This window comes from Dipodomys merriami, unplaced genomic scaffold (assembly GCF_024711535.1).
Source record: "Dipodomys merriami isolate MVZ:Mamm:240054 unplaced genomic scaffold, mDipMer1.0.p SCAF_1027, whole genome shotgun sequence".
Taxonomy (NCBI): domain Eukaryota; kingdom Metazoa; phylum Chordata; class Mammalia; order Rodentia; family Heteromyidae; genus Dipodomys; species Dipodomys merriami.
The window spans coordinates 140,927-285,105 of NW_027202302.1; the positions used below are offsets into that span (position 1 = coordinate 140,927).

The following is a 144,179-nucleotide window of genomic DNA, read 5'->3' on the forward strand; positions in this document are numbered from 1 at the left end:
CTGTAGAACACAAGGTTATAATGTTAGAGTCTGAGAGGCTGGGCATATGGATCTGCTATACTTGAACCTTGGGCCCTGACTCCAACTCTGGTGTACATCAATGTTCATTTTCCCGAAAATATTCTCATAATTAGCAAATGGGAAAAGTACTTTGATTATCGCTCACTCAGGAAAAGTACTTTGATTATCGCTCACTCTTTTTCCAGATGTTTTTCTCAGACTGAAGCCTGGGTTCTGTCCCTGCACCCTTCAGCTCAAGGCGAACACTCTACCACTTGAGCCACAGCACAATGTGAGGTCCTTTAGTGATTCATTGGAGATTAGAGTCTAACAGGCTTTCCTTGTGTAGGCTGTCTTTGAACTGTGTCTTCAGATCTCAGTCTCCTGAGAAGCTAGCGTTCCAAGAGTGAGGTACCAGTGTCTGGCCCATTGTTTTTGCCAGTCCTGGGGCTTGATCTAAGGGCCTGGGTAGTGTCTCTGAGCTTCTTTTTCTCAATTCTAGCGCTCTACCACTTGAGCCACTCCACAGCTTCTGGGTTTTTCTGAGTATGTGGCACTGAGGATTCAAACCCTGGCATTCATGTATGCTGAGCAAGCTCTATACCACTAAGCCACATTCCCACCCCACTCTTACAATTTTATCCCACATCTTGCTTATCCTCAAAAAAAGGCTTCTGAGTATAAATCATCTAAAGAAATTCCTATAGTAAGTTGTCAAAAGATAACTAAGACAAAGCTCATACTTGGGAGAGACTCTAAACATGTGATGACTGTGGCTAATGCCTCCATTTAATTATGTATCATGTTTCAACACTTAATAAAGTATTGATGAAAAACAAGTCAATGATCTGATTTATTGTGTATAATTTTATAATAGATGCACAAAACACAATAAATATTATGTGTATAGTAATACTAAATACAATAAACTATGAAATGAATAAAATAAATACAAAATCAATAATTATAATAATCAATATATAATAAACATGCATGTGTACATATATATCATATATTACACATGTATAGAAATATTTTTTACATTGCAGGGCCTCAATGCAGGCCCTGGGAACTCTAGCTTGAATTTCTTTTCCTCTAGGATAGTGAGCTTCCCCTTCACCAATGGTGTAAAAGAGTTAACTGGACAGTAAGCTCAAATCCCTTCAATGGCAGAAATACTGGCCCCAGTTCCAAGACAGTGACTTAATATTTTTAATGGAAGCACTTATGTTTATTCAGTTCCATATTGAACATTTAAAAAAAAAGCAATGTAGAATTTTGTACAGCTATTTAGATATCCTTCCCTTACCCCCAAAGTGCTTCTTTGAGCACTACATTATTTTTTTATGTTTTTATTGTAAAAATGTTGTACAGAGGGGTTACAGTTACATGAACAAAGTAATGAGTACATTTTCTATTGAGCATTGTTGCTTCCTCCTTTGTTCTCCCCCTACCTGTTGGATCTTCATCTGTCCCGCAGAAGATGGACGCGGTCCAAGGAAAGGTAAGTGTGCTGCTAGCTCATTCGCCAGCCTCCCGTAGCCCCAGAGACAGTCCGATGCAGCAGGGAATCATGTCAAGCAGGAACTCGTTTATCCCCACGCAGCAAGCAATTTTTAAAGCAAAAGACCGAGTGGCTTGGAAGGGGAGGAAAAGGAACCAACCAATCACTGTAGAGGTCATCCTATCATTCACCTAAACTTTCTATACTTTCCCTTCTGTCTTTGAGCTATTCAAGTACAGATGTCACTTTGCCTGGTTGTGTTACAGTCAGATTTTAACATAAACAACTCGGACTCTGCCAACTAAACTGCCTCTCAGCGCCACCTTTGCTGTCCATGTGCCCTACAGATTCTCCCTTTTTATTTTAATGGCAGACCCTCCTCTTTGCTGAGTTTCAGGTCAGGGCACCTCTTATGAGGTTGGCCCAATTGGCACCTCCTCTTTCCGTGGTTCACCTTAAGTATGGAGTAATCTTCAGCACTGAGCTTATCATAATAGACATGGAGAGCCATGCATTGGATCTCTTGGGCTCTATCCTTTTCGATATAACCGCAACCCCCACATCCTGCCCATCTCCCAGTTAATTATCCTTTTTCCCTCCTCAGTAAAGTTAATAAACGTTAGTCTCACCACAGTTAGAAATGTCCGAAGCAGTTCGATTACTACTGGGACATATATAATAGTCAGTATCTTATAAGGTTGACCACTTTAAAGCATGGGAGCAGCCTGGGTATTGGGGGTACCATACATGAGGCACAGTGCATCCTCGTGGGCCCTCACACTCAGGCTGTCCTTGGTAAAGGAGGTCTCAATCTCCAACATCCCAGGATCCTCTAGCCAGGTCAAAGGGACACCAGGTGGAAGGGACAGCTTCTCTTTTGGTGCTGTTGATGATTTCTCCATTGCCAGTGCTGATCACTGCCCAGGTCACGCATTGAGGTTGATGTGGATTCCGTAGGGCCATTGCCAGGACTGGGAGGGTCAGGACAGCTAACAGCTGGAATATCACCATCTGCAATTGTTAGAGAATGCAAGAGCTTCTCAAGGGCTGATTGCCCTTGGGGATGGTTAGTAATTATCCTTTCAGCTATCCCTCTTTTAAACACAAGCATGGACCAGCATAGCTGTTTTACTTTCCTTGTTGGTTAGTTGATCCTTGGGCTTCTTCCTCTATAGAGGAAATGGGTAAAAACTTAAAGTTCCTGGCCAGGATCCAAATGAGGGCTGTCTCCCCTATGGGAAAAACGTATCTGAATCCCCTGCCCATGATAACTAGGGGGTCAGGTCCGCTCCATTGTTGTGTCAGGGGGTCCTTCCACCTGACTTTCACTTGGGGCTTAGGATTTAGTTGTCCCCAGTGCTTCTGAAATCTGGATTCAATTGTCCCTTTTGAAAAATTTAAAATGTTAATGGTAAACAAAGCTATCTGTAACTATATATGTGGGTTAACTCCACCTTTTTGTTTTAATAATTGCTCATTAAGACATTGTTGATTTCTTTCTATGATTGCTTGGCCTTGGGGATTATAGGGATTTCCTGTAGTATGAGTAATATGCCATCTGTCAAAGAACTCTGACATTGCTTTATTAACAAAACAAGGTTCATTATCGGTTTTAACTTGTGTTAGTAGACCCAAGGTGCCAAAACATTGAAGAAAATGTGCTTCTGAATGTTTAGTTCTTTCTCCTGTATGTGCTGTGGCCCAACATGCTCCTGAATAGGTATCTATAGAAACAAAAATATATTGAAGCTTACCAAAGTCTGGGAAATGAGTCACATCAGTTTGCCAAAGGACATTGGGTTTGAGGCCTCTGGTTGTAGCAGGGGTACTTTTAAGAAGGGCTGGCATGAGCATTATTTACCATAGCTAAGATATGGAACCAGCCCAGATGCCCCTCAGTAGATGAAGGAATCAAGAAAATATGGTATATATACACAATGCAATTCTATGCCTCCATCAGAAAGAATGACATTGCCCCATTTGTTAGGAAATGGAAAAACTTGGAAAAAATTATATTAAGTGAAGTAAGCCAAGCCCAAAGAAACATAGGTCCCAAGGTTTCCCTTATTTGCAATATCTAGTATATGTATGCGTCAAGTGGAAAAGGTCAGATAATGTGATGTTAGGAAAATGAATCCTTAGATATGTATTTTAATGTTTTTTTTTTCATTTCAGGCATTTGTTTCTAACGCATTTATAAGATTATCGCTTTGTAGCTTTGTATGCCCCTCCCCCACAGTATAACCCCTGCTTTCACTATATTTTATGTCAGTATAACTTTTAGAGGAGATGGGGAAAACAATTCGTTTAAGGATACAGGTGGACCTGTTTCAAAAATGAGAATTACAAGTTGTCATTCGAAAATGAGCTTTACAATGTTGGTGGGAGTGGGGAAAGCAGGGAGGATTTGGTGGGGGGGGGTGGGGTGGAGGCTGGGAAGGGATGTGAAGGGTAAACAAAGGAGGAGGCTGCAATGCTTAATAAGAAATGTACGCATTATCCTGCCCATGTAATTGTAACCCCTCTGTACAGTGTGTTCACAAAAAATAAAAATTAAAAAATTAAAAAAATTAAAAAAAGAAGGGCTGGCATGTTTTACAGGTATGTCTATCCTTTTGAAGTCCTTTACAGGAATCTGAGGAAATCTATGTTGAAAACCTCTCCAATTATTGTGGGTTAAATCATGTAAACGGGTGGCCTCTTGTAACATTAAACTTGTGGGCCAGTAGCTAACTGGTCCACCCAATTATTGCCCATGGATAAAAACCCAGGAAGTTTTGAATGCCCTCTCAAATGTTGAATATGAATAGGGGCTCTCCATACATCTAATAGGCCCTTACGGATGTCCATAAGGGGGAAAATAGGGTTTCCATCCAGTTTAATATGTGCCTGGGGGATATGAGGGAGCAAGTTAATCATATATAAACTATCAGAATACAAATTAAAGGGTTTTTGAATGTCTTGAAGGGCCATAATTACTGCAAACATTTCTTTTTATTCTGCTGACCTTTGACAAGGTTGAAATCTTTGTTGGCTTGGGATCTTTTGTTGCTCCTCAAAGGCTGCATATGCAGAGCCTGTTTTACCTCCATCAGTAAAATCATGTAGGGCGCCAGGAATAGGTGTAGAGAAAATAGAGAAGGCATTATGAGGGGAAGTCGCCATAACATGACTGTCCATTTAGATGACACATAATGGCAGTCAATTTGACCTAGAAATCCTTCCAGGGAGAGAGCAGGTTGAGCATTGGCTCAAGTGAGTACTCAACGTCTGCCATCCGAAAAGAAAAAACAATGGAGTGAGGATCAAGGCCATAATGCCTTTGGGCTTGGGTCTTTCCCTTGACAATAGCATCGGAAAGTTGTTCTGCCTTAGAGTACACCGAGGTGTTCCCCCCAGGGGACTGTGAAGCCACTCTAATGGCTCCCCTTCCCTTTGACTTAAAACTGCAGAAATCAATGTAACACCTGCAAACAACGAGAGTGAAATGGGCTTAAGAATAGAATACCTCTTCAGGGAAAGTTCATCCAGGGCTCTTTAGAACTGTAAAAATATTGCTCGATGGTTGTTTGTAATTGTAATAACTTCTTGGGGTGTCCTGTCATTTAGTCGGTTGAATAAAGGCACAAGACTATCTTTAGGGATGAGAACCCATGGCAACAGCCTATTGATTTCTCCTAAAAGGCTTTGAAGTTGGGTTAGGGGCAGAGATCTGGAATATCCAACCAAGGCTTAAGGGGGCTGGCCTGAGTCAAGTAAGTTGGGATCCGAGCTCCTTAACAGGAGATACTTTTTGAAATTTTTTTAGGGTTATTGGAAAACCCTCCTTTTTTAATATGGTGAGAACATGGGCTAGAAGGCCCTCCAGGCGGCCCAGGTCTTGGTGCCTCAGAATTATGTCATCCATGTAGGCATAGGCAAGAGAGGTGTCTGAACACAACACAGGCCCTAAAAGTGTGGCCAAGTATTGTTAGCAAAAGGCCAGGCTGTTGGCCATTCCCTGTGGCAGCACCCTCTATTCAAACTCCCGATCAGGATGGGAAAATATTAAGAGAAGGGATGGAGATGGCAAATTTCTTGCAGTAATCCAGATGCAAGGGGATCAAAAAAAACTATCTTTAATATCAATTACAACCAAGGTATATTCTGAAGCAGGAGTCCAGGGCATACCACTTAGGGCATTCCTACAAGGTCCATCCTTTCAGTTACCTTACATAGATCTTGGAGCATGAACCATGCCCCAGATGCCTTTTGGATAACAAATACAAGGACTCACTGAAGGGAGTATGTGCCCAAGTTTTATCTGTTCCTCCACCAAAAGGTGGAGCGCTACAAGTTTAGGTTTGGTCAATGGCCACTGCTCCACCCAAATAGGGCTTCTCGGTTTCCACCTAATGGGAGATATTTGGGAGACAATTGCCTTTAGGATTGGGGATGCACCCAAGTGGGTCCCTTATGTTCTTCTCTGTACTTATGAAAGTTAAAAAAATCCTTTTTCTTAACTCCCTCTAGATCATGTTTAAGCCATTGTGCTTCTTCACCATCCAGGATATCATCATAGGATGCTCGATGGCCTGTAGTGACCACAGCATCCATGTGTCTTGCCCTAGTAAATTGGCGGTGAGGTTTTGTGCCACTAAAGCGCATATATTTCCCTGCTTTCCATCTAGGCTAGTCCATTTCATAAGGGCAATTGACTCTTTGTTCAATCTGCCCTCAAGTCAATTAGGCAGTAAAACTGCTTTACACCTAGGAAAATACTCATTTTAGGGCGGAGTCCTTCCCCGGGGGATGGTCCAAGGGGCCTGTGTCATCTTGACATGAGGCTGCCTGGACCTTACAGCAGAGGGGGTTCCACCTTGAGCTACTCGTGCTGGAGGATGCCCCTCCCCTAGTTTAAAGGCTTCCCATCTAAATCAAATTTGGATTGACAATCCTTTTTCCAATGGTACCCCTTCCTGCACCTGGGGCAGGGTGTAGGGGGTGGTTTGGCCCCCCCGGGCCAGTTGGTTGAGGGGCAGGGTGGATTGGTGTGAACAGTCCCGCTTAAAAGGGCCCTCCTGTCTGCATTTAAAACATGTCCCTCTCCCTGATGACCTTGGGGTTCCTTGGCCCTGGGCTGCCAGAGCCTGGGTAATAGGCTCAGACATTGCAGATGTCTGAGCCTGTAAAGGTAAAGATATTGATTGGGACTGGGGCTGTTGCATTCCACATCCTGCGAGGCCACCACCCATGGGCTCAGGGAACACTCTATCAATCCCGCACAGGCTGTGTGGTCTGCATTCATCCCTTCCCAAACCAGTAGCTTTACAAACTGATCTTGGAGGTCCCTTGCAGGCGACTTGTGGTGAACACTCGGTTGGACTCGGTCTATAAAATCAGGTAGAGGCTCACCCAATTTTTGTCTCACTCCTGCTATGGGGAACTCAGTGAGCCCTTCATCCAGTTAGTACCACTAGGCAAGTCCTGCCTACCTCACCTGGTCACGGTATGGGCCTGGTATTGTGGCCTGTTGGATGCTGGTGTAGTACCCTTCCCCTGTCCCGGTTAACATGGCATAAGTAATCGGTATTGTGGGTTGAGCCTCCCAGGTATTCTCCTCCTGCCCTCTGCATTTCTCCTTAAAGAAGGCACACGATTTAATAAACTGAGAACCAGTGAGGACAGCTTTGGCCACATCTAGCCAGTCTTTAGGGACACACTGAAAATAAGCAATGTCCTGTAATAAGGTCTGGGCCCAAGGAGAGTTCGGACCATCCTCTACCACTGGCTTGCAGAGCTGTTTAATATCCTGGGCTTCCCATGGATACCATTCCAAGGTTCTGTTAGCTCCTGGTGCCAGATTGACTGAATACGCTTGCGGAAGTGAATCCTTTGGCCCAGGGTCCAGGTTCCCTGGTGGCCTTTCCTTAACAGGTTAAGACTCAGCATAGGTTATTTCCCTGGCCCTCGGCTTCTCCGTGGAAGGTCTGTAGGGGTCCAGATCTCCCAGGTCCCTCTGTAAGTCTGCATAGGGCACTGTACCTCCCCCCAATTGTGGGAATAGGGTGAGGGCCTAGGACTGTCAGGGGCACTCAAGTCTTCTTTTACTTCCACTAGGCCTAATGTTGTCCCCTCATAATCCTTCTCTGAGATAGCATTACCCATATTAACGATTTCACTTACCCTTAGAGACCTCTTAACCTCGGCTAGAATATTTTCCTTTCGTGCCCCATGTTGGGTGCCAGATGTTGGGTCTTGGTCCATCCCGTGGAAGACGGACCGGGTCCAAGGAAAGGTAAGTGTGCCACTTGCCCATTCCCCAGCTTCCCCTAGCCCTGGAGACAGTCAGAGGCAGCAGGGAGTAAAGTCAAGCAGGAACTCTTTTATTACCATGCTGTGATTTTTTTTATCTATCTTCTATTTTCTTCCTCCATGGTATAACCTGTTTTCACTGTATTTGATGTTGGTGACTTGCATCTTGCATATACGTTTTTCTACTGTGGGAGTGGAAGGGAAATAAAATTCTGAAACAAAGACACAGTATGACCCATTGTAACAATGAGACGATCAAGACTCTATGTTGAAAACGAAGTTTACAATTTGAGGATGGGAGGGGGGAGATTTGGGACAGTTGGGAGAAAAGGGATGGCAGGGGAAAAGCAAATGAGGAGGTAACAATGCTTGTTAGATAATGTACTCATTAACTTACTTATGTAACTCTAACCTCTCTGTACATCATTTTCACAATAAAAAATGAAAAAAAAAAGTTATCCTGGAGTACATTAACTTCAAATTTCCTAAGTGCTCTGTAAATTAAGACCAATTTTAAGTGGGAAGAAGGTTCTCAGAAACATTTTTTGTGAGTGTTTGTGTTGTGCATTATTTCCCAAGTTTACATAAGTTAATAGAAGGAGAAACAATAGGAATAGAAGAAAGAGAAGTTCTATGTTCATGTATAATGGTTCAATGCACTATAGAAGACTCTGCAAATAAGACAACTTTGAAACAATAAAGCCAAGGCCAGTATTTAGATCTATGGGAATGATATAGAGAAAGCATTATTCCTAAGTGGAACATGAAGGATAAGGCCCCTCTCTTTCTTCTACTAGCTCTAAATATGCTAGCTAATCATGTAAATTTGTAAAAAAAAAAAAAAAAAAGTAGATTGGAAGAATAATTCAGGTTCCAAGCAAGTTAGATATAAGAGCATAGACTTAACTTGAAAAAAGGCATGTTGAGAGAGCAGGAATTATACTAGCAATGAACTGGTGGCTAAGATCACATTTCTTTTTCTCTTTTTCTTTGTTTTTCTTTTTTTTTTTGATGGTAGTGGGGCCTGAACTCCAGGCCTGGGCACAGTCCCTCTTCTCTTCAGCTCAAAGCTTGTGCTCTACCTCTTGAGCCACAGCGCCACTTCCAATTTTCTGGTGCTTCATTGGAGATAAGTGCCTCAGAAACTTTCCTATCCATGCTGGATTTGAAATGCAATCCTCAGTCTCAGCCTCCTGGGTAGCTAGGACTATAAGCATGAGCCGCTGGAACCTTGCTTAGGATCATATTTCTAACAGTGTATACTCAGCAAATGTAATGTGTATGTCCATCTATCTTTATATGAACTCGAGTTAAAAATCTGGGCTACAGCTTAGATTTTACACTCACAGAAATGTTTGTAGTTTAAGAGTTGATACTCCTGGAGAAATAAAACCTAATAATGTAAAGGAGACCGGTAAGTTCAGTTTGCATCCAGCCTGGGCATAACAGTCTTTGAGACACTATCTATAATTAACTAGTCAAAAGCTACATTGGAAGAATGGCTCAAGTGATGGAATTCAGCAAGATTGCTGAATAACAGCTTGAGGTTTTTGCATACATAGGTACAAATATGCACATACAAAGGCACATATATGTTCAAACACACATAAGAAACAACTCTCAGAATGTGTAAAAATGTTAGAAAATAATAGAAAATATTTCCTGAGTAAGACTAGAATCAAGTGATAATTTTTAATATTAGAAAGTCCTTAAGGGAACATTCCCCAAAAAAGCTTGAGAATATTATATAGGTAGGGGCCAGAGATAGAAAATCAAGTCATCATTAATAAAGGGATCATATCCATGGAGGAAGGAATCAGAGATCCCTTCAGGTGCATCTGAAAATGTTCATAACCTGTGTCAAATATTAGAATAGCTTTGAACATAGTACATGAACAGTTTGGCCATCAGTCTAGTGGAAATGTTATTGGAGTCTGTATCTAAGTAAACCAACAAAAAATGGTAGGACAATGTGATACAAGCCAGGAATTCTAGCACTCAGAATAAGACAGGAGATTAGAAAGTGGAATTACATAGTAATACATTCCCTGGACTAGGTAGTATAATTTTGTCTCAATAAAACAAACCAAGGATGGAATAAAAAATAAACAAGGAAGCAAACACAGTTGGAAGTTTGGGCTAATTTTGTCATTATGTTTTAAGAAGTCAAGTTTCCTATTGAAATGTAACTAATATATAATCTTCAGTTGTGTTTTAAATGTTGTCTTCATTACAGAACATTCCTAGATGCTAAAAAACTCATGATTCCCAACCAAAAATTTGAAAAAGTAAGCATCATTCTGTTAGATTCCAAAGAAATGATGAAGGATTACAAAAGTTTAAGCCTGGAGAAATAGGAAAGTTCATTTAATGTAGGACTTTGTATACCTGGCTAAATTAGAATTTAGATTTAAAATAAATATTTTTGTTTGTAATTTACTATTCGATAGGATACTACAAAATTCTTTTCAAGTAGAAGATTTAATTTAGAAATTCAGAAATGATTCTGGCATTCTATTTGCCTAGAATATTCTTTCAAACGAGATATAGTTAGAACTTAGTTAATTGACAATTCCAACAGTTCATGTGTAACATGATACTGTGAATAATCTAGACAAAGTTGCCAACAAGTTGATATTAATTTATAAATTTAGAAATCGAGCAATTTTTTGAGATTTTGGTGTAACATAGTATGAAGAGAGTAATTGTGTGACATCTTTTTTCTTCTACCTATACAAAACACAGGAAGAAATTTCCTTAATTATTTACCTCTGTATAAAATGAGAAAATGCAAGGTTTGGCGTTTGAATTTATTTTGTTTTTTTTTGTTTGTTTGTTTGTTTTGTCCTAGGGCTTGACCTCTGGGTCTGGGCATTGTACCTGAGCCTGTTTTGTTCAAGACTACTGCTCTAACATTTTAACCTAAGTGCCACGTCTGTCTAGATTTTCATGAGCAGTTTAATTGGAGATAAGAATTTAAGGAGCCTTCTTTCTTGGGTGGGCTTTAAACCATAATCTTCAGATCTTAATATTCAGATATTCAGATCTCCTGAATATCTATGATGGATAATATATATAAATATATAATAAAATAAATATAAAATAAAAATAATATTTGCAAGTGTTCTGATCTCAAGAATACCACTGGGGGAAAACGATGCAGCAAAGTTTAGTATAGTGTTCTTTCTTCAAGACGAAGGGCATTATATTAGCAGCAGTGTAGTATTTTTTCACAATAGTGATAAGCTAGTCATGATGTGAATTTAGGAAATTTTAAGATGCACTTTACAAATTGGAAACTTTTGGTCTAGGATGACTTTATGGAATAAAAATTGGGATTGATTGCCATAGAAATAATAGCTTACTCTGATTAACAAATGTTTGCTTTTGAGTAATTAAATATTATAGATACTTCATAGTTTTATCTTCTACCAGAATGTGTGTACTTTTTCTGTTGACTTTTAAATATGTAACGCCTCATTGGAAACTGCATCTATTGCAGATTTAAATAAAAGGCAAACAGGTACTCTTTTGAATGTCTCTGGTATGGCATGTTCAGAATTTGAAAATGAGTAGATAGTAGTCATAGGAATGTTGAAGACCATACATATTCTGTCCTCTTAACAATTAGTAAGTTTTGAAAGTTAGAATTGAACTGTTTTCTAAGTTAGTATGAGAAAAGATTAAAAAATGTTTTTTTTTCAAAATAATGGCAAGCATATTTTGAAAACATTGTATAGTTTGATAACATTCCAGTTGATGTCCCTCTGATAAAGAAAGGGGAAATTAATTCAAATTAGCAGCCAAAATGTTCATTTTTTTAAAAAAGTAATACACATAGAATAATATTTACTATACCAACACAGTGAAATTATATTCTATGCAGCTCATTTTTAAATTTAATTTTATTGTCAAGGTCATATATAGAAGGGGTCGTAGTAATTGTAAAGTAGTGAATACATAACATGTAGAACTTTTTACACCCTCCCTCATTTTTCTCAGACTTTTCCTTCACCCCAATACTCCTGACAAATTGTAATGTAAATTTGCAACATGTTGTCTTGTGAGTATTTCTATTGCATTGGTTTGCCCTTTGTCCTTTGTTTCACCATTTTGTTATGCCTTTTCCCTTGCCAAATTAAGATAAATGTATAGGGCTGGGAAGGTGGCTCAGTGGTAGAGCGCTTGCCTTGCATGCCTGAGGCCCTGAGTTTGATTCCTCAGCACCATATAAGCAAAAAGAAGAAAGCCGGAAGTGGAGCTGTGGCTCAAGTGGTAGAGTGCTAGCCTTGAGCTGAAGAGCTGAGGGCCAGCGCCCAGGCCGAGAGTTCAGGCCCCACGAACGGACCCAAAAAAAGAAAAAAAAATAAATGTATATACAATGCACAGGATACTGAAATCAAATACAGCAGGGGATAAACCATAGGGGAAAACACAAAAGAAAAAAGAAATCACATAGTACATTAAAAACAACAACCACAAAGAAAAACCTCTATTTCAATATCCAGGAGTTCATTTTGCTCAGCATCATCTTATATGGTCATATATACATAGCTGTTGAGAAATTCTGTTCATCTGCTAGGACTATCCTAGACATTTCCTACTTATTAAAAAGGAGGAAAACCATGGAATCTGTTTCTTTATTGCTTGTTTATTTTACTTAGTAAGATTTTCCCAAGTACTAACTACATGTAGAAAACTAAAGCTAGATCCTTATATATCACCCTGCACCAGAATCAACTCCAAATGGATCAAAGACCTTGAACTCAAAGCAGACACTCTGAAAACATTACAGGATGGAATAGGAGAAACCCTAGGTCTCCTTGGCTCAGGCCGAAATTTTCTGAATAGAGACCCGGAAGCACAACAAATCAAAGAAAGGTTGGACAAATGGGATTGCATAAAGTTGCAGAGCTTCTGCAGGGCAAATGACATAGCTAGCAAGATCAATAGAAAGCCCACCGATTGGGAGAAGATCTTTACTAGCCATACAACGGACAAGGGTCTCATATCTAAAATATACTTGGAACTCAAAAAATTAAACCACCCAACAACAAATCCTCAAAGAAACAACTGCCCAATAAATAAGTGGACGAAAGACTTAAAGAGAAGCTTCTCTGAAGAAGAAAGAAGGATGGCTAATAGACACATGAAGAAATGTTCAACATCCCTAGCCATAAAAGAAATGCAAATCAAAACAACATTGAGATATCACCTCACTCCAGTTAGAACAGCAAAAATCAAAAACTCCAACAACAACAGATGCTGGAGGGGATGTGGACAGAAAGAACCTTACTTCATTGTTGGTGGGAATGTAAACTTGTTCAACCACTTTGGAAAGCAGTATGGAGTTTCCTCAAAAGACTTCACATAGATCTCCCCTATGATCCAGCAATCGCACTTTTGGGCATTTACCCAAATGTTTACAAACAAGACCACACTAAAGCTACCAGCACAACTATGTTTATTGCAGCATTATTTACCATAGCTAAGATATGGAACCAACCCAGATGCCCCTCAGTAGATGAATGGATCAAGAAAATGTGGTATATATACACAATGGAATTCTATGCCTCCATCAGAAAGAATGACATTTCCCCATTTGTTAGGAAATGGAAAGGTTTGGAAAAAATTATATTAAGTGAAGTAAGCCAGGCCCAAAGAAGCATAGGTCCCATGGTTTCCCTTATTTGCAATATCTAGTATAGGTATGAGTCAAGCGGAAAAGGTCAGATAATGTGATGTTAGGAAAATGAACCCTTAAATATGTATTTTAATGTTTTCGTTTCTTTCATGCATGTGTTTCTAACGCATTTATAAGATTATTTCTTTGTTGCTTTGTATGTTCCTCCCCCACAGTGTAACCCCCGCTTTCACTATATTTGATGTCAGTATAACATGTGGAGGAGATGGGGACAAACAAGTCGTTTAAGGATTCAGGTGGACCTGTTGCAACAATGAGAAGTACAAAATGTCATGTCAAAACCAGCTTTACAATGTCAGTGTGGGGGGGAGGGGGGTATAATTGGGTCGGGGGAGGGGGGAGGCTGGGAAAGGAGGTGAAGGGTAAACAAAGGAGGAGGCTGCAATGCTTGGTAAGAAATGTATGCATTATCCTGCCCATGTAATTGTAGCCCCTCTGTACAGTATGTTCTCAAATAAAATAAAATAAAATTAAAAAAAAAAAGATTTTCCCAAGTCTTTCCATTTCCTTATGAATTGGAAGCCTAGAATTCCACCGTGCATATATAAATCACATTTTGTCAATTCGTTCATCTACTGAGTGGCATATTGGTTTAAAACATGATTGCATGTAAGTATCATTTAGGGTCATTCAAAAATGACAGATGCCACCGCACCAGATATACTAAAATCATCATTTCTAAGTAAGATAGTATTTTATGATGTTACAATTGTTGAGATATCTGGATGAGTCTAATGTATATCTTGGACTGAATTAGGCAAGAAGATATCCAATATCATATAGGACAAAAATGGTAGTGACAAAATATTTCCCTTGAAAAAGATATAGGAGACTCCCAGAAGTATGATATATTTCAGATAATTTTGAAGAATTTAGAAATTCAAGCTCAAGCATGCCTTTTTAAATAATAATTATGTAAGTGGAAAGGCAAAAGAGGGGAAAAGAAGAAAATAACTGACAGTAGATCATTGTCCCAAATTAGAGTATAAAAAGAGATAATCTATAACTTCCAATATAATATGTCCCACTTAATTTATGTACATGCAGAATATTTACTTGGCTTTTTCCTACTTTAATGCTCCAAAATAAATGAACGCTTATAAGAAAAGTTATGTGATTGACATTGCTTCAACATGAACAGTAACTGTGATGAGCCTTCTTTTTCTCACTTTGCACTTGGAAAAGTGTCCCTAAGTTGATGATGTTGTGGCTGATTAGAGTCAGAGTTAGGGGCTTCTACTTGTACAATTATCCCAGAATAGTTTAAAGCAGTTTTCCCCCCAAGATATCCAACTACATTGTTTGAAGCTGTACTTTGAACACACCCTCAAACCTGAGCACAGTATTTGAAATTATACTTCAGCATTTCTTGGCACATTCTACTTTGTGCCTATGTCTTCTTTGCACATTCTTTTTGAGTTCATAGTTGCTCTATTTCCATTTCATCTGTACAAACATACATATATACATACATTAAACATATTTAAAATATTATGAGGCTCCGTGACTTGGAATACAGGCCATTTTCTCTGCCTGGCCTTGGATTTGAACTCAGGGTCTGGGTAAATCTGCAGCACTGTGGGCGATGGGGAAGATTACCATGCTGGAAGACAAGAAAGTCCGGCCTGTTCCTAGGGCCTGAATTCAAGTCAAAGCACTCGAAAAATAATATTCATATACAGTTTAAATAAATGATTTATATTTACATACACATATTTACTGCATATTGCAGTTAATGTATTCATTTTCTTTTGTGTTTTATTTATTTCTTATGTATTTTAGTGAGTATGATTTCATATATATCATTTTTTTGCATCATATTACATAAGACATAGATTTTCCTATGTATTGTACATCATTCCTGAGACCCAGGACTTTCACTGATAAGGAAAACAAGCAGGACACTTGGATTTCCACCAGGATTAAGTTTTTGGCAGCTCTGTGAATTGAACTCCTCAGGACCTAGCAGACCCACTTCATGAATGGGTAAATGTTAGCACACCAGTCTGATGCAAGTGAAGTTGGCGGGCAAATTTGAGGACCTGAGATCGAGCCCTAGGAATGGCCAATATGTAAACATATAGATGTTTAGGGTGCAGTGTGCGTGTGTGCGTGTGTGTGTGTGTGTGTGTGTGTGTGTGTGTGTGCGCGCGCACACGTGTGTCTATATTTACATATGTATATGCATGTATAGATGTATACAGAGAGAGACACAGATAGACATTTATGTAGATTCTAGTGTATAATAATATATAAAGAGTGATGTCTATATCTTATTTTTATAATTATATTATTACCAATTATTTGGTATAAAATTATGCCTCCATGAATTAATCACAGGAGGAGACTTAGTAAAGTATTAATTAATCAATTACCTAAATTTATTGCTTACAATCATATACTTGAATGACTAGCTAATTAATAATTTAATTAATACATTTCAAACATTATATTAGTATTCCTATAGATAGGAACAAGTTTCCTAGGATCTTCAGCCAGGTATAGGTGGCAGTCCCGGGATCGAACTCAGGGCCTAGGTGTCTGGGTTGGACTCAGGCTTCACTGACAGCCCCCAGCCTTCATCCATGCAAGGTCACATACAATTTTCAAGCCAAGTCATTGAGACCCAGGAGGGTCACAGTGCTAAGGAAACAAAGGTAAAACTGTTATATAAAACTTCCTGGTTTTTTTCCTCCTCCATTTTTGTTGGTTTGATGTTTTGTTTTGTTTTGTTTTGTTTTGCTTTTGCCAGAGCTGGGAGTTGAACTTGGGTCCTAGGATCCCTGAATCATCTGTGGGTGTAAAAGCTGCACCCAGCCTAGGGTAATCATGGTTTAAGACACAATAAACTGCTTCCTTGAGCAAAAGGAGTTCAGCGAAAATGTCTAGGCTCACATTTCAAGCCTCAGGAACTGCCACAAAAAAACAGCCAGTAACTCCATGTGTCTGTGGATGTACCCACGTATTTGTATGGGTGAACATCCAGAGTCTCTATGAAGAATGGCACCCAGCTAGGAAATTTGCTTTGAATAGAATGATTTCATAGCACAGAAAGTACTTTCAAGATGGTGCATGTTCTCTGGTTCCCCTCAATGTTCTCAGTGTAGCCTGAGGGGTTCTTCATACCCCAGGCTGCTGGAGGAAGTCGGCCTCATTGTTGGAACAGGCAGAGAAAAATCCTCACTCCTGTACAGCTATATAACAAACAATTCATGCGGGGCAATTAGGGAAGATGTGTGTGGGCAGGCTCTGAAGGTCAGGAGATAAAGACCTCTTTGTACCCCAAGCTATCTCTCCTCCCAGTGCTCTGTTTTGACATGAAGTCTTCATTTGTGTCATCTCCCGTCTGAGGCCAAGTTCGCGGCACTTATCCTGTCTTTGTAAGCACATGTTTCAGTGTTGAAACAAACTGCTACCACTAATTCAAGAGTCCTTCCGGCAGACAATTAGGGAGCTGAACCTAATGAAATTATTCATTATTGGCAATGGTGCCTCCGTGTGTGTGTGTGTGTGTGTGTGTGTGTGTGTGTGTGTGTGTGTGTGTGTGTGTGTGTGTGTGCATACACCAGTCCTGGGGCTTGAACTCAGTTCCTAACCACTCTACCTGAGTTTCTCCTGTGCAAGGAAATCACTCTACCAATTGAGCCAGACAGGCACTTCAGGCATTTTTTCCCCTGGTGATGTCGTACTGAGAATTCAAACCCTGGGTTTCACACATGCAAAGCAGTCTACCTCTAAGAAACAATCTCAGTGTTCCACTTCCGGTTTCTTTCTTTCTTTTCTTGTAAGTTGGAGGAGTTGAAGTCTGTGCCTGGGTGCTGTCTCTGAGCTCTTCAGCTCATGTCTAGTGCTCTACCACTTGAACTACAGCACCCCTTTAGGCTTTCTGATAGTTTATTGGAAATAACCATCTCAAGGAATTTACTGCTCAGTCTGGCTTTGGACTGTGATCTGGGATAGTTTTGAACCGAGATCCTCAGCATCCTGAGCAGGCAGGATGATAGACCTCAGCTAAAGACACCAAAGCCATGACACTTTGCTGCAAGGAGGTCCTTGGCTCCACATGTTAGAACGTTAGCCATTAGCCCAAGAAAAAAGTCAGCACCTAGGCTCTGAGTTCAAGGTTCGTGATGGAGAAAACTAAACCAAAACAATTGTCTGCAGGAGACAAGTCACTAGAGCTCAGTGTATACATAAATTCGGCCCTGCCTTGAGGACATATATGAGCCTCTGCAAAATCATCTTACTTCTGTAGCTCTTATAAGGACCAGATGAAACAATATAGCTCGTGAAGTACTCAGTACTTACGACCATGTGAAGGACACAGCACACAGTACCCCATAAATGACCTAGCACCCCTGGAAAGACTCATCACATAGCTGTATCCCACAAAATGTCATTAGAATTAGGGTGCTTTCATCAGTATCACCATTCTTACAGATACATGTCACAAACTGCAAAAGTTCACATCTAACTGTTTAGAGGCGTGTTTTTTGTGGATAGGGTCATCAGGCTCGGGGATTGCACTCATAGATTGGAGGTACTGTCCTGAGATCTTTTCCCAAGGCTACATCTCTACCACTTTGAGGCACACCTTATATTCTGGCAGACTTCCTGCCAAGGCTGAAATTTCAACCCACCAGTGTCTGATCTCATCCCCTGAGCAGCTAGGGGTGAACCAGCAGTGTCTGGTTCCATTGTGCAGGGTTGCAGTTGTTGACCTCTGGCTAAGTCAGGTTTGATGGCAACCGTCAGCTTCAGACTCCCAGCTTGCTCTGTGATGAGGTATTTGCAGTGCTATCCTTATATAGTTGCAGTCAGAACATTCAATCTTTTTGTGGTGCCATTCCTGGGTATTGGGTAAGAGTCTAGACACAGTCCCTAAGCTTTTATGCTCAGCTAGTGCTCGGCTGCTTGAGTGACAGCATGACTTCTGGATGTTTCTGTGCACACAGTAGAGAGGAATAGAACCCAGGGCTTTGTATGTACTAGGCAAGCACTCTACCACTGAGCCCCAGGAATGACAAATGTAGAAACAGATATATATATATATATATATATATATATATATATATATATATATTGTTTCATACATATATAGAAATAAATATATATATGCATGTGTGTAGAAAACAAGACAGAGATATCTGTATATTATTTGATTTTATATACTATATTACTACACACTTATTGATAAATTATTCCTTCCATTATTTAAGAATAGTGGTTGAATATATAACAAAGTATTAATTGAAAATTAGTCAATGTACTATAATTGTTGTGTATAATTTTATAATATAATCATACACTAACTACTAATGTAATTGTTACTTTACAACATTCCATTCGATTGGATGTATATCGGAATGCATTTCTTAGGATTTCCCACCATTCTTAGGTGGCAGTCCTGAGATTCGTGCCCCAGGCCTAAGTTGCTGGTTATGGCTATGGCTTCCATGATAGTCCACCAAACTTCAGCAGTAGGTCATCTATGCTTTCTGGGCCCTGTCATTTGGACCCAGGATGGTTGCAATGCAAAGGAATAAACTATGTAAAACTGCCTTCTGGAACTTCTCAGTTTTATCCTTCTCTTTTTTTCCCCACTCTCTTTTTTCTCCTTTTTTTCAGTATTGAGGCCAGAACACTGAATCTGGGTGTTGTCCATCAACTCTTCAGCTCAAGACTATTGCTCTACCACTTGAGGCATAGCACTACTTCCAGCTTTTTTCTGTTTATGTGGTGCTAAAGAATCAAACCCAGTGCCTTCAGCATGCAAGGCAAGCACTCTAATACTGAGCCACCTTCTCACCACTTCTCCTTTTTTTTTGTGAGTCCCAAGATTTGAACTAGGGTCCTAGGATCTCAAGATGGGCTATGGGTCCAGAGGCTGCACCCCAGCCTAGGATGATAGAAACTGAGGCAGAGTTGCCACGAGCTGAGTTCAATCCCCAGGCCTGGACAAAAAAAAAAAAAAATTAAGAAGCTGGCTTGGAATTAACACCATTTTTCTGGAAGGCCTGGAATTTGAACTCAGGGCCTGGGCAATTCTGTGTCACTGTGGGGCAGAGGAAGCTCACTGTCATTGAATACAATTTCAGCTCAGTTTCCACCCCAGCACCGATAAGTCTCTCTGTATGTATGTATATATGTGTGTGTGTATATATATATATATATATATATATATATATACATATCTATCTATCTATCTCTAAGGCACTCCTATGGCTTGATCACAGGTCCTCAGAACTCCTGGCAGCTCAGTTTGCCGGAGGCTGGTGTGCTAAGACTGTGACCCCGTTTATGGATTGGCCATTGAAGGCCTTGGTTTGAAATCCCAGCATGGCCAAAAATTTATTCGTGGATTAAGAAGCCAATTTTGACATATTTATTTTTTCCTTCTCTGAGAAAGTCCTGGGTCTCAGTATGATGCATAATCCATATGCGGATATATCCTATGTGATATGATGTAATTGAAAATGTTATATGTATCGTAATACTAAATAAATAAGGGTAATAAGCATCATATACACTAAACCCATGTATGTAAATAGATCTCATATATTAAAATTCATTTTTCCAGTGCTGGGGCTTCTATTCAGGCCCTGAGAACTGCTCTGAATTTCTTGTCTTCAAGCACGGTGAGCATTTGCCCTTCACCTACAGTGCCACAGAGTTATCCATACCCTGAGTTCAAATACAAGGCCTGCCATGAAAATGGTGCAAATTCCAAACCAGGGCTTTATTGTTATTATTATTATTATTATTATTATTATTATTATTATTATTATTATTATTATTATTATCATCATCATCAGCATTATTATTAGCCGAGCACAGGGATTGCACTGAGGTCTTGGCATTTCTGCAACAGCAGAACCTTGTATCCGAGGACCCGAGTTCAAATCTTGGGGCTGGCAAAAAAAATAAAAATAAAAAGGAGAAGCATAAAACTGAGAAGTTCAAGAAGGTGGTTTTACTTTTTTTTCCCTTTGTATTGTGACCATCCTGGCTTAAATGACAAGTCCCAGAAAGTATACATGACCTTGCATTGCTGATGTTTGGCAGGCTATTAAGGAAGCCATACCGAAACTGGCAACTTAGTTCTGGAGGTCGAATGCCGGGATTGCCACTAATGAATGGTGGAGATTCTAAGAAACCCATTCCCATATACATCCATACAAATGGAATGTTATAAAAGTAACAATTGCCGGGCGCTGGTGGCTCACGCCTGTAATCCTAGCTACTCAGGAGGCTGAGATCTGAGGATCGCGGTTCAAAGCCAACCCGGGCAGGAGAGACCGTGAGACTCCTATCTCCAATAAACCACCAGAAAACTGGAAGTGGCGCCGTAGCTCAAGTGGTAGAGCGCTCACCTTGAGCTGAAGAGCTGAGGGACAGCGCCCAGGCCCAGAGTTCAAGCCCCACAATCGACCAAAATAAATAAATAAAGTAACAATTAAGTTGGTAGTTAGTGTATGATTATAAAATTATACACAACAATTATACTACATTGACTAATTTTCAATTAATACTTTATTATGTATTCAACCATGATAGCTAAAAAAGCAAGGAATAATTTAATTGCCAATAATCGGTAGTAATATTGTATATGCAATTTCATAGTATACAGACATATGTCTCTTGTTTTATGCATCTACATCTATCTATCCATCCATCTATCTATCTATCTATCTATCTATCATCTATCTATCTATCTATCTATCTATCTATCTATCTATCTATCTACCAATCTACACATTTATCTGTTTATACACTTGTCACTACTGGGGCTCAGTGGTAGAGTGCTCACCTAGTTCATGCAAAGTCCTAGGGTCAATTCCTCACTACTGTTTGCATAGATAAATCTGGAAGCCGTGCTGTTGCTCAAGCACTAACTGAGCATGAAAGCTTAGAGTATGTGTCAAAACTCTAACTCAAGACCCAGAAATGGCACCAAAAAAATAGAATGTTCTGACTGCAACTATATAAGGATATCACTGCAAATACCTCATCACAGAGCAAGTCTGCAGTCTGGTGCAGACAGGTGCTGTCTCACCTGAATTAGCCAGAGGTAAACCGTTGCAACCCAGCTGCACAGAAGCAGATGCTGCTGGCTCACTCACCCCTGTCATTCAAGATTCTTAGGGGCTGAGATCTGACACTGGTGAGTTTAAAACCCAGACCTGGCAGGAAGTCTGCGAAACTCTGAGCTGTGGCTCAAAGTGGTAGAGCTCTAGCCTTGAGCAAAAGATCTTAGGACTGTAACCAGGCTTTCAATGCAATCCCCGTGGCTGACTCCACCTCCCCCCAAAAAACCCCTCTAAATCATTAGATGTGAGCTTTGTGTGGTTTGTAACGTGTTTCTGAAAGAATGGTGATATTGATGAAAGCACCCTAATTCTAATGACATTGTGTGGGATACAGCTATGTGATGAGTCCTTCATGAGGTTTCGTGTGCTGAGTCCTACTTTCATCTGGTCCTTGTAAGAGCTCCACAAGTCAGATAATTGTGCTATAGAGAAACTTGAGGCTCAGATACGTCCCCACGTCCGGGCCAAAATTATGTTTGTCTCCTGCAGACAATTGTTTGGGTTTATTTTTCTCGGTCATGAATCTTGAACTCAGGGCCTAGCCCCTGACCCTTCCATGTTGGGCTCATAGCTAGCTCTCTACTACGTGGAGCCAAGGATTCTCTTGCGATAGAGTGTTACAGTCTAGGTATCTGTAGCTGAGGTCTGTCATCCTGCCTACCCAGGAAGCTGAGATATGATGATTTCGGTTTCAAACTATCCCAGACACAAAAGATCACATGAGACTATCATCTCCTTTTCAGCACTTAGAAACTTGAACTGGAAGCTGGGTGCTGTTGACTTGCACCTGTCATCCAAGCTACTCAGGGGCCTGAGAGTTGAGGATCACAGTCCAAAGCCAGGCTGGGCAGGAAATTGCTTGAGAGGCCTCTCTCCAGTGAACTACCAAAAACCTCCAGGGGTGCTGTAGCTCAAGTGGTAGGGCGATTGGCTTTAGCTGAAGAACTCAAGGACAGGACTCAGACCTAGACATAAATTCCTCCAACTTCCAAAAAAAAGAAAGAAAGAAACCTGAAGTGGAGGGCTGGGAATGTGTCTTAGGTGTAGAGTGCCTGTATGAATTCCTGGGTTTCATTCCTTAGTACCACATACTAGAAAAAGCCTGAAATGACTGTGTGGCTTAAGAGATAGAATGCTATCCTTGTACCGGAGAAACTTAGGTCCAGTGTTCAGGTCCTGAGTTCAAGCTACAGGACAAGTGTGTGCACACACATACATGTGCACACAGACATACACACACACACAAACACACAGATGCACACACACACATACACATACACAAACACAGATACCAGAAGTGAAGGTGTGACACCAAATGGTAAAACACTGAGCTTCTATTCTTAGCTCATGGTCAGCACCCAGGTCCTGTGTTCAACCCCAAAACCTAGTCTTCCGGGGCCAAACTAGGAGAGGTCAAAGGTTTCAAAACTTGATGAACATTACCAGCCCTAAATGACAGGGAGCATTGTGATATTACACATGTGCTTAGATTTAGCAAGCTTCCAGCAACCAAGGAAGCCACCGTTGCCAATAATGAATCACTTCATTAAGTTCAGCTCCCTTGTTTCCTGCCAAAAAGAACCTTGAAATAATTGTAGCAGGTTATTTCAATGCTGGAACATAGTATAACAAAGACACGATAAATGCAGGGAACTTGGCCTGACAAGGGAGGTGGCACAAATGAAGGCTTCCTGTCAAAACAGCACTGGGGAGATAGCTTGGGGTATAAAGAGGCCTTTTTCTCCTGGCCTTTATAGCCTGCCCACACTCCTCCTCAATAATTGGCCTGGATGGAGTTGTTTATTACACAGCTGTACTGGAGTGAGGCCTTTTGTCTGCTTGTTCCAACAATGAGGCAGACTTCCTCCAGCACCCTGGGGTGTGCAGAAAACCTCAGGCTACACTGGGAACAGTTAAGGGAGCCCCGGAACATGCACTGTCTTGAAAGCACGGTCTGTGCTATGAAATCATTCTATTCAAAGCAAATATTCTAGCTGGATGCCTTTCATCATAGGGACTCTGGCCCTTTACCAATAGAAATACATGCATACATACATGGGGAAACATGGAGTTACTTGTTTTTTATTTTACTTTTTTTTTGGCAGGTGCAGGGGTTGTATTATGAGCCTAGGCACTGTCCCTGAGCTCTTTTTGCTCAAGGGTAGTGCTCTTTCCTTGAGCTACAGCCCCACTCATGACGAGTTTTTATTCCTTTGTTCTCTCAGAAATAAGAGTGCTGTGGACTTTCCTGTCCTGGCTGAATTCAAACTGGCATTCTCTACCTCCCAGACTCCTGATGAGCTAAGATTACAGGCAGGAACAAATGACACCTGGCTTTCTTTTCTTCTTGTTCTTTTTTCCATTGTGAGAAACTGATATCTTCACAGTGTCATTCTAATGGTTTGCATTTTGAAGTAAACTGCCCAGGCCTGGAGTTCCAATGCCAGGACTGCCACCTACAAATGGAGGGAGATCTTGAGAAAGTCTTTCCTATTCATGTGAATGTTTAATGGAATGTTATAAAAGTAACAATTGAATTTGCAGTTAGTTCATGATTGTTTTATAGAAGGCCACACAAAAAGTATTGGATTATGTCTTCCATTTTATCTATTTTGTATAATTCTCCCAAGTAAAAATACTGACTACTTTTACATTAATGCTTTAATAAGTATTCAACAATGATACTTCATTAAATGGAGGCATAATTTAATAATAATTCATAATATATATAATTTAATATCCTCAGACTGTCTCTCTCTCATATATATTGTAAACTACACATCTATTTATCTATCTATATCTATATCCATATCTATATCTACACCTATATCTTTATCTATCAGCCACTACTATGGCTTGTTCCTAAGTCCTAAGAACTGGTTGGCAGCTCAGTTTGACAAAGGCTTTTGTACTACAACTGATCCTTTCATGAATTGGGCATTGTGGGCTGTGAATTCAAATCCCAGCATGGCCAAAATTTTGTATGTGGAGTCAGAAGCCAATTTTTACACATTTTTTCCTTCTCTATGAAAGTCCTGGGTCTCAGTATGATGTATAAACCATATTCAAATAAATCAATGTTATAAGATGAAATAAATGTTATATATGTGATAATACTGAACAAAATAAAAAATATGGATCATAAATGTCATATGGAGTAAACCCATGTATGTAAATAGATCTCACATATGAATATTATTTTTTTCAGTGCTGGGGCTTGAATTCGGGCCCTGGAAACTGGGCTGAAATTCTTGTCTTCAATGACGGTGAGCTTCCTCTCCCCCACAGTGCCACAGTTACCCAGACCCTAAGTTCAAATCCCAGGCCCGCCAGAAAAATGGTGCAAATTCCAAGCCAGGACCTTATTTTTTTTTGGCCAGGCCTGGGGCTTGAACTCAGCTCGTGGTAACTCTTCCTCACCTTCAATAATCTTAGGCTGGGGTGCAGCCTCTGGACCCACAGTCTATCCTGAGATCCTAGGATCCAAATTCAAATCTTGGGACTGTCAAAAAACAAAAGAAGTGCTGGGAAGGTAGCTCAGTAATAGAGTCCTTGCCTTGCATGCATAAGGCCATGGATTCGATTCCTCAGTATGACATAAGCAGAAACAAGCCAGAAGTAGTGCTATGGCTCAAGTGGTAGAGTGATAGCCTTGAACTGAAGAGTTGAGGGACAGCACCGAGACTCAGAGTTCTGACCCCAAAACCAAGAAAAAAAAAGAAGAAAAGATAGGGGGAAAAAAAGGAAAAGGTTAAAACTCGGAAGTATCAGAGGCGGTTTTACATTTTTTTTTCCTTTGCATGGCAAGCAGGGCTCGGAAAGTGTACATGACCTTGCACTGCTGAATTTTGGTGGGCTATCTGGGAAGCCATAGCCCAAAGCAGAAACCTAGGCCTGGGGTGTGAATCCCAGGACTCCCACCTATGAATGTTAGTATATCCTAAGAAATGCATTCTGATATACATCCTTATGAATGGAATGTTGTAAAGTAACAATTACTTTAGTGTATGATTATATTATAAAATTATACACAGTAATTATACTATATTGAATAATTTTCAATTGATACTTTGTTATGTATTCAACCATAATACTTCAATACAGGAAGGAATAATTTATTGATAATTGTTAGTAATATAATATATATAATTAAATAATATACACACTTCTTTGTCTTGTTTCATACATATATACATATATATATACACATATATACATATATATATACATACATATATATATATATGTATATATGTTACAATCTACATATCTATTTCTACACTTGTCATTCCTGGAGCTCAGTGGTAGAATGCTTGCCTCGATGTATGAAGACCTGTGTTCAATTCCACATTATTACATACACAGAAAACCCGGAAGTAGTGCTGTCAAGCAGTTGAGCACTGGCTTTGATCATGAAAGCTTAGGGACTGTGTCTAGGCCCTTACTCAAGCCCCAATACTGGAACCAAAAACAAGGTAGAATGTAGAATGTTCTGACTGCAATTATAGAAAGCCAGGATTTCAAATACCTCATCACAGAGCAAGCTGGGAGTCTGAAACTGACGGCTGTCATGTTACCTGACTTAGCCAGAGGTCAATAGTTGCAGCACAGCATCATGGAACCAGACACGGCTGGCTCACCCCTAGCTGCTCAGGGGGTGAGATCAGACACTGGAGGTTGAAAACTCAGCCCTGGCAGGAAGTCTCGTAGACTCTGAGCTGTGCCTGAAAGTGGTAGAGATCTAGCCTTGAGGAAAAGATCTTAGGACAGTAGCTCTAACCTATGAGTGAAATCCCTGAGGCTGATGACTCTCCCCCACAAAACATCCCTCTAAACCATTAGATGTGAACTTGTGCCGTTTGTGATGTGTATCTGAAAGAATGGTGATAGCGATTCTAATGACAGTTTGTGGGATATAGCTATGTGATGAGTCCTTCCTGGGGTGCTGGGTGTTGAGTATTTCTGGGTTGTCCATGGGGTACTGAGTGCTGAGTCCTTCACAGGGTGCTGTGTGCTAAGTCCTTCACGAGTTGTATTCTTTCATCTGGTCCTTATAAGAGCTACACAAGTAAGATGAATGTGCAGATGAGAAAGTTGAGGCTCAGATATGTCCGCAAGGCAGGGCCAAATTTACATATGTACTAAACTCTAGTGATTTGTCTCCTGCAGACAATTGTTTTAGGTTACTCCATCATGAACCTTGAACTCAGAGCATAGATGCTGACATTCTTCTTGGGCTCATGGCTAATGTTCTACCATGCTGAGTCAAGGACCCACTTGCAGCAAAGTGTCATGGCTTAGATGTCTTTAGCTGAGGTCATCATTCTGCCTGCTCAGGAAGCTGAGGATCTCATTTCAAAACTATCCAAGATCACGGTGCAAAGTCAGCCTTGGCAGGAAATTCCTTGAGATGGTTATATCCAATAAACCACCAGAAAGCCTGAAGGGGCATTGTAGTTCAAGTGGTAGTGTGCTAGACTGAGATGAAGAGCTCAGAGACAGCATCCAGGCCCAGACTTCAACTCCTCCAACTTACAGGAAAAGAAAGAAAGAAACCTGAATTGGAGTGCTGGGAATGTTTCTTAGGGGTAGACTGCTTTGTGTGTGTGAAACCCTGGGTTTGAATCCTCAGTACCACATCCCTACAAAAAAATCCTGAAATGGCTGTGTGGTAAGAGTACTGTCCTTACACAGGAGAAACTCAGGTACAGTGGTTAGGTCCATAGTTCAATCACCAGGAGGGTGTATGCGCGCGCGCGCGCACACACACACACACACACACACACACAAACACACACACGGAGGCACTGTTGCCAATAATGAATCATTTCATTCTGTTCAGCTCCCTAATTGTCTATGAGAAGGACTGTTGAATTAATGGTAGCAGTTTGTTTCAACACTGAAACATAGTCTAACAAAGACAGGATGAGTGTAGGGAACTTGGTCTGCCATGGCAGGTGGCACAAATGAAAGCTTCCAGTCAAAACAGAGCACAGGGGAGAGAGATTGCTTGGGGTTCAAAGTGGCCTTTTTCTCCTAACCTTAACAGCATGGGCACACTCATCCTCACTAATTGGCTTGGATGAATTGTTTGTTACCCAGATGCACAGGAGTGAGGCTTATTGTCTGCCTGTTCCAACAATGAGGCAGATTTCCTCCAGCAGCCTGGGGTATGGAGACCCCCTCAGGTTAACTGGGAACAGTGTGGGGAGCCCCAGAACATGCACTGTCTTGAATGCACACTCTGTGCTAAGTAATCATTCTATTCAAAGCAAATTTCTTAGCTAGGTGCCATTCTTCATAGCAACTCTGGATCTTCACCAATTCAAATACATGCATATATACACAGACACATGGAGTTACTGGCTCTTTTTTGTGGCAGGACCTGAGGCTGGAACTGTGAGTCTAGACATTTTCCCTGATCTCCTTTTGCTCAAGGAAGCATTTTATTGTGTCTTAAACCATGATTACCCTAGGTTGGGATGCAGCTTTTACACCCACCCAGGGATACTAGGACCCGAGTTCAATTCCCAGCACTGGCAAAAATACAGCAAACCAACGAAAATTGATGATGAAAAACCAGGTAATTTTACACAACAGGTTTGCTTTTGTTTACTTAGCACTGTGACCCTCCTGGGGCTCAATGACTTGGCTTGAAAATTGTATGTGACCTTGCATGGATGAAGGCTGGGGGGCTTTCAGTGAAGCATCAGTCCAACCCAGATACCTAGGCCCTGAGATCAATCCTCGGCCTGCCACTTACACATGGCTGAAGATCTTAGGAAATTTGTTCCTATCTATAGGAACACTAATAGAATGTTTGAAATGTGCTAACTGAATTACTAATTAGATAGTCATTCCAGTGTAAGATTGTATGCAATAAATATAGATCATTAATTAATTCTTTATTAAGTATCCTACCATGATTAATTAATGGAGGCATAATTTTAGACCAAATAATTGGTAGTAATAGAATATGTGAAAATAAGATATAGACATCACTCTTTATATAGGGTTATACAGTAGAATCTACATAAATGTCTGTCTCTCTCTGTATACCTTTGTAGATGCATATACATATGTTAGTACACACACACACATGCACACTCACACACACACAAACACACACACACACACACACACACACACACACACACACACACACTGCAATCTAAACATCTATCTGTTTATATATTGGCCATTCCTTGTCTTGATCTCAGGTCCTCAAATGGGCCCACCAACTTCACTTGCATCAGACTGGTGTGCTAACATTTACCCTTTCATGAAGTGGGCCTGTCAGACCCTGAGTTCAAGGCACAGAACTGGCAAAAACTTAATCTTGTGGGAAAACCCAATTGTCCCACTGTTTTCCTTATCGGTGAAAGTCCTGGGCCTTAGGAATGATGTAGAATACATAAGCAAATCTATGTCTTATGTAATAGGATGCAAAAAATGTTATCTGTGTAATCATACTTACACAAATGCATAAGAAATAAATAAAACATAAAAAATACACTAACCACAACATACAGTAAACATTTGCATGTAAATATAAATCATGTTTTTAAAATGTATACAAATATTATTTTTGAATTCAGGCCCTAGGAACAGGCCTTTATTGTCTTCCAGGATGGTGATCTTCCCATCCCTCAATGTGCTCCAGATTTCCCCCGACCCTGAGTTCCAATCCCAGGCCTGGCAGAAAAAAATGGCAAGAATTACAAGCCACGGATCCTCATAATATTTTAAATATTTTTAATGTATGTATGTATGTATGTAAGTATGTATGTATGTATGCATGTATGTATGTTTGTATGTTTTTTTTTTTTTGTCAAGCACAGGGCTTGAACTCAGGTAGTGGTAATTCTACCTCAGCTTTGATCACTCTAGGCTGGGATGTAGCCACTGGACCCACAGCTGCTAATGGGTCAGGCCCTTCAGGGAAAACAATGCACAGAAAAAATGTGGCCTTTTTATGTTTTCTTCCTTTGCACAGTAACCCTCCTAGGTCTGAATGACACTATTGCAAAGGGTACTTCACCTTGCATTGCTGAAGGTTGGCGGACTATTAGGGAATCCATAGGCCCACGTGGCAACATAGGACCTGACCAACCAATGGCAGAAACTGGTTCCCATCCATAGGAATAACAATGGAATTTTGTCAATGTCACAGTTGAATGAGTTAATCATGATGCTCCTATAAAATTAAACAGAGTGTTTTCAGGAGTCTGATTGATTTTATTTAATATTTATGAAGCATTAAAAGAATGTTATTATTTACAGGAACACAATAATTTCAGGACACTGATTGATTTAATTAATAGTGTAAGGATGAAAACAATAACATTAATTACATGGACACATAATAAATACCCAAGAATTGGTAGGAATGTAGTCTTATAACAATAACATATAGACATCTCTGGCACTCTATAAAGATATATATTTATTAGTATACTGTCATCTGCATCTCAATCTGTTCATATTTTGTTAACTGCTGGGCTCGATCTCAGGTCCTGGGAACAGCCTGTCAGCTCAGTTTGCCCCAGGAAGGCGTGTTCACACTCAACCATTCATGAATTTGGCCCTGTAGGCCATGAGTTCAGATACCAGCACTCCCAATGAATCGTTGAGTAAGAAGCTGATGCTGACACGTTTTCCTTTTCTGTGAATGTCCTGGTGTCAGATATGAAGTGGAATACATATGCAGGCCTATATCCTATGTAATCAATGTAACCAATGTTCTATGTGTCATAATAATCAGTAAAATAAATGGTCAATACATAAATAAAACAAAAAAATACAATAACTACACTGAATGCAATATGGAGTCAACGTATGTATATAAATATAAATATAAGTCATATATTTAAATTGTACATGAATAGGTGGGAATCGATTTCAGGCCTAAGGAACAGACGTGAATTTCTTGACTTCAAGGAGGCCAGATTCCCCTTCCTACACAGTACAACAGTGTTACCCAGACCACGAGTTCAAATCCCAGTCCTGGCAGAAAAATGGCACCTTTATATGTGAGGCCCAATGTGTGACCAATGTTCTATGTGTCGTAATAATCAGTAAAATAAATGGTCAATACATAAATAAAACAAAAAAATACAATAACTACACTGAATGCAATATGGAGTCAACATATGTATATAAATATAAATCATATATTTAAATTGTACATGAATAGGTGGGGATCGATTTCAGGCCTAAGGAACAGACTTGAATTTCTTGACTTCAAGGAGGCCAGATTCCCCTTCCTACACAGTACAACAGTGTTAACCAGACCATGAGTTCAAATCCCAGTCCTGGCAGAAAAATGGCACCTTTATAGTATGTGAGGCCCAATTCTTAGGTATTTCATTATTCCTCCATTTTATGAATATGATTGTTTAAATGTTTAATAAAGTATTAAATAAAATCGATTAGTGTCCTATAATATAATTATGTATAATTTTATCCTAGAATCATTCAAGAACTGCCCATTCAATCATGACATACATCCCATCCCATTTGTATTCATATGGATATGAATGAATGTCTTAGGATCTCCTGCCATTTGGAGGTGGCAGCCCCAGGATTCGAACTTTGGGTTCTAGCTCCCCCCACTTAAACCCGAGAACAGGGAACTCACTGTTCTGTCCAAGAACATCAGCAAGACCAATGATTAGGCAGGCAACAGTGGCTATCAACATTCCTCCTTGACGTTTACAAGGCTTTGATGGGAGGATCATGGTCAAGATCACCCTGAGGAGGAAAGTCCTTGAGACCCTGTCCAATTTCAGTGCCAACAAAGCCAGAAGCCCTGTACCTCCAGTGGTAGAGGGCCAGCCTTGAGCAAAAGCAGCTCAGAGACTGTGCCCAGATCCTGAGTTCAAGGTTCGGGACTGGCAACAAACAGACATAAATAACAATCTGTGTAGCCATCCAGCTAAAGTGGTCTCCCTCTTGTCCCCAACTGAATGGGACAGAGTTCCCTGGGAAAAGGGCTGGGAGAGCCCCTGTCAACTTGACTCTGCCCATGCTGATTGCATCACAGGATTCTAGCCACACCCCCATTATTTCATGTTTCTTTGTGACCAATGGGATACAAGAATGCTGTCAACGCCCACATTCCATGATGCCTGGTAGCACCTAGATTCCCTCTTTTAGTACACCACTACCAGCAGTTAAGGAAGGTAGAGGTGGCTGAGTGGTGAGCAAGAGACTCAAGGTAACTTTAGAGAATAGTAGGAAATTGACATGTCCCACCCGCCTCCCCCCCTTCCTGTGGTGCTGGATTTCAAATCTCAGAGGGCCTAAGGCCCTGACCTGGTCCCTGCCCCTGGTCCTCTGCTCTGGGTCCATGTGTCTGCCATGCCACCGCCATCCCTGCTTGCTCTACCTGGATCAGCTGCCAACAGCGTCTCCCAGCAGCACAGGTGAGTGGCCGCCCCAACACCATTCCCAACTCGGGTCAGAAACCCCTCTGAGAGCACAATGACCCCCTGCTTGTTTCCTCTCCCTGGCTCTGAGGAGCCACCTTTCTGTCTTGTGCATTTCTGAGAAACAAACAATATATACTTAGGCTGGGCTGAGCTCAGGCGGTCCTCCTATCTGTGACATGTATGTTCCACCAGTCCTGGTCCTCTGTAGTTGGAATGGTAGACATGTAGAGCCATGCTTAGTCATCAGTTTGGATGGATATCACAAACTCTTAGGCCATGGCAACCGATTCTTGACCACAGATAAAGCTCTGGGTAGGGCCACAACCATTGGAACTCAGTCTCTTCACAGGACAGTTGTGAGGAAACAAGGGATTTATATAGAGAGATCTCTGAAACATGGCTAGGCCCAGAGGGAGTGGCCTTCAGGTAATGTTCTCGACAATTCTGTGAGCATATGACAGGAAGATACCTGGAAAGGGTTCAGGTGGCCCCTGTTATTAATGGGGCAACTGGTGTGGGATTATGAAACAAAACATGGCTCTCTTTCATCATTACCCTATCCCCATGAGGAAGGGTATCCTTCACTGTGTTGAGTTTTGCAACTGGGGAAAACAAAGCATGGAGAAGCTGGGTGACCTACTTATGACCTCAAGTTCACAGGAAGCTAGGCCTGACTTCTCTACCATGCTCCCTAGTTAAATGGGTGCTGTTCAGTCCACTTTTTGTAGTGGGAAGTCCACTTCTTGCCAGTCATGGGGCTTGAACTCTAGGTCTGGGCGCTGTTCAGGAGCTCCTCAGCTCAAGACTAGCACTCTACCACTTAAGCCCACAGCACCACTTTCAGATTTCTGGTGGATCTTTGGAGATTAGAGTCTCACAGACTTTCCTTCCTGGGCTGGCTATGAACCATGATCCTCATTTCTCAGACTCCTGTGTAGTTGGGATTAGAGTTCTGAGCCACCGGCACAGGGCTTAAGTGTACTTCTCACTTTCTTTCTCCCTCTCTCTCACATGAACTGGTTGAATGTATGCTGGAGGAGGTGGCCCATTGTCTCCATGTGGCTAGACCCATGGTGGCCCTCTCATTCTGGAGATGGGCTGTGGGTCAGGAGCTGTCTCACTCAGCCTGTTGAAACAGCTCCATGAAATAAGCTCCTCTGTACCCTGGCTAGACCATGACGGTTATTCATTTCCATCCAGCTTTACTGGACTTCTCATATTGACTTGTTTTCTACATCATTTTCTAGCACCTGGCCAAAATTATGATACATAGTTACAGAATCAAAATGTCATGCTTTCTTAAGAAATTCATTTAAGATTCTGGGAATGTGGTTTCATGGTACGGTGATTGCCTAGCATGCATGAAACCCTGGGTTCAATTCCCTAGTACCACATAAACAGAAAAACACTGGAATTGGTGCTGTGCCTCAAGTGGTAGAGTGCTAACCTTGAGAAAAAAAAAAAGCTCAGCAATAATTCCCTAGCCCTGAGTTTAAGCCCCTGGACTGGCAATAAAAAAAAGTATTCAAATATTTTTTCATTCATGTGACTGTTTCTAATATATTTATAAGATGATTTCTTTGTTGCTTTGTATGTCCCCCACACACACGTTATAACCCCTGCTTTCACTGTATTTAATGTTGGTATAATTTGTGGAGGGGAATGGAAAAAAAACACAAATCGTTTAAATAGGGATACAGGTGGACCCATTGTAATAATGAGAAGTACAAGTCGTTATGTGGAAAAACGAACTTTACAGTTTTGGAGGGGGGTGCAGTAGAGATGGGAGGGATGGTAAGGGATAGGAAGGGGAAACAAAGGAGGAGCCAACAATACTTGATAAGAAATGTACTCATTATCTTGCACACATGTAACTGTAACTCCTCTGTACAGTATTTTCACAATTAAAAAAAACCATTTAGTTAGCAAATGCAAAATAAAGAAACCATACTTTGAACATATAATTGCTCCTTCCATACTGACACCTGACAATAGTCCCTTATTCATGTACTTTACTTATAATAGCATACTCTGTTGATAAAAAAGTTTTGATCATTAGGTCAAAGCAACTGATGCCAGGATTTTGTGTGGTCACTGCTAATCACAGAGAGAAGGGTAGTCTAAGTGACATTTGGAAATCTTTTTGGTCAATCATGGTACCAAAAACGCAGAGGCTAATTAACAGTTGTGACAGAATAGAAGGAATAACTCGATGGAAGGAATAAATGATAGTAATTAAGGTGTACCAGAAACTGTTCTTGAGAACCATTTTTGGTTATTGAAGAACTAGTTATCAACTAAGCTTATTCCTCATTGCATTTAGCAGTCTAAATCTCTTAGGCTAGTTCTTAATATCTGTGTGATAAATGTATCTCCTTCTGTGCTGTTCTTTCCTACTCAATCTCCTTTGCTTTCTAAAAATCTCAGTCTTTCTATTTTTCTCTATGAACATTTCCTGATACTAAATACACCTATACAGATGGCAGAGGATGTTAATGTAAGGGTCTCATGAGTCATTAATGTAACAACATGGAAAAGGAGGACATATTTATTGCTACCTCAATTTTTCTGAAAAGCTGCAATGTCATCATTTGGTTCAAATTTCCATACTTTGTCTACATAGTGTCATTAAGTGCACATAAATGCAAATATGAGCCAGGTGCTGATGGTTCACGCCTGTAATGCTAGCTACTCAGGAGATTGAGACTAGAGGATTGTGGTTGAAAACCAGCCTGGTCAGGAAAGTCCATGAGACCTTTTTCTTCAATTAACCACCAGAATCCCAGAAGTGGTGCTGGAGCTAAAGTGGTAGAGTGCTCAACTTGAGTTGAAGAGCTGAGGAATAATGCCCAGGATCAGAGTTCAATCCCCACGACCAACAAAAAAAGTGAAATGTGACTTTAAGTTTCCACAAAAGGAACGACAAGTTCAATAATCTTTCCAAGCAGAAAAAATAATTCCAAAATGATTCAGTGTACCTACTTTTGCTGAATTATTTAAGTTATGGCTTTTTTTTCTGGACATAATCTCTTCTTTTAAAAATTGTCAAATATTAGCTTTACAATAAACTTCATCTAATATTTCTTATTTCAAAAGAGAAGTCTATACAGTTGATATCACATAGCTTTCTTACTAGCTTAGTTTAAAGTCAACCCAGGCAGGAGAGTCTGTCAAACTCTTATCTCTAATTAAACACCCGAAATCCAGAAGTGGAGTTTTGGCTCAACAGTAGAGTATTGGCTTTGGGGGTAGGTGGGCAGGAAAGGCAACTATTCAAGAACAGGGTCCAGCCTCTGGGTTCAAGCCCCACAACCAGCACAAACTAAACAAACAAGCAAACAATAGCAACAGAGATATTTCTTTGGGACCCTCCTTAAAAGAATACTCTTTTAAGAGAAGGGGCTCCTTTTGTTGATCATTCTCACTGGATTCTGCGTTTTGGAATCCTTATTGCTAAGGAGAACTCAGGACCATACTAAGTAATTGATAACTGACTCCTGCAACAAAAGGATCATCTCAGGAACGAAATATCCACGCATAAGGCATTTTAAAATTTTCATGTCTTTGTTTCTTTGCAGGAGAACACTTTTTTTTTTTTTTGTCGGTCGTGGGGCTTGAACTCTGGGCCTGAGCGCTGTCCCTCAGCTCTTCAGCTCAAGGCGAGCGCTCTACCACTTGAGCTACAGCGCCACTTCCGGTTTTCTGGTGGTTTATTGGAGATAGGAGTCTCACGGTCTCTCCTGCCCGGGCTGGCTTTGAACCGCGATCCTCAGATCTCAGCCTCCTGAGTAGCTAGGATTACAGGCGTGAGCCACCAGCGCCCGGCTAGGAGAACACTTTTAAAACAATGTTATTTCTTTTTGTTCTATGCTGGCCTTCAAATAACACATTATTTCTTTTTGTAATATTCAACTAAAAGTTTACAGAAAAGTTTAATATGAGTAAATAACACACTCGAAAAAGTCAGGGACAGAGTTTCCTTCAAGCCTTGGGATTGTTTTCTTGTACAGTAAAAAGGAAAGCACATATTAACTTGAACTTTGTCATTCCTCTATGTTCCATTCCTCTCCTGGGATCAGTTTCCACATCCAGTAACCGTTACTTCCAGTAACAACCAATGGTGCTGCTTGAGGTATAATGAACAGGATTCATCATAGGGTACAATTGGATTCAACATACTTGTCAATAAATGTAACACACAACATCAGCAGAAGCAGAGACAAGAACCACATGATCTTTATATGGATTTTGAAATCTTTTAATAAGCTCCAATACTCCTTTATGATTAAAAGGTCTGAGAAGCTAGGAATGCATGCAACTTTCCTCAATATTATACAGAGTATGCATATGACAAAGAATGTACCTAACAGTGGACACATGAAGACATTAAAATCGGGAATGAATTCTAGACTAAAACTCTTCTACACAGCTCTTTAAAAACCACTTGACCCACAACTATTTTTCTAATAACACAATTGCTAATACCAGAAAAGTCTTATTAATTTTTCTAGCATCTGTTTCTTGAAGATTTGTGATAAGCTGGGCTTCTCAATAAATTCTAAAGCAGAAATGTTTGTCTTGGAGTCTGTGGATGCTTTAAACCTGTGTTTTAATTCACAATGTTACATTAAATAATTTAAGGGTTTTGTATCATTTCAAACATTTGTGGTGTAATGAATTATCTTTGTTAAACATGTATTCTGTAAAGTGCCATAGTCTTTTTATGTGTAGTGTATTTAAATATATATTATATAAAATACATACACAGATTTGTGTGAAAGATGTGCAATAACAAAGGTGTATGTATGTGTATATATATATATATATATATATATATATATATATATATATATATATATAATTTGGAAACTGGACAGGAGTCGAAATGGGGTGTTTCTGTTTTGGCAGTGGAGAATCACACATTTTTTTACTTGCATGGCCTCATCATTAGCGTTAAACAATTTTAATGCTACACAAATCTTATGTGAAGAAATGACTGCTATGAACTCATTTTCTCTTAGGTCTAAAATAAAAGAATCACTCTACGTGAGTGAAGCCAGACCCAGTTAATGCTCATCTTTCATGTGAAATGTGAAGCTCCCATGTTGCCTTTTTCTGTTGGTGTGACAACTAGTAATTAGTACATTCTCACTAAGGAGCTATTTCTTAACATAGACCAGGTTAATGCTACACCACTGTTTAAAGGGCTAATCTCACACCTTCTTAGCCATGAGTCTGGCTTACAATGGAGTTCTCTGTGCAATAACTTTTGGCCACGGGAAATCCCTGGCCTCCAGTTGTGTTTGGGTACCAATGACTCCATTGGCCCCAAGAGTTGAAGGGATGACTGAGATTTCGACTGAGACTGTGGTGAAACTCCGCCCAAGGCTGAGGGGGTCAAGAAGTGCTTTGGAAGGACTTGGCACCATTTGAAATTCAGTAGCCATTTGAGCCAAATATAAAATTGTATTTACAACTGACAGACTCAATTTGAGCCTTCAAATTTGTGGTTATTCTATTGTAAAGTAATATGTTGTTTATCTATCATTTATTAGATTTTTATGTATATGTATTTTCACAATGTGCTCCTCAGTTTGAATTAAACCAGATTTTGCAAACTCAAAAAATAATAAAATAAAATCTGGAATGAAACAAGGATGTCCACTCTCTCTACTACTCTTCCATATAGTAGTGGACATTCTAGCAAGAGCTATAGGCAAGAGAAAAACATAACGGGGATCCAAATAAGGAAGAAGTAAAATGATCCCTTTGTACAGATGAAATGATCCTGTATTTAGAGACTGTATACCTACCTTCCTCAAGTTAGTAAAGGTGTTGCTAACCTTTAGCAATGTAGCAAGGGTATAAAACCCACAAGAATCAGTAATCTTTCTTTGTTACCAACAATGGGAACATCCAGGTTGAAATCCAAAAAACAACCTCATATGTATTAGCCTCAAAATCAACTCAAATCTAAACAAAACAAAACAACAACAACAACAAAACTAGGAATTAATTTAACCAAAAATGTGAAGGACCTCTACTGTGAAAATTTAAAAACTTAAAAAGGGAAATTGAAGGACATTCAAGGAAATGAAAAATCTTTCAATGCTTTCACAAATAACATTGTGAAAACTGCACTACTGCCCCCAAACAATTGACAATGCACTACTCATCAAAATCCCAACAATATTCTTCAATGCAGTAGAGAAAGCAATCCAAATTTAATATGAAATTAGAGAATTACAGATGAAAAATTAGGCTTAAAAATGAACTCATGGGCCTATAGTCATCTTACACACACACACACACACACACACTCACACACAATGGAATTCTATTCAAGCATTAGAAAGGATGACTTTTCACCAGTTTTAAGGAAAATGAAAGGCTTGGGAAAATTATGGTAAGCGAAAGGAATGCAGATGCAGAAAAATACAGGTTTCATTGATTCATTCATTTATAGTAGCTAGAAGGTGCCTACAAATCTACAAGTAAACAAGACAGATTCTACCCCTTCCCAGTTAGAATGGCCATTATCAAGAAAACTAATAATAGCAAATGCTGTCGTGGGTGTAACCAATTGGGAACCTCCCTGGGCTGGCTTTGAACCATGATCCTCAGATCTCAACCTCCTGAGTAGTAAGGATTACAAGCGTGAGCCACCAGCACCCGTCTCCAATTGGGAATTCTATTACACTGTTGGTGGGAAGTTAAACTTCTTCCACTCCTCTGGAATACAGTATGGAGTTTCCTCAAAAGACTAAACATAGATCTCTCTTATGACTCCGTAATTCCCCTCATGGGCAGTAATCCAATAAATAAACAAACTCACATTAACGCTACAAGCATAACCATGTTCAGGGCCCGGGCCCAGAGTTCAAGGACTGGAAAAAATGTTACCATTGCTGGTATTTGATCCCGAAAATATGAACTTTTTGACATAAGATAACAAACCATTCTATTTGCAGTAGCTAGGACAGGATTTAAATGTTGTGGGTGATAAAATGGCTTCTTTGTTGAATGTTAGGAAAAGATGTAGGCAGTCCAACAAAAGGGAGATTTTTTTTTTGGTCTTGGTCGAGGGGCTTTAAGTCTCTGAGCTCTTCAACTCAATTGGACATAAGAGTCTCAGGGATTTTCCTGCCAGGCTGGCTTTGAAAAGCAGTCCTCAGTTCTCAGCTTCCTAAGTAGCTAGGATTACAGCTGTGAGCCTCTGGCACCAGGCTAAAAATGGGGGATTTTTAAAAAAGAAAATCCCCCTCTTCATCTATGTCTAAAGCTCAGATATCACTATTAGAACACTTCACCCTCAACTCATTTCATCAGACATTTTTAAATTTTCTCTTTTCCTTCATGTGGGAATACTGCAGTAAATATCAACTCAGCTGTGGGAATGGATCAATTGTATGGTATTTGCTAGCACATAAATCAGAAACTGTTACATCAAAACAAATGAAACCCTCATTTGGAATATTTTTTCTCTTTTTATTACAAATCTGTGCTTGATTCCTTCCTAATGTGATATTGGACCTCGTAATTGAGTGATGATGTTTTCTTTCTCTTCAGCAATTGGCCTTCTCCTACATGTGGTCAAATGTTTAAGAATACAAAGATTTCCATTGATAATTCATTAAGCTGACCTCTAAGAGAATGCACATATCTGGAATTTGGTCTGCTGTCTTGTTCTTATATGCACAGGCTTTCTAAGATTTATTTACTGTACAAGGAATTGTATTTTCCAATCTTCATGTGACCAATATTAGTCTCTCTGATCAGTCTTTTGACCCTCTCTCTGAAGTCTTATTTCAGTCTGCCTCATTAAAATATATTAGTTATCAGATAAATGACTCTCAGCTTCCGTATTTTGCCTGACTTCATGTAGGCTGTGATAGTTGCCCTGAGTTGCTGTTCCTACTGGAGTTTTGTTTTGTTTTGTTTTTAGAGGCCTAGGATTACTATTCATGGTAGTAGCTTCTCTGGACCCCTTTGATCCCCAGACCTAGAGTCAATGGGATTTTTTCCTACAGATACAAAGAATAGCTGAATACATTCCTGTTTTAATTGTCTCAAAATGAGGCAATCCGGCATCCTTGCAAAGCCATGGATAATCCAATGTAACCACTTAAAAAATGGTCTATCAAGATGGCTTTTCAAGGTTGACCGTGAAAAATGTTCATTTTCAAGTCACCAACATAAAACAGATCACATTCCTTGGAGCAGACTTTTGGAAGGAAGGTACCCCATCCTTCCTTCTCTTATGAGAGACCAAACCATAATATTCTACAGTTGTGGTCAGCCTTGAGCACATTTTCCTTATAATATTCTGTAGGGTAAAAGAGGACCAACTATCAAAATAAAGGTGAAAATACTTATCTACTACACACTGATTTATCTTTTTTATATCTGTTGTTATTTTCATTACTTCAAACATATGGATAATTTAAACTTGGGATTAAACAAGTGGCAAAATATTGATAGAATAAACATTCAGTTTACCTTCATATATCCAATATAATACACTTAACCATTTATGGAAAATTAAATCCAACTATAGAAACAATGGCAGGGATATAAAATAATCCTCAACTCAGAAATTCAGTCTCTCTATAAATATTTATTTGGTAGAAAACAATAAAATTTAATTAATGAATGTGACTTTTAACTATCATCGGAAACACTCCTCATATACATAATTGTTTATAATTTTATAGATGTCACCTTGGCAAGAATTTAACATGCATGTAGAAATCAAATTTCCACAATTTAAGCTAGATGAGAGGAGCCAAACTCTGATGTACTGTGTGGTGTGAATATTAACACAGTGCTGAACCCTTTCACCTAATACGATGTCATGTGCAATAATTTATTATTTGATGTTAAGATGAGAGTGAAGTGTAGAAAACACTTTGAATTATTACATTAATTCACAGAAATGAAACAATAATGATGTTATTCGTTTAAATTCTAATGCTTCTCAATTTTACAATTCATGCTATATATTATTAAACATAGTTTCACTTTCTTTTCTATAGCTACTGAAATTAAAATTATATATTAAACATTCAATATTAAGAAATCAATTAGAAGTAACCTAATTTTAAAATGATATACTATTAAACTGTGATTTGAAGTATAGTTCCAACAAGTTATGAGGTTAAGAAAACATTACTAGAATTATTAGTAATATTTTGTAACTTACCAGCTTGTTATTTGTTTACTAATTGTGTCATTTTTTATTCTTGGTCCAAGTCATTTTTTCACCTTAATTGTTTAGTTTTCTATTTTATCTCTATTGGTTTACTGATTGTACATTTTGTTTTCCCTTTTTAGTAACTGACATGAGGCTGAAAATCTGCATGCTAGTTTATTACTTCCTAAGTTAAAGTCAAATTACTGCTGTCCATAGCTGTTTTACTCTTCTTTGTATAGTACAGTATTTCCCCACTCACATCTCCTGTATTGCTGCTTGCTATCATGTATTTTATGTTTTATATTTAAATTTTATTGTCAAGTTAATGTACAGAGGGGTTATAGTTACATAAGTAAGTTAATGAATTCATTTCTTTTATAACTTGTTATCCGTTCCCCCATTTTTCTCCCTCTTCATCCCAATGCCCCCCCCAAGATTATTTCCAACGTATTGTCTTGTGAGTATCACTGTTGCATAAGTTCCCCCTTTTGTCATTTGTCTCATCATTTTGGTTTTTCCCTTTCCCTTAACTAGTTCGGATCAACATAGTTACAATATCCAGGGTATCAAAATCAAATACAGTTACTCCAGATGATAAACCATAGGTGTGGAAAACACAAAAGGATAAAAAGAAATCACATATTACATTTAGAACAACAAGAAATAACATATCTTGGAGATCATTTCCCTTGGAATCACAATACACCCTCATATGTACATAGCTATTGAGCTATTCTTCTCATCTACTACGATTATCCTTGATGTACACAATAATGCTCCCCTATTACACAGTAATTCCGCTTCTTGGCATTTACCCAAGTGATCACAAACCAGATCACACTAAAGCTACCAGAACAATTATGTTTATCACAGTATTATTTATCATAGCTAGGATAAGGAATCAACCCAGATGCTCCTCAGTAGATCAATGGATCAAGAAAATGTCACACACACACACACACACACACACACACACACACACACACACACACACACACACACACACACACACACACACATGGAATACTATGCTTCCATCAGAAAGAATGATACCACCTCATTTGTAGTGATATGGAAGATCTTGGGAAAAAATCATATTAAGTTCTGTAAGCCAGACTTAAAGAAACCTAGGTCCTATGGTTTCCCTTATTTGGAATTAATAGTTTACATCTAGGATAATCTCATGTATTTAAATTTGACATTTTGTTCTATGTTGAGCATACAACATTATTGCTACCTTGTTTGTTATTTCTGCAAACAGGCAGGTATATTTAAAGAATTACGTTAATGTCATCCATTACTGAAGGAAGAACATCTAAAAGAGCAGCCCCTACTAGGAAGAACAACTACTCATTTAGCTTCATTCCTATCTTAGGCCAGTGTTGTCCTCTGTATCCTCATGTTGTACATTAAAATTGTATACTTGGTCATCCTGTATATTTACTATCTTCTACATTGTGACCTAAATGCCCCAGCAATTCCAGTTTGCTTTACTTTAAATAAAAATTTCTCTCATAATTATTGAGGTTGGTGTGTGTGTGTGTGTGTGTGTGTGTAGTTTTATAAATATCAGAAGACAACATTTTTCTTCATTTAGAATACATCTTTCAGGTCATTGTAAGTTATGCCTAATTGGAGAAATCTCTTGCTATTTTAAAGATGAAACAGAAAAATATATTTGTGCATGCACCACAGTTGCCTTATTAGTCTGTTGTTGAACACTTAACTTCTATTTATATCTGGGTGGCTGTTGTGAACAATGTGAATAACAAATAACTACAGATATATTTTCGAGTTACCCAGAGAGAAATAATCAAATGATTGGTGTGTCAGATGGTATTTCAACTTTGCATTTCTTTAGAAAACTGCAAATTACTTTCTACAATGAGAATACTAACCTGTATTTTGACCAAGAGTGTAGAAAATTTCCTTTTCTCACACTCTCACCAACATTATTACATTTTGAGTTTTTTAAGGGCAGGTTTTTACAATGTGCAGAACCCCAGACTGGCCTTAGACCCAAATCCTCTTACTCCAAACTGCTAAATGCTTGGAATTCCAAGCCTTTTCACTATACCTGGTTCCTTTGATTTTTTTGATAAGAGTTATTATAGTTATGAAGTAGTATCCTAGTAATTTTCAATTGCATTTCTATAATGACTTCTGTTCACAAAGCATTAACCTAGCATAGAAGTGGTATTAAACACAACTTTGTAAACAAACTGGTGCTTTTCAGGACTTTTTGGAAAATGTGTCTATTAAGAACTTTTGTCCATTTTTAATCATTTCTTGTTAATCTCATCTTTAATCTCTCTATACAAAATCAATACTTAATTCAATATAGTAGAAAGAAAAAAATTAAGCAACTCCTAACATTTTTAAATTTTCAATAATATTATATTGTTTAAATCATTTTTTGTTTACACTTAAGACTATATAAATAAATTTAGTTAGACCTTTTACAAGGCTATATGTAGTTTATTTGTTTTTCGTTCCTGGCTCTTTCCATGCCTACGTGTCTAATTTTTCTAGGTTTCTTTCAGTCTCATGTAGTTCAGATTTCAAACTGAAGTATAAATGGAAAGAAGCACAAAAACAATAGAGTTCCTCTCATCTGATGATGCCTCTACAAGAATGAGGAAAAAGTTCAATCTTCTAAGGACCTTTGATTGGCTATCAAATAGAGAATTCATTCCTCTCGGTCTTCCCTATTTTTGCAATTTAACTTAAATGATGTAAAACACAATATACTACTCAGAGACTTTTACGTTTTCATCAGTTTTGCACATTTTCAATGGACTTCACCTCAGTCTACAACATTCCGTCATTATTCTGTCCCTGATGTTTTTATACTGTCACGACATAATAAAACCAGTTTGATTTACAGCATGAGAAGTTATCCACCTGGCTGACTTTGAAGCAGAGCATGGTCAATAGAGAACATGCCTTCTGGTTTCTCATTACATGTAATGGCTTTTGTAATACTGATTGCATACTATTTAGTATTTAAAAAAAAAAACTGCTGGCTAGTTTGTGACCATTTGTGTAAATACCCCAAAGTGGTATTGTTGGATCATAGAGGAGCTCTACGTGGAGTCTTTGGAGGAAACTCCATACTACTTTCCAAAGCTGTTGAACAAGTTTACACTCCCAACAATAATGCATTAAGGTTCCATTCTGTCCAAATCCCCACCAACATCTGTTGTTTTTAGAGTTCATGATTATAGCCATTCTAACTTGGGTGATATGGTATCTCAATGTTGTTTTGATTTGCATTTCTTTTATGGCTAGAGAGGTTGAGCATTTCTTCATGTGTCTATTGGCCATACTTTTATTCTCTTCAGAAAATTTTCTCTTTAAGTCTTTAGCTCACTTATTTATTGGGCATTGTTTCTTTGAGGATTTGTCATTGGGGAATTTAATTTTTCTGGGTTCCAGGTATATTTTAGATATGAGACCCTTGTCCATTACCAGGACAACTATGTTTATTGAAGCATTATTTATCATGGCTAAAATATGAAACAAACCCAGATGTCCCTCACTAGATGAAAGGATTAAGAAAATGTGATGTATATATATACATATATATGATATATATGATATATATATGTGATATATATATGATATATATGATATATATGTATGATATATATATACATATGATATATATGTATGATATATATGATATATATATGATATATATGATATATATATGATATATATATATATATATATATATATACACAATGGAATTCTATGCCTCCATCAGAAAGAATGACATTGCCCCATTTGTTAGGAAATGGAAAGACTTAGAAAAAATTATAATAAGTGAATTAAGTCAGGCCCAAAAAAACATAGGTAATAGGTCCCATGGTTCTCTTATTTGCAAAAACTAGTATATGTCTGAGACAAGCAGAAAATGTCAGATAAGTTGATGTTAGCTGAAATGAACCCCAAGATAAGGATTCAATTGTTTTTTTTTCTTTATTGCAATTGTTTCAAATATTTATAAGATGATTTCTTTGTTGATTTGTATGTCCATCCCCCATGGTATAACCCATGCTTTCACTGTATTTGTTGTTGGTATAACTTGTGGAGGGGAAGGGAAAAAACAAATCATTTAAATAGGGATGCAGGTGGACTCATTGTAATAATGAGATATACAAGTCCTTACGTCGAAAAATGAACTTTACATCTTTGGTGGGGGGGAGAGATTGTGGGATGGGGAGTGTGGGGGGAGATGGGAAGCGATGGGAACAAGAAGCAAAGAAGGAGGCAACAATGATTGATAAGAAATATACTCATTATCTTGCCCCTGTAGTTGTAATTGTTATTCCTAGAAGTTTATGTTAAGTATTTCACAAGTTTTTTTTCTCTTAATTCTTAAGAAAGCATTTGCTATAATTCTAATATTAGTACCATTTTAGTGTTAGAAAATATTGTAATTAAAGACACTAAATGCATGGCCCAAAGACACACAGTGGGGAAGGAAATGATTCAAAATTTCAAAAAGTAAGCTATAAAAAAGTAGATAAAATCCTCTACATTCCCTTACTCTCTCAACTCAATATTCATGCTGTCCAAGAAATAATAGCATAGCAATTATTGCCCACGGTAATTGTTTTCTGTCACATTTTGTCTTCAACACAGTGTTGGTGATATTGGGTTTTCATGCTCAGAGCTGAGCTCATAAATTGAGGTCTAAAGAGAGACAAATTTCTTCTGTTCCACAGTTCCAGTATATATTTTAAAAAAGTACTAAAGGGCTGGGAAGGTGGCTCAGTAGTAGAGCGCTTGCCTTGCATGTATGAGGCCCTGGGTTCGATTCCTCAGCACCACATAAGCAAGAAAGAAAAAAAGGCGGAAGTGGCACTGTGACTCACGTGGTAGAGCACTAGCGTTGAGCTGAAGAGCTAAGGGACAGTGCCCAGGCCCAGATTTCAGGCCCCACGACTGGACCCCCCAAAAAAATAAAAAAAAAAAAAGGTACTAAAACTAGCCGGTAGCTGGTGGCTCCCACCTATAATCCTGGCTACAGAGGAAGCTGAGATCTGAGGAATGCGCTTCAAAGCAAGCCCAGGCTGGAAAGACTGTGAGACTCTTATCTCCAATAAACTACTAGGAAAACAGAAGTGGCACTGTGGCTCAAGGGGTAGAGCACTCACCTTCAGCTGAAAGATGCAGGGAGAGCGCCCAAGCCCAGAGTTCATGCCTAATGACCAATTAAAAAAAAGATTAAAACGTTTAAATACCATCACTTACTGTCTTTTAAGAATCCAAAAATGAAATAAATTCACATATAATCACTCCAAAATGCTTTAAAAGCGGGAGATGATAAACAAGCCTCCATGAAGTAAATTTTCGTCTACTTTTTAAATTATTCTGAAAACCTTGTGCTGGTTGGTCACACCTGTAATCCTGTCTACTCGGGTATCTGCTCAGGAACCTGAGATCTGTGGATAACCGTTGGAAGCCAATCAGGACAAAAAAATATTCATGAGATTATTAAAAAAAATTACAATGGGATTCTATGCCTCCATCAGAAAGAATGACATTGCCCCATTTGTTAGGAAATGGAAAGGCTTGGAAAAAATTATATTAAGTGAAGTAAGCCAAGCCCAAAGAAACATAGGTCCCATGGTTTCCCTTATTTGCAATATCTAGTATATGTATGAGTCAAGCAGAAAAGGTCAGATAATGTGATGTTAGGAAAATGAACCCTTACATATGTATTTAAATGTTTTTTTCTTTCATGAAATTTTTTCTAACGCATTTATAAAATTATTTCTTTGTTGCTTTGTATATCCCTCCCCCACAGTATAACCCCTGCTTTCACTATATTTGATGTCGGTGTAATTTGTGGAGGAGAAGGGGAACAACAAGTCGTTTAAGGATACAGGTGGACACGTTGCAACAATGAGAAGTACAAGTTGTCATGTCAAAAACGAACTTTACAACTTTGGTGTGGGGGGGAGGCTGGGGTAGGGGGTGTGGGGGGAGCCTGGGAAGGAATGTGAAGGGTAAACAAAGGAGGAGGCTACAATGCTTGATAACAAATGTACTCATTATCTTGCCCATGTAATTGTAACCCCTCTGTACAGTATGTTCACAATAAAAAAATAATAAAAATATTAAAAAAATTAATGAACTAGCAAAGAGCCAAGAATGGAGATGTAGCTTATATAGTAGCTCATCCATCTAGAGAGGAATGGCCTAGCGGGACGTTGATGCACTGAATTCAAACTCTGAGAACGAAAATGAGCAGGCACGCACACACACATGCACAAACACATTTATTCAAAATATCTGCATATCAGTGTTTTTCATTAATTTCTTTGTTAACGATATTATATGGGTAAAATAGGAGAAATATTCTCTTCCATCCCATAACATTTTTATATTTTTATTGTAAAAGTACTGTACAGAGTGGTTACAGTTACATGAAAAAGTAATAGTTCATTTCCTATCAAGCATTGTTACCTCCTCCTTTGTTTTCCCCCGCCATCCCTTCCCACCCACCTCCACAAGTACAGTCCCGTCCCCCACCCTCCTAAATTGTAAAGTTCGTTTTTCAACATACTATCTTGTGCGTCACATTATTGCAGTGGGTCATACTGTATCCTTATTTAACCATTTTGTTTTTTCCCTTTCTATCCCCAAATTAGAGAAGTGTATATACAAGATGGAGGTGCACCAACATCAGATACAGTGAAAACAGGGGTTTAACTGTGGGGGATGCACATATAAAAATCACATCGTACATTATAAATATATTAGAAACCACAGGAAAAATTAAAAAACCACTAGTGTCCTTATCATGGGGTTCATTTACCTTAACATCATATTATCTAGTCATATGCACATGCTTTTTCCTTTTTTTTTAATTGTAAAAATACCATACAGAGGAGTTACAATTACATGGAAAATGTAATGAGTACATTTCTTATCAATCATTGTTGCCTACTCCTTTTTTTCACCTTACCATACCTTCTTTGCTTATCCCAGATATGCATTAGTTATTGCAAATAAGGGATACCACAGGACCTATGTTTCTTTTTTTTTATTGTGAAAATGCCATACAGAGGGGTTACAATTACATGCGTGAGTTATTGAGTACATTTTTTTTTATTGTGAGAATACTGACAGAGGAGTTACAATTACATGGGCAAGATAACGAGTACATGTCTTATCAAGCATTGTTGCCTCCCCTTTGTTTCCCCTTCCCATCCCTTCCCACACTCCCCCACTTTCCCCACCCTGTCCTCCTCCCCCCAAAGTTGTAAAGTTCATTTTTTGACATAATAACTTGTACATCTCATTGTTGCAATGGGTCCACTTGCTCCTCCTTTGTTTCCTCTTCCCATCCCTGCCCATCTCCCACCCCCCACACCCACCAAACCCTCCCCCATCTCAACCCCCCCCCCACTGTCCACATCCCTCAGCACCTGGCCAAAATCATTTTTTGAAATAACGACTTGTTCATCTCATTGTTGCAATGGGTCCACCTGCATCCCTTTTTAAACGACTTGTGTTTCCCTTCCACTGCACAAAGTATACCAACATCAAATACAGTGAAAACAGGGGCTTTAGCTTGCAGGAGGAACATACAAAGCAACAAAGAATTCATCTTATAAATATCTTAGAAACAATTGCAAGAAATGAAAACCATTTGTATCCTTATCTTGGGGTTCATTTTGCCTAACATCAATTTATATGATGTTTTCAGCTTGTAGCAGACACATACTAGTTATTGCAATTAAGGCAACCATGGGACCTATCTTTGTTTGGGTCTGGCTTACTTCACTTTTTTGGGCCTGGCTTAATTCACTTAATAAAATTTTTTCCATGTCTTTCCATTTCCTAACAAACTGTGTGATGTCATTTTTTCTGATGGAGGCATAGAATTCCAGTACACACATACACACACACACACACACACACACACACACACACACACACACACACACACATTTTCTTGATCCATTCGTTTACTGTGGGGCCTTGGGTTTTGTTCTGTATCTTAGCTTTGGTAAATAATGCTGCAATGAACATAGTTTTGCTGGTAGTTTTAGTATGGTCTTGTTTGTGATCATTTGGGTGAATGCCCAAAATGGGATTGCTGGGACTTAGGGGCGCTCTATTGTAGTCTTTTGAGGAACCGCCATACTACTTTCCAAAGTCTTCGAACAAGTTTAAACTCCCAACAACAATGCATTAAGGTTCCCTTGTGTCCACATCCCCTCCAGCATCTGTTCTTTTAAAAATCTAGAATGCTTCACGAAATTGAGTGTCATCCTCAGTCAGGGGCTATTCTTCTCTTTATTGTTCCAATGTTAGTGTATGTGCTACTGAATTGAGCACAGAACATTTTTTATACATAAAGTGTAATTGATTTTCTTAACCTAGACAATTCCACAAAAATTAAATTCAAAAGAATTGTTGTGAAATTTTAGAACCATGTATTTCTTACATAAGAACACATTTAAGAATAAAGTCAAGTTTGATATGTCAAAAACAAAATAATACCAAATATTTGTTGTTCAACAGATGTGTAGGAGGAGGAATTCAATTATTCTGTACAAGGAACCTGCCATAATGAACACTATAGAAAGTGTTAAGGTTTGTTAAAAGTTTTAATGTTTTAAATATGTTTAATTTTGGGAATTTGCTCATATATACAAAAATTAAGACTATTTAGCAGGTTGTAAAACTTTTTCATAAAGCATTTAATATTCATGGTACATACTACTAAATATGTACATTTCAGAGTTTAGAGAAGCTTTACTAATGAGAAGTTGCAAAGTGTTTGTGTAAAGAAGCAGATTTAAGACATTAACTGCACAGTTTCTGTTAAAATTTAAAGGCTTCTTTACTTTATATGTTAGTGAGGAACAAATGATGGTATAAACCATATACAAATGATGAGATGAACCATAAATAATAATCTTAATAATAATAATAATAATAATAATAATAATAATATTTAAAGGCTACTCATAGCCTACAAAAGTCTTGTTGAACATCATAGACTTAGGCAGTTTTAAATGTACAGCAATATGAGAAAATAATAAATCAAATATGTAGTACATTACAAATACTGGAAACAGTGGTAATTGTTTTTTTTTATTTTATTAATCATTAATATTTATGTATTGGTTTTCCTTATTTGTAGCATTGTTTTCCTTGTTGTAATATAAAACAACTTTTTGTAAGTCATCATTAGGAAGTACTTTGAGAATGTTATTGGGATGGCCACACTTTTTTATAGGTATATGTGAATTTACAAAGAGCAAAATTAATAAGAACAAAATATTGATTAAAATTTTATCGATTAGAATCTGAATCAGGAGTGTTGATAAATGTCCACACCTAAAATCTTAGCCCTAGACTGAAGCACTAGTGTTACAATGTTAAGCACACAAAAGTGAGAGACTGTGTTTTGTTTTGTTTTTATTTTGTTTTTGTTGGTTTTGGGGCTTGAACTCTGGGTCCTGGGTGCTGTCTCTCAGCTCTTCAGCTCAAGGCTAGTGGTACTACTCGAGTCACAGAACCTCTTCCATCTTTTTCTGCTTATGTGGTGCTGAGGAATCAAACCCAGGACCTCATGCATGCAAGGCAAGCACTGTACACTGAACCACCTTCCCAGCACATGAGAGACAACATTTACTTTCTCTTTTGTGTTATATAATGAAATAAAGAATATCTTTTTATATTTTTGAATGGTCATACTTCTAAATTTATATTAAATTCAGCCACTTTATACTTTTCAAAGTCATGTAATATCTCTGAGAGTTTGCTTCTGTAAAGATTGTTTTTGCATTGATAATTTATTCTGAGTCATTTTTATTTTTTATAAAAATCACTTTATATTTTATGTTTTTTTGTGTTTTTTTAAGTGTGAAAATACCAGACAGAGGGGTTACAATTAAATGGGCAAGGTAATGAGTACATTTCTTATCAAGCATTGTTGCATACTCCTTTGTTTCTACTAACTATCCCTTCCCATCTCACCCATTTCCCCCTCCCCTTTCCCCCAACCAAAGTTGTAAAATTTGTTTTTCGACATAATCTCTTGTATATCTCATTGTTGCAATGGGTCCACCTGTATCCCTATTTTAAAAAAATTTCCCCTTTCCCTCCACAAATTATACCAACATCAAATACAGTGAAAACAGGGATTATACCATGTGGGAGGGACATAAAAAGTAACAAAGAAGTCATCTTATAAATATGTTAGAAATAATTACAGAAAAGAAAAAAATTTGAATTCTTATCTTGGGGTTCACTTCACCTAACATCAACTTATCTAACAATTTCTGCATGTCTCAGACATACACTAGTAATTGCTAATAAGGGAAACCATGGGACCTATGTTTCTTTGGGCCTGGCTTACTTCACTTAATATAATTTTTTCCAAGTTTTCCATTTCCTAACAAATGGGGCAATATCATTCTTTCAGATAGAGACATAGAATTCCATTTTGTATATATACAACATTTTCTTGATCCATTCATCTACTGAGGGACATCTGCGTTGGTTCCATATCTTAGCTATGGTAATGCTACAATAAATATATCTGTGTGGTAGCTTTAGTATGGTCTTGTTTATGTTCATTTGGGTAAATGCCCAAAAGTGGGATTGCTGGGTCATAGGGGAGCCCTATGTGGAGTCTTTGGAGGAACCTATATACTATTTTCCAAAGTGGTTGAAAAAGATTACACTCTCACTAACAATGAAGTAAGGTTCCCTTCTGTCCACATTCCCTCCAGCATCTGTTGTTATTAGAGCTCTTGATTATAGCCATTGTAATTGGGTGAGGTGATATCTCAGTGTTGATTGATTTGCATTTCTTTTATGGCTAGGGAGGTTGAGCATTTCTGCATATCTTATTGGTCACCCTCCTTTCCTCTTCAGAGAAGTTTCTATTTATGGCTTTAGCCCACTTATTTATTGGGCAGTATTTTCTTTGAGTATTTGTTGTTGGGGGATTTAATTTTTTGATTTCCAGGTCTGTTTTAGATATGAAACCCTTGTCAGTTGTATGGCTAGTGAAGATCCTCTCCGATTCCGTGGGCTTTCTATTGATCCTGCTAGCTATGTCCTTTGCCATGCAGAAGCTCTGCAATTAGATACAATCCCATTCGTCCAACCTTTCTTTCAATTGTTGTGCTTTTGCATTTCTTTTCAGAAAATTTCAGCCTTTGTCAAGGAGACCTAGGGTTTCTCCTATTCCATCCTGTAATGTTTTCAAAATATCTGCTTTGACCCCGAGGTCTTTGATCCATTTGGACTTGATTCTGGTACAGGGTGATATATAAGGATCTGGCCTTAATTTTCTACAAGTGATTAACCAATTTTGCCAGTACCATTTACTGAACAGCCTTTCTTTGATTTTATCTTTTTAGATGCTTTATCGAATATTAGATGATTATGGTTCATTTCTGGGTTTTCAATTCTATTCCATTGTTCCTGAGATCTTTTCTTGTGCCAGTACAAAACTGTTTTAATTATTATGGCTTTGTAGTAGTGTTTGAAATTTGCTATTGATATTGCTCCAACACTGTTCTTTCTGTTAAGGATCGCTTTTTTCAATTGGGGGTCTTTTGTTGTCCCATATGAATTTTTGGATTGCCTCTTCTATTTCCTTGAAGAATGCGGTTGGAATATTGATAGGTATGACATTGAACTTGTAGATAGCCTTGGAAAATATTGCCATTTTCACAAGGTTCATCCTTCCTATCGAGGAACATGGGAGGTTTTTGCCACTTTCTAAGTTCTGTTTTGATTTCCTTTTTCAGATTTTTAAAGTTTTCATCATATAAGTCCTTCACTTCTTTGGTTAAGTTAAATCTTAGGAATTTTATTTTTTGTGGGGCTATTACAAATGGAAAAGCTTTCCTGATTTGAGCCACACTTTTCTCATTGTTGGCGTACAGAAAAGACATTAATTTTTCAGGGTTAATTTTATACCCCGCTATTTTTCCAGGTTTGAATCAGCTTGAGTAATTTGGGAGTAGTGTCCGTGGGATTCTTTAAGTACAAGATCATGTCATCTGCAAAGAGAGAGAATTTTACTTCTTCTTTCTCTATTTGGATCCCTTTTATGTTGGCATATTGTCTTATTTCTGTAGCTAGGCATTCTAATACTATATTGAAGAGAAGTTGAGAGAGTGGACATCCTTGTCTCATTCCCGAGTTAAGAGGAAATGGCTTTAGTTTTACACCATTAATTATAATGCTGGTTGTAGGTTTTCCATATACAGTTTTTATTGTATTGAGGAAAGTTCCATGAATTCCTAATTTTTCCAGAACCTTCATCATAAAGCGGTGTTGGATCTGGTCCAATGCTTTTTCTGCATCTGTTGAGATAACCATGTGGTTTTAATCCTTGCTCTTGTTGATGTGATAAATTATATTAATTGATTTGTGTATATTGAAACAGGTTTGCATCCCTGAAATAAATCCGGTATATTGGTGTATGATTTTTTGGATGAATTGTTGAAGTCGATTGGCCAAAATTTTGTTGAGAAGTTTTGCATCAATGTTCATCAAAGAAATGGGTCTATACTTCTCTTTCTTTGATGAGTCTGTGCCTGGTTTCGGGATGAGGGTTATGATGGCTTCATAGAATGTGTTCGGTAGTGAACTTTCTCTTTCAATTTCATTGAAGAGTTGGAGTAGTATTGGTGTGAGCTCTATTTTGAAGCTCTTGTACAATTCCACTGTAAATCCATCAGGTCCTGGGATTTTCTTACATGGGAGGTCTCTTTTTGCTTTGTCTATTTCAATGCTTGATGTGGGCCCCTTAATATGCTTTAACTCATCTTGGTTTAGTATTTTCATGTTGATAATTGCTAGCAAAAGGTCCATTTCTGCCAAGTTTTCAAACTTATTAGCATAAAGATTTGAAAATATTCCCTTATAATGTTCAGAATCTTGGTTGTTTCTGAGTTGATGTTTCCATTCTCACATCTGAGTTTATTTATTTGGGTGTGTTCCTTCTTTTTATGATAAGATTTGCTAAGGGTTTGTCAATTTTTTTAATTTTTTCGAAGAACCAACTCTTTTTTTGTTGATTCATTCTGTTTTTTTTTTTTTTATTTCTTATTCGTTTAACTCGGATTTAATGTTAATTATTTCTTTCCATCTATTGAATTGGGGTTTATCTTGGTGCTCTTTGTCAAGGTGGTTCAGATGTCTCATTAAGTGGTTGGTTTCAGATCTCTCTAATTTCTTGGTGTAGGAACTCAGAGCTATAAACTTGCCACTGAGTCCTGCCTTTGCAGTGTCCCCAAGGAGCTGGTAATTTGTGTGTTCATTTTTGTGGAATATCATGGACATTTGAATTTCTTTTCTAATCTCTTCTATGACCCCCTGGTTATTAAACAGTGTGTCGTCCAGCCTCCATGTGTTAGAAGACTTTTTTGGTGTTGAGTTCTAATTTTATTCCCTTGTGTTCTGAGAGGATGCAAGATGTATCTTCAATGTTTCTGAATTTGGACATGTTTGTTTTGTGACCTAAAATGTGATCTCTTTTGGAAAATGATCCATGAACTGCAGAGTAAAACGAGTTTTCGGTTGCTACTGGGTGAAATATTCAGTAGATGTCTGTTAAATCTCTTTGCTCTATGCAGTTGTTTAAATCTGTGGTTGCCCCGTTGATTTTTTTTGCTGATTTGATCTATATAGTGGGGATAGTGGTGTGTTAAGATCCTCAACAATTAATGTTGTTGGATCTATGTGAGATCTAAGGGAAAATAGTGTCTCTTGGATAAATTTTGGTGCTCTATTGTTTGGCAATTCCATATTTAGAATTGTAATATCCTCCTGAAGTAGAGAACCCATAAGTCATATGTAGCTACCTTCTTTATCTCTTTAATTTTAATTCGAGGCATATTTTATCTGATATTATTATTGCAACTCCTTCCTGTTTATGGCAGCCGTTTGCTTCGTAGATTTTATTCCATCCTTTCATTAACAAAATGTGTTTGCTTTTATAGGTAAAGTGTGCCTCCTGAAAGCAGGAGATAGAATTATCTTGCTTTTTAATCCAACTAGACAGTCTATTTCTCTAAATTGGAGCTTTAAGTCTGTTAATGTTGAGAGGTAGGACTGAGAGGTGTTTGGTAGCTCCTGCCATGCTATCCACCTCCTTGGGGGCTGTGGAAACTTGGTTTTTCGTATGGTTCTTGGATTCTCAGTTTGGGTGTGGTTTCTTAGCCATTATTGTGGTGTTGTTGGTTTTCTGTGTGTAGGTCATCTTTAAGTATTTTTTATAGGGCTGGTTTGGTGGAGCTATATTTTTCAGTTTTTCTTTGCTATGGAAGGTTTTTATTTTACCTTCAGTTATGAAGGAGAGTTTAGTTGGGTACATTATTCTTGGTTGAAAATTGTTTGTCTTCAGGGCATGGCATACAGCCTGCCAGGCTCTTCTTGCTTTACTTATCTATGCTGAAAAATATGAGGTGATTCTAATTGGTTTTCCTTTATAGATGATTGATCTTTTCTCCTTGACATTTTTAAGAACTTATTCTTGATCTGAATTGGTCCTGTGTGGATTATAATGTGACAATGTGAAGTGCTGTTCTGGTCTGGTCTATTTGGGGTTCTACAAGCATCTTGTATCTGAATAGGCCTATCTTTTTGTGTGTTTGGGAAGTTCTCTGCTAGGATCCTGTTAAAAAAATTTACTCGACAATTAACTTCTGTCTCTACGGGCTCCTCTACACCATTTGTCCTCAGAGTAGGCCTTCTGATTGTGTATTCCAAATGTTGAATAGATCTATCATATTTCTTGGATTTGTCTTGGATAGTTGTATGTTCTTTCTTTATAATACCTAGGCTGTCTTCAATCTCCAAGATTCGATCTTCTGCATGCTCTAACCTACTGTTGTCTTTTTACTTGGTTTATTTATTTTCCTTCTAATTGGTCGGCCTTGATGGCTTCAAATTCTTTGTGTAGCCTTGTTTTAGATCTTCTATGAACTTCTTTACTTCCTTAATTTGGTGTTCTCAAATCACTTAGTTGATTGGTTATGGATTACTTGGACTCCCATTCCTGCTGTCGGGGCTCCATTCAGCATTCCCTGTGTGGTCGCCCTGAATTCTTTCAGCTGTCTGTTTATGGATTCCATGAATGCCTCTATTGATCTTTGTCTATTCTCATCCCGATGTCACAATTCCTGTGTTATGCTTTGATTATCTTCCTCACGTTCATGCAATTTCTGTAGTTCACTTTGACTGTTCTCAGTCTGCTCACGCAATTCCTGTGTCTCTCTTCATCTGTTCTCTGCCTGCTCACACAATTCCTTTCTTTCTCTTTGACTTTTCTCAGCCTGCTTACGCAATTCCTTTATTTCTCTTTGACAGTTCTCAACCTGTTCACACAATTAATGTATCAGTCTTTGAATAGTTTCCTCACAGTCACGAAATTCCTGTACTAATGTTTGGTTTGCCTCCTCTGTCTCTCCCTATCACGTTCAAACTGAGTCCTTTGAAAGCTTTCATTCTTTTCATTCACCACGTTTACCAGTAGTGTTTGTAGTGCTTTGCAGGAACTCTCCTCCGGATTATTCATTAACTGTTCTGTCACTGGATTATCATGAATGGGAGTTGAGATACCCAGACTTGCCATTTTTCTCGTGTTTTCCGTCTTGTTCTGCATACTTGATATGAAAGTGACACCAATTTTTTTGCTAAAACACTATTTTAAGGCAAGCATCAACCAAAGTCCTGTAGTTGCATAGTCAAAATGGCTGCAGATAGAACCTAGTGTAACAGATACAATCTATTCAACATCAAAAAAACTATGCATTAATGGGCTAAGAACAGCAAAGATGAATTTTTCAAATCAGAAATTATTATGTTCAGGGAGAAATGTGTGGAAAAATAGGATTAGAAAAATGTGGAGAAGTTAAAGTAAATTTAACCAAGTCCTAATCTCAGAAAGGGAAAGGGATTGGACAGAATGATTGGAGAGAAATTAAAAAGAAGATAATCAAAAATCGAAAAACAAAAATTTAAATTTAAAAAGTGAAACATTTAAAAATTATGTAACTTTAAAGAAGTGATATTGAGAGAAGAAAAGGATAGGATGACAGGAGGGGATGATAGAAAGGAGACATGAAAAACTAAAAAATAAAAATTCTTAAAATATTTACTTGAAAATTATATGGTATAAAGATATAATACTGCTATTAAACAGTTAAGCCTAAAAGTTTGTGAATTAAGTAATACATTTCTGGATTAATTATGTACACAATGGGGGATAAGTTCTAATAAACGATGAAGGGTATTTATCTGGGGATGAGGCAAAACAGCAATTAAGTCACTCAAAAAAAAAAAAAAGAAAGACAAAAAAATGAAAAGAATCAAAAAAAGTTAAAACAATTTAAAAAGGACCAAAATGTCAATAGCAATTTTTTTTTTAAAAAGCACACACACACACACACACACACACACACACACACACACACACACACACACACACACACACACACACACACCTAAAATAAAAATTAGGAGAAGAAGAAAAAAACGATTAATAGAAAACAATTTAAAATTAAAAAAAATGGTACCAAAAAGAGTAATTTTCGGGGGTGTGTGAGGAATGGGAAGATCCTGTATCTCCCCTGTGTCTGTAACCAGTCTCTTCGTGGAGTCTCTGGTCTGCTTATGGTGTTTTGTTTTCTTGTGGCCTGATTGATTTCTTACATCAGTTTGTTTGAGCAGTCAATAAAATGCTCCGCTTTATCCAGGATTTTGTGATCCTCCTTCAGGCTGGTTCAGTGGGAGGGAGATCTGCTTTGAGTATCACGAAAGAGAAAGATGGCTGTTTCCTCTAGTTTGGAGATGCTGTGATGAGGCTATGTTCGGGGTAGGGTTGAGGTGTTTCAGCAAACAGTAGCTTTTCCCTGAGGGGCTAGCTCCTGAGACACTCCCAGACCCCAGCCTGGAGCCATTCTCAAGGTTTATGTTTATTGAATTTCAATTGATTGTCTAGGCTGCTGTAGGTAGGGGCAGCCTCTGGTTCTGTTAACCCAGTGAAGATAGTCACTCCTCTGGGGGGCAGAACTCTCTCTGCTTGGGCTAGGTGACTTTCTCCTGGGTGGATCTGAGCCTGGAAGGTCAGGTCAGATACCTGTGACCTGCTAAATGACTCTTTTGTTTTCTTCCAAGGCCTGACTTGGAGCTAGTTGCTCAGCCTGGCCTTTCTCAGTATCAAAGATGATGTCTGGTGGGAGGGGGAGGGGCAACCTTCCCTCCTCTGCTCCATGAGAAGGAGTGAGAATGTCAGGATTCTACTCAGGCAGGAGTCTTTGTTCCTGGTTATCTCTGGTCTGTGATCTGCAGGATGAATTTATCTGCTCCTTTTCAGTTCTTGTTGGTGTTGAGTAGAATCCGCTCACCCACTGCATATGGCGCCTTTGTCCTGGACACTCTGTTGTAGATATGGTGGCTATGGGTGCCACAGATGCTGCCACAACCGTGGCTACTGGCAAGTGCTCAGATCTTTCTTCTTGCCTGGATCTTCCCTCTCTAGTCAAACTCTGTGTACAGTGTTGGCACACTTGGTGTGATTGTCTAGGCTAGTACTGTTCACTGGAACACTAAAACTGCTTTGTATGTGAGAGCTTGTTTAGCCTCCAGGTTCTCCTCTACCATCTTCCTCCGACCTCCATGAAACGCTTTATATTTTATGTTGATTGGTTATTATGCAACAAATACCTTCAAATGTACATGTAGTGTCAAAAGATAGGCATATGAATATTCTCATACAGCTCTTATTTATCTGTTATGCACTTTCACTATTATGATATTTTTCTCTCTCTTATACTCTTTATCATTTCCTCACTTTCTCTTTCATGCTTCATGTCTGCTGCTTAGAATTTCTGGTGGTCTACTATTATCCTTCAGGATCCACTGGTTTGTGGGAACATGATATGGACAATCAGTTACTTTGCCTTATTGAAGAGTTACAACTGTGATGTGATATTATTATTTGCCATTCTAAATGGTAAAACAACAGATCTAGGAATTCCTTTTCAATTTTATTACTATTATAAATTTTATGTCATAGGAATAATTGGGATAGATAAGATACTTTCAACCTGTGATCTAAAAGTACGTTTCCTTTTACAAACAACCTTTTCCTTTGAGTATCAGTGAGTAACTACATGTAATGAAAACAAAACTATTCTATGGAAAGTAGACTGAAAAACATGATAGTGGGGAAGTGAGTACAAAGGATACCCGTCATAGAGCACAGATCCTCAGAGCAGTTTATCATGTACACTTTGTGAGAATGACAATGTGTTAGGAACTATACATTAAATCACTGAACGCTTGATATATATATGCAAATATATTTATATATTTACATTTGTTTATATATGCATATATGTATGTGCCCTTATATGTGTACACATGTATGTTACTATGCTCACAAATACACACATACATATACCCATGTACACATGCACACATTGAGAAAGACACATAGTTACATTCAACATAAGTTTCACTAGTTGTTGAATATGCCTTAGACGGAATTCTTGGAACCAAATATGTTGAAGATGTATTTGTCTCTAAGAGTTCTTTTACCACTCCTCTTATCTCTTAAAACTGGTACGTTTTAAGACATGAGATTCTACTTGCAAAATGCAGTAATAGTGATAGGAAGTCATTTGGAAATCTCAGTAAGTAAAGGCCGTATGGTGTCACCCTGCTCCCCATGGAATGCTTGCTCTTGTAGACTCTCAACAACCAAACTAGCAGGAGAATATCCTATCAGAGTATATACTGTCAGAGGGGGGTTGGAGGGAGGATTTGGGTGATGTGAAGGGAAGGTATGGTAGGGGAAAAACAAAGGATTGGGTAATAATGCTCAATAAGAAATGTACTCACTTCCTTCCTTATGTAACTGTAACCCCTGTGTACAGTGTCTTTACAATAATAATATATATTAAAAAGATACAAGGAAAACTTCTGTACTTATGGGAAGTTGTATTTATCAGTCAATATCAGTAAGGTATTGGTTTTAGGACCACAGGCATATTAAAATGTTGGATCCTCAAACTTTTTACTTGAACACAGTATATTATTTACATTAGAATGTGTCCATAACCTAGTTCAGAGTAATTGCTATGAAACATTTTACTACATTTTATGTTTGTAATGGAAAATAAAAGTATATGCACTATCAACAGATACAATTTTTTTCAATTTTTTTTGTCTTTTTGTCTGCATTTTGTGGATGGAATTGGGAGAGCAATTTTGAAAAGCTCAAATTTCATCACCAAGGGCTGTCTGCTCAAAGGATCTAATACAGCATCTTGAATAGTATGGAACTCCAAGGAGAAGTACTTGAATTGAGACATCAGAAAGTCTAACCACGCAAGGACTTTTTAGAAGCACAGCTGCTAGATTTCTAATGGAGAGCTTTCATAACCCTTTGTGAAACACAAGTCAGAACCTCATTGAAGTGTAGATTGTTTTCCCTCACCTTTCTGTCAAGCTCAGTCATTATCAATCAACATTTAGCTAATCTTGAATAATCCTCTAATAACCAAATGTTGATGTAATGTTCATATGCAGAAAACCTGGGAAGGCAAACTTTTTCCAATTAAGACAATCTATATTCTATGCTCCAGAAGAGAGAAAACTAGGTAAGCATCTATTTACAACCTTCTGAATAGTTCTAATTCTGCCCACATCAGTTATCTGTCCATACCTGTGATGGAGTGAAATGATTTTAAAAGAATTTAGTGATCTAAAAGTTAAATTTAAATGTGGAATGAAATTAGTTCCAATACATTACATTAAGATATTTAGAAACAAGTGAAAAACCCAAAGGTCTATAAGATTTTTTTTATTGGAAGTGTAGGGATATTGGAAATTGGTTCTCTATATTTTAAGCAACTGGCAAGAAGAATTGGCAAAACACAATTTACATTCGGAGTAGACTTGTCACACTAATTTTTGTATATTGAAAGGAGCACAAGCCTCAACAATATGTGAATGCTATCCTCTTATTTATCTGTAAAGTTTTATGCATCTGGTCCATTAACATTAAAATTTCAAAAAAATTAATTTTTAGATAATTGTCCAAAGGGGTTTTGCTTCATCATGTCAGTGTTGAATAGAGAATATGTGCATTTCAGTGTACAATGCATCTGGATAATTGTCAACCTTTCCATTTTTCTTTCTTCCTTTACCCGAACCCCACATATCCCTTCCAGTCTCCTACTTATATTCTCACTTATTTATATTGAGTTATATGACTGTATTAGTCCACCTTTTCTATCTCCATTCTTATGCCCTACTTCCTTTATGCCAAAATCTCCCTTTTAAGACTGATTTCAACTTCATGGGACTTTGTTAAGTATCTCTGCCATTGGTATGTGGCTTTGGGCTTGCCCTATCCTCTCTTCCATGTTTGACCAACATAAATGAGGATATTTCTACATTTTTCTAATCTCTGAATGTCTCAGTAAGGTCATTAATCTGGGTATCCTTTTCATTTTTTAAATTTCAAATATAATATAAGCTTTGTTTGACTAGTCATTTTCTAAAAATGAGTGATATTCCTGAACACAAATATTTTGGTACCAAATTGAGACTGTAGTAACCTTGATGATAATAGCAACCAACCTATTTTAAGTAGATTGAGATGCAACTAAAGTATTTTCATTATATTTATTTCTTAGTGATCATTTTTTAATGAATAAATGAGACATTTCCATCCAGTTTAGGTTAAGAGCGTTAAGTAATGGACTAGATGGTAAGTAAATCCGAAAATGTTTTAGGCTACATGGGTTCAGGAAAATGTAGGATCAATGGATACTACAGTATTTTTCCTGATAATAGAATTTGAGGGCAAGTTATTTTATAATGGTTCATGTTAGGGAACAAGATAACTTCAGAGGAAGAGTCAGAAAATTTGTGGGAATCAAGGCAATCTGAAACTCATTTCCAGGGTGCAAACTGATTAAAACTAAACTATTTTTCTTAAACATTAGAATTGGACTATCATTAGGGTGAAAGTTAGGTTTCAGTTGCAGCTGTGGTTAGTGTTAGCATTAGGGCAATGATAAGTTTAGTGTAAAACTGAAACTATCTTTGAATAACAAGTCATGTTAGAATTAGGATGAATGTGAAATATGAACCTGCTAATTATATTAAGATTAGGATATGGTTAGTGTGAGGGTTAGCCTCAATATTCCAGTTAAGGTTAGGGTTACAAAAATGGCAAGATAATGAGTAAAACTACAAACTATTTTTAGAGAGATTAGTTGAATCAAAGTTAGGATGAATAAATCTAATGTATTTGTATGGCTTTTAGAATCCAAAGGCTATTAGTACTATGGTTAGGGTTACTGTTCTAGTTCAGGTTAGACTTAGGGTTAAGGAAGGGTAAGCTTTAAGGTAAAACAGAGTTTTCTGCTAACATTTTCAAGTAAAATAAGTGTGAAATTTAACAAAAACTACAGAGTTTTCCTAATTTTCCTGTTCAGGGTTCAATAGGGTTAAATTTAGAGTTAGGTTTCTAGTAAGGTTTAGATATATAGTTAGGGTTAGGAAGTAGAGTATCATTTAAGTAAACCTGCAACTTCTTTTTAGAGATATAGGAGTTCAGTAAAAGTTAAGATCAGTGGAAACTATGATAGTTTTCATGAGTTGAAGATTTGAGGTTAATATTCATAATAGGAACAATTTCAGAGTCCAGTTTAGGGAATCTGTAGGATTTGGTGCAAAGTGCAAATACAGCATTTCAAAGACCATGAATATCTCTTAGGATATATTTTCCATTAATTTTAGGATTGGGTTACTATTATCATCAAGGTTACTCTCGGGGTTCTGACCAGGATTAGAGTTAGGATTATGGAAATGGAAGGTTGAGAACTTGAGTGACTTACTTCCTTTGTGTAAGTTTATGCACTTTTCTAAGGCTAGAAGTCAAGGCTTGGGTTCTATCCCTGAGCATTATGCTGTAGGCTAGCATTCTACCACTTGAGCCATGATTCCACTTCCATCTTTCTTTGGAAGTGAATTGGAGATGAGAGTCTCACAGATTTTCCTATCCAAGCTGACATTGAACTGAGATTCCCAAATCTCTGCCTTATTATTAAAGGTAGGATTAAACTAATGAGCTACAAGTGCCATGGAAAGTGCCTGACTTTTATTAATTGTTTTTACTTTTGTTCAAGATCAACATTGAATTCAATATCTGAAAGCATTGCTCACTAGGTAACAAGTTGCCACTTGAGCTATATCTCCAAAAATGATTATCTTAAATAGCTGGAAATCATTAAATTTTCTTTAGATGATATGTATCATTAGTGTTGTTCTAAAAATTATACTAACCAAAACAGATTTATAGACCCTAGAGGTAATCTGAGCAGATTCTTATGGTTGGCTTCTAATTGCATAATATTTTAGGGACATGATTTTTTAATTATTATTTTAAGTAGCAAAGGTATTATTAAACAAGGCAGTTTCTGCGTACAATATACGTTGATCAATGCCAACCCTTTCAACATTCACATCCTTCCACTATGCACCTCTTCCTTCACTCTTAATTTTGTAGGATATTTACTCGATTACTCTGTGCACTTCCCCCATTTTCTCCTGGTCATTCTTGTACCTTTTCCCCCTTCACCTCTGTTTTGACTAGCCACTTACATATGATCCAGCAACTCTACTCCTAGGCATTTATTTAAAAGATTACAAACCAGGATATAGTAAATATTTCAGCACAACCATGCTTACTGAATCAGCCCAGATACCCCTCAAGAGAGAAATGATTCAAGAAAATGTAATACACACACAACACACACACACACACACACACACACACACACACACACACACACACACACACACAGAGGAAATCCTACTTACCCTTCAGAAAGAGTATTGTACTATTTGTATCTCTCATTTCTCCTTTCTTCTGCCTGGTATCCCATTGTTGTCATACTGTCCCTGTACTGCAGTAAGTGACACATGCAAACTGATGTAAAAAATTGTCAGTGCTATCGGCTAGCCATAGATTCCTAAATATGAGTTCTATGCTCATTCTCTTTGTTTATTCATGCCTTTGAGTAGTGATTGCACAGTTTCATTTGTACCATTTGCTACACAGAAAAGAGATGAACCACGTGTATGTATATATACATATATGCACATACATGTATATACATACATACATGGATATTTGTACACATATGGGTATATATTAAATACTTGAATATATTTTATATTTTTGAGAATTATGGAGCTAACAAAAATCACATGCATTTTAATTCTTAGTCAATTATTTCAAAGCCTAAATAACTTTGTCTCCTTTGAATACATAATTTTAAAGAGAATATCACCATCTCTAATCTTTCAGTGGCCTTGAAATTAGATGTTCAAATGAGAAAAAGTTATTTAGGCTTTTTGGTGGAAGAGAGGAGTATTACTAGGGTTCTATTCAGATGTTCTCTGCTTGCTAGATAGGACTTTATTTTTATAGCAACAAGCAGCTCAATTACTTTTGGCATACTTCTAGTTCATTTTATTGACTTGAAGTTTTGAACTTTTTGCCAGGGTCTGATCTTAGATTGACTGAATGATCTTAGATTGCTTCTTATGTCTCCCACACAATTAGCTAGGATTGCAGATGTGAACCACTATGGCCAGCTCATTTGTTGAGATGGATGACTTGGCAGTTTTTTCTCTGGCCTGGCCTCATTTCTGCTTCCTGATCAGCTGGGTTTACAGATGTAGGCAACTATACTAGGTGTACATGACACCTTTTTTTTCAAAGAGGTTTTTATTTAAAAATAAAATATAGAGGGGTTATAGTTACATGAGCAAGGTAATGAGTAATTTTCTATTAAGCCTTGCTACCTCCTCCTTTGTTTTCCCCTACCCTTCCTTCCTTCCCACCTGCACAATTACTCCTCCACTCCCACCTTCCCCTCTTCCCTGCCTAAACTGCAAAGTTCCTTTTTCAACATAGTGCATTGTGTATCTCATTGCTACAATGGGTCAGCCTGTATCCCTATTTAAACAATTTGTTTTTTCCCTTCCCCTCCCAAAGCTAGATAATTGTGTATACAAGATACAGGGCACTGACACCGAATACAGAGAAAACAGGGGTTATACCATGGTGGAGGAACATACAATGAAACAAAAAAATCAGATGTTATATTATAAATCCCTATCTTGTAGTTCAATTTGCTTAAGAATATCTTATCTGGTCATATGTACATACTTTTTGAACTTTTATTCTTGTCGCAGATATATACTACTTATTGCAAATAAGGGAAACCATAGGACCTATGATTTTTTGGGTCTGACTTATTTCAGTTAATATAATTTTTTCCAAAACTCCACTTAGAGCTCACCCAGCAATCTCACTTTTGGGCATTTACCAAATGATCAAAAACTAGAACATACTAAGCTACCAGCACAACTATGTATATTGCAGAATTATTTAGAATAGCTAAGATATCAAATGGACTCAGACGCACCTCAGTGGATGAATGGATATATACTTATATACATATGTATGGAATATATACATATATACCTATGTGTGTATATATACATATATATGTGCCACACTTTCTTGTATATATATGCATATACATATATACGTACACATATATATGTGCATGTATATATCTGTATGTATATACATACATATGTATGTATACATATATATATATATATATATATGATACTATTCGTGCATCAGAAAGAATGACATCATCCCATTTGTTAGGAATTGGAAAGATGTGAAAAAAATATAGTAAGTGAAATAAGCCAGGCCAAAATATCCATAGGTCCCATGGTTTCCCTTACTTGAAGTAACTAATACAGGGTACCATATAATCATATAAGATGCTGTTAAGTGAAATGAACCCCAAGATAGGGACATAAATGATTTTTATTCCACAAGCTTCTTATCTGTATATAATCCCCCACATAAATTTGGAAGGGAGTTGTGGTTCAAGTATAGAGCACCACCAGTTAGGGAAAAAGCTTAAGTGAGAAGGTAAGGTTTAACCACAATATCAGAGTTTAAACCACAATATCTGCACTCAAATAAGTTTATTTCTTTCTTTGAGGTTTTTATTAAATTGCTCAGAAAATAGCAACGTTATATTTATGTTTAACAGTACTATTAAAATCATGTTATATTTATTGATGTTATTCTTTATTTTCCTAAATTTTACTTACTCATTAATAATATCCAGTAATGAAAAGAGATGAATACTGTTTCTCAAGTTTTTATGACAGTTGAGTATATGAATGAAAGATGCATACAAGGAGTTTGTACTGAAAATAGGTATTTGAAAGCTCTTCACATAAATAAATGATAGTTGAAGAAGCTGTGGGCATGTATGAAATAAACTAAAGAAATCGCAAGGAAAGATAAGGTATGATTCGGAAACCACACAATTTTGGAAGAAAAAAAAAGGAAAATATGTAGCTTCTGGTAAGAACTTTGTAACCCACCTATACATTTGATTCCTTATTTCTAGTGGAAGGCATTTCAGTTAATTTTATTTTACAAAGTTAAACATGATTGACATTTAATATTAACTGGCCTCTGTCTCAGGTAAGCTATTATTCTAACCAGGCGCCAGGAACTCATGCCTATATTCCTAGCTACACAGAGGGCAGAGATCTCTAGATCCTAGTTCAAAGCCAATTTGGAGAGGGAAGCTGGTGAGTCGTTTCTGTTCAATTAACCACAAGAAAACTGGAAGTGGCACTGTGGCTCAAAGTGGCAGCACTAGCCTTGAGTAATAAACCACAGAGACAGACCCCAGGCCCTGAGTTCAAGCTCTCTGAAATTATTCTTACCAGGATTTCTCTAACTTGTTTAGAAGAATGTTTTAAACTTAGGGATTTTTTATTTCATGTTGTCAGCATTGATTTTTAAGATGTGTAGAGAAAAATTATTTATAGTCAGAACTGATTTGTATTGTTTTGTATTACACATTGCCTCTACACCCAGAGATCAGCAGCAAAGTAGATGGCCAAATCCTGACTGTTGGTATTGTATATGGATATGTGTTTATTTTAGCAAAGGAAAAAATTATGAATTAGTAGCCCTTATACATAACACCTTAATAGTAATTACATAATTACTAGTATTACTAGTATTTTTTTTTTGTCGGTTGTGGGACTTGAACACTAGGCCTGGGAATTGTCCCTCAGTTCTTCAGCTCAAGACTTGCAAAAGTGCCAGTTCACATTTTCTGACCCTTAAGTTGGAGATAAGGGTCTCACAGACTTTCCCACCAGTGCTAGCTTTGAAAAGAGACCTTCAATCTCAGCCTCCTTAGTAGCTAGGATTACAGGTGTGAGCCACTAGCACCTGGCAGTACAATTATTTTGAAAAAGAAAAAAACCCACGATTGTATTCTTAAAAATTCACAATATGGCAAGTGTATCTGTAACATAAGTTGTATCAAGGAACCATCGGCAGCAATCATTTTCAGATCTCACTATGTCCTGTCCAATTCCAGATAATATTTCATTAATTTATTTTACTTTTTCCTAACAAAGTTTATTATGAATGTACAACAGAACAATTTTCTATTGAGTATAAAGAATTCATTGGCCCTGGTGCTTGAAATCAGGGCCTAGGCACTCTCTCTGAGCATTTTTTGCTCAAGGCTAGCACATTACCAATTGACCCACAACACCACTTCCAGTTTTTCTGTTTATGTCATACTGAGGAATCAAATCAAGTGCTTCATGCATGCTACCCTAGCACTCTACTACATTCCTAGTCATTGAGTCTTTTGTTGTTGTTGTTTTAAGATAGCATTTTACTATGTGTCCTTCTGTTGGCCTAAAATTTAGACTGGTCCCAAGCCTACTCCTAAATCAGCTTCCCAAATTCAGAGATTACAGACATTGACCATCATATTCAGTCCACGATTCTTTGTGATACTCTTTTCAGATATAGAAAGTTATTCTGTCTTCCTTGGATTGGATGGTTTTTGCTGTTAATCACTGTTAATCACATTTCTTGTCCTGGTATGTTGCTGCTTCTAGATCATTAGAAATATTTCAGGTTCTGATCTTGAAAATGAACCTTGTCATCCAACAACATCACATTTTTGTGAAAATCACTAGCAGGCCTAATGAGCATAGCAGCCAGCTGGAGCTCAGCTATCTGATGGCCTTAGGGTCCAACAATGCAATCATTAATGTGCACCGGATGAAAACTATCAGAGGTAATTTTGATTTATTCCATACAATTCTCAACTACTTGCCATTCTCAGTTATGTATGCTTTAAATTCTGTTAAACATTAATTACTATTTCATCATTCTCACAAGTAACATATATGTCTTACTTTAAAATGTATTCAAACATGCAAAAAGTTATCATAGTGCTGTCCACCAGTGGCTCATGTTTTAAAACCTAGCTACTTTAGAGGTCAAAAACTGAGGATCCTGGTTTAAAACAGCCCATGCAGAAAATTGTGAGATATTTCTCCCATTAAGAAACCAAAATCCAGGGCTGGGAAGGTGGCTCAGTGGTAGAGTGCTTGCCTTGCAAGCATGAGGCCCTGGGTTCGATTCCTCAGCACCACATAAACAGAAAAAGCCAGAAGTGGTGTTGTGGGCTCAAGCGGTCGAGTGCTCTCCTTGACCTGAAGAGCTGAGGGACAGCGCCTAGGCCCAGAGTTCAGGTCCACAACCGGCAAAAAAAAAAAAAAAAAAATCCAGAAGTGGAGATGTGGCTCAAGTAATAGAGTGTCAGTTTTGAGCAAAAAGACTAAGCAAGAATAATATGTCTACTTCTGACTCTATTATTTACTTATGGAAAACTCACACACATTCACACACACACACACACACACAAACACACACACAATTTACAAAATATACACATTCTTCTAGACTCTCCTTCTTGAGAAATACTCAATGCCATTAACTTAATGCATGTTTTCTCTAAATTATTTTGGTAGGGATTAAACTACACTTGTATTTTGATACTGCACTTTTTGTACTTTTTGTTTTGCAATTTTTTTGGTACTTATGTAAGAAAACAGTGTTTTGTGAAGACTAATCCGAAATAAGCATGTCAGTAAATAGGTAGGTGGCAGGTAGACTGAAACTTGCATATAATACCACTTGAAATTTTATTTCTCCAAGTTTAAATATATATACATATGTATGTGTTTAAAACTTCTGCCAAAATTTTATTTCCATTAACAATGATCTATTTGTTCCATTATATAAATTTAATGTATTGTATGTTTCATAGTAGATTAATATTTATAGAATTTCTTTTCTTTGGAGACAAGATTCTGCAGTTTAGACCAGGCTTTCTTCAACTCCTAATTCTCATGTTTCAGGTTCCTGACTATTGACTGTAACAGTACTTGTGATGGAATCTACAGTCAAACTGTTAGACCTGGAAAGGATAGATTGGGAAGCCATCTCAAACAGCAATCAAAAAGCTGAGAACGGTGCTCTCCAAGGTCAAACAGTCAAGGGAAGACAAGGGTATGAGTTATTACCTCAAGAGTATTTAAGTTAGAGCTGTTGGACACTAAAAGATTAAGACTTTGGAGACAAGATGGATGTCTGTGCTATGGTTGTAATGGCTATTGCTCCCTTTGGCTCTCTAACAAAAAGGGATTTATCATTATGTATACAAACAATACCTCAAGTTAATAGTTGTAACCACAAGCTAGATTGATGCCTTAGTTTGTGGACATACCTGTACGCACTGACCACCTCCCACCCCTGTAGTAGACTGAATATAATGCATGTTAAGCAGGATTTTGGGATCCAGAAGCTGGCAATGAGGCTGTGGGTCCTCTGGTGTCTTCTTTCCTATCACTTCCTGTGATTTCTCAGATTTTTGGCCAGGTATCCCATCATCTTTGCTGTTCCATGGTTGTTGTTAGTTACAGTATTGATATTCTGATCACCTCAAAACAAACTATGGAAAAACACCTCCTTGAACAAGATTCAGAAGTGTATAGGAGCACCTCGAAAGATAGCAAACATCAGCAGTCATCCTGAGATTTTCTAGCAAGAAAGTACAATTCAGAAGTATCTTTATTTTTAATAATATAAAGAGATGGATAATTGTCTTTTTGTATATTTTGTACTTGATATTGCATAAATTTTCAGAAAAATACATACATTGTGAAATAATGTTAATTTTTTTCATAGGTTACAAAACCACGTCACTGGAGTAATGACCCTAATGTCTTATCTCAGTTGACTGAATCAGATTTAGATGAGTGTGAATTCCCTAATTATGAACATTTCTCCATGAAACTCAACAACATAGAACGAAGTGTGAGGGTCAGGCCATTCCATACCTCTAAGGATTTTACATATGTTAGCGTAATATACACCCACACTGCTCAGCACTAATGGCACATTGTTGTGTCATAATTGTCTTTATATCAGAATTATGCTAGAGCTTAAAGTAGAATGATGGGCTGAACATTTTCAAAGCAAGAGTGATGATCACCCCCTGCTATTATTCTCAGTGGAGAATCCTTCCTATACATTTAGCTTCTACTCTATGCTTTACCATTATCAGGGAGGGTCACACTGTATCGAGCTACAATACTGCGGCAACCTTAGCTGCCTTTGAATTTTACCTCCAATCTTGATCCCAAGGTCAACTCTGCAACGCTAATCACATAGTTAGTGGTCAACCGAACTTTTCAAGCCTGGTTAAAATTTCAGCTATCATTGCTCATTGCCTGGGTTAAAGATCTCACTACTTTAGATTTGTTGTTTATCTTCTTGTATTTCCAACACTGCCTTTGAAGTTGGTTTTTGAAGTAGAGCTTTTAGTTTGCATTTGATTTATGGAGGTGTTAGTGATGCCAGTTGAACCGCATATATTATAATGTAAGTAATTTGATGTTTTGATATATGAATTTAATTTTGGCAGTTGAGGAAGTGAATACACATCATTCACAAAAGTTTATTTATGTATATTGGTATTGCTTTATTGTGAGCTTCCTAAAAGCCAGTCATGAGAGAACATGTCCCTAATCCCATCATTTCTGTCACTGAGACAAGGCTTGAAATGTCCAGACCACTTGACACTTCATAGTGAGAACCTTTCTACAAAGAAGGGGAGCGAATAGTAAACAGGATGCTATTAAGGACTTGAATTAAAGAAAAAAACAGAGTTGGAGAGAAAAAACAGAAATAATTACATGTATTCAGTGATAACAACCATGAGAATGAACATTACAGAACTAAGCCCTGGGATAGCCAAATATGTAAAACATGACAAATGAAGAAAAACAGTAATAAATATGTAATGCAGACTTATATGGATAGGTATTTTTAATGTTTAAGGGCTACGAAGTGAGTATGTGATGACCTAAACTTTAAGAAATTTGTAAGGTCAATTATCCCTGGGCCAAACATAGCTAATAGTTTAAGTAAAACACGGCCACAATATTGTGTCTTGATTTACCAAAGTAAAAACCGGTCAATATTTGGAAAGTTATTTTTTGGACATGTGGTTGGTGTGACAATTACTGACATTTGTTCAAGTGTCAGTAGGAGGGTACAGTTTTAGCACAATGATAGAAATCTTTCAGGGATCTGGTAAATTTTCCCTCTGTCTTCAATTTCCTTTTTTTCAGAGAACTAAAATATCATTACTGGAAGCCAGTCCCAAATTGTGCCTTTTCCAAGTTATCAGATATTCAGTCCATCACATGCCCAAATAATAGAGAATGGGAACAGGTCTACATTGGGCACTCACAGTAGATAGGTCTCTGGACTTTCTCAGGAAGAGCTTTCTGCCATTGTGGGATGGATAGGGGTGGATAATATACAAAACAGACATCATAGCTTGAAAGTATTGTGCTAAGTTGACACCTGAGATATAGGATTTTTTAACTGCATAGTATTGGTTTTCATGAATCAGTTAATCAGATTCTTTACACAATATGATGTTACTAGACTGCGGAAAGCATGTTTATAGCATTTACTTTGTATAACATATTTTGAAATTTGGTATAAATCGTTCATCTTTTTTTTTTTTTTTATATGGATTACTCCTAGTTATCAATAGTGAGGAAATGCCCTGGAACTTTGTAACTTGAAGTCTTATGTTGCCATGTATCATATCCTATTTTCCTTTTACAGAGTTGGTAAAAAAAATATATGTAATTTATTTTTTATTTTATTTCTTATCTATTACAGAATTTGAACTCAGAGCCTGGGCACTGCTTCTGATGACGTTTGCTCAAGGTTAGCTCTCTACAACTTTGAGGCACAGAATCAATTTTAGTTTTCAATGATTAATTTGTGATAAGTGTCCCGCGGGGACTTTTCTCAACCTGGCTTTGAACTGTGATCCTCATATTCCAGCCTCCAGATTAGCAAATGTTACAGGCATGAGCTACCTCCACCCGGTTATACTTAATTTAAACTATAGTTTCGGAAGTGTTTCATCCTACATTGAATATTTTTTCTTACGAGCTTTCTAATAAATATATAATCTATTCAATTTTGAAAAGTACTGTGTACCTCCCACTTATTTGTGGCATTTCTGAAATCCAAGTTTCTCTGTGTGTCAGGGTGGATACTTAAGCCTGTAATAAGTATGTTGAACACATATCATCTGGCTACTTACAGAACAAAGGATGTGAAGCTTGAGTAGCCAGATAAAGAACTTCCAGGACAATTCAATGGCAACTCATGTACTCTCTCTGTAGGTGAATAGCAGCATAGAAAAGAAATTCTTATATTTGAAAGTGATTGAGTGTGTGTGCACATAGGTGTTCACTTATTTATCTGTTATTATAGTTTCAGATATATTCACTAGTATAAAACAATATTTCATATATACATATACATACATACACACACACACACACACACACACACACACACACACACACACACACACACACACATATATATATATATATATATATATATATATATATATATATATATATATATATATATATGCAATAACAGTTTCCAAAATCCAGGGAACCACCTCCATGGGCATTGCTTCCCTAGGTTGCTCTTTGGGTAATAAGAATGAAACTTGGAATTGTCCTGTGGTAGAGAAATTACTCAGAGATTCAAGCATTTTTCTTTTAATATGTTGCTTATTCCTAACTCTAAAATTAGGAAGTCTGTTAATATATATGTTATATTATAGTATATTTAATATATTATATATAATGTATAATATATTGTTTATTATGAAATATGTTTCATATAATACCTGAGGATATTATATATTTATGAAGAAAAATACAACAAATGTATCAGTCCATACTTTCCTAGCCATGATTAGCTTCAGTACAGTTAGGCACATTACATCTCAACAGGAAAATTCTACTGAAGTTCTGATCACCTTGAGCTAGATAAGAATTCCTGTAAAAGAAGCCTCTCCTCAATTATGAGAAAAGATATGTTTGGAAGTTTAGTTTAGTTTTTTTGTTTTGTTTTGTTTTGTTTTTATGGCCATTCATGGGGCCTGAACTCTGAGCCTGGGCGCTGTCCCTCACCTCTTCAGCTCAAGGTTAGTGTTATACCACTTGAGCCATAGCTCCACCTCTGGCCTTTTCAGCTTATGTGGTGCTGAGAAATAGAACCCAAGGTCTCATGCATGCCAGGCAAGCATTCTACCACTGAGCCACCAACCCGGCCGACATTTGCAAGTTTTTGAGAAGAGGAATTTGGCATTTGCTTTGCATCCTTGGTTAGTCATGAATAGATATCATTTTGCTCCAAATTTTGTCTCCTTGTAGGTTCCATAAAAAGTTACACATCAGCCTCATTCCATCACACATCTTTAAGTCCTTTTTTATTTATTTTTATCATTATTGTTTTGTTGTTGTTGCATTTCTGATCCTGAAGCTTGAACTCATGGCCTATGTAGTGTCCTAGAGCTCAATGCTAGTGCTCTACCACTTGAGCCATGTACCACTTCTGGCTTTTTCTGTCTGGACATGCTTTGAATCATAATACTCAGATCTCAGCCTCCAGGGTAGCTAGGATCACAGGTGTGAGCCACCAGTGCCAAGCAAGTTCCTCTGTTTTAGATATTATTCTAAAAGCCTCCTATCCAATGTCACTCCTAAGATAGTAAATGGACCTATGCCAACAGTTCCTTCACACTCTCATCTCTTGTTATGGCTATGGTGTATCTTTTGCAAATTATATTGAATCTACTTCACTCTTCTCTTCCTAATCCATGATTCTAGATTTGTTAGTAATAATTACTTAAATTTATCGGCTATAAACCCTAAATCTCTCAATTATTAATTTCTTTAATTCTTTGAATATGATTATTTTTCAATACAAATATGAGCTTATACACACCTTCTTGAATTTACCCCTTGGCATGAGCAGTGCCTGGGCCTATTCTACCTCAAATGAAAGAGGTTGGCAAAAGAATAGCCTACGGTATTCCTGCCTAAGAGTCAGGACAAGTAGTTGAGTGCCTAAAAGAAGCAATTTCCTGGCATAGGAAGGGGTGGGAGAGACAACAGCCTAGAGAGCAACCTGACAGTCACAACATTTAACAACTTCTCCTTTGGGGAAACTGATCTCTTGCAAAGTGACAGTGAGATAACTCACCTAGTGAATTTTCATATATGAAGGAAGTTGTCATGTCTCACTACACAACTCACTTGTAGTCAAAGAGAGGGTCATTCTTTTGTGTCCTCCTTAGGCCCAGTCTCATTTTTATCTCCATCTTAGACTTTGCCCAGACTCTATTCCTACCAGACGGTCCCTGGTGAGGAGGAATGTATGATCTCTTGGCTTTTGATTAGCCCTATGGGAACTGAGGCCACTTTTAATTTTGATCCTGTTCATTTTGAAAAGGCTGTGGTGGGTGGTGAGAAAGCTCATTCTCTGAATTTTTCCCTATTACCAAATCTCTTCAGAGAAAGTCAAGGAATGACAGATTCTGCCTGAGGGAGTGAGTTTCTCCATTTCCAAAGAAGTCAATTAATATCTGATTATGAGGCCCACATGGTGATCCTTCCCCAGATCCTCCGAACAGGAGTGGATGTTACCTCAGACACCAGGCCATCCTCATATTTCTTCAGCTCTTTCTCATGCAACTAAAGGCCACAGGAGTTGAGTTGACAATGAAGAAAAAATGAGAGTAGCAGAATCATTGGCATGGGGAGGAATTAGAAACTCTGGGTGAAAAAAGGGCTCAGAAAATCTAGGATCACACATCATTTAGGAATCACATCACAAGATTAGGGAATAAAAGTAATAAATTGCTACCTAAATTAGTAACTCCACTGCTCTCAATACATTACAAGTGTTCTCTCAAAAGGTAGCTGTCCTATTTTAATGAGGAAAAAGGAGAACATTCTTTACTCACAAAGTTCTACTCAGTGTCTTCTTCCATAAACCAGGTTGTTCTTACCCTATACTTGTCGGTTACTTTCCTTTGCTGGATTCAATCAATGACACTTGAAAGTGTGTCATCTTCAGACATGTAATTACATTTTGTTTTAATCCATTTGTTATAAAATAAAACAAATTTTTGGGAAAATATGTCTATGCTATATTTTCTTCCATGCCATAGTTATTTGATGTTATTAAGTATTATTTTAATAGTTTCATTTTTAAAACTTATGAAAATGTTTTGTTACTGTTAGCACTAATTAGTTGCACCTTTTTTGGTATTTTTCCATATCTGTATATTTGTTATTAAGCTTCTAACTTTGTATTTTCCCCCTACTGTTGCCTTCTTAAAATTGCCTCAAATTATAAACTCTATATGATGATCTGTATGTGTTCATTGACATATTTAAATTTTTATCTAATATGCACATTTTATATGATATTTTCATCCTATTGTAACTGCTCTGAAATCCATAAGGAAGTCCTTCATTAAAGAAAAAACACAATACCACAAAACTCAGTGAAATTAGGATTAGGTATCTATCCAAAAATATTTAGCAATGATATAGTAGAAACATCCACTTCTCTTATATACCAAAACATGTTTATAGCTATGAAAGGTGCATTTTCTTTATTCTCTCTTAATGGAACATCCAGGTTGATTACACAGTTTGGTTGCTATGAATATTGCTGCCATGAACAAGTTTGTTCATATTGATTTATATTCTTTCAGTATGGATCCAATTTGCAATAATGGTCTTCAAGATATGTGTCTTTTTTGTATCAAGTAAACTTCCATCAGGATCTCCATATGGGTTGCACTAGTTTACAATGCCACACCACCAAACACAGTTCCTGATATATTTCAACCTCTCCAGGAGTTTGTTTATTTGCGTGGTGATAGCTATTCTGGTGTGTAAGATGGGATCGTAGTGACTTTCCTTTTTATTTTCCTATGTATTTCCTATGTGGATAAGAATCTCAAACATTTCATTTATTTACTAAACACATTGGTAGTTCATTATTGATCAATGTCTTTCTTTTTCTTTTGGTATTTGATCAATTTTTAAGTTTTATAATATTTGATTTTTCCCATTCCAAATACTCACTTTAGTAAAAAGATTTTTTTCATTACAGTGGTGTATTGCTTGTATATTTTGATTTTGTGAAGGCTAAGAGAATTTGATATTGTCCTCTCAGTCAAATTATAAGTATGTAAAAATGAAGTGAACCTGATTAAATGAAGTTCTTTCTGCACATTTTCTCCGGTACAGATTTCTCTGATTTAAGAAATGTATATTTTATGTCATACTGGATGCCTAACTAAGTCTGTGTGTGTGGATGATTCAGTAAGAATTGCAGAATTCGCCACATAGATTTTGGATCAAAGGGTTACAGCTGGTAACAGGGCAATGATTCAGAACACAGCTGAGGCTGAAGCTGTGATCCCTTCTACCTGTGTTCAGCCCCCAATCTCTTGTAATACACCGCTCACATCCCATGCAGCGGTTTCTTTTTCAATCCGAAATGTTTCTGGAGCTTCATGTTATTCTTGCCTCCTAGTATGCCAACATGAGGGGAGTGAAAGCAAGCAAGGCAGATGTGGCAGAGGAATTTTTTTTTGAAATTGTGTAAATACCATACAGAGGGGTTACAATTATATGGGCAAGGTAATGAGTACATATCTTATCAAGCATTGTGGCAGCCTCCTTTGATTCCCCTTCCCATCCCTTCCCAACTTCCTGCCCCCACCCAGCGGTCCCTCCTCAGACCCCCATCCCGCCAAAGTTGTAAAGTTCATTTTTCAACATAACGTCTTGCACATCTCATTGCTGCAATGGATCCACCTGTATCCCAATTTAAATAATTTGTTTTTTTCACTTCTCCTGCACAAAGTATGCCAACATCAAGTGCAGTGAACACAGTGGGCATACCGTGGCGGAGGGACATACAAAGCAACAAAGAAATCATCTTATAAATATGATAGAAACAATCACAAGAAAGAAAAAAAATTGAGTTCTTATCTTGGGGTTCATTTCGCCTAACATCAACTTATCTGACAGTTTCTGCTTGTCTCAGACATGTACTAATTATTGAAAATAAGAGAAACCATGGGAGCTATGCTTCTTTGGGCCTGGCTTACTTCGTTTAAAAATTTTTTTGGTCGGTTTTGGGGTTTGAACTCTTAGCCTGGGCACTGCCCCTCAACTCTTCAGCTCAAGGCTAGCACTATCCCACTTGAGCCACAATGTCACTTCCAGCTTTTACAGTGTCGCTTCCAGCTTATATGAGGCTGAGGAATCGAACCTAGGGCCTCATGCATGCAAAGCAAGCACTCTAACACTGTGCCACCTTCTCAGCCCTGGCAGAGGGTTTTTATCTGAAGATCCATCACACTTGGGACCTTTTGGCTGAAAACTCCAGAAAGACAAAAGTGAAGAAACACTTAAGAGAAAATGTAAAACAGAAAGCCACAATGTTTAAACCTAAAACCAGTTTCTAGGATAAGGAGACTCAAGAACTGGTGTCACCTGGGAGAAAGAGGAAATATTCAGGAAGAATGAGAAGGAAATATTCAGGAAGAATGGGAGGGAATAGAGAGAAAGTGACCTAGACTACCTAGAGCTGGGACCTCAATGTGAGCTTAATTTTAATATGGGAAACCAGACCCAAGGATGCAATACCTTACAATTTTGATTACTCTCTCTCATGCTACAAAGCCTATTCCAGATCTACTTCCACGGTGTCCATTCTGGGATCCAGACTGATTGCTGGAGGTTCCCAGGGGATGGAAAGAGTGAAAACCAAAGGGCTAAAGCTCAGAAAAGACACATGCCATCACTTCTCACATGTCATTTGTCAAAGTAAGTTCTACAACCAAGCCGGGTATCAATGGGGATGGGAGTAGATATTGAGAGCATTATAATAATATCTACTATTATATCATATAATAATCTAACATCTATCATTTCATCAAAGGGAGAGAGATAGCATTTCTCCCTTTTTAGGAATATGGGACAAGGCATTTTATAGAATGTTCTTCAATTGGGGGCACTCTGCCGCGGACCGGCTCTGTCGGGATGATGGAGGATACCAAGGGGAGGAACCTGGAATAGGGGGGGGAGATGGCAAACAGACAAACACACATTAGGAGTGGATGCTGAGTGTGATTTAATGCAGAGGATAACAAACTTTTATAGCAAAAGTCTCCTTAAGAAAGGGCAAATGGTTACACAATCTTGCTGCAGGGTTTCATTTTTGGGTGGTCACCAGCTGGTCGCCTGAAAAGGCAAAAGGTTACACAATTTTGCTGCAGGACTTCATTCTTGGTTGGTCACCAGCTGGTCGCCTGAAAGACACTTGTTTCTGGCTTATCTCTAAGAAATATAATGGGTTTCGATGTTTGTCACCATCTAACCATTACCTTATTTCTATAGAGGCCTTAATTGTCCCACAAGATCTTTCCTGTTCCTTCTTTAATAGTGAGGTTACTGAGGCCTAGATCTAGCAAGTCTCTTAGTAAATGAAAGAGAGTAACAGGAAGTTCTTTCTCCTAAGTAGTTATCTCAGCAATTGCCATACATTCTTTCCATTCTAGCCACGCCTACACCTTCTTGTAAATCTCTTACAGACAATTCCTCCTGCTGAAGTGACTTCATGAAACCCCCAATACTTTTATATTTACTTATGACTTGTCTACTCGCCTCCTTAAGAGGGGTTTCAGGGTAGCACTTAACTCTGGTGACTTAGTCATATTTTTAAGACACTCATCAGATGTTGGAGTCTTCAACACTCTTAAGAAAGAGCTTTGAATAAAGGAACGTTGAGCATGAGTAAGTACAATGAGCAGCAGAACAGTAAAAGATTAATAGGCACTCTTATACAGTGAAAAAAAGAAAAGAAAAGCAGAAACACATCTTTCCCATGGGTTTGCCAGCTTTTCCAGGAGTAGGCCTCTTTGAAGCCCTATTCTCTGAGGTAGACTTCGGTGAAGTCCCAATACTCAGAGATAGGTCACTGTAAAGCCTCATTCTCTGAGGTAAACTTCAGTGAAGTCCCAATACTCAGAGATGGGTCTCTGAAGCCCCATTCTCAGGTCTGAAAGCTGGTTTTCCATGCTAAGCAGACTCCACTGGAGTAGGCGTGGCAGCTCTCTGAATCTTTTCTCCCAAGATTGTGGCTATGAAGTTTCGGAAAGGAGAATTAAAATGGAAAAGTGAGTTCTCAAGCTGGGTACTGATGGCTGACACCTATATTCCGAGCCTGAGATGTGAGGATTATGATTTGAAGTCAGTCTGGGCGGGAAAATCCATGAGACTCATCTCCAATTAAACAAAAAGAGCCAGAATTGGATTTGTGGCTCAAATGCTAGAGCATTAGCTATGAGGGTGGGGGTGGGGGGACAGAATCTTGGTCTTGAATTTAAACCCAGGATTGGGGGAAGAGAGGAAATGTGTTCTCAGTGCATGAAATCAAGGGTGTATGGTCAACATCACTATTGATGTTAACTTTGGGGTAGAGTTGATCAGTTTTATTCTGGAAATGATTTGTTCCACTCTTCTCTGTCCTGTATTCTTTAAAAGAAATAGCTTTGAACAATCTATACCTAAGATGTGTGGATTGCACTGAAGCACTGGTTTCATTTTTTTCTATTTACAAAATGATACACAAGTAGTGTACTAAGGAGTTTTAATTTAATATGTCGGTTTGTGAGTACATCTTGATCGATGTCATCAATTTGATCATTCTTCTCTTCACTTTTTTGATCTTGTCTTCTCTATCGCACCTCCTCCATTTACATGGTCACATTTTCACACATGTACATTGAATATTATGACTGGATTCTCCCACTGAACCAGTTTGGCAAAGAAATTTCTTCATTGTACAGGTAAAGAAGATGAAGAGGACTACAAGCCCAAGACAGCATAGCTATTACTTTGCATCGAGATTATTTGACATACAAAATCTTCACCAAAAGAAGCATTATAAAAAAGAACATGGCCAGGAACTAGAAGCATCTTTCTTTGTGTGTGTGCTGGTTTTGGGGCCTGAGTGCTGTCCCTGAGCTGCTTTGCTAAAGGTTAGTACTCTCCCACTTGAGCCACACTACCACTTCTAGCTTTATGGTAGTCAATTGGAGGTAGGACTCTCATGGACTTTCTATCTTGGGCTCATTTTAAACCACAATCTTCAGACCTCAGTCTCCTGAGTAGCTATGATTGCTGGTGTGAGCCACTGGCAGCTAGCAAAACATCTATTAGTTGTCCCAATTAAACATGTGGAGCAATGGGTCTTTTGATACTGGTGAAACTCAGATAATGATTCCTCTACTTGTTCCTTTCTGGTGTTATTACTAGTGTGATAATGCTTGCTCAGCTTTATATCACTGTGCAATCATTGCTCCATTTTGTTCAGTAAACAGCTTTTCAGGACAGGAGAACTGAGAGAGGAGAATATGGGATGAAAATTTTATCTGTACTTCTTGTGGCCTGGCAAAAGCTTCTCAGAAAGTTTGCAAGCAGAAATAAGAGTCCACTTGGTTCCTGGGTCATCTCTGGTCTGTGAAATGCATGATGAAGATGTCTGCTCCTTGTCGGTTCTTGCTGGTGTTGAGTAGAATCCGCTCGCCTGCTGCTTCTGGCTCCTTCGTCCTGGACTCTCTGTGTTTCAGGTATGGTGCCTGCAATCGCTGCTGCCACCACTGCTGCTGCTGCAGCGGCAGCTGGCAAGAGCTCAGATGTGTCTCCTTGCCTGGATTTTCCCTCTCTGGCCTGACTGTCTGTCCTGTGATGGCATACTTGGTGTGATCTCTGGCTTAGGACTGTTCACTGGAACTCTAAAACTTCTTTCTATGCGAGAGTTTGTTTAGACTCCAGCTTCTCCTCCGCCATCTTCCCGGAACCCCTATGTGTTTGAATAAAAATGGATGACATCCTTGCCTGATTTCAGAGCAACTGGGAATACTTTCATTCTAATGCAGTACTCTTTATCAGATCAAGAAAGTTCCCATATAATAATTTTGACAAATTTTTACCATTCTGCTAGTTTGAAAAGATAAGATTTATTTTAGAGTTACAGCAGGGAATTCCCCTGTGACCAGTCTCCTCTACAGGCATGGAACCCCTCATGCAAACTGCTGATCATAATGGAAGAAAATTTTTGTTTGTTAGGAATATCAAATTTTTGACCTATGTACTCAGGATGTTTTCCCAGGAAACAAATCCACACATAGAAATTAGATCATCACAGCTGTTTGAATTGGCATTAGCAATATATATTTGTATTATTGATGTGCCATATCGCTATATAAAACAGTTTGTCACATAATAGTTTGTGAAAGAACAAACAAATGAATAACCTAGAATCTGGTATGGCAGTAACCTCTAGATGATTTTCTCATATTTTCAGACTTTTCATAAACGTAAATAATAGAAGCCAAATCCTAGCTACTCTGAAAATAGAAACGTGGATAGTCAAAGTTCAAGGTCAAACTGGAAAACATACAAGCGACCTCCATCTCAATCAATAAAATCTGGATGTGCCAACGTGTGGATGTCATCCTACCTATTACTGGACATACAACTAGGAAGTTCAGTATCTAGGTAGCCTAGGAATAAAAAAATGCAAGATTCTATATCAAAAACAATCAAAGCAAAAATTACTGGATGTGGCATGATTCAAGTGGTAAGGTGCCTGCCTGGCAAATGCAAGGCTCTGAATTTGAACCCAAGTACTTACCAAAAAATATTAAAAGTAAACATGAATTAATTCTCTAAATAATGTATCTGTAAATATTGTATATTCATATAGGCTTGATAAAATTATATTGTGGTTAATATGTCACAAAATAAAGTAACTGAAGTCTCCATAAGGTACTTGTGAAATATTAATGTCGTATTTGTGATGTATAATAGAAATACTTAAATAAATTGGAAAAAGATTTCAAGGGAATTATGTGTGTTCTTACAACATCATAAAGATCCATACTAACCTCAATATAATTTAATGATATCTAGAAAACAGAAGTCAATATTGAATGTTTACATTAAAACCAAGTTTGCTCCCAAACTTTAGATGAAATATACCTTGCTAATTAGGAGGCAGAGATTTAGAAGACTGATATAATGGACAGTTTTGACAAAAAAAATTAGTAAAAAAAACTACAAAAACAAAGAAAGCTAGATATAATGTAATTTTCCTGTTATCTCACGATGTGGAAGCCATAGGTAAGAGATCATTGCTCAATGGAGGCTTTGCCTGAAAAATAATCTAAAGTTGTTAGAGCCTTAGCAATTTCAAACACCAGTAGTGCCAAAGTAAAAAGAAAAGAAGAAAACAGAAAATGAAAGGAATGGATAAAAAGAAAATATTTTCTCTTCATTCTTGGTTTCATTGCAATGGATACACGAATTGACAGTACTTTGTTTACAGTTTCAGGATTCAGGCCTCTCTAATATAAAAGCATTTATTTCAAGTAAATATTTTATTATTACTATTTATTAACTTATTATTGGACCTATAGGTTTGGAGATTGAAATCATGGCTTTGTATATATTAGTCTCGTTCTACAACTTAGCTGTACCCAAGCTCTCTTGTATAGTTTTGAAAATTGTTTATGAATTCTTCAATAGTTAAATATTATACTTTTCATCTTATATTTTCTCTCCCATCTTTTCCCCTATGTATTTTATTTTATGTGTTGAAAACTCAATTTTATCTTCTAAGCTTAGAAATTTGCTTTTGAGTTTACAGAGAAGTCAGTTATTTGTGACATCTTTTAAAATTATATATAGATATAAGTATTTCATATATATGATTGATTCTTAGAGTTCATTGCAATAAGCAACATTTATCTGTTCATATGCAAATAGCTATTGAGCCATTGTGATCCTCTCCTAAGAATAGCTTCCATTGTTCTTGCCATGTGAATGCTTAGAGTGCTGTTAATCATATCCAAGTTTAATTATTTGTCTTTTACTATCTATTGGATTAACTTGTATATTTATGGGCATATCTAGTTATTAGAAATGAGGAAAACCATGGAGCATATATTTAATTGGATCTGGTTTATTTCCCTTAATAGCATTCCCCCCCCCCCAGTCTTTCCATTTCTTCAGAATGGGGTAATACCATTCTTTCCCATGGAAGCACAAAATTCCATCAATGCAACAGAATTCAAGATCCAGAAATGAATCCACTCCTATAGGCTCATAATCTTTAATAAGGAAGCCAGAAACACAGGATGGAAGAAAAACAGCCTCTTCAAAAAATTGGTTTAACTGGCTCTACACAGAAAACTGAAATTAGATCATTTTATATCCTCCTGCACCAGAATCAATTCCAAATGGATTGAAGAGCTCAATGTAAGTCCAGATGCCTTAAGAATCTTACAGGAAGAGTTAGGGGAAACATGAGGGCTCCTTGGAATAGGTCAAAATTTCCAAAGTAAGTCTGGATAAATGGGATTACATCAAACCAAATCAATCATTTGTCAGACTCAAAAGCAATGAAAAAAAGAGATAGTGTAGCACAGATTTATTAGGGAGCAAACCTACAGATAAGAGCCTCAGCCAATGGTAAACCCTTTCTCCCTTTTCTAACTAGGTTATTTATAGTGGGTTTACATGAATATAAGTGTTTTCTGATGGGGATTAATCAGAAAACAACTAATGCTAAGACAGAGATAGTATGTGAAATGAGTTGTAGCTGGAGAAAGGGAGGCATTAAGGCAGGAGTGTCTAGTTCAAAGACTTGGCTTGGTGCCAGCTAAGTAAGGCATAGCTGCACAAGGGAAGAGGGGTAAAACAGGAGTGGTTGTAAACAAAAGCAATTGTCTGAAGCCTCAAAATAAGGACCTCAGTCTGTGTGGACCAAACAGTCTCGAACAATAAGTTTTATTTAAATTAACAAGCATGATTTTAAATTTTGCAGAGTGGGATGGTACATAGTCACAGGCAATTTCTCCTATGTCAGGTAATCCAGTCTACTCTTTCACGTGTTACCCAGTAGCCAGGTTTCAACGCAAATGACTACAATGAGATTGTACAAATGAGGCTGTGACTTTTCCCTCTCATGAATCAAAATTCTGTCAAATGATTTCTGTCTTCCAGATGTTTACACATTTCTCAGGATCTTTTTTTACTATTTTGTCTTCATTATTGATAATCATAGTATATTTTGTTGTTGTTGTGTTTATATGTCATTTTTAGGGCTTGACTAGATGTTTAATGGTCTCCCTTGTATGTTTTGCTCATGGCTGATGACACTCTATCCTTGAGTCACATGCTCACCTTATGTTTCTTGCTGGATAATTGGAGATAAGTTTTCACATTTTATCTGTTTGGAATGACATTGAACTAAAATATTCAGGTCTCAGCCTCCTGAGTTCTAGGATTATACACATGAATGGCTAACACCAATCTTTGCTTTACTGTTATTTTAATTATGTGGTAGTGGAAAGTGGAAGTATACTTGTGTTAAGTGTGCAATTTTCAAATACAAGTTTGAATCAACTTGATATAATATAACTGTTATTAATTTTAAAGTTAAATCAATGAGTGTCACACATTCCCACAGAAATATAATTGAAAATAAAAGGCATAATTGTTTTCTTAAACAATCAATGAAACCATAAATTACTTTCACTTTACAAATCATGTTTTATTTAACTTAAATTAGCAGACTTCTTTGAGTAAAAGTAAATATATTAATTGTATACCACAAGAAACAAAGTTATTATAGTTAAGAATAAATATTTCATCACACCCAGAAGATACGTTTTATTATATTCTCACTAAAAAGAAACGTTACATGCAGAAATTAATGGATATGATGGAGCTTATCATTACACAATATATAAATAAATGGGATTACCACTCAATACTTTAGAAATATGTAAAAAGTAATTATGTATCTAGGAGCCAGTAGCTCATGCTTGTAACCCTAGCTACTAAGGAGCCTGAAAGCTTAGAATCATGGTTCAAAGCCAGCCTAGGCAGGAAAGTCGATGACCTTCTTATCTCCAATGAGCCACCAAAAAACTGACAGTGGCTCAAGAGGTAGAGCACTAGTCTTGAGCTAAAGAGCTGAGGAACAGTTCCAGGCCCAGATTTCAAGTCCCACAACTGAATAAAAATAAACAATTAAAATAAATATTTTGACATAAATGTTAAAATATCTATTCTAAAAATTTTAAATCCTCATAGACATACTAGTTTATATAAATATAGAGAAGTTTTTTTCTGGATTTAGTTGTCATTGAATTTTGTAAATCACATATTTGTCACTCAATTCATATTTGTATGTTTATATACTTATATACCATAAGTATAATTAAATGATATGTGATAAGCAATACTGTTTTAGGAATTTCACTTGGCTTTTTAACATTAACCCTTCTACCCTAAAATCGATATACCCTCCAACCTTATCAGAAATTTCATGTCATTGGAGCAAAAAAGCATAAGGTATAATCATTGTTTGGAACAACTGTAACATTTTACATGAATTTCACTTAGTTTAAGATCCAAAACATTCATGTCATCTTAACCATGCCAATAATAGCAAAATGTCTTCTGAGCTTTGCAGTCTCTTAAGAGATGAAAATCTTTAATTATACATCTAGTTTTTTTTCTGCCTAACATCTTATAGCTTAGGAAGATCATTTTGGGTAACCCTCTGTTCCTGACTAGAAGACCACAACAAAGGCAATATGGAAAATACTTGAAAACAATTAAAAAAGCAATCACAAATACTCCTCTAATCACCAGTTTCAATGAGAATATACATTAAAGTAACACGTTTTTGTTGCATTTAAAGAGCAATAATGAAACTTTAATTAGCAATGAAGAAGATAACAGAAAACAGTGTTTGAAAACATCTTGACTTTGAACAATTCAATATAAGCATAATGGATTTATCTTGTTTTTCTATGGAGTTGCCAAAATAATAGAGAGCAACACCCAAAGGCAGGAAAACACCTAAGCCAAAGCAGTAAACATTTGTTTATAAAATAATCGTGAGGGTGTGACTCTTCCAAAGTCAGGCTTGCAAAGAGGAAAGTGTATTTGCTTTGGAGTGAACAATAAAAAATATAAAAATCTTTTATTAAGGTTTTACATATCTTGACTAGAACTTCTCATGTTGGAGAAGAGGAAAGGTATGAAAAATTTCAAGATTGTTTGACTATTCCCGAAGATCATTCTTATTTATTAGCTATAGCCTGGGTTACACTTAGTATCATGCTTGTTTAAATTTAGAAGCATTATTTGTTTCTGGGTTATAAGCCACAAAGCCTTGAGTATTAATAAAGGTCATTTCCTAAGAGGTGAAAGTTGCTGTGTAAACAAACCTAAAATATCAAAGACAGCATAGTGGAAACTATTTTCTAGCTATATGACAATCTGTGGTGTAGATTTTGTTTCGCATTGTTCCAGGGAACTCATTTTTGTTATCTTCTTTTTCACCATCTAGTGTTCCTATAATATTCTATACCATCCTCTGATGACTATAACTTTACTGGATTCTCTAATTTCTATGTTTCTGTTTTACCTTTTTTTAATTACTTTAGAAACTCTAACTCAACATGACATAAATTATCTTTATAATATTAGCAAACAGATTTCATTTCCATATTCTTACCCTAGCCTTCAACATAATTTTGGTACTTAGTGATCCCCAAATGTGCAAATAAAGACAGGGAGCTTCTTATTTAGATATTATTTAGAATTTCAAGGCTTCATTAATTCCAGGCCCTTAGTAGTATGTACATCATACATGTGTACTAAGCTGGCAGCAACTTTTTCTTATTCTCAGAAACTAGGAAACATGGTGTCCCTGTAGTTTCATTAGGAAAAGGCTATAGTTGAATTAATTTACTAAACCAAATCTGCTGTAAAGTATTTCTGCAAGTTATTTGGCTTAAATAATCCGTATTTACCATTTTACAGTTCTAAAGGACAGAAATCTAAAAGAAGTCTCACTAGATTAAAATAGAGACACCCACAGAGCTAAAATATTTTTCAAATGATTATAGTGGAAAAGACATTTATCTCCTGTTCTGCCTCCCAGAAATTCAGAATCTGGGTTGTTATTTTTTCCTTTATCTTCTAATGTAGCATCTTTATATCTTTTTGATGGTTCTTACCTAATCATGTCCCTTTTGAACTACACCTGGGAATTTTAACTACCTTTGAGTATACTTCCCCCATATGATAATTATTCAAATTTGTTCTCCTTGGGTAATGAGAGGTTATTATTTTACAAACATATATATATAATGCAAATCTACAATTGAAGGATTAGGTATGTGGGAAAGACAGATATTCTGTGAAGGTATTTTGCTATGTACAATGAGTGTGTAGCATTCTTTCTATTATAAGCTGTTATCCTTTCATTAACTTGAACAAGATATTTCTTCAATGAAATATAACTAGAAAATATTTATTCCCTGAAAGCAATTAATCCTGATTAAAACATTGTCATGTACTAGAAATCATAAATGCTTGAAGCAGTTCTGACACTATCACATTTTATATATTCTGCATACATTCTTCTCTTTTCAAGAGCATTTGATTGTTATTATTTTGGAATTATGGTTAATATTTATTTGACTGTTATTTTTAAAGAATGCATCACCCAATACTGGTTCTCTTATTCTAACTTTTTTGGGTCTAATCTATTTTTGAAAGAAAGGCAGCCATTTGAGTTACATGAACTGCTTATTGAAGTTGAATCAGCATGGAGAGGAAAGGAAGAAAATTGATGACTTTGTGGGTATATTACATTAAAAATATATCTACAAGCTATTTATCTTAAAAACGACTATTTTTCATTATATAAGATTCTGATATAATTTAGTCTCTCAACTCACACATTGTTAATGCAGTCTTATTTCATGCTTGCCAAAAACAAACACAAAATTACTATTTATTTTTAAATTATCATTTATTTTATAAAATATATTTTTAAAAATTAGTCGAGGGAAATGGTTTATTAGATATTTAGAGTCATGTTCAGACTCTAAGGTGAAAGCCAGAGAAGGGAAAAAAATCCTGATTTTATTCTCCCTTGAGCCAATCTGATTTACTTCATTTGTTTCTGAAAGAATGAAATTCTTGATTTGAAGCCTTTTGCTTGATATCCACAATGTGTCATTCTTCCATTATTAATAGAATTTGTAGAAAGGAAGAGAATTCACACTAGAAATAGGAGAAGAGGGAAAGAGAAGAAGAAATCTAGATATTTTATTCTTCCTCATCAAAATCACAAGGTCCGGATAATGATAATGGATATTAGATACAGTGCTCTAGAGTGATTAAACCCATCTATAGAAAAGATAACCCTACAAGTGATCACATGGAGAATGCTTATTTATAAAATATTGTAATAATTTCCTACAGAAAATTTTATCTATTTGTTAAGTTCTTGGTTAGGATTTGTTTAATTCTGGTGTGCTATAGTCAACTATCATAATGGTGTACAAGGATGGTAAGAAACTAACATCTTAATATCACCTTCTAATATTAGCTTAATTCTGCCTGTCTTATATGTATGAGGCTGTATTTGAGTTTTGCTTCAATTTCACATGCTATATTCTTCAAGTATATAAACTGAAGGAAGACTCCCTCTGAAATATGCTATTTTTATGGCTAAGGGAAAACAAGTCAGCTTTTAGACACAGACAATGAGATAGAAATCTTCCTCTAGAAATAATCTTTCTCCACTTCTGGTTCACTTTTGTAAGCTGAAATAACTCATATAACCCATTTTGACATTGCAGGTAGAAGTAAATCTCACCTACAGAAGCTGATGCAACAAATAAAGTAATATACCAAGGTATGCAACACTTGAGATAAAGAGAAAAAAAGAGAACTATAATATAATCAATCATACTTGTGCTCACATGTCTCTGCAGGAAAGAAGGTATTATATACCTTTGATTCTAAAACTACTGAGATTTTCAAATCACGTCTTTTATGCTTGGATGTTACAGGAATTAGAGAACATTTTGATACTGAGACAACATAAAATCTGGAAGAAAGCTGGATTAATCATTTCAATACTACCTTTTGTTCTCCAAGAAAATAAACCATTTTAAAAACAATACTTTATAATTTCTTATCTAGTATCTTTTATTTTCCAGAAATGGATTTTGTTAATATATGTGACTATCCAACAGAATAAATGTCTTCATTTATATGCATCTTGTGCAGACAGCAAGTCAATTAGCTGTAAGTGTGAGTTCATCAGTAGCACTTTTTCAAACTGCAAAACTTCGTTTAAATAGAGATACAGGTGGACCCATTGCAACAATGAGATGTACAAGACGTTATGTCGAAAAATGAACGTTACAACTTTGGTGGGGGAGGGTAGCGGGGAGGATTGAGTGGGGGGACATGGGAAGGGATGGGAAGGGGAATCAAAAGAGGAGGCTACTACGCTTGCTAAGAAATGTACTCATTATTTTGCCCATGTAATTGTAACCCCTCTGTACAGTATTTTCACAATAAAAATAATATAAAGAAGAAAAATAAATAAATAAAACTGCAAAATATTTGGACAAGGAGATAATACATATATTTTTTTTCCATCATCAACTACCAAACCCTCCTTCTTCCTTCCTAAGAAACACACAAAATTAATAAAAAGTCATAGATATTTGGCTATTGATCTTGAAAATGAAAGCAAAATGTTATGGATGTCTGAGATGATAGTTAATAGTGTTTTACATAGTAATGTCACATGCAACCACCCTATGAATCGTGCAGGTCTTAACACTCTTTCCTTAGTGATGTAATAGGAATGTCAGCTTTACTGGATGTAGTATTGTTTTCCACTTCCTTTCCTACCACCTGACCTAAATTATAATACATATTATGGGTGTGTTCTCTTTTTTTCTGATAAGATTTGCTAAGTGTCTGTCAATCACTTTGATTTTTCAAAGAATCAACTCTTTGTTGTGTTGATTCTTTCTGTTTTTTTTTTATTCTAATTCATTTTATTCTGATTTAATTTTAATCATTTGTTTTAGTCTACTGCATTGGGGTTTATTTTACTGCTCTTTTGCAAGGAGGCCCAGATGTCTCATTAAATTTTTGGTTTCAGATCTCTCCAATTTGTTGATGTAAGAACTGAGAGCTATAAACTTGCCTCTGAGTACTGCCATTGCTGTTTCACAGAGGAGCTGGTAGTTTGTATGCTCATTTTTGTTGAATAACATGAACACTTGAATTTCCTTTCTAATCTCTTCCATGAACCAATCGTGATTCAGCAGTGTGTTGTTCCGGGTCCTTGCGTTGTTACAGGATCCTCTTTGGTGGTTTTCAGTGTTGAGTTCTAATTTTATTCCCTTGTGTTCTGAGAGAAAGTAAGGTATAAATTCAATGTATCTGAATTTGGACAAGTTTGCTTTGTGGACTAAAATGTGGTCTATTTTGGAAAATGTTCCATGTGCTGCTGAGAAAACCATGTATTCTGATGCTGCTGGTTGAAATATTCGGTAGGTGTCTGTTAAATCTAATTTACCTATGCAGTTGTTTAGATCCGCAATTTCTCTTTTCAGTTTTTGCCGAGTTGATCTATCTAGTGGGGAAAGTGGTGTGCTAACGTCCCCAACAATTAATGTCCTTGGATCTATTTGGGATTTGAGGGAAAGTAGTGTTGCTTGGATAAATTTGGGTGCTCCGTTGTTTGGCGAAAAGATATTTAGAATTGTAATATCCTCCAGAAGTAGATATCCTTTAATTAGTTTGTAGTGACCTTCTTTATCTCTTCTCACTAGTTTTAGTTTGAAGTGTATTTTATCTGATATTAGTATTGCAACTCCCACTTGATAATGGGGGCTGTTTGCTTGGTAGATTTTGTTCCAGCCTTTCATATTGAAAATATTTTTGTTTTTATGAGCAAGACGTGAATCCTGAAGGCAGAAGATGGAAGGATCTTGCTTTTTAATTGAACTAGACAGTCTATGTAGCTTAATTGGAGAGTTAAGTTCATCAATGTTGAGAGAGAGGACTGAGAGGTATTAGGGAGTTCCTGCCATTTTATCCACCTTCTTGGGGGCTGAGGCAACTGAGTTCTTCCTATGCTGCTTGGATTCTCAGTTTGGGTTTAGTTTCTTGGCCTTTATTGCGGTCTTGTTGGTTTTCTATGTGTAGGACATCTTTAAGAATCTTTTGTAGGGCTGGTTTGGTGGAGATAAATTGTTTAAATTTTTCATTGCTATGGAAGGACTTTCTTTGACCTTGGGTTATGAATGAGAGTTTAGCTGGGTAAAGTATTGTTGGTTGATATTTGTTTGTCATTAGGGCATGGCATATATCGTTCCAAGGTCTTCCTGCTTGAATTATCTCTGCTGAGTAATCTGAGGTGATTCTAATTGGTTTCCCTTTATAAGTGATTGATATTTTCTCCTTGATAGCTTTAAGGATCTTTTCCTTGGTCTGAATTGATCCTGCGAGGATTATACTGTGAGAGTGGGATGTCCTGTTTTGGCCATGTCTATTTGTATTTCTAAAAGCTTCTTGTATCTTAATAGGCCTATCTTTTTGCATGTTTGGGAAGTTCTCTGCTAGGATCCTGTTAAACAAATTTCCTAGACCATTAACTTCTGTTTCTAGGTGCTCCTCTACACCCATTATCCTCAGATTAGGCTTTCTGATGGTTTCTTCCATGTGTTGAATAGATCTATCGTATTTCCTGGATTTTTCTTGAATGGTTGTATGTTCTTTCTCTATATTATCTAGGCTGTCTTCAATCCCTGAGATTGGACCTACTATCAAGACTTTCTACTTTGTTATTTATTTCTTTTCCTTCTAGTTGGTTGGCTTTGATGGCTTGCAATTCTTTGTTGGAGCTTTGTTTTAGATCTTGTATGAACTTCTTTACTTCCTTAATTTAATGTTCAGTGTTTATTCTCAAGTCACTTAGCTGATTGGTTATGGTTTCCTTGGACTCCCATTACTTCTGTTGGGTTTCAGTCAGCGTTCCCTTTGTGGACTTCCTGACTTCTTTCAGCTCTCTGTTTATAGATTCCATGGATGCCTTTAGTGATCTTTGTGTATTCTCATGCTGCTCTCTCAATTCCTGTATCACTATTTGATTAGCTTCCTTATGTTCACTCAATTCCTGTAGTTCTCTTTGAGTGTTCTCAGCCTCCTAACACCATTCCTGACTTTCTCTTTGTCTCTTCTACTCCAACTCCCGCAATTCCTGTCTATCTCTTTGACTGATCTCAGCCTGCTCACACCATTCTTTTATTTCTCTTTGAGTGTTCTCAAGCTGCTCATACAATTCCTGTATCAATCTTTGAGTAGCTTCCTCAGGCTCATGATATTCCTGTATTGACCTTTCGTTTGTCTTCTCTCTCTTCCTATCATGCTCACACGAAGTCTTTGCAGGTTTTCAATCTTTTCATTTATCATGTTTACCAGTAGTGTTTGCAGAGTTTTTTGGGAACTCTCCTCTGGATTATTCATTTTCTGTTCTGTCCCCTGATTACCATGAGTGGGAGTTGAGATACCCGGATTTACCATTTTTCTTGTGTTTTTCAGGTTTGTTCTGCCCATTTGGGATGAATGAAACACCAGTTTTGTGCTAGAACACTATCTTTAGGCAAGCATCAACCAAAATCTGTAGTTGCAAAGTAAAAAGTCTGCAGATACAATCTAGTTCAACAGATATATATATTCAACATCAAACAAGTATGTATTAGTGTGCTGCGAACTGCAAAGAAGAATTTGGCAAAGCAGACATTATTAGGTTAAGGGAGAAATGTGGATAAAAATAGGAATAGAGGGATGTGGAAATGTAGAGGGAGAGTTAACTTGACTAAATACTAATATCTAAGTGGGAAATAGGTTGGATAGAATGATAGTAGAGAGAGAGAAAAAAGAAAGAAAAAAAAGGGCAAGAAAAAATAGAAACAAAAATTAAAAATTAAAAGTGAAACACATACATTATGCAAATTAACAAAGTAATATTCAGAGAAGAACGAGGATAGGATAAGAGAAGTGAAGGGATAGAATGAGATGTGAAAAACTTAAAAATAAAAATGCTTAAAATATCATATAGGTACATAGAAGTGATACTGCTATTAAGGAATTTAAGTCTAAGAGTTTTTGAACTGAGTAATAAATTTCTGGATTAAGTGTGTACAAAATGGGGGATAATGTTTAATAATCGACTACGGGTATATCTGAGGATGAGCAGAACAGCAATTAAGTCACACAAAGACGAACGAAAGAGAGGAAAAGTGAAAAGAATGAGAAACAAAGAAAGAAAGGAAGGAAGAAAGGAAGAAAGAAAGAAAGAAAGAAAGAAAAGGATCAAAAGTCTGTAGATCTAAACAAAAAAATGAATAAAAAGAAAAAAAAGAAAAAATCACACACACACACACACACATATACCCTTAAAATAAAAAGTATAAGAGCAAGAAAAAAAGAGTTAATAAAAAATATTTTTTAAAGATAAAAATTAAAAAGTTAAAAAAATTATAAAATGTACCAAAAAAAAGAATTCCTTGGTATTTTTTGGTGGGGATGGGTAGATCCTGTATCTCCCTTGTGTCTGTAACTGTCTCTAGTTGGAGTCTCTGGTCTGCTTGTGGTGTTTGGTTTTACTGTGGCTTGGTTGGTCTCTTAAGTCAGTTTGTTTGAGCAGGCAGAAAAATGCTCTGTTTACCCAGAATTTTGTGATCCTCCTCCCAGGCTAGTTCAATGAGAAGGAGATCTGCTTTGAGTTTCACAAAAGAGGGAGATGGCTGTTTCTTCTAGTTTGGAGATGCTGTGATGAGGCTAGTTTCTGGTAGGGTGGAGGCCTTTTAGCAAACAGTAGCTTTTCCCTGGGGGCTAGCTTCTAAGACACCGACAGAGCCCAGCCTGGTGCCATTCTCAGGGTTTATGTTTACTGAATGTCAATTGATTGTCAAGGCTACTATAGGGAGGTGCAGCCTCTGGCTCTGTTTACCCAGAGAAGAAAGCCACTCCTGGGGCTGGTGGAGCTTTCTCAGCTGTGCTGGGTCACTTTCAGCTGGGTGTAGCTGAGCCTGGAATGTCAGAATAGGTTCCTGTGACCTGGTAAATGACTCTTGTATTCTTTCAAGGCCTGAGTTGGAGCTAGCTGCTCAGCCAGGCCTTTGTCAGTATCAAAGATGGAGATCTCTGGTATTGGGGAGGGGAGGGATGTTCTTACCTCCTCTGCTCCCTGAGAAGGAGTGAGGATGTCAGGCTTCTACTCATGCCAGATTCTTGGTTCTTGGGACGTCTCTGCAATCTGCAGGATGAAGATGTCTGTTCCTTGTCAGTTCTTCCTGGTGTTGAGTAGAATCAACTCGCCTGCTGCATCTGGAGTCGTTGCCCTGGACTCTCTGTGTTGCAGGTATGGCGGCTATGGCCGCCACAGCAGTGGCTGCTGACAAGTGCACAGATCTGTTTCCTTGCTGGATTTTCTCTCTCTGGCCTAACTCTGTGGACTGTGATGGCACACTTGGTGTGATTCTCTGGCTTAGGACGGTTCACTGGAGCACTAAAACTGCTTTCTATGTGAGAGCTTGTTTAGCCTCCAGCTTCTCCTCTGCCATCTTCCTGGAACTCCTGTATGTAATTTTATTTTGTCAAGCACTGAGCTTGAACTCAGGTAGTGGCAGTTCTGCCTCAGGTTTGATCACTCTAGGTTGGGGTGCAGCCACTGGACCCATAGCCGAACCTGGGTTCCTGGGTCCCAATGGCTGACAGGAAAAAAAATTTAATGCAAAACAGAAAAAACACTGGCAATTTGCAGATGGCTGCCAATTTTCCATTTTTTTTTTTTTTTTGCTAGGTGACCATACTGGGTCTGAATGACACAGTTGAAAAATGTTGGTAACCTGGCATTGCTGAAAGCTGGCAGGCTACCAAGGAAGCCATAGGCCAACACAGCAACATAGGCCCTGTGTTTGAATCCCAGTCTTGACCCCTAAGATATCTAAGAGTCTCGTTCCTAATCATAGGAATACCGATGGAAGGTTATGAATAGCAAGGTTGAATTAGTTATTTCTGAATACTATTATACAATTAGAGTGATTTTAGGAGGCCAATTGATTTTAATGAATGCTTTTTGACATATTCAAAAATACTATTAATTACATGTATGCTATAGTTTCAGGACAGTGGTTGATTTAATTAATAATTCATTAAGGCTGAAAACAATAATATTAATTACATGAAGGCATAATAAACACCCAAGAATTGTCAGGAATATAGCCTATATAGCTGAATAATGTGTAGACATCTCCGGCACTCTATAATGATCTATATTTATTTGTGTACTACAATCTGCATATCAATGTGTTTTTATTTTGTCAACTCTTAGGGCTCAATCTCAGGTGCTAGAAATGCTAGTCAGCTTAATATGCTCCAGGCTGGCATGCTGACACTTACCCATTAATGAACTGGGCTTTGTAGACTGTGAGTTCAGATGTGAGAAGCCGAGCGTGAAACATGTTTTCTTTTTCTTTGAAAGTGCTCAGTGACAGGTAGGATGTATAATTCAGATGCAAATCTATATGCTATGTAATAGGATGTAATAAATGTAAAAAATGTCATAGGTGGAAGAATTGTCATTACAATAAATGAAAAAAAGATTGAATTAGTAGGGAATCATTCTAAGAAAAAATTAAACACAAAAATTATAGGACGTGGATTAAGTTTAATATTTTATTAAGCATTAACAGAATAAACATTTCATGGAAACACGAATACCTAATAATTGGTAGTAACACACGATGCATAATTTAATAATATATAGGAATATGTCTCATTCTATAAAATACATAATTATAGTAGGAATGAACGTACATATGTGGTAAACAATAACAGGATATGGAGTAATTTTAATTAATGCTTTATTAATTGTTAACTGGGACACATCATTAAATGGAAACATAATTTAATACCTAATAATTGGTAGTAATACTATCTATGATTTAATAATATCCAGACATCTCTCTTTTTGTGTATATAATATTTGTATACAACAATCTCTATCTATTTATATCTCATTCACTCCTGGGGCTCAGTGGTTGAATGTTCACCAAGGAAGCATGAAGCACTGGGTTTGATTCCTCAGTGCACATAAACAAAAAACCCAGAAGTTCTGCTGTCTTTCATTCAATTGTGTGCTAGCCTTGAGCATAAACGCTTAGGAACAGGGTCAAAGTGCATACTCAAGCCCCAGTACTGCCGCCAAAAAAAAGTAGGATGTTTTAACTGGAACTATAGAAGGGTAAGAAGGACAGGACTTCAAATACCTCATCACAGGGCAATCTAGGAGTCTGGGGCTGACAGCTTCCACCTAACCTGACTTAGCCAGATATAAACTGCTGCAACCCAGATCCATGGGCTATCCCCATCATCCTGGTTACCCTGGCTTATCCCCATATCCTGGGTGCTCAGGGCCTTTAAAACTTGGCAGGAAGTTTGCTAGAAACTTTGAAATATGGCTTGAAGTGGTAGAGCTCTAGTCTTGATCAAATGTTATTAGAATAGTATACTCATATTTTGAGTTCAAGCACCATGGCTAACCCCCCCCCCAAAAAAAAACACCACACTAAACCATTAGATGTGAACTTGAGTGGTTTGCGAACTGTTCCTCAAAGAATGGTGATACTGATAAAAGCACCCTAATTCTAATGAAAGCTTGTGGAATAGAGCTAGGTGCTGAGTCCTTCACAGGGTGCAGTTTGCTGCATCCTGCATTGGGTGCTGTGTGCTGAGTCTTTCAAAGGATGCTGTGTGCTGAGTCATGCAAAGAGTACAATGTGCTGTGTCCTTCACGGGGTGCATTCTTTCTTCGGGTCCTTATAAGATCTCCACAACTGAGATGATTATGCAGACAAGAATATTGAGGCTCATTTATGTCCCCATGGCAGGGACAAAGATGTATTACTGAAGACTAGTAAGTTGTCTCCTGCAGACAATTGTTTTGTTTTGTTTTTTCTCAGTCATGAACCTTGAACTCATGGTCTAGGTGCTGGCCCTTACCTCTTGGGCTTATGACTAGCGCTCTACCATGTGGAGACATGGATCCCCTTATAGCAGAGGCCACAGCCTAGGGGTCTATAGCTAAGGTCTGTCATCCTGCCTTCTCAGAAAGCTGAGATATGAGGATCTGGGTTCCAAACTATGCCAGACACAAAAGCCTATTATCTCCAATTATCTCCATGAGCTTATTATTTCCAATTCACCACTAAGAAACCCGAAGTGGAATCTGGGTGCTTGTTGCTCATGTCTGTCATCCTAGCTACCCAGGAGGATAAGATCTGAGGATCATGGTTCAAAGCTAGCCTGGGCAGGAAAGTCCTTGAGACACTTAGCTCCGATGGACCCCCAAAAAAGCTGAAGTGGTGTTTTGCTCAAGTGGTAGAACACAAGACTTAAGGAGAAGAGTTCAAGGACAGTACCCAGGCCCAGATTTCAACTCCTACAACAATAAAGAAAAGACAGAAACAAACTAACAAACCTGAAGTAGAGGGCTGGGAATGTGTAGAGTGTAGATTGCTTTGCATATATGAAACCCTGGGTTTGATTTCTCAGGACCATATCACTAAAAAGAAGCCTGAAGTGTCTCTGTTGCTCAAGTGGGAGAGGGGTATCCTTGTACAAGAGAAAATAGGTACAGTGCTCAGGACCTGAGTTCAACCTCCTGTGCACACGTGGGCTAACACACACACACACACACACACACACACACACACACACACACACACACACACACTCACAGACTAGAAGTGATGCTGATAGACAAAATGGTAAAGCACTGGGCTTCTACACTGAGCTCATGGTCAGCACCCCAGCCCTGCTTTCAATCCCCAAACCTAGCCAGCCAGGGCCCAACTTGGAGAGGTCAAATGTTTCAAAACCTGAAGAGCTTCAACAGCCCTAGATGACAGGAAGCTTTGTGATATGAGATATGTGCTTGGATTTCCCAAGCTTCCAGAAACCTAGGAGAGACATCATAGGCCAATCATCATCCTCAATGAAACATTTCATGAGTTTCAGTGCCCTAGTTGTCTGCTAGAAGGACTGCTGAATTATATTGAGCACTGTATTTGAACACAGGAATATAGTCTCACAATGGCAGGATAAGTACACAGGACTTGGCCTGCCATGGGAGGTGGCACAATTGGCTTCCTGTCAAACCAGAGCACTGGGGAAAGAAATAGATTGGGCTAAAATTAGACCTTTATCCTGACCTTTAGATCCCACTCACACTCATTCTCACAATCTGACACAGATGGAGTTGTTTGTTACATAGCTGTCTGCCTGTCCAGACAATGAGGGAGACTTCTTCCAGCAGGCCTGGGATGCAGAGAAACCCTCAGGATATACTGGGAACAGTGAGGGGAGCCGCAGAACATGCACTCTCATGAAATCAGTCTCTGTTATGAAATCATTTTATTGGATACAAATTTTCTAGCTTGGTGCCATTCATCGTAACTACTCTGGAGCTTCACCTATAGGAATACATACATACATATACAAAGATATGGAGGTACAGGTTATTTTTGAGGGGGCAGGTTCTGGTGTTGAACTATGAGCCTAGGCATTGTTCCTGAGATCCTTTTGCTAAAGGGTAGTGCATTAACCTTGAGTCAAAACCCCACTTCTGGGTTTTTCTGTGATCTCTTAGAAATAACATTGTCATAGACTTTCCTACGCTGGCTGGATTCAAACTCAGATTCTCTACATCTCAGACTCCTGAGGAGCTCAGATTACAATGAGAAGCCACTGGCACCTTCTTTCTTTTCTTCTTCACTTTTTAATCTGGAAACCTGACTTCTTAACAGGGTCATACCAGTGTTATGAATTCATAAGTTAACTACCCAATGTCATTTATAGCTGCTTTCTCTAAGAAGGATTTTCCTTCCTCATCTTACCATCTGTTCATATGTTTGAAACCAAAAGTGAGAAATGAGTGTCACAGAATTTCTGTGCAAATGTCCACAGGACATGCCAGCTCTGTCAGTTAGCATTGAGCTACAGCAATTTACTGTCTCAAGATGGGAGGACCAAAAGCTAGAGCGATCCTTATATTGTCTGCATTGCTTCTTTTGCCTATAAAATGATCTAATAATTAGGAGTGTTGTGTGTCTCCAACCTTAAGTATCTGGAATAAACTAGAAGCATCTTCATGCATTACTTTTCTAGTGTCTCTCGAGATTTAGACTACAGGTTTGTGTGGAGGTGCTCCTTGGTCAATCCCTGAGGAAAGCCACTTGAAACCTTTTTGAGCGATCACCCTTCAAAGTCAGCCTGAGCAGGAAGTCTGTGAGACTCTTATGTCCAATAAACCACCAGAAAACCAGAAGTGGAGCAGTGGACCAGAAGGTAGAGATGGAGCTTTGAGAGAGAAAGTCGAGCAGAAGAAACAGGCTAGACCAGCCTGGAAAGCCTGGGAGGCACTTATGTCTGATTAATGACCAGATGGCTGGAAGTGGAGCTGTGACAGTGGTAAAGCCTCAGCCTTGGGAAAAAACAGCTGAGGAATGCATCAGGCCCTGAGTTTAAGCCATGGGATAGCCTCAAAAACGTTTTCAAAAAGAGAAGTCCACGTTTATGAATCAGTGCCCTACTTACTTATGTGTGTATATTACCTCCCTGAGTTCAAACACACTGTATGCAATGATGCTTCTCTTATTTATTTATTTATTTTTCAGATATGATCCTTGCGCCTACTGCATCATCCTCTTCATGTCAGACACATTGCTTTTTCTTCCAGGGTTCCAGGCCTGTGTCCTTATATGGTGCACACTGAAGATCTCAGCAGTCTTTGTTTACATTTTATTATGAGGAGAATGCAGGAACAGTCACAAATCAGGCAGGGGTACAGAAGATAGGGTTTCTTAGAAGTAACCAGTCTTCAGAAAATTAAACTTGAGGAAGTAAAATGGTAGCATACTTATGTAAAAACTACCATTAAGAAAAATATGAGGGGGCTGGGAGTGTGGATTAGTGAGAGAGTACTTTCCTAGCATGCAAGAAGCCCTGGGTATGATTCCTCGGTAGCACATACACAGAAAAGCCCAGAATTGGTGTTGTGGGTCAAGTAGTAGAGTGCTACAGACAGTGCCCAGGTCTTAAGTTCAACCCAAGACCTGGCAAAGAGATACCTAGGTAGGTAGGTAGATAGAAAGAAAGAAAGAAAGAAAGAAAGAAAGAAAGAAAGAAAGAAAGAAAGAAAGAAAGAAAGAAAGAAAGAAAGAAAGAAAGAAAGAAAGATAGAAAGAAAGAAAGAAAGAAAGAAAGAAAGAATGAAAGAAAGAAAGAAAGAAAGAGAAAGAAAGAAAGATAGATAGATAGAAAGAAAGATAGAAAGAAAGAAAGATGATAGTTTAAACTTTGGGCGTCAGGAGGAAAGAAGGGAACACTTCCCAGTCAGGAGGCCTTTTGCATTGTGCCTTCACATAACCACAGAGCAGGAAGACTGTCTCTTTCCCACTTCTCAGGCAACCAAGGGCCCCAGAGTCAAGAGGGCAGAGCTAGGATCTAAATCATGTGCTTGGAGACAAAATAGAAACAGTCCTTCCTCTAGTTAGTCTGGGGATTTGCATTAATTATGTGGAGAATGAAGGAGAATGGACTGACAGAGGTAGAAGGGTCTTCAAATCTGATAGATGGAGAGTCAAAAACCCACTCCCTAAGACCAGAGAGCAGGGTTTTTCTACTCTGTTCCTCCCCTCTCCCCCAATAAACTGGCTCTCTATTGGTAACCTAAAGGTAGCCTGAGGCTCCCTTCACATGAGGGAGGAAGGTTAATTAGTCATTGTTTGAAGAGGCCTAGTAAAGCCTGACCCTGGTGTAACTTTAACAAATGTTACAGGTTTTCCCCATTGTTGGTTGTGCCTGGAAAAAATGAAGTGGTTTTGCAGCTCACTTCCCTGTTGAGTGTGTACGTTCTGCCTCCTAATCCTGTAGGCCTGGTCTCTGCACCTAGCCTGGATTTTGAAACTGTTTTCTGTCCTTCAATTACAGAGTTACACTGGAGTTCTTCCTCCTAACAGAGCTAGGGCTTGGATCCTGAGAACTTCATCTGAATCCAGGATAGGTCAATAATGGTTCTTTCCTTCTTCTATAGCTTGAGTATTATAAGAACATTTAATGTGCAAGTAAATTCTCATCACCAAGGGAGACACACGAAGCTCTTGAATATCTGACCTTTCAGAAGTGGAAGTCATTTTGTCATAGATTTCCTACCCTGGCTGGCTTCACCCTGTGATCCTGAGACCTCAGCCACCTGAGCTAGGGTGACTTGTGTTCTGCTAGGTTCAGAATTGTAATGACATTGACAATACAAGTCAACTGCTTATCACAAAGGGCTTGTGGAGCATATTAAGCCTTTTAACCTTGGACCTTTAAGAACCCTGTAGGACACAATACTACAATGCTACAGTCTGAGAGGATGGGCATATGTATGTGCTACACTTGAACCTTGAGCTCTGAGACCAATTCTGGTGTACATCAGTGTTCATCTTCCAAAGAATGTTCTCATAATTAGCAAATAGGAAAAGTATTTTATTAACTCTCACTCTTTTTCCAGTTGTGTGTCTCGAACTCTAGCCTGGGCACTGACCCTGAGCCCTTCAGCTCGTGGTGAACACTCTAGCACTTAATCCAAAATGCCAGATGGGTTCTTTTGGTGGTTCACTGGAGATAAGAATCTAACAGGATTTCCTTTGGACTGTGGTCTTCAGCTCTCAGCCTCTCGAGAAGCTACGATTCCACTTATGAGCCACTGGCATCTGGCCTATGGTTTTAGACAGTCCTGGGCTTGATTTTAGGGGCTGGTCCTCTCACTGAGCTTCTTTTTCTCAAGGCTAGCCACTTGAGCTACTCCATAGCTGGTGGCTATTTCTGAGTATGTGGCACTGAGGATTCAAACCCTGGCATTCATGCATGCTGAGCAAGCACTTTACCACTAAGCCACATTTCTAGCCCCACCCTCACAATTTTATACCTCACTTGCCTATCCTCAAGAAAAGGCTTCTGAGTATAAATCATCTAAAGAAAACCCGATAGGAAGTTTCCAAAGATAAATAAGACAAATCTCATACTTTTGAGAGACTCTAATCATGTGAAGACTGTGACAAATGCTTCCATTTACTTATGTATTATGTTTCAACACTAAATAAAATATTAATGAAAATGAGTCAATGTCCTAAATTATTGGGTATAATTTTATAATAGATGTGCAAAATGTAATAAATATTATGCGTATAAAAATACTAAATACAGTAATCAATAAATAAATGAATCAAAAGAAAATAAAATACAAAATCATTCTTTTTCTGTGGGGGTCCGGTTGTGTGGCTTGAACTATGGGCCTGGGTGCTATTCCTGAGCTCTTCAGCTCAAGGCTAGCACTCTACCACTTGAGCCACAGCGCCACTTCCGGATTTTTTCTTTTTGCTTATGTGGTGCTGAGGAATTGAACCGAGGAATTCAGGCATGCAAGGCAGGTGTTCTACCACTGATCCACCTGAATCATAATATGAAATTAACATACATATGTAAGTATATATATATATCATATATTACACATGTATAGAGATATTTTTTCCATTTCAGGGCCTTCATTTAGGCCCTGGGAACACTAGCCTGAATTTCTTTCCTCATGGACAGTGAGCTTCGCCTTCACCCATGATGCAAAATAGTTACATGGACGGTGAGCTCAAATCCTAGCAATGGCAGAAATACTGGACCCAGTTCCAAGACACTGACATAATTTTTTAATGGAAGCAGTTATGTTTATTCAGTTCCATACTGAACATTTTAAAAAGAGTAGAATTTTGTACAGCTATTCACTCAGAGATCCTTCCCTTACCTCCAAAATGCTTCTCTGAGAACTACATTGTTTGTCTGTTCGTTTTTTATTATAAAAATATTTTACAGGAGCAAGGTAATGAGTAAATTTCATATTGAGCATTGTTACCTCCTCCTTTTTTTTCCCCCTACCATACCTTCCCTCCCATCTCCACAACTACCTCCCCCTGCTTAGGTCAGTGACTTAAGTTTCATTTTTGGTTGGCACAAGGTTTGAACTCAAGTAGTAGCAAATCTTCCCTCACATTGCTACAGATTTACCAAGACCCTGAGTTCAAATCCCAGGCTAGGAAAGAAAACTAGCAGAAATTCCAAACTAGGTAGCTTTATTTTTTTAATTTAGTTAAACAATTATATTTTCTGTATTCTTTTTCTTTTTTTTCTTTTGGCCAACCATGGGGTTTGAACTCAGGTCATGGAAACTCTGCTTCAGCTTAGATCTCTCTTGGCTTGGGTGCAGCCTCCAGAACCATAGCTGATCCTAAGATCCTAGGCCCAGTGGAATTTCTAGAAAAAAAAACTGGAAAGCAGAAAAAGTGGCAACCTTCAGGGAGCTGGGGTTTTATTATTTTTTTCTTTGCACAGTGACCATCCTGGGTTTGAATGACATGGCTGCAAAGTAGATATGACCTGCCATTGCTGATGGCTTGTGGGCTATCAGTGAAGCCATAGGACAACCTTTGAACATAGGCCCTGGGTTCAAATCCCAGTCCTGACACCAATGGCAGGAGATCACAAGAGACTCATTCCTATGCATGGGAATATCCATTGAAAGAGTAGTTCATGCATCCGTCTAGTCAAAAATTGGATGCAATAGTCCTAGAATGCTGATTGATCTTAATGTATAGTTTATTAAGCATTAAAAGAATAATATTCCTTCAATGGTGGTATAATAAATACCTAAGAGTTGGTAGGAACGTAGTATGTGTCATTCAATCATATATAGACGGCTCTGGCACTCTTTAACAATATATATTTCTTTGTATATCACCGTCTGCCTATCCATGTAGCGCTGTTTTGGCCAAAACTGGGGGTCAATCTCAGTGCGTGGGAACCACTTGACAGCTTCATTGGCTATAGGCTCCCATGCTAAAACTCACCCATTCATGAATTGGGCCTGCTAGGCCCTGAGATCAGATCCTAGCACTGCCAGGCATGATGGAGAACACATACATTTAAAATCTAGATTCCATATGATAGGATGTAAACAATGTAATAAATGGTATAACTGTCATCAGAGTCAATAAAATAAGTGGTAAATAAATTAATAAAACAAGAAATAAAATGAATAAACACACCAAACACAATATGGACTGAACATCTGAACGGAAGTATAAATCCTATCGTTAAGATGTATATAAGGAGTAACTTTTCCAGGACTGAGGCTTGAATTCAGTCCCCCTAGGAGGAGGGAATGGCGGGAGATCCTGAGATACTTGTTTCTGGACCTAGGAAGAGTCATGGCATGCGATCGATCTCATACTTGAATGAGTAGTTTGTGCATAATGCGAGTAGGAAATGATAAGCAAGACTCATGGGGTATAGATTATTTGTAAAGAAGAGTTAATGAAGCATGACAAAAATCATCAAAGACATGAAATTAATGCATCAGAAAATACCCAAATATAGGTACACACAGATTGGATTCCATCACAAGTCACCATCAATCCTACTCTATACAAATATGTACTTATTTGCATTCTACCTTCTATGAATGGATGACTATTGTGCTCCCCACTCTCCCCCCAGGGGGGCTCAGATTCAGGTACTGGGAACGCCTAGCTCCTTTGTCGCTCACAGGCTGTTGTGCTCATATGGACCCATTCACCAATTGGGCCTACTAGACCCCGAGTTCAGATCCCAGCCCTTCCAAAAGATTCATCTTGATGTAAGACACCAATGGTTGCATATGTTTTCTTTCCTGTGCAAGTCTTGGGTCTCAGCTAGGATGGAGAATGCATGGGCCACCCTGTGGTCATGGGAATAAGTTGTTATCCATGTCAGCCCAGTTATACCTGTCATCATATACATGAGAAAATACACAATAATCCATAAATAGCATACAAAATAAACACAATAAGTACACTCAATGCACGATGCAGACCCCACACGGATGTGAATATACACCCATGTTTCAATCATGCATTGAGCACTATTTTGGCCTCCCTGTGGCTCGATCTCAGTTCCTGGGAAGAACCCATCTCCTTAGTGGCTCAAAGTCTGGTGTGATCACGTGGACCTATTGTGCAGTTGGGCCTCCTAGGCCCTGAGTTCGAAGCCCAGCAATGCCAAAAATTCACCCTGATGTGAGAAGCCAGTCATTGCACCTGTTTTCCTGTGCTGTGCAAATTCTGAGTCTCAGCCAGCATGGAGAATATATAGGCAACTGATGTCAGCTTATATTTACACAATTCATTCATCTGCAATAACAATTTGCAAGACTGGAGATGTGAAGCACTTAGACATGATTTTATTCTTGTTCATTTGGAAGATTAATCTTTAGTCAAAAGGAACGTTTAAAAATGGCCTAGAATTTATTCCTACCAGTTTTTATAAATGGCTTTGTACAATGGTATGTGATTATTTATTTTACATAGGATAATTTTTTCTACTACCTATAAGTTTTGGAAAAAGAAGAAAACTAAAATTTACTACTTAGAGGAATGTGATAGAAATCGAAGACAGATTTTAGGTTTGTCAAATCTCTCATCAGTACCCATATTCAAGACTTAAAGTCGTATTTCTTACTATGTTAGACAGATAGGGAAAATATATGATAAGGCAACACATGATAAGGCAACTATTAGTGACTTTAAAATGTACCTTCTTATGTGATGAAATTTACTTTATTAGCTAATATTTGGGTTTGAATTATGGGAGGCTGATCTATTTAACACATTTCTGGAAGGCACCTACTGAACAACACATATGTTGGGGGGTAGTATTTCTGCACTTTAATGAATGGTTGAACTTGCTTGGTATTAGTGCTGGGTACGTAAATCAACTGTATTGTAACTTGCTCCCTACACTTGAAAACCTTGTAATGTCACTATCATCTACTTGTCAAGTGTTATTTTGGTGAATATGATTTTTAAAAGTTTATTTGAAAAGGAATATACTTTCAGGAGTTTAAATGTAGGTTACATTGGTTTGAGAATGACATTTTTATACTACAGAACCAAGTTTTACTGAAGTACCAGTGTTTTGAAGCACTAAGGGTCTTCTCAATTAATGTTTTTCTAAATTATATTTGACCTCTAAATCAAGTTTTCCTAGTCTTGATAGACCAATTATGATCTATCATTCAAGAAACTATTTTTTTGGCTGCACTTAAATCTTTCATTCATCATTAGGAGAAAGGTATTAAAAATAACCTTGTTCATTTGTGATTTTGTTCACTCATATGGGTTGGTCATCTGTAAATTGGAAGTTTGAATTACAGTACTTTCTCTCAGATTTTGTGATCTCATCTTTCATTTTAAGTTGCCTTGCATTTCACAATTGATTACTGCTAGTACTTGTAAGCAATTGGGGCTCTGAAATATTATAGGAAATGAGAAATTGAGATGAGTCTTTAATTATTTTCTGTTGGCATGTTGCATGGGCCTATGTGAGAAGTCATGCCCTTGTTATCTGATGATGCAGATAACAGGGACCTGTTATCCTAGGACACGTGGGTCCTGCAGAAGAATAATAGCTTTTAGACATCATATCAGCAAAATTTGGGTATAATCAGTAGGAATGCTTCAGAAATATGGAGAAAAACACTTTGGGACCAGCAAGTTAAAACAATATACAGAGCATCAGAATAAAATCCCTTAAAGATTAGCAGAAAACAATACTGTTAATTTACATTTGTATTCAGAAGACCACGAACAATTAGAAGATATCACAAGCTAATACTGAAGATATTGCATTGATACTTTTTATATTCTAATATATATTCTAAACCTAATTATTTATATTCCAATCTATTTATGGGAATAAATGTCAATATATTTGTCAAATTATCAATTCTAGTAAGATTCACTGTATGAAATTTAAAATCAACACATATAAATATAAAATATATAAGTACATATAATATAAAAATTGTTTTGCATTGTTGTGTTGTGTTTAGGGAATCAAAGGCAACTCTGTTTTAAAGTATTATTCCATTTTCTCTACCTCAGTTTTTGGTAGAGTTAGACTTAAAGCTTTACCATTTGTAGATATGCAGCCTAGAAGCGAGAGGAAACACTGTGATTAAAACATTACAAATTTAAGGCCTAATATCGAGGAGAAACATATGGACTTCTCCAGGAGCTATTGCAATATTTGGTGATAGAATGTCAGTAGTGTAAGTTCCTGCTTGGTTGGATGATAGACAGGTCAGGACAGTAGGTAATCATGCATATGAACAATTCTTTAACTTTCCTGGCTTTAGCTACTTTTGAAATGATATGTATAATAAACAATTATGTTTTGATAAAATACCTTCCATTCTGAACAATTCTGTCTGAACTGTTCATCTCTCTATGATCCCTTGTAACTAAGATTATTTTTGTTCCAGTAAGACAATCCATGCTGTCAGGGTAAGATATTCTGGTTGGTCTGTTCCTACATGGAAGAAAGGTAAAGGCAGTGTCAACGTCTACTCCATTGGGGTCCCTGGGTAAGGGTCACAAAATCACCAGGACACAGGGGATGCAGAGTGCAAACAGCAATTGTCATTGCATGCTGTGCTTTATTGTTAGTGGGTATTTAAAAACTAGCAAGCATACTTTTTGCCAAGATTTGGTCAGAAAACATTTACACAAAAAATTTCCACAGATACATTTTTACTTAACCTATAAGAGAACGTCTAGGTATATTATTATCTAAACTATTTTAGAGCAAGCTCAAACCACTTCTCCAATCTCAGGAAAATGCATGACCAGCTGTTCATCTACGCTTAAGCAAGCAGAAGAGCCACTTCCTCAGCTCCCAGGAGTCTGTGACATGTTTTGAGGTAGGAAGAGGGAACATTTTCCCTCTGTATCCTGGCGTTCCAAGAGCTTTCCTAATCCCAAACACAGTCCTCAGATAATCCCGAGGCTGGAGCCTGCATCATTCTGCCACCTCAACATAGACCCTGAGTCTTCACAGTTCAGGTAGACATTTGTCCCAGCAAGACCTCATTTGGGAAATTTTAAGCTGCAGAAAGTTAGAAGTAGCTCTTAAGCAAGGCTTACTTTGAATCCATTAGCTCCACAAAGCTAACTCAGTTGATAAATAAGTACTTGAAAAGCCACCACCTTTGGACTTAGCTGTAAAGGCTTCAAAGTATGATCAAATTAAAAATGAAAATGACAAAATAGTCATTGACAAAAAAATTGTAAATGTGAGCAATCAACCAAACTATATAAGTTTTTTCCACTGTACACAGAAATTTAGAGAAATAACATCAATACCATTTTTAGGAACAATAAGGGTTCCTTGTTACAAATAGGCAACCATGGATATATGCCTGTATAAAGATTGTATCATTACGTACTTAAATTTTGAGGATACTGCATGCTTCAGCAGCAGGTCTACCCAAACTACAACAATACAGAGCTTAACATGGCACTTGCACAAGGATGATATGAAAATTTGTGAAGTATTCCATATTTTTCATTCTTCTGATGCAAGAAATGAAAAACAGTTATTAAAAAGTTGATTACAAAAACACAAGTGTAACAATATATGTAATTCATAGAATTAAAGGTTAGTTTGACATCAGTGTATTAAATTTTCACCTTAGAAAGGCCTTTACATAGCATAACCTTTACAAAACTTGAAATTAGATAATATTGCTATTTTATCCCAAAGAAATAAAATAATATAAGAAACTATGAAAAAAAGGAGTCTTAAAATTCTTCTATATGGAATGCAATCTGAAAGGTCACATTTATTAATGAATCTATACATTATATAACAATGTAGAATTCAAAGTATTATATCTAGGAGAGAATGAAATAGATTATGGACATTACACAAACATAGATATACTTTTTTCAGAAAAGCACCCGGAACATCTTTAGTTTCTATACTATTCATTTCAACAGATAAGTTAAAATTATTTCTGATTTAAAGAATCACAAACTCTGCAGAGATCATTACAGATATATACAAACAACTCTTGAATACATTTTGATATCAAAATCATGCAATTCACTTGGAAGAATACCATGGAATACATAAATTTTTATAGTAAGATATTGCTGTTGCTTTGTATTGTGAAAAAAATTTGTAGGGACACAAAAGATGGACTGGCATTTTTGAAATTTAAGAAACTTAACCAAACCATTATGACTTAGGAGAACAATTTGTACAGCCTTCGACAACTTCAAAAGGTAGTGATACATACTTACCCTTTTGGCAATATCAAATGCAGGTTCTTCAAAGTTGTTTTTCAGACCTGGTTTGATATAATGGTTAAACAGAAGGAGATACAGAGTATCTTTGCTATTTCTATTCCCAGCAGCAAGATGCAAGGAGGTCAATAGGCCTTTAGTTTGGGGATTGGTATCTGCATCATGATGAAGTAATAAAGAAGCCATTCTGGTATTATTCCACATATAAGTACTGTGCAGGGGTGTCCAGCCATTCAGAGTTATTGCATGAATATCTGCCTTGAGCTACCAATTCATGGACAATGTCTAAGTGTCCACTCTAGGCTTCCCGATGAAGAGGGGTATACTCATCCTCATCCCTAGTATTCATCTGGGTGGCCTTTTTGGAAAGTAGTGTTCACACCACAGTAAGCCAATAAATTTCGGCATCCCAAAGAAGAAATTTGCTTGGATCCTACTCCATTGTTTTCTTGCAATTGATACAATTCCTCATTTTTTCATCTTGTTCCTTGTCTTCGTCAGAATTGCCTAAGCAGAGATTTTGAGTACCAGTGGGAATGAGGTGTCCATATATTTCCCCAATAGTTCACATTGGTTGAACTGGTCAGAAAAAACTGGTGAATTTTCTGCATATGTTTTTTCACCATGATTTATTTTCTCTTTTTCCATTTTTACTATTCTAAATTATTCTAACTGGAGAGTAGTGAATTATATTGAGCAGAGGAAAGATTTTCCTCAGTATTCAAAGGTACAGACTGATAATCAGGATCAGTGGTGTCTTCCTGTGCAGCTTATTCTAGGAATGAGAAAATAGGAAACAATGCCTTCTATGTAAATGATTTGGGAAATACCATGTTATAGTGTAAGAGAACTCACTATTCAACATATGGGATTTAAGAGCTTTCTAGTAGCTTTCTAATGTTGATATCAAACATTAGAAAAAATGTATAATGCAGTAGTAAAATAGAAGTCCTTTGTATGACTACCTAAATTCTTTTTTTTTTAAAGACACTTGTTTTCATCTAAAATTAGGCCTATCTATTGTCTTCAGGTAATTTTGATGATTGAAGATGCTTAATGAGAAGTCAAAATGTATTACTAGTCCTTTGCTATCAATTAAATTTCTCTTTTTCTTCTTGTAGAATATAATGATCAAAGCAATAGTTCAGAATCAGCAAGCAATAATTCAGAATCATGCTTCAAGTGCAAGTGAATCACCATTAAGTAATCCTCGATTCCATTTTCCACAAATTTTTGTTACAGATACAATCTGCCTGCCTTCTCTAGCTGCTTTCCTAGCCTGGATCTATTCCTTCATTTTACAGGAAAAGTGTGATTAAACTGATTTCAGTCAGATCTGTTAGTAGAATTATCAAATATTGAGATTCTTTTTTTTTTAAATTAATTGTGGGGCCTGACCTGTAGACCTGGGCACTGTCCTTGAGTTCTTCAAATCAAGGCAAGCACTCTACCACTTGAGCAACAGCATAATTTCTGGATTTTTCTGTTCATGTGGTGCTGTTTTGGGAAATGGCAGAACAGAAACTGAAATGATGCAACCAAAAATATAAAAGCAAAATAAATCAGGATAATTATGGAGCAATCATATTGTCTATGAGAACCATAAAACAGAGAGAGGAAAAGAGATACAGATGTGCAATGACCTAGCTAGCCACAAAATCCATGCTTCTACTCAATTTACAGAGCAAACAAGTTTTTTTTTTATTTTTTAAAAAAGATGGAAATAGAATTTATGTATTTACTTGAAATTAGTAAATACATTGTTAGTCGCCAACATAAAGAGACATAACTTTGACCAAATTACAGATAAAAAATTTTTTTTTTCTTTTGGTCGGTCGTGGGGCTTGAACTCTGGGCTTGGGTGCTGTCCCTCAGCTCTTCAGCTCAAGGCGAGTGCTCTACCACTTGAGCTACAGCGCCACTTCCTGTTTCCTGGTGGTTTATTGGAGATAGGAGTCTCATGGTCTCTCCTGCCCGGGCTGACTTTGAACTGAGATCCTCAGATCTCAGCCTCCTGAGTAGCTAGGATTACAGGCTTGAGCCACCAGCCCCCGGCCAGATAAGAACCTTAGATCCTTGGGCTGGGAAGGTGGCTCAGTGTAGAGTGCTTGCCTTGCAGCTTACTACAGTGGAGACACTACTTTCCAAAAAGGCCACTCATATGAATACTAGGTATGAGGGTAAGTATAATCCTCTTCATCGGTAAGCCTAGAGTGGACACTTAGACATTGTCCATGAGTTGGTATCTCAAGGTAGATATTTATCCAATAACTGTGAATGGCTGGACACACCTGCACAGTGCTTATATGTGGAACATATTGCAACAGCACACACACACACACACACACACACACACACACACACACACACACACACAAATCATCAGATTTCTTCTTAAGTATTTTTTGTGTATGGTCTTAAGAAGAAATTTACATTACTAACCTGAATTTCTGACAGAACAATATAATCACTGTACATCTTGCTTCTATATTCTCAATATTAAATTGCTATCTAAGTATGTGCAATAGATAAGTATAAGAAAAAGTAGGAGCCACACTGGTGGCCAATGTCTTTATTCCTAGCTAATCAGAAAGACAAAATCTGATGATTGTGGTTTGAAACCAGACAAAAAAAAAATAGTCCATTAGATTCTGGTTTGAAAGTAACCAGCAAAAGCTAGAAATGGAGCTGTCTTACAAGCAGTAAAATGCTAGCCTTGAGAAAACTAAAACAAAATAAATAACAAATTCTGAGACAGAGCCAGGCCTTGAGTTCAAGCTCTAGTATTAGCACCAAACTAATGAATGAATGAATGAACTAAAAATAAATTAAATGTTCACATGTGGAGAGACAGGGAAAATGTAACCACCGTGGTGAGTGGATTATGTATTATTTTGTAAAAAGGCAAATTATCATTTTTCCTAATCACTAATATTTTTTTGGACATACTTTGTTTTTTTAATTGTGAAAATACTGTACAGAGGAGTTACAATTACATGGGCAAGATAGTGAGTACATTTCTTATCAAGCATTCTAGCCTCCTCCATTGTTTCCCCTTCCTATCCCTTTCCATCCTCCCCACCCAATCCTCCCCGCCTTCCCTTCTCCCCTCTCCTCCCACCCCATGCAAAAGGGTTGAAAAGTTCGTTTTCGACATAACGACTTGTACATTTCACTGTTGCAATGGGTCTACCTGTATGGACATAATTTGTATCAGTAATACATGAGTGTCTTCGAGTAGTTCGAATGCTATTAGAACTTAAGTCTACTTAGAATTAACATATACATCTATGACAGTTAGTGAGGACAAATAGGCCTGTATTATATTCAGATATTCTGAGCTTTCTACTGGTGCATTTTGTTTTCCTTTCTCATAGGATACCTAGTGAAATATCATAATAATTTGGTCCTCATATCCCTTAGGTTCTTTTCTTTTCTTTTCTTTTCTTTATTTTTTTATTTTTTTGTGAACATACTGTACAGAGGGCTTACAATTACATGGACAAGATAATGAGTACATTTCTTATCAAGCATTGCAGATTCCTCCTTTCTTTGCCCTTCACATCCCTTCCTAACCACCCCCCGCCCTCCCCCACAATCCTCCGCCCCCCCTCCTTGATCCATTCATCTACTGAGGGGCATCTGGGTTGGATCCATATCTTAGCTATGGTAAATAATGCTGCAATAAACATGGTTGTGCTGGTAGCTTTAGTATGGTCTTCTTTGTAAACATTTGGGTAAAAACCCAAAAGTGGGATTGCTGGGTCATAGGGGAGCTCCATATGAAGTCTTTTGAAGAAACTCCATACTGCTTTCCAAAGTGGTTGAACAAGTTTACACTCACACCAACAATTCAGTAAGGTTCCCTTCTGTCCATATCCCTTCCAGCATCTGTTGTTGTTAGAGTTCTTGATTTTTGCCATCTAACTGGGGTGAGATGGTATCTCAATGTTGTTTTCATTTGCATTTCTTTTATGTCTAGGGAGATTGAGCATTTCTTCATGTGTCTATTGGCCATCCTTCTTTGTTCTTCAGAGAAGTTTCTCTTTATGTCTTTAGCCCACTTATTTATTGGACAGTTGTTTCTTTGAGGATTTGTTGTTGGGTGATTAAATTCTTTAAGTTCCAAGTATATTTTAGATATGAGACCCTTGTCCATTGTATGGCTATTGAAAATCTTCTCCCAATCTGTGGGCTTTCTATTGATCTTGCTTGCTATGTCCTTTGCCATGCAGAAGCTCTGAAACTTCATGCAATCCCATTTGTCCAACCTTTCTGTGATTTTTTGTGTTTCTGGGTCTCTATAAAGAAAATATCGGCCTGAGCAAGGAGACCTAAGGATTCTCCTACTCCATCCTGTAATGTTTTCAGAGTGTCTGGTTTGACACCGAGGTCTTTGATCCATTTGGAATTGATTCTTGTGCCAGGTGATATATAAGGATCTAGCTTTAGTTTTCTATATGTAGTTAACCAATTTTTCCAGCACCATTTACTGAAGAGGCTGTCTTTCTTCCATTCTATTATTTTAGCTCCCTTATCAAAGATTAGTTGGCTCTAAATCTTTAGGTTCATTTCTGGGTTTTCAATTCTATTCCATTTATACTGAGGTCTGTTCTTATGCCTGTACCAACCTGTTTTGTTTACTATGGCTTTATAGTAGAGTTTGAAATTTGGTATTGATATTCCTCCAGTAGTGTTCTTTCCGTTGAGGATCGTTTTTGCCATTGGGGGTCTTTTTTTGTTCCATATGAAATTTTAGAATGCCTCTTCTATTTCCTTGAAGAATGATGTTGGAATTTTGATAGGTATTGCGTTGAATTTGTAGATAGCCTTGGGAAGTATTGCCATTTTCATGATGTTAATCTTTCCAATCCAGGTGCATGAAATGTTTTGCCATTTTCTAAGGTCTGTTTTTATTTCCTTTTTCAAGATTTTAAAATCTTCATCGTAAATGTCCTTCACTCCTTTGGCTAAATTAATTCCTAGGTATTTTATTTTTTGTGGGGTTATTACAAATGGAGTTACTTTCATAATTTCAGCCACACATTTCTCATTGTTGGCATACAGAAAAGCCATTGATTTAGGGGTCTTAATTTTATACCAGGCTACTTTGCCAAAGTTTTGAATCAGCTTGAGTAATTTGGGAGTGCAGTCGATGGGATTCTTTAAATACAAGATCATGTCATCTGCAAAGAAGTAGAGTTTTATTTCTTCTTTCCCTATTTGGATCCCCTTTATGTTTGGCTCTTGTCTTATTGCTGTAGCTAGGCATTCTAATACTAGATTGAAGTAACGTGGAGAGAGTGGACATCCTTGTCTTGTTCCAGAGTTAAGAGGAAATGACTTTAGTTTTTCACCATTAATATAATGCTGCCTGTATTTTTGTCATATACAGCCTTTATTGTATTGAGGAATGTTCCATGGATTGCTAATTTTTCGAAAACCTTCATCATAAAGGGGTGTTGAATCTTGTTGAAGGCTTTTTCTGCATCTATTGAGATAATCATGTGGTTCTTATCCTTGCTCCTGTTGATATGATGAATTATATTAATTGATTTGCATATATTGAACCAGCTTTGCATTCCTGAAATGAATCCTGTATGATATGGGTGTAGGATTTTTTGGATGAATTGTTGAAGTGGATTGGCCAAAATTGTGTTGAGAAGTTTTGCATCAATGTTCATCAAAGAAATGGGTCTATAGTTTTCTTTTTAATGAGTCCCTGCCTGGTTTTGGGATGAGGATTATGATGGCTGCATAGAATGTGTTCGGTAGTGAACTTTCTCTTTCAATTTCATTGAAGAGTTGGAGGAGTATTGGTGTGAGCTCTGCTTTGAAGGCCTTGGAGAATTCCGCTGTAAAACCATCTGGTCCTGGACTTTTCTTACCTGGGAGGTCTCTTATTGCTGTTTCTATTTCAATGCTTGATATGGGTCTGTTAAGATGGTTTAATTCATCTTAGTTTAGTTTTGGCATGTCAATATTCGCTAGGAAAAGGTCCATTTCTGTCAAGTTCTCAAACTTCTTAGTGTAACGTTTTGAGAAATATACCCTTATAATGTTCTGAATCTTGGTTGTTTCCATGGTGATGTTTCCATTCTCATTTCTGAGTTTCTTTATTTGGGTGTGTTCTCTTCTTTTTCTGATAAGATTTGCTAAGGGTCTGTCAATTTTGTTAAGTTTTTCGAAGAACCAACTCTTTGTTTTGTTGATTCTTTCTATAATTTTTTTTGGTTTCTAATTTATTTAATTCTGATTAAATTTGAATTATTTCTTTCCATCTACTGGATTGTGGTTTATCTTGCTGCTCTTTTCAAGGAGGTTTAGATATGTCATTATATTGTTGGTTTCAGATCTCCCCAATTTGTTGATGTAGGAGTTAAGAGGTATAAACTTGCCTCTGAGTACTGCCTTTGCTGTGTCCCAAAGGAGCTGGTAATTTGTGTTCTCAGTTTTTTTGAATAGCATGAACATTTGAATTTCCTTTCTAATATCTTCCATGACCCACTGGTGATTCAGTAGTGTGTTCTTCATCCTTCATGTGTTACCGGCCTTTCTTTGGTGGCTTTTGGTGTTGAGTTCTAGTTTTATTCCCTTGTGGTCAGAGAGAATGCAAGGTATAGCTTCAAAGTTTTTGAATTTGGACAAGTTTGCTTTGTGGCCTAAAATGTGGTCTATTTTAGAAAATGTTCCTTGTGCTGCTGAGAAAAACGTGTATTCTGATGCTGCTGGGTGAAATATTCTGTAGATGTCCGTTAAATCTTGTTGATCTCAGCAGCCGTTTAGATCTGTGGTTTCTCTGTTTAGTTTTTGCCGAGTTGATCTATCTAGTGGGGAGAGTGGTGTTTTAAAATCCCCAGCTATTAATGTCTTTGGATCTATGTGGGATTTGAGGGAAAGTAGTGTTTGTTGGATAAATTTGGGTGCTACATGTTTTGTTGAACAGATATTTAAAATTGTAATATCCTCCTGCAGGAGAGAACCCTTAATTAGTATGTAGCGACCTTCTTTATCTCGTCACAAATTTTAATTTGAAGTCTATTTTATCTGATATTAGGATTACAACTCCTGTCTTTTTATGGGGGCCATTTGCTTGGTAGATTTTGTTCCAGACTTTAACATTGAAAATGTGTTTGTTTTTATGGGCAAGATGTGACTCCTGAAGGAAGCAGATAGAGGGAAATTTTTTTTTAATCCAACTAGGCAGTCTATGTCGCTTAATTGGAGAGTTAAGTCCGTTAATGTTGATAAAAATGACTGAGAGGTATTTGGGACTTCCTGCCATGTTATCCACCTTCTCGGGGGCTGTGAAAACTGGGTTCTTTCTATGGTTCTTGGATTCTCAGTTTGGGTGCAGTTTCTTGGCCTTTATTGTGGTCGTGTTGGTTTTCTATGTGTACGACATCTTTAAGAATCTTTTGCAGGGCTAGTTTGGTGGAGATATATTGTTTCAATTTTTCTTTCCTATGGAAGGTTTTTATTTGGCCTTCAGTTATGAAGGAGAGTTTAGCTGGGCACAGTATTCTTGGCTGATAGTTGGGTTTTTTTAGGGCATGGGCTACATCATTCCAGGCTCTTCTTGCTTTGATTGTCTCTGCTGAGAAATCTGAGGTGATTCTATTTGGTTTTCCTTTATAGGTGATTAATCTTTTCTCCTTCACAGCTTTAAGGATCTTTTCTTTGAATGAGTTGATCCTGTGTGGATTATAATGTGATGGTGGGATGTCCTATTCTTTTCTGGTCTATTTGGAATTCTAAAAGCTTCTAGTATCTGAATAGGCCTGTCTTTTTGCATGTTTGGGAAGTTCTCTGTTAGGATCCTGTTAAACAAATTTCCTTGACCATTAACTTCCGTTTCTACGTGCTCCTCTACACCCATTATCCTTAGCCTTATCACTAATATTTTATTTGAACTTTATTGTATAATAAACCCTGAATTTCCCTTGTATGTAAATGCGTGTGTACATGTGTGCAAATATGTGTGTATGTGTGTGTGTGTGTGTGTGTGTGTGTGTGTGTGTGTGTGTGTGTGTGTGAGGTTGCAATGTTGCTTGCCAATGAGGACAGAGAGAGGCTGAAAAGAACTGCTTTGCAATGTTGTTATTTATCAGTGTTCCGTACTGTCATTTCAGTGAAACCACCCTTCTGTACATTTTATTCCTCAAATAATAACATCATCATTATTAAAGCATTTACAACATTAAGTTAGATAAAAGAGATCATTTTCAAGCTCTTTGTATATGTTAGGCAAGAAGATACACATATATTTAAGTAGTAAGTTATTGCTGTAAGATGACTGTCAGTAAAAAATATGTATTTGACCTCTTAAATTGGCTATACTTTTAAGATATACTCATGGAGTGAGTTTGACTGACTTGACCAAACAGGTATTACACTCTGGTTATTCCTGTGAAACTCAAGGTGCATAAACTCTTTCCGGATTTCGGTTGAAAATAACTTTATAAGATAGTATCTATTCACACTAAGAATAAATCTCGTATTTTTTAGGTTTGAATATCCGATCATATTGACTGAAAAACAGCATTGTGGATATGTTTGTTAGATATACATTGCAAAAACAAATAAACAAAAAAAGCATGTGTCACCTCCAGATTGTGGATGCATTTTAAGTTATATTTTACATACAAAGGTTTCTTCATTAATAGTTCTTTTGTGGGAGTAACTATCACAAATTTAACAAATAAGACTTTTTTAAGATCTTTTCCAATATAAATAACATCCAAGAGCGACTCTTGCAATTTCTGAAAACCCTTTGAATACTTTAGTGTTATTTCAGTTCATTGACTATACAGCTAAAGACATTTCTGAAATAAACATTGTTAAAATCAGAAAATGTAAGTAGGTATATAGGCTTTTTATGCATAATTTTATCAAAAGACAGTTTTTAGGAAACTAAAATATATAGAATAAAAGAATGGAAGTGAATTGCGTGAGCTAATTTTTAGTATAACTTTGTTTCCTATTAGCACAGTCCTTTGAATGTACATGATGAATTTAAATTATGCCCTTTGTGAAACTATGCTTCAGTTATTTTTAGAATCTTTGTAGTTATAATAGTGGATTTGTAGTATAAATAAATGTCTTTGGAAATGATTAGGATTAATCTTGTGTTTTGTTTCCTACTCCCAAGAAAAAGAGTTATTTTCAAGTGTTAACAGTTTACAATTGAATCTTCAGTATCATAAGAAATTTTGAACAAATATAGTAGTATTGATGTCTTTTTTTTTAGGGGGGGGGGAGTCTGGTAGTGGGGCCTGAACTCTGGGCCTGGGCGCTGTCCTTCAGCTCTTCAGCTCAAGGATAGCGTTCTTCCACTTGAGCCACAGCGCCATTTGCGGCTTTTTTCTTTTTTTTTTTTTTATGTGGTGCTGAGGAATCAAATCCAGGGCTTCACGCATGCAAGGCAAGCGCTCTATCCCTGAGCCACCTTCCTAGCCCTTTATGTCTTTTTAAACCAATTGTATCCACAAGTTGGTGAGGCTTTAATTCATTAATAATAGGTCAGACTGCATTTTTGGGTACATAAAAGGTAAAATATTTATCTAGGGTCAAAGGTGTTTTTTATATCTTATTTTAATAGCATTTTAAAGTAGTACCTTTCTCTCAAAATGTTGTGTATAAAAAGCAATCAAAATACTTCTAATGGTAAACAACTTAGTTGAGCTACAATTTGGAAATGATTGGTCCATAAGACCTGTAGTCTGTTTCCATCAGGAATTATGGAGGTCATTCTTTCAGTAAGACAGTGTTAAACAGAGATAGTGTCCCCAGGCAGTTCATTGTTTAGAGAAGGGTTAAAATATGATTTCTACTATTTTGAGCTAGAAATCAAGAATGTTATACATTAGCAGTTCTTTTCACCAGGGAGGTATGCATTGATTATGAATTTTGAGTATTCATATTACAGTTCCCTATTTTCTAACAAAGATAAAGTGAAATATTATGAGTGTACACAATTCTGGGAAATTTTCCTAGAATTTTTAGACTAAGTGCTGGTATTTTAGTCATAAAATAGAATGAAGTTAATTGATACAGTGGGAGATGAACCTCAGGCTAAGACTTACCATGTGTGCAATGTTGTACTAGTAATTCCAAATCTGAAGACTTCATCATCTGAGAATTAAAAATGTAAGGAGCTCCACTTTATGCAATTATTGTGAGGATTAAATTAGATACCATTGGTATAGTACTTGGAAAAACAATCAATGATCATTTGGCATATTCTACCTGTTACTTTATCATGTGGTTAATTCTAACATTTTTACTGTGATTTTTATTGTGTCTCTTTATGATGTGCAATGTGATGTATTGATATTCATTGCATTGATCATTTTTCTGTCACTAAAAGGAAAATACCTGCAAAGAAAATTTCTGAGGAGGAAACTATTATATTGACTCATGGTTTAAGAGAACACAGTTTAAGATCAGATGGCTCCATTGTTTTTAATTATATTTTTATTATCATAACTAGTTGTACAAGGGAATTTACATTCAATAAATAATGCTTTTAAGTATAATGGATCCTTATATAACTTTTCCCTGCCTTTCTAAACCTCACCACACTTTAATTTTTTTCCATTTTCATACTATCTGCATTGAATATCATGTCTTCAATTTCTTCCTCCATACCTCTTTTTATTCTTTCCCTTTGACTTCCCCTCACATCTTCAAAGTAATAGTTTCCTGGTATTTATTTTGTTGGATTAAAAGTTCAATTTTATAAAAAATTACATCTTTTAAATACTCCTCTACAAATAGCATGATTTGGTTAATATTGCTGTGTAAAATTGTATAAAGTTCTAGCTTCCAAATATGAGACAGAACATGTGTCCTTTGTGTGTCTGGCTTTGACTTCGTTTATTTAACATATTTTTAGACCTATCCATTTCTTTGCAAATAATGTAACAGTCTTCATAATGGATAAGTATATTCCACTTATGTATATATGACACACTTTTGCCAACCTTCCCTTCACCAAAGGGCATCTGGGCTGTTTCCCTAACTTGGCTACAGTGAAGAGTGCAAAGTGAACATGGTTGTGAAAGTGATTTTACTGTCCTTTTGGAAGAATTCATCACTATCTTTCTGGGAGCAATCCTCTAGCCAGTTTTCCAGAATAAGCACATCCGTCCCTTCATCTCCATCACAACGTATTGCAAGTCCTCAAAAACACACTACCCCATACAGCTTTCAATAAGCTAAAACCACACTGTGCCCATATTCTTTCAATACATTTTTAATAATTACATATAATTTAGTGAGAACCTTCTATGGACTTTCCTAATGGGGGAATGTGGGAAATAACAACAGAGTAAAAGTAAGAAATATGTAATTTAATTAGTTATCATATTTAAAATGTTTTTCAGCTCTAACTAATAGCCTCACTTACTATTATTTTAATCATTATTTGATTACTTCATCTAGCCCCTAAATTATAACAGGTTAGTTAAATACAAAGGCAAAAAGTGTGGTTTGATTTTGACACTCATGTGTGAGGATGCACAATATGGGCAAAGAGATGGATTGGAATTAATAGCAATTATCCATTTTGTTAAAGTAGAGATGGTTTTCCCAAACTGATTCTCACAATTCATATTCCATTCAACAAAAAGAAAACGTGTTACAATTACCTTTGTTTTGCTCCTTATTAACTTTTGTTTCCATTATATTTTTAATGAAGGATGATTTCATAAATCTACTGTAGATGCAAAAATATTTTAATATATTTCTAACTGTATGCATTGATCTATACATACACACATATATTACACAGGTTACAATCATAATTTATAACTTCTGTAACTATACAATTTACTAAATTATTAAAAACATTGACGGCTCATGCCTGGAATCAGGATTACTCAGGAGGCGGAGATCTGACGATCTTGGTTTGAAGCCATCCTGGGCAGAAAAGTCCATGAGCCTCTTATCTCCAAACAACCAACAGAAAATCAGAATTGGAACTGTAGCTCCAAGTATTAGAATGGTAGCGTTGAGAGAAAAAGCTCATGGACAACACCCAGGCTCTTAGTTCAAGAACTACAATCTATCCCCAAAAATCTATTTAATTTACACCTGTGTAAGTAGAGTATTTCCATCACCCAAATGTACATCCATGCTCATTTGCAAAGTAACTCTGTTTTGTCTGAAGTACGACTAAACATTATCACTAAAGGAGCATTGGAACGTGGGTTCATTCTATCTCTCTAATGGATTTTTCTCCACTCAAATACTCAAGTGTTACAATTGTTGTAATTATTTAAAATCATAGCTTTTTTCTTTCATACTCCTAATATTAGAATTTGAATTGAGTGTTTTGTCCCCTTAAATGTGTGTTCTTACCACTTTGTCATGCCCCCAGCCCTAAGTTGTCCTGATTATTTTTCCGCTAGAAACTGGCTTCCTACTTGTGTATAAACTTGGCCTCAGTCCACTTGATGTTATTCTTCCTGGAATTTAGAACAACAGGTGCATGGCATTGTGTACAGAACTTTCTGTTTAGTCTGGGCTTTTGCCACTATCCTCACAACATTGCACTCCCATGTAGTCACGAATTTCATAAAGTTGTCATAGCTGATTTTTTTAAATCTTTCATTTCCTGCAGGTTCTTGAGTACTGAATTAATTTATGTTTTCTTGGTTGTTTCATTAGAATCTATGTGTTGAGATGTTCCTCACTTTTCCTTTTGTTTCTTTCCCTCAAGTTCTTACCTAAAGTGCTGAGAAACCAATTATTCTTTCTCAAGATAGGGTGAACATTATTTATTCCAAAGCAATTTCCGTATCTATGAATGGTATACACATGCTAAGCGCTGAGAAAGGTGTTTTTATTTTCACGGCAGTCTTTGGCATACACAGACAGATCATGAAATATATGAAGAAAATAAAACTACAGATGAATGCCAGGAGGAGAATAAGCTATTATTAATTGTTTCACAGACGTTTCTCTTCTAGTGAAAGAAATATATTACTTGATGCAGGATTTTCACAAAATCATATTGCTAGGAGGAACCTAAACAATCATCTAATACTATAAACTTGAGAGTGATGAATTGACTTCCTGAATATTTTACTTTTGGGTCAAATAAAAGCAGGCTTCCAAAAAGAGAGTAGATTTTAGAGAAACATGATGAATTTTATGTAAATATGTCCTTAGCTGATTTTGTTAATTTGTGAACTAATATAGGGAAATAAAGTACAGCAAGATAAAAAAATAAAAACTTCATATTGAAATACTCATTTGTGTTTGTGTATATGTACATGCATGTGCGAGTACACCCATGCACATGTGCATGTTCTCATACATGCATGCATCATTCTTGAGGCTTGATAGTGCCAGGGAAACGATTCCTCAGATTCTGTGCCCAAGGATAGTGGTCTACCATTTCAGCCTCTGCTACAATTCTGTTTTTTTTTTTCTTTTGAGATAATCGCTTGTATTTTCATGATTGAACTGTGGTCTTCAGATCTCAGACTCCCGAGTCGCTAGCTCTGCTTATTCAGCCTCTGAGTAGGTAGTTAAAATTCTGGCTGTCCTCTATGCTTCACTGCTCTTTTATACTTTTCCTGAGGTATTCACAAGCCTAAGTCATATATATGTCTAGTTGCTTTAAAATATTCTTACTGCTTGGCAACAGGGGATCCCATGTGTACTCTTAACTATTTTGGAGGCTTGAGAACAGAATGCAAACCACAAGTTTAGTGGACTTACTTCTCAATCTATAGCTGGGTGAATTGGATCATTTCTACCAACCTGCACTATCTAGAGACTAAGATTGGAAGGACTGTGGATCCAGGTCAGTCAAGGTAGCAAGCTAGACAAGTTGCTGTGCAATTCTGATGCCATTGATGATGGGAAGGCTAAAAGGACAGATGAGATGCATGTTCTTGTGGAAAGGGAACCCCGGCCTACAAGAAAAATATACCCCAAGTTGATATCCCCACATTTTCCCACAACCAAAATAAGTATATACATTAACATCCAAAAACTTAATACAATCTGTTCTTTGCTCTAATATCAGCTTTATCTGATTATCATATGATGTGACAGAATAATTTCATTAAACTTATGATAATTTAAAAAGACCTAGAAAATTCCTTCTCACATATTAAGTGCAGATGAATGGCAAATTGCCTCATTTCTTACATATTTGACTACCACTATAAATTCATCTTATGCTTATTATTAATAGTAATATATTCTGATTTATTACTTTACTTTGTAACAGTTTTTAAACTTTTTGATTTTCTGCTGAGGTTCAAGTATTTAAATAGTATCATCAAAGTATATTCCTTCGGTATTTAGGGAAGTTTGTGACAAAAATTTTAACCAATGGCTTCTAAGAATTCTTAATTGGTATATATATTTTTTGGTTTATTTTTAATTTCAATTTAAATTTATTGTAATGGTAAGGTACACAGGAGTTAAAGTTACATAAATGAGGTAATGAATACATTTCTTAGGGAAGGAACATTGTTATATCTTCCATTGATATTTTTGTACACTCAAAACAAGAACTACTGATGCTTTTGCTGTTGCTATTGATCAATGGTTACTTTTGCTTACTTTGTTCATGCATTTTTTATTATAAAATTGATATACAGAGCTTTTCCACTTAATTAAGTCAACTAAAGAGTACACTTCATTTTCTTTTCTTTTTTGGGGGAAGGGGGTTCGGTTGTGGAGCCTGAACTCTGGGCCTGGCCCCCATCCCTCAGCTCTTCAGCTCAAGGCTAGTGCTCTACCACTTGAACCACAGCGCCACTTCCAGCTTTTTCCTTTTTGCTTATATGGTGCTGAGGAATCAAATCCAGGGCTTCATGCATGGAAGGCAATCACTCTACCACTGAGCAACCGTCCCAGCCCCTACATAATTTTATTTTCTAATTTTCAAATTTTGAGCATAAATATTTCCTTTTGTTTCTTTAGGGTAATTCTTTTTTCAGAGTTTTAGGATCAGTTAATATAATTTTGCATGATTTCTACACATGTAAATTATACAGTCACATATATTTTGCTTTTAAAATATGTAACGTGGCTATTTGAAATTATTTCCTTAATTTTTATATGGTTAGTGAATTTAAATACATTTATTTTCTTATATTTATAAACATATTTGTCCAGGTAACAAATATTTACTGTATTTTCAAGAAGCACTTACTTTATTAAGAAAGCCTTCATTACCTGATCACTTTTTGGAAATATTTGTACTTGAATTTAAAAAAAAAGTTTGAGCTCGGCATGGTGATTTGTTGCATCCATTTTCTAGCTATGGTGGGAATTGTAAATAGGGTTTGTAATTCGGGAGAAACTGGGAAACTATGAGACCTTATTATAAAACTATTCAGAGTGAACTGATTAGAGATGTAGCCATCGCTAGTGTTATATAGAGCACCTCGCTATCACATTCTAAATCTTGAGTTAATACACCAATAACATCAATCCTTTGTCAAAATAAAAGGACACTTGTTTCAAAATGATTATTATTTAAAACTTATTTGCAAAGGTTCCCATGTCTTCTATTAATTTTCGATTTACTTAATCTATAAAAATCCAAGTATTTTGTGACTATTTTATTTCTACTAAACTTTTAAATAGTACGAGCAATATTATGATTTCATATATTAACCTACTTTTACTGTTTGTGATAAGTTCCTCCGTTTAATATAATAAAATCAATATTCCAAATGTGTGTATGTGGTGTGTGTGTGTGTGTGTGTGTGTGTGTGTGTGTGTGTGTGTGTGGTTTTTGTGTGTGTGTGTGCTTTGTGTGGACTTTGTAATGCTTGCGAGATCACACCATTGCTTCACATATGCAAGGCCAATGGTTTACGACTGAGCTATTCTTTCTAGTTATAATCAAAATAGTGTTTTAATCCATGACTTTGAAACTTTCATTCTTAGTATGCCCTTTCAAAATTATATATGATAACATGTGATCCATATTCTATCCACGTTAGCAATTTTTATTGTTATTTAGAATATTTCCACTGCCTTTCCACTTCCAAACTCTTTTGTTTGTTTTTGATAAAGGTTTTACTTTGCTTCTTTTGTCTCATTATTTTTCCCTTTAGATTTTAACTATTCTTTCTCTTATTTCTTTGGAAATTAATTATCATATTCCTATTACAAATTCTTTACATTTTAACAGGTACATACAATGCTTTAATTTCTATTTTAATTTTTCCCATTTTCACTGACTTTTAGTACAAACTATTTGATGGATTAAAAAGAAACTTGTCTCAGGAAACGTTATTTTTCTCCTTCTCTTCTCTGAAGTCTTTCTGTGTTTTGAAACACAATAGCAATGACATATAGCTCCTATCTGGTACATCATTGTTTCCCCTCTCACTCTCCTCTGTTGTACAGCTCAAGTTGTTATCATTCAGCTTTGTTATGTTACATTGTTATCTAAATCGTAACTCATTCTTGAATTAATTTTAGTTGTTTCAAGTATTCTCTGAAGACATTTTTCTATATATAATATCTGGGGTCTTGGGTTTTTACAAGGTACAAAATATCAGTCACTTTCAAACATCTAGATATCTCTGTAGAATATTGGTCCACCTGCTCAATAAACTCATATGTAAATTCAAGGAATACAGGTCAGTTAGAACATTCTTGTAAAATGGTGTAGCTTCAGCCTTCATACTAGCTTTGAATCTTTTTACCATGTTTAGTAGTAAAGACAACATAGTTCTACTACAAGAGCAGACACATAGAAGAATGTAACAGATTTGTCAAAAATAAATTCTCAGTTTATGGTCAATAGATTTTGAAAACTATCCTATGACTTTATGAAATGAAACATAGAATCTTAATTGGGTGTATTGGCACTATTGTCTCTCGAGATTTAAAGAATGATCTTAGTCTACTACCTCAATCCCTTTTTTTGTTTCTTTTGTTTTTTTTTTTTTTTTTGTCACTCATGGAGCTTGAACTCTGGGATTAGGCACTGTCCACGTCCTCTGCAGATCAATGCGAGCACCCTACCACTTGAGCCACCGAACCACTTCTGGCTTTCTAGTGGTTTATTAGAAATATGAGTCTCATGGACTTTCCTGCCCGGGATGGCTTTAAACCGTGATCCTCAGATTTCAGACTCTTGATTAGCTAGGATTACAGGTGTGACCTACAGGCATCTGGCCTACCTCAATCCTTATACAAAAATTTAAAATAAAAAATGATTATCAAACTAAATGTGAGATATAAAAACCAATAAGAGATAAACGTACAATTTCATGATATTGTATCAGTAAAGGTTTCTAAATGGAAAGCATTAGTTGCTAAAGAAAAGCAAGAATATACTGGATTATATCAAGTGATAGCCTTTCATAATACAAAGACACTATACTCATAATTCAAAGGACACTATAACCAAAGTGAAAACATATCCAACAGATAGAGGTAACATATTTGTTAATGCTAAAATGTGAAAGCTACAATGATTCTTAACCTTAAGTATTTTTATATCTTCTATTTCTATATAATTCTTCCTGAATATGATATTTCTTTAAAGAATATGTGTAAATTAATAGTCAATAAGAGGAGCATATGAAATAAGTTCCTCTTTAGTATCTCAGAAAAAAGAAAAAGAGGGGCTGGGAAGGTGGCTCAGTGGTAGAGCGCTTGCCTTGCATGCTCGCGGCCCTGGGTTCGATTCCTTAGCACCACATAAGCAAAAAGAAAAAAGCCAGAAGTGGCATTGTGGCTCAAGTGGTAGAGCGCTAGCCTTGAGCTGAAGAGCTGAGGGACAGCGCCCAGGCCCAGAGTTCAGGCCCCACCACCGGACCCAAAAACAAAAGAAAAATAAGGAAAAAAATCACTAGTATGATCCTAATATAAAAAGATGACACAAAACATAGTAATGCATTTGTGGAGGAATTGATAAACTACTCATAGTGATCCATTTGTATAATACTGCAATCATTTTAGCAAGCAAGTTTTCAAGTCTCAAAGGTAAAAAATAATTGTATAGGATCAATTCATTATACTTCTATGAATGTATTAAAGAGAAGTAAAAAAAAATTATTTGGACAGGTAATTGTAGTTCATTGACAGTCCACTTAAATAGCATGTGTGAGACCCTGGAAAAAATCCCCAAAATAAAAATTTGAAAATACACACTACAGAGGATGTATGCTGGACAAATTCTAGTAACAGAATTTTTTAATCTATTTTAATGTCTGTTGTAAAATTTTTAGCATTTCTATTTGAAGAAATGCAAGTTTGTGAAAATTAGGCTTTGAAAACCTATGAAGGAACAATTCACTTCCAAAGCACTAAAGTGTATACAATAAAAGGAGATAGTATATTGCAAGTGAATTACATGTCAGCAAATAAACTATTGTTAAAAATTCTTCACACAAAATTCAGAATATCTAAATAGACGTTTTTGGTTTTGGCTAAATAGTCTGTAAACTACAGCGATTAAAACGAACATGTGATTTCTGTTTATTTTAAGGTTTTTTTTTTGGTCCGTTATTTTGAGTTTATACAGAGATATCTCAATCAAGAGGGTATGTGATAACTGGAATACCTAGGAATTATGCATCATTTATAAGTAATTGATAACCTTTTCTGGACGAAACGTTTAGCAAATGACAGAAGACACAAAACTATGCATCTGCATTTTATGAAAGCCATTGGAGCATTAAAGTAGGATAAAGTCAAGTAAATATTTTGCATGTATTATATTGGTCTCTCTTTAACTTGAAAGTTACAGATTATTTTTTTTTTATATTCTATTGGGACAATGATCTGCTGTCACTTATTTTTTTCTCTTCCACTTACATAATTATTATTTAAAGAGACATACTTGCCCTTGCATTTCTAAATACTTCAAAATTATCTGAACTATTTTATACTTCTGGCAGGCTCCTATATCTTTCTCAAAGGAAATATTTTTGACACTACCATTTTTATCCTCTATGATATTGGATATCTTCCTGCCTCATTCAGTGCAAGATATACATGAGACTCAGCCAGATATCTCAAAACTCGTACCACCATAAAATCCTATCTTACTTAGAAATCATGCTTTTAGAATGTCTGGGGAGGTGGCATCTCTCATTTTTGAATGACACTAAGTGATACTTATATGCAGTCATGTTTTAAACCAATATGCCACTCAGTAGATGAACGAAATGTGGTTTATGTATGTATGGTGGAATTCTATACTTCAAATTCATATAGAACTGGAAAGACTTGGAAAAATCCTACGAAGTAAAATAAACAAGACACAAAGAAACAGATTCCGTGGTTTCTTCATTTGTAATAAGTAGGAAATGTCTAGAATATAAAGAAAAGAAAAAGAAATGTGATCTTAGCCACTAGTTCATTGCTAGTATAATTCCTGCTCTCTCGAAAAGGACTTTTTTCCAGTTAAGTCCATGGTCTTATATCTGACTGGCTTGGAACCAGAATTATTCTTCCTTTCTACTTTTTACAAATTTGCATGATTACCCATCATGATTTAGAGCTAGTAGAAGAAAGAGAGTGGTCTCATCCTTCATGTTCCACTTAGTAGTAATGCTTTCTCTATGTCACTCTCATAGATCGACATACTGGCCTTGGCTTTATTATTTCAACGCTGTCTTATTTGCAGATTCTTCTATAGAGTATTGAACCATTATACTTAAACACAGAACTTCTCTTTCTCCTATTCCTATTGTTTCTCCTTCTGTTAACTTGTGTGCACTTGGGTAATAATGCACAACACAAACACTGACAAAAAATGCTTCGGAGAACCTTCTTCCCACTTAAAATTGGTCTTAATTTACAGAGCACTTAGGAAATTTGAACTTAATATACTCCAGGATAATGTTTTTTTTCATTTTTTATGGTGAAAATTGTGGGCAGAGGTATTAGAGTTACATAAGTAAGTTAATGAGTACATTATCTACCGAACATTGTTACTTCCTCTTTTGTTTTTCCCGCCATCCCTTTTCTCCACACTGCCCCAACTCTCTCTTCCCATCCCCAACTAGGAAAGTTCATTTTCAACATAGTGTCTTGTTCATCTCATTGTAACAACGGGTCATACTGTATACTTCTTTCAGCATTTTATTTCCCTTCCTCTCCCCACATTAGAAAAATGTATATGCAATTTGCAGCTCACCGACCTCAAATACAGTGGAAACGGGTTATACCATGGAGGAAGAAAATAGAAGAGAAACAAAAAAATCACATAATACATGGTAGATACATTAAAAACAATAGTAATGAAGAAAAAAGTTGTGTCCGTATTTGGGGTTCATTTCGCCATATGTACATGGATAATGTTTTATAAGCCATGTAAATTCCATATTTTCTCTTTACTAAGTTGTCTCTGAAACACGTGTTACCTCGTGTCTAAAGATGCCTTTGTGCTATCTCAATGAAGCCAGAAAACATTCATTTTCCTGGAGCAATGCCATATATTGTTACCGGAAGTAAGTAGAAACTGAATCCAGGAGAGAAATTGAACGTAGAGAAATGACAAAGTTCAAGTTAATTTGTGTTCTCATTTTTACTGTACAAGAATATAATCCAAGGCTTGAAGGGAACTCTTTCCCTATCTTTTTTGAGTGTGCACTTTAGCCATAAAACTTGTCTGTAAACTTCTAGTTGACAGTATTACAAAAGGAAACAATATGCCATTTGAAGGCCAGCATGGAAAAAAAGGAAATAACATTGTTTTACAGTGCTCTACTACAAAGAAACAAAGACATGGAGGTTTTAAAATGTCTTATGCATGAATATTTAACTCCTGAGATGATTCTCTTGTTGCAAAAGTCAGATATCCATTCCTTTATTCTGGTCCTGAGTTCGCCATATCAATAAGGATTCCAAAAAGCAGGATCCAGTGAGTTTGATCAGCAAAAGTAGCGTCTTTTCAAAGCAGTGCTTTAAGGATGGTCCCAGAGAAATATGTGGGTTTTATTGTTTCTTGTTTGTTTGTTTAGTTTGTGCCACTTCTAGGGCTTGAACTCAGAGGCTGGAACCTGTCCCTGAACAGTTGTCTTTCCTGCCCACCTGCCCCCAAAGCTAGTACTCTACTACTTGAGCCAAAACTCCACTTATGGATTTTTGGTGTTTAATTACAGATAAGAGTTTGAAAGATTCTACTTCCTGAGTTAGCTTTGAACTAAGACAGTAAGAAAATCAGGTCACATCAACTGTACGGACTTCTTTCTTGAACCAAGAAATATTAGATAAAGTTTATTATAAAGGTAATATTTGACAATTTTTAAAAGTAGAGAATATGTGCAGCAAAGAAGCCATAACTTAAATAACTCAGCAAAAGTAGGTACACTGAGTCATATTGGAAAATTTTTTCTGCTTGGGAAGATTACTATTGACTTCGTAGTTTCTTTTGGGGAAACTTCAAGTACATTTCACATTTTCATTGGTCGTGGGGCATGAACTCTGATCCTGGGCATGTGCTTCAGCTCTTCAGATAAAGTTGGGTGCTCTGCCATTTTAGTTACAGCACCACTTCCGGGTTTCTCGTAGCTAATTAAGATGTGTCTCATGGACTTTCCTGACCAGGAAAGTCCTCTGGTCTCAACCTCCTGAGTACCTAGGATGACAAGTGTGAGCCACCAGCACCTGTCTCATATTTGCATGTATGTGCCCTTAATTACAAATAATGGAAATTTGAATCAAGTGATGACATTGCAGCTTTTCAGAAAATTTGAGGTAGCAATAAATATGTCATCCTTTTCCATGTTGTTACATTAATGACTCATGAGCCATTGGACTCTTAATTTAGCATCCTCTGAGGTCTGCATCGGTGGACTTAGTATAATTAATTTTTAGTAGATAAATAGAGAAAGACTGAGATTTTTAGAAAGCAAAGGAGATCAGATATGAAAGAAGAACATAGAATGGGATAAAACTTATCTCACAGAGATTAAGAACTAGCCTAAGTGATTTAGAATGCTAAAGGAATGAGGAATAAGCCTACTTGATAACTAGTTCTTTAATAACCAAATATGGTTCCCAAGAACATTTTCTGCTATAATTTAGTTATTATTATCATTTATATCTTGCATCTGGATTTATTCCTTCACTTCTATCACAACTATTAATTAGCTGGTGCATTTTTGGTGCCAAAAGTGACCAAAATTTTTCCAAATCTCACTTAGATTAATCCTCACCTGATATCTAAGCACATTCTTGACATTAATTTCCATGACCTACTAACAAAATGTTTTTTTTTTCTCAACGCAGTCTTCTAATATAGGTAAAGTACATGAATTAAGAACTATTGTTAGGTCATAGTTGGAAGGAGCAATAATATATTCCAAGTATAGTTTCTTTATTTGGCGTTTACTCTTTAAATGAATTTTTTTGCCAGTCATGGGGCTTGAACTCAGGGCCAGGGAACTCTTCCTGAGATTTTTCTTGCTTTGCTTAAGGCTAGCACTCTACCACTTGAGGCATAGCACCACTTCTGTTTCTGTTTATGTGGTGCTGAGGAATTGCACCCAGGGTTTCATGCATGCTAAGCAATCACTGTACCATGAAGCCACATTCCCAGAGCCTTAAATGACTTTCTTAAGATGACTTTGCTTTTTCATTCCATTACTATGTATTATAATTTAGGTTAGGTGGTAGAAAAGGAAGTGAAAAACAATACTAAGCCCAGTAAGGCTGACATTACTGTCACATCACTAAGGAAGTACAGTGTTAAGACCTTTAGGCCTCATAGGGCTCTTGCATGTGACATTATTTGGATTACATTATTACATAATATTTTACACTATTATGTAAAAAAATAACATTAACAGTCATCTTCAACATCCATAACATTCTGCTTCCAATTTCAAGTTCAAGAGCCAAAAATTTAAGCCTTTTTATTGATTAGATGTGTTTTCTAGGAAGGAAGAATGAGGATGTGGAAGGTGATGTTGGAAAAATATTTATATTGGCTCCCAGTCCACAGTTTTTGCATTTTTAAAAAGTATTACTGATGAACTCCTAGATCTTCTTGACTATGCTGTCTGCACAAGATGCAGATAAAGGAAGACATTTATTCTGGTGGATAGTCACATATATTAACAAAATCCAGTTCTGCAAAAAAAAATTACTAGTATAAAGTATTGACTATAAAATGGTTTCTTGTCCTAGCAGAACAAAATGCAGTATTGAAATGATTAGTCCAGCTTTCTTTGAGATTTTATGCTGTCTCAGTATCAAGATGTTCTCTAATTCCAGTAATATATAAGCATAAAAGATCTGATTTGAAGATCTCAGTAGTTTCAGAAACAAAGGTACATAGTAGCTTCCTTCATGCAGAGGCGTTTGATGGCATGTATCACTGATCGTATTGTAATTATCTATTTTTTCCTCTTCATCTCATGTTGCATATTTTGGCATATTAATCTGTCCTGCATCAGCTTCCTGTAGGTGAGATTTACCTCTACACTGCAATGTGAAGATGGGGCATGTGACTTACTTCAGCTTACAAAAATGAACCAGAAGTGGTGAAAGGCTATGTCTAGGGGAAGATTTCTATCCCATTGTCTGGGTCTAAGAGTTAACTTCTTTTCCCTTAGCTATAAAAATAGCATATTTCCAGAGGGAATCTTTTTTCAACTTATATACTGAAAGAATATAGCATGTGAAACTGAGGCAACACTCAAACATAGGAAGAATTAAGCTAATATTAGAATATGATACTAAGATATTAGTTTCTTACTATTCTTGTATACTTTTATGATAGTTTCATACAGCACTTCAGTATTTTAGAAATACTAAACAAGTACTAAACAGATAACACTTCCTGTTTGATGCTATTACATTTATTTTTTAAATAAATAAGCATTCTATATGTGGTCACTTGAGGCATTAACTTTTTTGCAAATGTGTTTAATCACTCTAGAGCACTGTATCTAACACCCACAATCATTATCCAGACCTTGTGATTGAGATGAAGAAGAACAAAATATCTAGATTTCTCACTTCTCTTTTCCTCTTCTCCTTTTTCTAGTGAGAATTCTCATCCTTTCTCCAAATTCTCCTATTAATAAAGGAAGAATGAGACATTGTGCATATCAAGCAAAAGGCTTCAAAGCCAGAATTTTATTCTTTCACAAATAGATGAAGTAAATCAGAATGGCTCAAGGAAGAAGGAAAACATGGTTTTTTCCCCTTACTAGTTTCAACAATAGAGTCTGAACACAACTATAAATATAATAAAACATTTGCTTTGGCTAATTTTTAAAAATACAGTGTTTTAGAATAAATAATTTTAAAAATTAAAAAATTTAAATATATAGTAATTTGTTGTTTGCTTTTGGTAGGCGTGAAATAAGACTGCATTAACATTTTGTGAGTTGAAAGGCTAAATTTTATCTGAATCTAAACAAAATGAAAAATATATGATGTTAAGATAAATAGCAGTTAGGTACATTTTCTACATGACATACACACAGGGACATTTTTTTCTTCTTTTCCTCTCCACACTTCAATAAGCAGTTCATGTAATTCAAATAGCTGTGTTTATTTCAGAAATAGATTAGACATAAAAAAGTTAGAAGAAGAGAACCAGGATTGGTGGTACATTCTTTAAAAATATCAGTCAAATAACTATTAACCATAATTCCAAAATAATAACAAACAAATGCTCTTGAAAAGAGGAGATTGTAAGCATAATATACAAAGAGTGATAGTGCCAGAACTGCTTCAGGAACTGCTCTCTGACATTTAAGATTTCTAGTACATGACAATGTTTTAATCAGGATTAAAGGCTTTCAGGAACTCAAATTTTTAGTTATATTTCGTTGAAGAAATACCTTTTCAAAATTAATGAAAAGATAGCAGGTTTTAGTAGAAAGAATGCTTACACAATCATTGTGGTAGGCAGTAAAATACCTTTCCAAAATATCTATAGTCCCGAAATATCTAATCCATCAAATGTAGATTTACATTTTATATATGTTTGTAAAATAATCACCTTTCATTACCTATGGAACACAAATTTGAATAATTATCAGATGGGGAAAGTTTACTCAAAAGTCCCAGCTGTAGTTCGAGAGGGACATTATTAGGTAAGAACCATCAGAAAGATGTAAAGATGCTACATTAGAAGATAAAGGAAAAGACAACAATCCAGATTCTGAAGTTTCTGGAAAGCGGAACAGGAAGTAAATGCGTTTTCCACTAGAATCATCTGAAAAATATTTCAGTTCTGTAGGGGGCTCAATTTTAATTTAGTGAGAATTATTTTAGATTTTTGTCCATTAGAAATGTAAAATGATAAATACGGATTGTTCAAGCCAATTAACTTGTAGAAATATTTTACAGAAGATGTGATTTAGTAAACTAACTCAACTAAAGCCTCTCCTGATGCAACCGCAAGGTTATCACATGTCCTAGTTTCTGAGAATAAGAAAAACTTGCCACCAGGTTTGTACACATGTATGATATACATACTAATAAGGGCCTTGCATTAATGAAGTCTTGAAATTCTAAATAATATTTAAATAAGAAGGTCCTTTTCTTCATTTTCACATTTGGGGATCACTAAGTACCAAAGTTATGTAGAAGGCTAGGGTAAGAATATAGAAACGAAATCTGTCTTCTAATGTTATAAAGATGATTTATGTCACTTTGATTTACAGTTGTAAGGTAATAAAAAAAAAGGTAAAACAGAAACAGTAAGTCAATTTTATATCTTTCCTAACTTTCCAACAGAAATTAGAGAATCCAGTAAAGATACAGCAATCCCAGGATGATATAGGATGTTATAGGATCACTAGATGGTGAAAAGAAGGTAACAAGAATGGGTCCCCTGGAACAATGGGAAACAAAATCTACACCTACACATTGTGATATAGCTAGAAAATAGTTTCTACAATGCTAAGTCTTTATATTTTAGGTTTGTTTACACAGCAACTTTACTCTCTAGGAAATGATTCTTTATTAATACTCAAGAGTTTGCAGCTTATAACCCAGCAACAAATAATGTTTCTAAATATAAACAAGCATGATACTAAGAGTAACCAAGGCTACTTGCATTGCTATAGCTGATAAAGAAGAATGATCTTGGGGAATAGTCAAACTTTTTCATACCTTTCCTTTTCTCCAACATGAGAAGTCATAGTCTAGATATGTCTCATGGACTTTCCTGCCTAAGCTGGATTTGAAATATGATTCTCACCTCTCAGCCTCCTTAGTAGTTAGAGTTACAAGCATGAGCCATTGGCGCCTAGCTACATAATTATTTTTTACACATTTATGAAGTATGAAGTGGCAATCCCATTCATTTATATGTTGCTTAATGATCAAGCTATATCATATACATTAATTTCTGCATGTAACATTTCTTTATAGTGAGAATGCTCAAAAACTTATCTTCTGGCTGATGAAATATCTATTCTTAACTATAATCACTTTGCCTCTTGTAGTATAAAATTAATATATTTACTTTTAGTCACAGAAGTCTGCTAATTAAAGTTATATGAAATATGAATTGTAAAGTGAAAGAAATTCATAGTTTCATTACTTGTTTAAAGAAATTTATAATGCATTTTTTCAATTATATTTCTTTGGAATGTGTAATATTCATTGATTTATCTTAAAATTGATAGCAATTACATCATATCTAGTTGATTCAAACTTGTATTTAAAATTGTACACTTAACACAAATATACTTCCACTTTCTTCTAACACATAATTAAAAAAAAACAGTATAGGAAAGTTTGGTGTTATCTGTTCATGTATAGAATCATAGAAACTCAGGAGGCTAAGACCTGAATATTTTAATTCAATATCAGTCCAAACAGACAAAAATGTGAAAACGTATCTCCAATTGTCTAGCAGGAAGCAGAATTTGAGGATGTGGCTCAAGGAATAGCGTGTCATAAGCCATTAGCAAAGAATACAACAGAGACCATTAAACATTGAGTTCAAGCCCTAAAAATGGCAAGTACACAAAAGACAACAACAAAAAAGTGATATGAACATCAATAATAAAGACAAAATAGTAGAAAAGATCATGAGAAACGTGTGTGAACATCTGGAATTCAGAAATCATTTGACAGAATTTTGATTCATCAGAGGTAAAAGTCACAGTATAATTTGAACAACCTCATTGAAGTCATTTGTGTTGAAACCTGGCTATTGGGTAACATGTGAAAGAACAGACTGGATTACCTGACATAGCAGACATTGCCTGTAACTATACACCATCCCACTCTGAAAAAATCTAAAATCGTGCTTGTTAATTTAAAAAGAACCTCATGCTAGAGACTTTTTCATCACCCAGACTGGGGTCCTTATTTTGAGGCTTCAGACCAGTGCTTTCATTTGTAAACACTTCTGTTTTACTCCCCTTCACTGGTGTAGTTATACCTTACTAAGCTGGCACCAAGCCACGCCCTAGAAATTGGGCAAGAGCATTTGCTGATGCTCTTCCAACTTCTCTCTGTGGCTCAGGATAGCCAGACTCTTGCAGCTAAGATGGGTTACTTTGATGTCCAGGTGGCCTTAAACTGGAGATAAACATGTAATGGATATGTCAACATGAGTTAGTTTCAAACTATGATCTTCAGATCTGAGCCACTATGCTCAGCCCAGTATTTCCAGTAAGTTACTTAATCTTTCTGACACTCAGGTTCTTCCTGTGTGGAAAGTGAAAAGAATTACTTTGTGGACCTAAGAATCCAGTTGGAGTTATGACTGGGTGCAGGAAGTATAAGTGTTCAGGATGTGTGGACAGAGTCTGACACTCTCATAAAACTACTGGTATTTATATTTAAATGAATTCCAGGAATTGGAAACAAGAGGGATTTTTCTGTTCTTGTTTATCTTTTTATGGACATTGAAGGAGCCACAGAAATTCAAGGAGAACAGGGAAATAAATGCAGCAGTTGTACTCTGTAGATATTATATTCACAATGAGCTATACCTCTTGTGGACAGGGACAGGAGGGAAAATCAGAGAGAGAACAAAGTGATGAGATTGTCAAACAAGAAGTGAACTTGTTAGTGACTTATAAAATGGTGATCTGTATGTACACTACCTTAACAAAAACCATTTGAAAAATCCAGGTTGATTATTCTCTCTTCCAATTTTTGTAGAGGCCCTTAAGACTCAGGCTTACCTGGAGTTTTTGAAGGTCACATTATATGATAATTAATGTAGAGCCTGAATCTCTTAAGAAATGTTATAAAAAGTATTTCATTCTTAGTGCCTCTTTCTCTTTGAGTGGTGATTATATATGTTGTTGTAATAGCTAAATTTTTACTTTTTGTTTTTTGTACTTGTCAGGTGTTGAATTCTTCTTAAAGCTTTGTGACAAAGGTCTGCTATATCTTTGCACCCTTCCCTTAACTAAAATAGTCATTAATCTTTGAAATTAATGTACTTGAGTATGAGTTTTATTTATTGATTTAATTTGTCGGCGGTGGTGAACTCTGGGCCTTGATGCTATTCCTCAGCTCCTCAGCTCAAGACTAGTGCTCTACCACTTGAGCCACAGTATCACTTAAATCTTTTTCTGCTTAGGTGGTGCTGAGGAATCAAACCCAGGGTCTCGTGCATTTAAGGCAAGCTGTCTACAACTGATGCACCTTCTCAGCCCTTATGAGTGTCTACAACTAATCCACCTTCTCAGCCCCTGTGAGTGGTATGTTTGTGCACGGGTCTATCAAGCAAATCTATTGAGAAATGTATACATTTGCCACTAGACATATTCAAAATTATGAATTAACTGATATTTAAATGAATAAAACTGTTATCATTGATACTAGGAAGTGTTTGTCTCCCAATACTAAAAAGATGGAGGAGGGTATTTTAAACTAAAACTACAAAAGAAATTTTAAGATCTTGTTGCTAACAAATGTGTCCAGGTATTATTACATTAAATAGACAATTCAAAATAGTTTTTCTTCATGAATACAGAGATCAAAGGTCTTATTATCTTTATTTCAAAATGCAAATTAAAGGGGAAAAACAGTCAGGAGGTAAAATTTATATTGAATGTTAATAGTTAAAGAGGAAAAGAAGATCCTAGACGACAAACTAAAGACAAAGCAATATCAGAGCACTATATGCTCAATATCAAATAAGAAGGTTTGATTGAAAAATTGAGCTGGAATGTGCACATCAAACGAAAGCAAGAAATTAGAGCCTACCACCAACAAAGAAACACCATAATGCATATCTCAGAAAAAGGAAAAAATTCCTTGTCCTTGATTTCAATGATACATATAACCCCCCTGCACACACACACACACACACACACACACACACACACACACACACACACACACACACACACACACACACACACACATGAATGTATGCAACAGCTCAACCTACTCACATTCATTCAACATGAATCAAAGATCTTCCTATAATATTTGGAACTTTAAATATTTCTAGTCTTGTAAATAATTGATAACAGATGCATAAGCAAATATTTTCTGAATAAAACTCTGTTGTGTAAATGAGAATTTATGATGGTTATATCTACTTAAAATATCTCTCAATCTCGAAAGAATTAAACAAGAGACAATACAAATTTGGGACTATATTTCTACCAGCTATTCTGCAAAGGCTTAATAAGAAATTATGAGATCTAATATTAAATACCAAATTAATACAATTAATACATGTGTAGATGAAGTGAAAGACAGTGCTGCCTCCAATTCCCCAGCAGACTGCACACTGTGACACCTTTGATTTTGCTGTGCCAGTCCCAGAGTTCTTTTCCCTACAGCAGTGGCCCTGCTGGGGTTGGGGATGGGGGCTGTGTGGAGAGGAAGGAGGCCACAGGATAAGCCAAGCTTTGGTTGGGGCTGAGGGTGGTGGGGAGAGGATGGTGGGGAGGCCCTGAAGGAGGCTGTGAAGGGAGGAAGAGGCAGTTGGCCAACAGCTCAGGCAGCAGCTCTAAAGGCAGAAGGGTTCTGGGGAGTGTCTGTGAGGTGTGGAAATTGGGGTGGATTTGCTAGGGCCTGTTTGCTTGGTGAGGAGAGGAAGAAGTCTCGAGTCCCACCCAAACAGATAGTGAAAAATGAGACAACCAATGGCTGAAGAATTTCAAGAACAAAGGCAGGGACTTATAGGGAACCTCTAGGGCCAGTGAGGGCAGCAAGGCTGGGCCTGTGGTTGTCATGCCTCTCTCAATGCCCTTGGAAGTGAGGGCCAGCTCTGTTGTGGGCTAGGCCTCGCTCTTGCCTTGAAGCAGGGACCAGGAATTGTCAGCACAGCCTCAGCCTGCCCCAAGGAGGTGGCCTGTTGTGGGTGCTGTAGCCTGGGCAGCTGCTAGGAGGCTATACACAGCAGGGCAGAGGAAGCATATTTGGTAGGCTCTGCTCCAGCCCAGCCAAGCTCAGGGCCACTTGGGAAGTTCCAGCTCTGGATCAGGACCATCAGGACCAGGCATTGCTCCCTAAACAAGTAGGGCCTCTGGGGACTTGTGCAGTGGCCACCACGTGTGAGTTGTGAACCTCCTTAGAATGGCCGAGGAGTCTCAAAGAAGAGGTGCATTTGCTTCTGTGCCTCTCCCATCTTCTGGATTCTTGCTCTCCTCCTGCCTCCTGCCTTGTCCAACTGCAGGAGTCAACTTCTCCAAGCCACTGAGAGGCCATCCCGGAGATACTCACAAGGCTTTCCAGGCTGCTTCACCATGCATGCAGGGCTCACAGGGTGCCATCCTCTAGGCAAAGCATACCCCCATTTGAGCTTGGCCACCCCTGCCTAGGGGACCACGAATTGCATTCTTGCACAGAAAACTAGGGGTACACAAGGCCGTCCTGCATTCTAAGGCACCCTTTCCTTCCTCTTGCTCAGGTGTGGAGCAGCTATGGAGCCAACTGCAACATCATGTTAGTTTATCTAAAAAGAAGAGGAAAAAAAGTTTCATTGTCCCAGATACAGCTGCTCCTGGGGTTCTTTGTGTACCCTCGTCTTGTGCTTAGATAAGGATCCCCAAGACCACCACGGAGCCAGTTCTCATGCGACCACATTAGAGTCATTTATTGCAAGCTTGAGCCTGGAATAAGAACTGTCACCATTGCAGTGTGTCAGAGTTGAGAGCCTCGACCCTTCAGTTAAATGGGTAATCTTATAACAATCTTATTGGCTAGCAAGTGCAGGCTAAGCAATAAGCAATAATTTGTGGAGGAGAAGGGAAAAAACAAATCGTTTAAATAGGGATACAGGTGGACCCATTGCAACAATGAGATGTACAAGTTCTTATGGAGAAAAATGAACTTTACAACTTTGGTTGGGGGGAGGGGGAGGAGAATTCGATGGGGGGGCGGGGGGAGGATGGGAAGGGATGGGAGGGGGAAACAAAGGAGGATGCTACAATGTTTGATAGGAAATGTACTCATTATCTTGCCCATGTAATTGTAACCCCTCTGTACAGTATTTTCACAATAAAAAAGATAAAAAAATTAAAAATTTTTTAAAAATCTGTAATTTTAGGTACTTCTCTTCATCCGCTGATGGCTATTGCTAGGGGAGTTATGGGCAGAACGTTATTGTGACATTTCAGGGTTTTTCCAAGAACCTGAGTTCTAACTTTCAGTAAAAGTCTACTTACAATGTGTACTTTCAGTAAAGGTCTTCACAATGGATACTTTCAGAGTATTCGGAGTCTAAGTCCAGAATGCCTGAACTTTGGCAAAGGCCTCTCACTAGCCTGTGTGTGTGTGTGTGTGTGTGTGTGTGTGTGTGTGTGTGTTGTGTGAGAGAGTCCGACACAGCTGAGGTTTGGGGTAAAATACTCCTTCGCTTTAGCATTGAGTTTTGGTATCTATTGTTTGTCCCACCCACCAATTTTGAGTTCTAAATTTGTCCTTCTAAATACTTTCATCCTTTGATCTTCTTGATATTCAGATTCCTAAGGTCTGCTTGTGAACTTCAACATTTGCTTCATGAAGGTGATGCCTATCTTCTAACTTTTAGGAAGCCCTTTGCTCTCTTTAAATGCAGTTTGTGCTGTATTAGTGGTTTTACTTAGCCCAGACTGGGGTGGCCCAGGCTCTGACTGTTAATTCTGAGATGATTTTAGCCCAATATGAGATACTATACTTTTAGTATATCAGTGAAAGAAGTTCAGCATCTTTATTGAAACAATTTCCTGGCTGTAAATACAAACAAAAACATCCAGTGATATAAAGGTACAATTTGTTGTTTTTAGTTAATTGTTCACCACTGTAATGAAAAAAAAAATCTTTTTACTAACTAAAATGAGTATTTGTAATGGGAAAAAAATCAAATGTTATAAATCTTATAAATTGATCAAATACCAAAAGAAAAAGAAAGATACTAATCAGAAATGAAATACAAATGTAAGTGTTTATTAAATAAATGAAATTTTTGAGATTCATATCTACATAGCAAATATGAAGGAAAATAAAGAGGAAAGTGACTGAGATCCTATCTTACACACCAGAATAGCTATCATCACTGAAATAAATAAACTGCTGGAGAAGTTGAAAAAAATCAGGAACTATATTTGGTTTTGTGGCATTGTAAACTAGTGCAACCCATAGGGATATCTTAATGGAAGTTTATGCAATACCAAAAAGACAGATATCTTGATGGCCTTTACCAAAATTGGATACATATTGAAGGAACATAAATCAACATGCACATCCATGTTCCTGGCAGCAATATTCATAGCAAACATGTTGTGTAATCATCCTAGATGCACCGGAAAGAGGGAATTAAGAAAATGTGCTATTCATAGCTATAAACATGTTCTGGTATATGAGAAGTGAATGTTTCTACTGTATCATTGCTAAATATTTTGAATATATACCTAATCCCACTTTCACTACGTTTTGTGGCATTGTGTTTTTTGCTTTAATGAGGAATGTCCATATTGATTTTCAGACCACTTACAATAGGTTGAATATATCCTATAATATGTGGATATTATATCAAAATTTAAATATATCAATGAACACATAGAGGACCATCATATATAGTTTATAATTTGAAGCAATTTTAAGAAGGCAACAGTTGGGGAAAAAGACGAGGTTAGAAGCTTAGAAATACACAGACATGGAAAAATATGTGCAACTAATTACTGCTAATAGTAAAACATTAACCTCAAGTTTTAACAATGAAACTATTAAAATAATACTTAATAACATCAAATAAATATGCCATAGAAGAAAATGTGCCATAGATATACGTTTCCCTATAATTTGTTTTACTTTATAATAAATGGATTAGAAGAAAGTGTAATTACACGTCTGAAGATGCTAACACTTTCAAGTGTCATTGATTGAATCCAGCAAAGGAAAGTAACAGAAAAGTAGAGAGTAAGAACAAACTGGGGTATGGATAAAGGTACTCTGTTGATCTTTGTGAGGAAAAATGTGCTCCGTTTTCCTGATCAAAATAGAGCTAGGACAGCTAACTTTTGACAGAACACTTGTAATGTAGAGTAGTGGAGTTAGTACTTTAGGTAGTAATTTATTACTTTTATTCCCTAATCTTATGACGTGATTCCCAAATGATGTGAGTGATCGTAGATTTTCTTTTTGGGGGGGAGAGGGGTCTGGTCGTGGGGCCTGAACTCTGGGCCTGGGCGCTGTCCCTCAGCTCTTCAGCTCAAGGCTAGCACTCTACCACTTGAGCCACAGCGCCACTTCCAGCTTTTTTGTTTTTGCTTATGTGGTGCTCAGGAATCGAACCCAGGGCCTCAGGAGTGCAAGGCAAGTGCTTTACTACTGACCCACCTTCCCAGCCCCCTGATCCTAGATTTTCTGAGCCCTTTTTTTCACCCAAAGCTTCTAATTCCTCACCCTGCCAATGGTTCTTCTGTTACTCTCATTTCTCCTTTTTTCTGAACTAAACTCCTGTAACCTTTTGATTCATGAGAAAGAGCTGGAGAAATATGAGGATGGCTTGGAATCTGAGGTAACATCCACTCCAGCTTGGAGGATCTGGTGAAGGACTACCAGATATTAATTGACCTCTTTGGAAATGGAGAAACTCACTCCCTCAGGCAGAATCTGTCATTCCTTGAGTTTCTCTGAAGGGATTTGATACTAGGGCACAATTCAGAGAATGAGCTTTCCCATTGTCAGAAGGAATAGGTTGAAAACTAAAAGTGGCCTCAGGTTCCAAAGGGCCAGTCAGAAGCCAGGAGATCACACTTTTCTCCTCATCATGGACCTTCTGGTAGGAATAGAGTCTGAGCAAAGTCTAAGATGGAGATAAACTAAGACTAGGCCTAAGGAGGAAACAAAAGAATGACCCTCTCTTTGACTACAAGGGAGTTGTGTAGTGAGACATGACAACTTCCTTGATATAATAAAATTCACTAGGTAAGTTATCTCAC

At 37.1% G+C, this 144,179-nt stretch overlaps 1 long non-coding RNA gene, 1 other non-coding gene and 2 pseudogenes across 2 annotated transcripts; 2 read left to right on the forward strand and 2 right to left on the reverse strand.

The window, feature by feature from the left end:
* Nucleotides 1-31,746: 31,746 nt before the first annotated feature.
* LOC138809265 (uncharacterized) lies at nucleotides 31,747-72,733 on the forward strand. Its single transcript, XR_011366768.1, has 3 exons — nucleotides 31,747-32,019; nucleotides 69,593-69,743; nucleotides 72,435-72,733. It is a non-coding gene; the product is annotated as an uncharacterized lncRNA (long non-coding RNA).
* Nucleotides 49,478-49,579, reverse strand: LOC138809276 (U6 spliceosomal RNA). The gene has a single exon (XR_011366770.1). It is a non-coding gene; the product is annotated as a U6 spliceosomal RNA (small nuclear RNA).
* Nucleotides 72,734-109,015: 36,282 nt separating the features above from the next.
* LOC138809281 (U6 spliceosomal RNA) lies at nucleotides 109,016-109,115 on the forward strand (annotated as a pseudogene).
* A 674-nt stretch (nucleotides 109,116-109,789) lies between these two features.
* LOC138809269 (ankyrin repeat domain-containing protein 49 pseudogene) lies at nucleotides 109,790-110,505 on the reverse strand (annotated as a pseudogene).
* Nucleotides 110,506-144,179: the final 33,674 nt, after the last annotated feature.